A 144,179-nucleotide genomic window follows, 5' to 3' on the forward strand; every position below is an offset into this window, starting at 1 on the left:
TGAGAAATTCCCTTTAAGCTATCAATAATGTGAATGTCATTAGCTCTTGGGACTGGTGTTACAACTGTATGAGTGTCTAAAAAATTTTCTATTTTTACTGCCATTTTCTTGGCTGTTGTCACCAAATTTCTGTCTGAAAAATGAGACAATGGTTGAAATGACTTTATGCATGTCATATTTCTATGCATATTCATTTCTACCTATATAGGAAGTTGTAGTGCAAGACGTACATGTCAGGTTGGTGCTTATTTATATCTAAACTTAATTGTCATTATGGGATTTCAAGCAGTGACCACTTTATCTTATGTAAGTTTTGCGTTTTTCTTCAGTAAGTTTCTGATTTATAAGCAGGACAGACAGACATCCATGAGTAACAATACCTGTCCCTCAAATAATATCAGTTAGATTGGAGATGATGAAAATCTTACCCCTGAGCATGATCAATATTCAAGCCTCTTTCTTTCATATGTGTTTATTTCTTACACAAGAAGCATGAAAACAGCAAACTGAAATAAATGTATAAAGAAACAAGAAGAGATTATAAAAAATAAAAAAATACCTGATAGTTCTTTGTAGGCATCAAGAGCCTCCTTCTGTCTTGAAATCCAAGATCCAGAACATTCAGGTTGTGATACAATTGCTGAAATAAGGCATATATTATCAGTTCTCATTTTAGACAAAATACCACATGTAACTAACTGACCAACAGTCCCACAAATGAAACCTTTAATTCAAATCAAAATATAGAAAGTGAAAAAGGACAGATGACTGGTTTAATATAGGTTCATTACAGATCAGGTTATGTGTGTTTATTATGCATCAACAATAATAGAAAAAAATTATTCACTATATACAAAATATACTCATGTGCTACGCGCATTCGTGAATTAATGTGTTGTTCGGTCACTCATTGAATATTTTTCTCTATTTGAATTCTTCGATTAGTTATTCTATCATTATTTACAGACTTTTAAAAATAGAATCTACATGTAATTCTGGTGGTAATTCCACGTTTCTCATGCATGTCACAATATATGTAGTCAAAAAGAATAGTGTCTTTGTCAATATCTTGTATCTACATATAATACTAACTGTCAGTGTCTACACCTTCTGCAAACCCAGTCAGCTGTGTACGCTTCTCTTCAATCATGTGACTGATGAGGAGTTCCTCTGCCTGAGTGGTTTTGGCAACAGGACCTCCTCCTGTTTTTGGTCTCTTTTGTAGGTCATATTTTTCTCTACCTAAAAAACATATTTTTTTAAATAAAGCAAGTTAAATATATTGGACTATAATCTAATTTTGGATGTAACACGTCTTCTGATTGGCTGACGTTATCTTGTTATCAGCCCATAGACATAATTCAGTCATGTGACCGTGACATCATCAATGTTTTTTCATGTTTTTCTATGGTTTAATATTGAATTAAAAATTAGGATCAAATTCTAAGAAATGACTGTAATATTTTTTCTGTCTATTCGAAATAACATAAAAAATGTGGTGCACACTGTAAAATAACCTGTGCCATTCCTTAAATAAAACAAGTCAATTTATTTTATTATGTCAATGGTAAAAGGGATTAAAGTGGATACATTTTGTACAGAAATTTATTAGGACAATAACAGCCAATCAAATTGTGAGAAATCATGATAATATTAAACGTACAATATAACAAGAATGTGTCCATAGTACACGGATGCCCCACTCCCACTATCATTTTCTATGTTCAGTGGACCGTGAAATTGGGGTCAAAACTTTAATTTGGAATTAAAATTAGAAAGATAATATCATAGGGAACATGTGTACTAAGTTTCAAGTTGATGTACATGTAACTTTAACTTCATCAAAAACTACCTTGACCAAAAACTTTAACCTGAACTTTGCACTATCAATATCATTTTCTATGTTCAGTGGACTATAAAATTGGGGTCAAAACTATAATTTGGCATTAAAATTAGAAAGATCATATCATGGGGAACATGTGTATTAAGTTTCAAGTTGATTGGACTTCAGCTTCATCAAAAACTACCTCGACAAAAACTTTAACCGGACGGACGAACGGAGGCACAGACGGACGAACGGAGGCACAGACCAGAAAACATAATGCCCTTCTACTATCATAGGTGGGGCATAAAAATGTACCAAGGATTTCACATCTAAAGGAAACTAGAATGTGTCCCCAGTACATGGATGCCCCACTCGCACTATCATAGTATCATTTTCTTAGTTCAATGCACTGTGAATTTGTGGTCACAACTCTTATTTGACATTAAAATTAGAAAGATCATATCATAACGAACTTGTGTAAGTGGGGCATAAAAATCATGAAAATGTTGCCATTCAGATACATTTTGTAATGATTTTGAATATAGTATGTAATGAATATTATTTTCTTAATTTACTTTTGTTTTCTAGTTCCCATTAAATGACATGAAAATGTTGCCATTCAGATACATTTTGTAATGATTTTGAATATGGTATATAGTATGTAATGAATATTATTTTCTTAATTTACTTTTGTTTTCTAGTTCCCATTAAATGACATGAATGAAGCAACAAATTGTTAAATTAATGTTGCCTTATAATGAATGAGATATATTGCATTAGTATAAACACAACATGAAACTACTGAACTTACTTCTCTGTTTTAAGTTGTAATATTTTTTTTTTACTTCTTCAGCTGTTCTTTTACGAACTGTAAATCTTCTGCATTAGAATTAAAAAGCCAAATGTTAATGAATAATAGGTAAATTTATTTCTATACAATTTAATTTTAACTGTAAAGAATGACTTATGCTCTTTTCGTCTATTAAAAAAAAACACTCAAAAATGTAGTTTCACTATAAATTAATTTGCTGTGTGTGATATTCAGTGTGATCCATATTTTTAATATTAATGGATAGAAATGATAGTACAGGTTAACCTTTGGTGGATATATTTAATAAATTAATTTGTTTTCATCATTATCAGATTATGATCCCAGACAGCCTTTGTTTGTTTATTCAAAGCAGTACTTAGCAGATGTAAGTACATGAGGTAATTACATATCATTTCTAGTCCTATAATATATGCCTTCGCATTACATATTCACTATCTAACGTCTTCATGCTGATATTTTCATTTTTTATTTTTTGTCTAAATAATGCCCCCGAGGTCATATATTATAGGACTAATTTGGTTTCCAGACTAATATCATGCAGTTATACTGGCATTGCTGGGACTGAAAACAATTATTTTGTTCACAAATATCAATAAAGGAGGGTTTGGATGGGGGGAAGGGGTCTGTTATTCTGTGTATACATTTAATTTTTACCCCTTTTTTCTCCAATCTTTATTTTTTCGCCACTTATTCTCTAATCTTCATTTTTTAAGGGCATTATTCTTTAATCATTTAACCCCAACCAAACCCTCATAAAGATATCAGGGCGAACAGGTTCTAGGGCAAACGTGAAACAGGGCAAACGGATCCGCGGTTTCTTCAAATTATAATTATATAATGACGAAGAATCTGATACAACTGACATATTCATTCTGAGAACGTTAAATAAATTGGGGAAATAAAAAGAACCTACGCATTTAATATGTCACATATTTCTTTCCAACCATTTTGCCGTATCGTAGCGATTTTAACATCCCCACAACCTTTCATCTTCCCGAAAAGGGCATCCTCCCTTTGATTTGCATGATCTATCAGGGCTAGCTCCTCATCAGTGGTCCAGTTTGCCCCTCTCTTGTTTTTTTCTGCCATTATAGATGCACTGATAGCAGAACTTACCTTGACAGACGACTTTACCATCTAAATCTCACCTGCATTTTCGCGGACTTTAGCACTCTTTTTTCGGTTTCAAGCACGAAAGAGTTCCGCCTACCGCTTACATCGTCGAGAAAAAAATTCTCAGCTGAGAAAAAAAATTCTCAGCTGAGAATATTCTCAACGTTGAGAATTTTTTTTTATGGCGGATAAAAAAGTTCTCATTCTTAGCTGAGTAAAATAATTCATTCTGAGAATATTTTTTTACTCAGCAAAAAAAAGTTTTATGGCGCCGGGGCCTGGTTACTGAGTACAATTTTGGTACTGTGATGTTATATAACCATAAGTGTGTATTGCTAAATAGGTTGAAATGTGAACCTAATAGTGATATAGTGATAAAATACTAGGTAGAGTGAACATGTTTTGATCAGGTTTAAACCGATGCATAAAATATGCAGGCGACTGCTACAGCTTGATTTTTTAAGGATGACTCAAGTCTCTTTTTATGATTGAACTTAGAGAGAGAAAACTAAACAGTTTCCATCTCCTGGGACTGTATAAGGTGTGACATAATCAATGAAAAGATTTGTTGAGAGTTTGCCATTTGAAGGAAGTACAGAATTAGAAGATTGTGAATTATGTTAATAATTTTTTATGTTTTAAACTTTTGTTAAGTTATGAATTAGTCTGTGGGCTACCATAAGATCCAGAGGGGCGACGGTCCCCCTTTTCTTGAGGAAAAAATGTTAGTTTAAACATATTTATTTATAGTGGATTGAGAAACAAGTTTTTCAGCTTATATTAATCCCTTTCCACTTTGCGGGTGCGAGTGCTGCCTTATAGCGGCATTAGCCTACTCTTTTTCGAAATCTACAAGGGTGTCTTTAACATGCAAGAGATATGGCTCTCTCTTTACACGGGTCAGCCATTTATCGTCCCCTTCCGACGGACTATCATCGTTTCCTCGAGACCATACTCGCAGATGGTGTCAAGGAAGAGCCGAAAAATTGAGTTCCTGAAATTTTCATCCCAAACGGGAATCGAACCAGGAACCTTTTGGAATGTTGATTATATAGGAAATCACTGAAGCATGACTGGAGCACCCCGTCAGCAGGCCCCCCTTTGTAAAATGCTGGATTCGCCATTGACTACATGAATAACCGTGATCACATTCAACAGTATAATTATCACTGTTCCTTGATGTTGGGAATAATGTGGCAGATGAACATTAAGTAGTCATGGTCAACCAGTACACCGGAGTTTACTCCGCAAGCCGGATGGCCATTATAAAAAAAATCCGAAATGTACTGCTTGCAGAGATTTTTTTCTGTGTTCCCATGGCTGGCCGGAACTTTTACGCTAAATATGTTATCGTAAACTATGATTTTGTGACGTTTAAATGAAGTACCTGTGATTATTTAGGTAATTTGTTTTGACCTCACTGATAATGGAATGTTGAAGCAGACGAAACATGGCGTCAGATGTTGTTGTCTTAACTTCGGTAATTTCTGTGATACGATAAAATTTAAATAAGCTACACAAGTTACCAAAATTTCTGAATTCTTGTTTTTGCAAACTAATAAAAATTCATGTCGTATTTAACATCGAAATTATTCCGATCTGTCCCCTTTTTTTCAAGATCGCGTTGAAACGTTAAATTCGGCCGCCATTAAAAAATAATCGTACGAGATTTAACGAGGGTGACGAAACTTTTCAGATGGGTCGTGTAGAGAGAGTTATCGTTAAAGCTGGCATATAAAGCAAAGACAGATATATCAAAAGTTTAGAATGAAGACGGAACAAACCAAAGGCAAGTTCAAACTCATAAATGTGTCAAGGAGACCAAAGAGCAGAAAACAGCCCAATGCCACTAATGGGTTTTCAACACAGCGAACCACTGGACGTTAAGCATCAAAATTCAATCAATCAAAACACTGAGAAAACACCTCAACCGGTGAAGGGCTTCAGCTGGCCCCTTTCCAAAAAATATCTACTAGTTTAGCGTAAATGGACGTCACATTAAACTCTGAAACTTATTAATGTACCAAGGAAATGGACGTCACACTAAACTCTGGAACTTATTAATGTACCAAGGAAATGGACGTCACACTAAACTCCGAAACTTATTAATGTACCAAATGTGTTTCGTTAATCATACTTCTACAAGAAATCTCAAAATTTGTGAGAAAATTAGATTAAAGGTTTTTCACTTATTTATGTAATTGTTATTACAATTGTATAAAATTAACTGTCGTGACTTATGAGAAGTCCATGCAAACACAGACGAATCGTTGTACCAACGCGACATTACCATTAAGGAAAAGACAATTAACATTTTTATTGGAAATTAAAGTCAACAGTTTGACAATGTAATGAATAGAATTAGCATAATAAACAGAAGATGCAAGTATAGAGTAATGTTATCTGCAGTTTTTTCATCATCTACAATTATTTTTGGTACTAATATGTGTTTGTTAGTACCGAATGTAATATGCAATTCATACTTCATTTATATATTAGAAAGATAGACAACCTTGAAGTTGATTTAATATGTATTCATCAGCTAAATAAAACAAATCACACTTTATGTTCCATTCATCTTAATGTCCTTAGAATTAATCATGAATAGAAACGAATTATTCAGTCATTGCAAAAATGTGTTTTTTTCTTATTTTTCTTTTTTTTTATTTGCTTTTATTTCGAAAAACATTATTGTTGTTGCCCTTTCATATACATACGAAAGACTTCAAACTACGGTTTTGAAACCACTCTTAGTAATATGCTATGATCTGCATTATCATTATAAATGTACAGGACGCTAGTCTATTTATTCAAGGCAGTTATAAGAGGAAGAAATCTGTGACTGTCGTTTGTTGTTGTATATTGGTTTTTCGGGGGTTTTTTTGTACATAATATTATGTTGTTAGTTTTCTCGTTTACTCGTTTTCTCGTTTGAAATGTTCAATATGTGTCATTTCTGGACCTTTCATAGTTGACTATGCAGTACAGGTTTTTCTCATCGCTTGTGAATAGTTGGTCTCATTGCCGTTCATACCAAATCTTCTAAATAAACTCCTCATAGATACCAAGATTGAAATTTTATATTAACGCCAGACGCGCGTTTCGTCTACAAATAAAAGACTCATCAGTGACGATAGAATCCAAAAAAGTTAAAAAGGGCTAAATAAAGTACGAAATTGAAGAGTATTGATGAACAAACTTCCTAAAAGTTTAGCCAAATACTGCAAAGGTAATCTATTCCTGAGGTAGAAAAGCCTTAGTGTTTCAAAAATTCAAAGTTTTGTAAACAGTTAATTGATAATTTTGAACATATCATGTCAACACAAAAGTGCTGACTACTTGGCTGGTGATACTCTCAGGCAAGACCATTTCGGAAGTGGTTTAAAATACACACAAGTATTGTTTTAACTGTAAATATATTGACTAAGACTGGTTGTGTTTCCCGAAACTGCGATTAGTTTTTTGAAAAACAAAGGCATTTAGTTATTTAATTCGATTTCTTTCCTTGAACAATTACTAAGAAGAAGGAGAAAAATTTAGATGGAAATTGATTGTAATCCCGGACGTCTCAGCAGCTATCTATTAAGATGAATGAATGATCTTTAAAATAAATTGATTTGCGCTGACTTTTCAAAATATTGATATACAAGCCTTTGACAAATTTCAGTAATGTCAGATGAAAAGTTGGTATTAACCTTTCACATTCATTTGAATATAGACGCAAGAGCCTTTTAAATGTAACTTTGTTTTCAATCCAATTAACATTTCTAGCGACAAAAGTAAAACAAAATCTCATTTGCGCTGATTTTTAACATATTCAAACAGGTCATAAATATTGCTGATGATAATCTTTGAATAAAATTAATTTTCCTCAGATGAACCTCCTGAATCGCCGGTGAATCTAACAACATACAACCTTTCTTGACATTCACAATTGTCAAGGAGTAACCATCAGTTGAACATACCCTTGGATAGATATGTAGAATTTAAATATAAATATTATAATTATAAGAAAAAGGGCGCTATGATGTATGCTTCATATCCTCAAAAACTACAAAACCTTTACGTCAGCAGCAAATACACCCACTTCAAAACCTGTAATGGAATCTGTTGAACGGTTTGCGATATCTATCATGCACTTCCTCCAAAAAATATCAAGTCCAAAAAACAAATACAAAAATAAGCAGCTTTTTTTTGCACAACAATTACGCAAACCTGGCTTAGTCGACGACATGGTGAAATCATAACCATAGAAAGGATTTTAAGAACAAGGAATTAAAAAAAAACATATGAAGGCTATTTAAGATCGAGCATGAACTCAAAGAAATAATTCTTCGTAGGTATTATGTTGTTTTAGCTCTAATGGGTAATGGAGCAGCATCTGAAATGCTCAATCAACCGTGTAATTTATTTAGCCTCCCTTAACAAATTTTATCGAGCATCACTGGCAAGTCGTTTGTAAACAAAACAAGCGTCTAGCGTACACAAATGTAGTCATAGTTTATCATTGGCGCCATGTTTTTTCATCTCTCGAAAAGTGCGGTATTAATGGAGTCTTTAAATCTTACTAGGACAGATTATATTTGTAAATGTATTTAATTTTCTATTTAAAAGAACGCATTTTTGAATGTAATGCCTTTATGTCAAAATTAAACAAAGTAATAAAAATCTTTTTTTTATTAATTATTCAAAATAACTTAATCCTTGTCTTAAAGCAAACAAAGTTAACTTGAACATTTTATGATTTATATTACTGTAGAAACTGAAATAACGATCCCGTCCTTGATTGCATGAAATCACCAGTTCCTGTGGATCTCATGGTGTATAAATAATCATTTGTGTCTTTTTCCTTTCTAAATTGCATAATATATTGACAGTTTATTTGTTTATATCAAGAATTTGCAATGCCATTAAATTTTTGTATGCCAATCCTTTGTAAATACTTATAATCTTCTATACTATAAAGGTAATAAATATCACAGCATAGTACAAACGATCTGACAAATATTATTCCCTATAGAACTTATTGTCTTTCTTGTTTAAAACATATAAAACAATCTTGACAACTGTTTCTAAGGAATTAGTGTGATGAATGTTACTTACAGAAAATGTGGAAATTTACGAAATTAAAGTTATGTTTTTTGTAAAATAGGTTTTTCGTTTAAGTAATGTTATGGTAGATTATCATATGATAAATTAATCTTTGAATAGAATATGGACATTTGCTTACTAGCTGTTAAATAATGATCTTGGAACAATCAGTTTTCCAAAAATTTGAGCCAGTTGATACTGAATGTAAAGATTAAAAATTATCATTACTGAAACCCTATATAGCCATATTAGAAATAAACTCATCATAGATACATAGTACCAGGATTGAAGACAGAATTTAGATTTATATCTACAATTATATATTGGACAAAAAATGATAGTTTATCAATTAAATACCTTCACGTGAGACAATAACTTCATATTTATCCCTTATATTAGTATATATTATGAACAATTTATGATGTCGACATTGTTGATTCATTGATTTCTTTTAGCAACAAAATGATAACGTAAGCAAAAGCATTACTTTTGTTTGAAAAATATAAATTAAATTAAATGAACAAATGTTGTTACATTTGAAGCAGTTTTTTGCTAAACATGTTGAAGTGGCACTACCTACGAGAAACATAAAACATTTAAATTATGATTTTTTTGTCCAATCATTAATGAAAGTGAAATAATGAAATAATTATTATCATTTAGAAGCCAGTTTGGTTTAGTTTTGTCAAAATAAGCTAAGAAACATCGATGATGAATTATTCACTTGCAAGTGAATAATTAGACCTCATTGAATCAGTATATGAACTTCAATTTAATCTTAGCTAGAGATGGATTATGCATGATTGGTACATGTAAGTCTATTTAAAGAAAAGAATGTCAACATTGAAAGTGAAACAAAGGTAAATCATTTAATGTTTAAGTCTAAATAGTGTTATGTGTCTCGATAGTAAATTAGATGACGTCTAGACTAAAATACACACGCAACAAAGCTATATATTATCGCGCTCATGCTCTGTAAATTGTTTATTTTAGACTTTTTAGGATTTGGATAAATTTGTTACATTGTTATAAAGCTAACATAATAATTTGAGTAAAATCGTTGATCATGAATTTTACAGCTAGTGTCCCTTATCCCTCAATAAAAACCAAATATATACAAGGTGAAGTTTAAATCTAAAACAGGGATTTTAAGTGGTAACGAACCCGTCAATGGTAAACTTTGCCGGAGATCCTTTAAATAACTATGATTAAATTAACGTTTCAAATTATTATTTATTATTTATAAAAAAGAAGCTAAATACAGGATTTTTACATAAAAAGCGATATTTATATTTGTCTTGATGATATAACACAAAACAACACAGAAAGACTTTCAAGAAATTTTCATTATTCAAATTTTCTTCAAAATATTTTAAAATGATTAAAGAATGTGAGTTTTCCTGAAAAGAATGAATACTTACTAAAACATGAAAAAACAAGGGTCGATTATAGTATTGAGATATGTTCAATTGGGCTTCTTCCTTCTGACAGTATGCCCATGAGATTCGTCTTATGGTCTGTGTGATGTCAAAATACGCAGCCATGTCCGGTCGATGTGGGAATACTTGATTGGGTGCATTGTGTATAGAGAAATTCACTATATATATAAAGTTAGGAGATGCCATCATGTAGTAGTATTGCTAATAAGACAACTGCTCACCAAATTTCATATGAAGTTGATCAAAGCAAGTATAGGCAACTTTTCGTATCCGACATTACTGATGTATGTCAATGGCTTAAGTTATCAATACCGTTATCTTAAATAAAAGTCAGCGCAAATCAATAATTTTAAAGATCATTCATTCATTCTAATATTTAGCCGTCCAGGATTACAATCAATTTAAAATCATCTTAATTCTTCTTCTTCTCATTTATCTTTCAAGGAAAGAAATAGAATTAAATAACTGAATGTCTTTGTTTTGCAAAAACTAATCGCAGTTTCGTGAACCAGAACCAGCCATGCTCAAGATATTTCTCGACAATGAGAAAAACAAAAATGTATATTTAAAAAAATTTAAATGAAACAATTCAATTGAGAAAAATAATAGCCTAATTTATATAAAAAAAAAATCTAAAAAAAAACAAATATGTCACACATCAACCAACGACTGACCTACAGGTTCCTGACTACGGACAGGCATTTAGAGAATCTAGTGGGGTTAAACAAGTTTTTAAGCACCCTATCTTTCACCTTAATTACAACAAAAACACACAATAAGAATCTCGCAGTTTCTCAAAACCAATACAAAATAATAAAACAAACATGTATCTAAAACTAAAATATCAATCAGTGCACATGCAACATCCAAAGTAACCAGTGTAAAGACGTCATTAATAGTCAAAAAAAAATTATAGATATCAGAAGATGTGGTATGAGTGACAATGAGAAACTATCCGTCCAAGGCACAAATTTTACAAGTGAACCATTATCGGTTAAAGTACGGTCTTTAACACGGAGCCTTGGCTCACACCGAACATCAAGCTATAAAGGGCCCCAAAATGACTAGTGTACAACCATTCAAAAAGGAAAACCAACGGTCTAATCTATACTAGTCAACAAAAGAAACGATACACGACTTTGAAATAAAATTTATCAAAAAGTATTAAATATAAAACAAAATGAGATATACTATTTTAAAAAGCTTTCATTTGCAATGTATGCACATGTGATAATGAAAATCAAAACTTGTCGGAAAGTATCTAAATTCCGTGTAAACGAGCATAGGGTGCAAATTAGTTTTGCGGAAAGTTGAATAAAAGATCGACAGATAGTTTTCTAAGTACTAAATAAATTTTCAAGTTGTTTAAAAATATTCAATATGCTAATCAAGTTATGTTCATGTTGTAATTAATGGGTTGAAATATTGTTCTTTTTCAAATTTTTGGGGAAAAAAGTGTTTTTTGAATTCTCAAAAAATGCAAAAAAATGTTTTTTTATTTTCGTCTCAAATCAATGCTTTAGATATGAAAACAACACACAGTAAAGTTGGAACCTTTCGTATTAGTTTTAAGATTTTTACCGCTTTTTGAATATCACTTTACACATACTGTCTATGGAAAATCAGTTGATAATGTATACATTTTAACGATTTCTCGTGGGGCCGAACTTTGCTTAACAAATAAACGAAGAAACTGTATGATTTTTAAAAACAAATTGATGGCAAACATTGTCTTTACTTTTAAATGAGAGGTTGGCATCATTAATTGGAACTTCTGTTTTTAAAATTGTCGTTTTATGTAAATTTTGTAAAAAAACAAAAAATCGCGAAAAAACGTCACGAAAGCAAAAAAATATTTTTTTTAAACGGATTTATATTTCCATAATGATTAAGTATTACTACCTTCAATATTGGTCCAATGAACGGAAAACTTTATCTTTAATTTGAAAAAAAGTCTTGTATCGTTTCTTTTGTTGACTAGTATATATTAAAAACAAAAATGAAGAAACGAGAAATATCTATGAACTCTATCAACAAACACGAACTACTGACCATCAGATTCCTAACTTAGGCCACGTGTATGTATGTTAGGGAACCTTTTGAAAGCTCTTTCGGGGATCTCAATTGGCTGTTTGTTAGACATAATGTTTGCACCTTTGCAATACAAGTGTCATTTTACGGTGACGGTCAGATTTATGATTTCTTATAGTCGTACTATTTTGCCTATCTGTCTGCCAGATTTATTGTTATTAGTTCTCCGTTAGTTCATTCTTGTAATTCTCACATGTACTTTTTTTGTCAGGAATGTATAAAATTTATTTCAAAGGTTTATATAGTAATGGTTCAGACTAGATTGATTAATGGTGCTGATCAATTATTATTTATTTTTTTACAATATGTGCAACGCGGGGATTTTCAAACACTGTTCTGTTCTTGCCTCAGTGTAGTCGGTTTGTCGACGACTTATGAATTTGAAAATCCTTTCATAATATCAGCCTCTCTTGTTAGTCTTCTGTCTTTAGTTGTTTTTGCTTTTGTATGTTTGTCTTTTCGGCATGTTTTTTTAGTATTTTTTTTTCATCTGTCATAAATTACTTATATTTGTTTGTTTGAAAAAAAAACTTCCTATGCATCATAAACACTAAAGATTTCCCTAGCTCATCAATAATAATAACATATCATAATGATATCCGTAGGATATTGGTTTTATCAATTTCACGACGATTATGTCATAAATAGGTTAATTCCAATATTGTCCAAAATGGTCTTGGAACAATCAGTTTTCAAATAACAGCAGCAATTTGAGGCCGTTGATACTGGATGTAAAACACTATCATTACTCAAACCATGTTATTTGTATAGTCATATTAGAAGGACAGACTTTCAATTCAAATCTACAATTAACTGATAGTTAATTAATTTAGTACCTACACTTCCTATTTTCTTTGTGCACAGATCTCGAAAATTTCATATATTTCTTTTTTTAAAATACTTCCTGCGTATCAGTAACCTTAAAGGTTTTCCTAGCTGTATAATCATATGTCCATATCATAATGATATCCGCAAGGTTTTATCAATTTCACGTCAATTCTGTCATAAATAGGTTAATTCCAATATTGTCCAAATTATGATAAAGTTGAGAGTAAACATTGACATAAATCTCTAGTTTTCTAATATACTGGAGTTTAATATCACTTTAGTAAACATATGGACTTTTGTTACTATGTGAATCAGTCAACAAGGTATGTTATTTGACTTACTATTATATTAAGTAATTATATCCTTGAAGTATTTTGTAATTAACGTTATTTGCATTTATTCATTATTCAACATTTTTATCTAATTTGGACAGACTTTGATTTGATTCTAGACTTTTGTTGTTTGGTTCATTATTGAAGCTATATTCATGTATACATCCTATTTTTGTAGCTTTTCAGAATAATGAACAAGACCTATTTTTTTATTTCTCATCCATTAAGCCAAGATAAATGTACGATAGCTGTATTTTCAGAGATATATGGAAACATTAAATTTAACCTAAAAGGTATCATTATATAAACCTATTGTATAAAAATAGAATGTTCACTAAACAAAAAAGTATCGTCAAGATTTGGTTATAAATGTCCGATGTTGTCCATTGCGTTGTCATTATTACTTACAAATTAAGAAATTAAAAAAAAATCACCACGAGGAGATGATTGAAGTGAAATATAACCTTGGCCAGCGAAAATGGCTTCAAAGGCGGTCTTTATAAAATTGTCACCGGTAATGGAAAAGGATAATACTTGTATAAAAAGCATAGGTCCTGCATAATAGCAACTTTACAGGAAAGAAAATATCCTCCAGAATATAACAAAAAAGAAAAAAAAACCTATAAACTATATGGACGATTTTCACAGCAGTTATTACCTGATTGATGCAATATTTTCTACTTGCAAAACTATGACACGACTAAATGGAATATTTACTTTATTTCTTGAATCGATTCATAAGTTTGGAATTTCAGCCTTAAATCTCTATATTATATGTGTACTTTATACGGCTAGAGCTACGACAAAGAAATGTTTTTAAATATTCATTACCTATGAGGATTTAGAATAACACAAGATTAACAATATTCGTTCCAGGATTATAAATATTTAATGTGTATAAGATTTACAATGTTTCAAGCTAATGGTGGTGTAATAAAACTGTCAATAAGACGATAAATTGTTGTACCAGCTTTATAAAAGAGGGACGAAAGATACCAAAGGGACAGTCAAACTTGTAAATCTAAAACAAACTGACAACGCCATGGCTAAAAATAAAAAAGACAAACAAAAAACAGCACACATTATAACTTATCAACTATTTACGTTGAAGAATAATTTTTTATATGAATCAGTTAGTTATCTTTCAAAACACATTTAGTTGTCGTTTAAACACACTACTGGTTAAAAGCATGAGTGAAAATTTTAAAAATTAAAATATTTCGAAATATTGTTTAGTGCAAATGGGAAATAATCAACACAATCCTGCTACAATGTTTCTTAGTATTAATTTTAATCAAACTGCGTCTATGTCACTGCATGTGAAGGTTTCATCTCGATGGTATCATCCGTCCAGTATTTAGCAGTTCTGTGTTGACATGTATAATTTTGTAATGGTAATAAAGAAAAATTTAAATGTTAAAAAAAACGAACTCCAAGGAAAGTTCAAATCACAAAGTCAGTAATCAAATGCCAAAATCAAAAGCTAGTAAAAATCAAACGAATAGATAACAACTGTCATATTCCTGACTTAATTTAACTGTTTAAAACCTTGCAAATGTTATAAAAAAAAAGCATGTTCTACCCCATGAATAGATTACCTTAACTAAACTTAGTAAAATCCTTTCAGATCTTCTTAATTCCAAATGCTTTAATTGGTCTTCAACATGGTTTATTCCAGCGTCACTGGTGAGCCTCTGGTAGACGAAACTAACGTCTGCCTTACAACACTATTAGCCTAGGATCGTTGATGACATTTTTTGCACTCACAAACTTAATAACTATATGGCGTGCCTATATTGCTGGTTTGCAACGATTTAGGTACTATAGTGAAAAAATAAAATGCTGAACCCAATAGTTTTCTGGTGATTTGAGTTTATAGTTAAACTGTTAACCAAATTCAAAGGACCTTCAGAAGCACGTAATTCATTTGAAAGATCAAAATAATTGTTTATCTTCCAAAAAATTTTAATCCACTATTCCCATATGCTTTATTACAAAAGGTAATGGTATTTCTATCAAATTTTTAGTAGTAAAGCAAATAGTTCAAAGAACTGTAAGATTAGTTTTAGAATGCTTACCAGAGGCACAGATGACACGTGATTTCTAATTCACTTTGATATATTTATTAGATATGAAAAAAGCATCAAAACCTTTCAAAGGATTACAACATGATTACTGATCTAAATATTTTTCAATTTCAAGTCTTTGTACTTGTTCTAATGATCGTGAGACATTTTTAAAAATGTACTAAATCTATAGACGCTATCTTGATATCAAGATTGCGATTTTATTTAGTGAACAGCACTGCTGATGTATAGTAGATTATTCTATTGTTGATTGAAAAAATCCAGATTGATTTTATTCTGAAACTTGTAAAGTACATGTTTACTTGAATTACATTTCAAATAGATTAACCGGAAACCTTTGAAAGTTTTGAAAAATTAAGGAAATGCTATCCATAGGAATACAATACCTCAGTTGTTCCAAAGAAAATATTCGGATCTATTTTATCAACAATTATCTTCAACTTCGTACTTTATTTGGGCTTTTAAAATGTTTAATTCGCGCGTCACTGATGAGTCATTTGTAGGCGAAACGCACATCTTCCGTCTCATTATTTTGCCTAGAAAGTAGCTATGCCGTACCTCTATTGTTGGTTTACAAGGAATAAAAAAATATTGTTAAAAATTAAAATGCTTAACGCAACATTTTTAATGGTTCAAAATGCACGCGTTTTAGAACGTTGTCAGCCGAATAAAAAAACCACCAAAAGCACATTATTTATTTAAAACATCCAAAGAAGGTTATACACTGAAACCCGTTATTTCCATTGTTTTCATAAGTATTATTACAAAAGTTGATGATAGTAGTTACGGCACTAGTTATAGCACATACAAATTAGTTGTAGTATTCTTATTTGAGGCCGAGTTGACACGTGATTTCTATTTTACTTTTATGCAATTTTTATCAAATTAAATCAAAACCTTATAGACGATTACTAGTATTAATTGGCTGATCTGAAAAATCGTTTTAATAGCAAATCTTTGTACTGATGACATAATCAAAATATTTGTTTTTATAAAATTGAACCAAATATATAGACGCTATCATGATATCAAGGTTGCGCTTTTGTTTGGCAGAACACCACGTCTGTTGTTGTAGAAGATAATTCATATCCTTTCTTTTGATTATTGAAAGAAAAAATCTGTCAAGATATATTACATTCTGTAACATTTAAAGAACATGTGCTTGTACTAATTTTTAAACACTTAACATACATTTCAAATATAACAGTTCATTTGTATCGATATTGTGATAAATTTGCATTTTACGTCTTTTATGTTGAAATCTTATGCACAATCATCAAAGATTTTAAAAGCCTAATACTCTGTGTAACAAAACTTCGTTCGCAAAATAAAAAAAAATACAACATCGTTTGAACAAATATTTTCCCGAATCAATCGATCTTTTTTCCAATGCAATATATTATAGTACGCTATGTTAATCATAAATATGTAACAATACATACACAGGGAAGTCGGACTTTCACTTCGTTACCGTTGGCGCTCTCGTAACAAACGAAGCTCATTACTGAAGGCGTTAAGTGCACTGTAAACCAACTTATTTACACAGATACCATATATTGTTCCCTTTTCAGTTCAATTTCATGTAGATTTAATATTGTGATTTTCGAGTTTACTTAATGTATAGTTCTAAAGGTAACATAATCGCGACGATTAGTGATGGTGAACGTGTTGTCACCGAGGGTATCACCGGCCAAGTAATCGACCCTTTAGTGTTGCTTAAAGTATGTATTATTCGAAATACTAAGGATTTTCTTACCCCAGGCATAAGTTTCCTTAGACGTATATGGCACAACTTTTAGAAAATTAGGTCCTCAATACTCTTCAACATTTAACTTGTTTAGCTTTCAACAATTTTGATCTGAGCGTCACTGATGAGTCTTATGTAGAAGAAACGCACGTATGGCGTATCAAATTATAAGCATGGTACCTTTGATAACTAATGACATTTATGTCAATCATATGGTCTTTTTAATGAATTTAATGTTTGCAAAAGTATGAATTATTCGAAAAATTAAGGATTTTCTTATCTCAGGCATAGATTACCTTAGTCGTATTTGGCACAACTTTTCGGAATTTTGAGTCCTTCCTCAATGCTCTTAAAAATATCGGGAAAATATGACTCCAAATACAGGACTATGGATATCAGGTTTGTAAGCTGGAAGTTTATATATATAATGAGGTACATCTACATAATTCGATACATAAATGGATGATATTTGCATATGTGAAAGAATTTTATAGACTTATTCTGTTTTATTCCATTTCATATCCTTATTATGTATACATATAAATCAGGAAACCAATGGTCCGATTGAGTTTATAAGTAGTCGCCTTTTCTTATTTACATACTTTATTTGTTTGCATAACATGATCTACTATATCTCGATTGCTGTTCAATTAAGTAATGATCCCCTTTTTTTTACCTTGATTTGTTATAGTCCATCAGCTAGTAGGGTAAAATTTCAGTTCTGTGTTACACCCAAGGGTACCGCAATTTTTTTGTATAAATCTCAAGAGTAATGTCTGAAGAATATTTTAAGAGGTGTTATACTTTTGAAAAAGTGTCCAAAGGGGGTTAAAAGGGGTCTTATTTAAGAGTATATCAAAAATTTTGTTTTACACATATAAACAGAAATGTGAAAAAAATTAAAAAGTATTTGGTGTTATTCTTTTAATAAGTTGAACAAATCATATCTTATTAAAACGGCTATTTTTTTATTAAAATTTTAAATCGTAGAGGACCAAGAAAAAAAGGGGGAGGGTAATTTCCAAAATTCATGATTTTGGATAAAAAAAATCATTAGTACTAGTTTTCTTGAAAAAAAATTTTTTTTTTACATTGAAACATAGATCATTAAGTAACGAAAGGCTGTTGAAAAACATTCAAAGGTAAAAAGAAATAAACCCACCATAAAATCAACGGCAAACACAAATATAAGCAGCCAGAAATGCACGATTCTGACACGTATTTATACATCACATTCATATTACTAAACAAAATAAAAGAACTGTCAGGGTTTATAGATCTATATTAAAGGTTTTTTTTAACAACAGATTCACCACATTTTAAGGTCACAAAAAAGGTCAATCCATAGAATCATCATCCGTTTCGTCACCTGCATCTGCCGAATTATCATCATCATCATCATCTCTATCATCTTCGTCGTCATCGTTAGCAATATCAACGGTTTGATAATCCTTATTGCTACTAGCATTCAAACATTTACAGCCATCTGTACAGGTTAAACCTTGTCGAACACATGAACATATTTTTGTGTTGGCACAACCAGCTTAAGATGAACAGCTTATCAAAAATAATAAAGCATCTAACACTGGCGGTTGGTCTAGCCAATTGATACTGATCAAGTCGTTCTTAACGATACAACCATAGTTGATTGGCGACGGAACAGTGTTGTGTTCAAGAGCAGATTTCCAAATCTTTGCCTGAAAGTTTGCTCATTTCATGTGCTTTAACATTGCATCTTTTGTTGGGGCAGTAGATAACAACGAATTTTTTTTGCATTGCACACAATTCTCAATCTTAAATCATTGATGTTATTAATTCCGTAGCCATATATAGCACACAAAAACCTCTCGAGTGTTTTTGACAACTCTATACAAATACATCAATACCTTCAAGTGTTAATTGTTTACTCCATCCCGACACAAAGAATTCAACAAGAACAAATTTGTTTCTACCAACTGACAAACATTTCTTCCATTGCCGAGGACACGATTGTGATGGTCTAGAATTAATCGTAATGATTTGCCATCCCAAGCAGCTAGATTTAATGACTGCTATGCCATCAAATATTCACATACTTTCCTCGGGAATTGCTTGCATTTGTTCAATGCCCTTTTCTAAAAGACCACCCAGGACAGATTTATTTGTCTTTCCAGGTGTACCATCGACGTTCGCAAGAGACCATTGAAGAGAACCTACTTCAATCTGGAGTACCTCTCGCATATATAACTGTCTTGTATGGGCTCTAACAAGCAGGCAACCAAAAAGATTTCTATCTGCTTTCAATGTGTTGTTGTTCTTATCAGCCATTAACTGCTTACCTTTTATTTCCTTTGTTGAACATGTAAGCAATGATTTTCTTTTGATTGGTTTGAAGATATCGGTTGACTCTTGAATAAGCCGTTCATTAATGAAATATTCTGATTTCAACTTTCCCTGTTCATACACGTTTATAAGGTCGCACATTAATTTCGAAGAAGCAACAATACCCGAGGACAAGCCAGATAACTGCTCAGATGTTTCAAATGAATTTGTCCAGCTTTGCAGTGTCAGGACCAAATTTAAAACGTCAGTTTCAGCTCGCTTCATTCGAGTTTTCCTATGTTCATTTTGTGCGGATGTTTCAGGGTAAACCATTCCAGGCAAATCTCGACATTTTGACGATATTGAAGATCTTTCATGTGCATTTAACAAACCAACCTTTAACAGAACCTTTATTTAAACTGAAACCAACAATGCCACCTCTTGTTTTTGGTTTCTCTGTACAACGTTTGCTCGATTGTTTGGTCAACTGGAGATCTAGAAAATCCACGAGAGCTTCTCTGAACAAAAAACCACCAGATGAAAGATATACATGGGCATCAGGATGGGTATTTGGCAGATTTTGCATATGAAGCAAATACTAGACTGACAAGTATCGGGAAGAGTTTTGACGGTCATATGCAAAAAAACATGGTAACATTTTTTCAGCACATGCCTAATGAAGATCCCAATTACCTTCCCTTGTTGCTCTTGTAAACAACAATACAAGTTCCACCATTTCTATGTAAGGATTAAAGAATTTGGCAATATTTGCATATGAAGCAAATACACTGACATGTACACCGTGTCAACGAATGCACAGATAGATATCAATAAACTGAAGGCAAACAATGCAACACAAATAGTTGACTGTACTGTATGTACAAAAATTATAAAACAAGAGTAAATTCATTGAATAGTGAGGCAATATATACAAGTAAAACGGAAAGAAACATAATGAAAAACACTATCAAATGAGGAACAATGTATACATTACGAAAAGCAAATAAATAGTAACCAGATGGCATGTCAAATTTACATAATGTTGTGCTAAAGAAAATTAAAACGTCTGAACAAATACCCCAACTGACTATTTAACCTTCGGTTTTTTTTCATAAATATGTCGTTAAACATTTACTTTATAAAATAATTTGTCTCAAAATACATAATGAGGGGACCATTGAAATGGACGTTTTTAAACCTCTTTTGGACACTTTTTTTTTAGTATAACACCTTGTATTTTATCAAAAAGATAATGAAGCTGAATTATATCCCAAAAAAATCGCGGTACCCTGGAGTGTAACACAAACTCCTTAACTAGAGCGCTTTTGAAAACTAGCTGATGGACTATTACTTCTTTATCGTATAATATTGTTTGGAAATCGATATAACTATTGTTGACTACTCATTTACAAAGTTGTACTTCACTTTTTAATTTGCTCTTCTTGCGGTCCTTTTTTTTTTGTTTTATCAGACATTTGTATTATATTTTTGTCAAATATGTTTTCAAAATAAAAAAATTAAGATAGTAAAATGTGTGCTATTAATATTGTCAAAAAATCTTGAGATATCCAAATCAAGTTTTTTTCCAGTTGCATTACTATATATCTTTTTTATATTTTTTCATGTATTGATTTCTACTTATTTTTTTTACGGTTTTGCACATTTGTTATTCAGCGGATGACAGTAGTGTTTATTAGTTTTTTCCTACAACAGATTCAATAAATACACGTCTGAAAATATGGTAATTATTTGCTTTTCTATCTATTAAAGGAAGTCGAATGTTTTCCTTTTCTCAGTTTTTCGCACATCAGAAAGACAATAATGACATTTCAGGATGTAAAGTATATATACCCCTCTTGATTTAACAGAAGACAATGAATATAAATTGTAGATTTTATTGACGGCTAAGTTACTTGCATAATTATCAATAATGAGATGTTTATGACTTATAGTTTGTTTTGTAATTTTATCTCTTTATAAAAGAAAGCAGTTAACCGTGTCAAAGAACACATGAAGCTGCATGTAAATATACGCAAAGACTCAAGTCTGGACATACAGATCGACGAGTTAGTGTACTTGCTCATTCAAATGAATTCAATCCAAGAAATAAATTTTTAAAACATTAACGTCCGTTTGTATTTGGAACCATTATCCTTAGCCTCATATGTTGCTTTAAAATTTATTTTCTGATTTATTTTTGGCGTGTAAATAACGATAACAAATTCATCTAAAATTTTGCACAAATAAATGGTTCGATTAAAGTATGCCAGTTTAACATACTTCAGTTGCATATACATTTTGTTAGAATAGTGAACAAAGGTTAATTGTTCTATCCATGAGTATGACTCTCCCTCTAGTATATTTCGTCCCTCTTTTTGAGTCCTCAATGCTCTTCAACTTTCTATTTGTTTGACTTTATAAATATTTTGATATGAGCGTCAATATTGAGTCTTATGTAGATAGGAAGAAAACATAAAATTACATGAATCACAACACATAAATTACTTGATGTACGAACGAATAAGACAAAATCGACGTACGATTTGGAAAACGGTTGAATGAAATAAAACAAGACATCAACAATGCCATGACATACATATGCGATCTGTAACATGTGATTTACAGTCTTTTATCATAAATTAAATGGAATAATTGATTAACACAGCGACAAAAACATGTTTTGAACCTTTTTTGACATTTAAGATTATAATTATACTTGATAAAATCGGCAGTATTTTCATAACTTTACATAAAGATATCCAAGATAATTGATAAATTGCACAATTTACTCCCAATCAATAACAAAAAATAACAAAAACAATGCTTTTTCTACAACTTAAAAATATTAAACTTCGACAGAGGTGGTTTTTAATGGAGCTATTAATTCCGATGGCCTAGTATTCAACATTGCTTATTTTACAAAATGAATACAAATAATCAGAATGATATTTAGCGCTATGAATAGACTCACCATAGATACCAGGATTTAGAAATTGTATGTAGTATATCTCACAAAACTCTTTCAACAGTATGGGCTGTCCTTAATTTTGAGAGTAAGATGGTGTGGATACTATAATGATACAGCAACCCAATGACAAAAATCAATACATCTAGAAGACATCTATGAGTCTTCAACAAAAGACAGATTTCTTTATATCCTGTGAAATGTATCCGTCTGAAGTCTGTACAAGTTGTGATTGAAAACACAGAAACAACAATATGACATTAACAGAAAAATCCTATCAACATATTGCATAACACCGACGAGGTCCATTACTTTGGATAGAATATGATTATGTGGAGACATTTATTAACGGTTTTTTGTTTAAGGTTTCATTAATACAATGTTTATAGAACTCGATAACATTAGTACAGGAAAAATACTCAGGAATAGTAACTATTTATGTTCATATGTCCGTATACCAAAACCACTTTGTAAAGTGAATGTATAAATCATAATCATTTAATGAATTCTACGAAATCGATATGAGGCCTATTCAATTGAGTTACTTTCTGGTTTTTACTTATATTACAACTATTACATACGCTATGCAAAGCAGAATTACATAATATTTACTATTGATAGACTGAATTGTCAAGTAAAAGTGTAGCACTTAAAATAGTTTTACGAGCTAGGAGTTACAATAAATCCATACATTTATTTCTATTTGAAATGAATTCTATAATTCGTATTGCAGATTTGCTTGTGGCAATGCAAAACTAATATATAAATCCCAGAAGTTCGATCTAACATGTTTAATCATAACAAAAACACTAATTTATGAAACTGCGTCTATGTATTGTTTCAGTGTATTTATTATAGTGAGGCTTCTAGGAAACTGGTACTGTTATGAATACGAAGGTATGTCATTTATTTACGTAAAGAAACTTTTGGTAATGTGCTTCTCTGAATTTGTATTGTAAATGTTGCTGTATAATTTTATGTACTGCTATTTGTTTTGGGAATTTATTGCGGGTCAAGTTTGCTGAGTGGGTGAACGTTAACGACTAATATGTTGAAATAGCTGCCAACGGCCATAAATTTTTTTAGTCAAAAATATTATATTCTCCTCCATTGCGGGATTGGGTGTTCATCATTCTCTCTCCCATTGAATTGGCCACTGTAAAGTACATTCTCCACTTCACTTAATCATGTTAATTCTTATGGAAACTAAGAACAAACAAATTCAAAGGTCTTCTTTTTGTTAACTAAACTCGCGGTTTTAATCAAGGTAACGGCTGCTTTCAAACAGTCTGTTATGTTTTGGGGAGATAAACAAAATAGTTCGAGGAGATATTTGACTCATCTTCATTCAATTTCTTTTTGTGTAGCCTCATTATTAAGACTTATTTGATATTTTTGGCTCCCAAACTTTTTATTTTGATGACGAAGGTTGTTTATGAAGCATGTATTGTGGGCAAGTAACATCATTAGCTTTTTTTAAGACTATATCTTTCTTTAATAGTGTTTCTCTGTTCTGCTTTTAAACGATGTATGTATTTACGTTTGTAATTGCATTATATGTTGTTGCCCTGTACTTAGACTGTTTGAACATGCAACAGTATAATTACACTGAGGCAAAACAGAATGTATCATCTTTGGACAGAAACCAAAACAAAAACAAGCAACACATTATGAGGTAAAATTTAACACTTATATAATAAGGTCGTAACATAAACTAATTTAAATATTGAGGAATACATATTGGGAGCTCCCAGTTAACATCATCATTATAAAAGTCAATACTTAACTTAAATGTATGTAACGTACTTAAGGAAACAGAAACACGAAATACGATGAAAATGTATATATTTCAATTACCTTAACAAAACTATCAAATTCATTAAAAAATAAACTCCAAGAACACCGTTGGCAAACTAAACCTATTAAGCCTCCGTTTTCTGAACATTGAAGCAAGTATTGCGGCTTGTTTTAGTCGCCTTTAATTATAATGAAAAACTATGATAAGGAATCTTTCTCTCTGAAAAATCTCGTACACAAAATCCCCAGAATATATGAAAGATAAATCAGAAAGAAATTTTCCTTAACATTTTTTTTATTGTAATTTGTGAATTTATAATTAAGTTATAAGGAATTACTGTCGCTTCGAAATAACATTGAAAAAAATGTGGTGCCCTCTAACAAATATCCAGCTACGCGGGTTATCCAGTGTGCACCACATTTTTGATGTTATATCTTCATAGACAGAAAACATATTACAGTCATTCATTAAATAATTGACTATTATTCTTTTAGATCATTCTTTGGCTGGTAATTAAGGGTAAGATAGCAAATTACCAATCTCATTCCGTCATAATTGATAAAGCTATATTATCATAACTGACCTAGTAATAGTTAAATGTAACATGACATGTAATTATAATACTAATCAAATTTATTGTTTATTTTACTTAATTGTTTCATATCTGCTATCATTAAATATAAATGTTTCTTGTCTAAAGGCCATTTCACATGTATACATAGGAACCACAAGACTAGGAGCCACATTAAAAAGATACTCTGCTTGAATTCTATTATTAAAACTTCATTTGTACTGGATTGAAAAGATTTTGACATATAATAACTTGTTACCTCAAAGCCGACAAAAACGCTTTGAATTAAAGAAAATAAAAGTAAAAACATAAACAATACTCCACACAACTTCAGGTATTTGAGTGGTATAGAAAAAATATAAGAATTTTCTTAAACTTTGCGAAAATTAAGATTTCACTATACTTTTTTCAAAAAAATGATAAAAAGTATGACCACCGCGCTATTTTTCTAGGTACGAATCGTTCAAAAATGACAAAATTTGCTTAGATTGTTCATGAAAAAAACACATTATTGTGCATGAAAGAAATCTTTAAGACAGAATTTATAAATTAATAAGAGAAGACAGGTTTTATAATATATTTTAAGAAAATAAAAAGAAAAATTGTGTCACCGAGCTTGTTTCCTTGCTAAAATTAAAAACTGAAAATTTCCTTATATGTCCAGTAGAAATTTTGAACTAAAAGAGTTATCTCGCCTGAAATGGCTTATTTGAAAAATTAATTCTAAAAGCATAAATGTTTGGTATTTGTTAAAACATTTTCGATAATGCAATGAATAACTGAGTTTTCTTTATATTAATAAACATTATAACTTATAAATTGAAAATCTGTCTCCAAATTTGCAGATTTTGGCAAAGAACTAAACCGATTATTTACTGTCATGTACAATTCATGATTACGGTATAAGAATAAGAATAAGAATAAGAATATTTTATTTCCAATTAAAGGGCCCTATAAAGAGCTTTCATGACATTACATACAAGTACGTAATATTAGACATAAATTAGAGACATATAATATAGGAAAACAACATTGTTTAATACTATTAAAAATGCTATAAAAGGCCAGGACAGAACCAGATAATACAATTTACATCTTTAAATTATACCATTTAAAAATATATACCACTCAAAATATGTATATTTGTGGCTAATTTGCATTTATTATTTTTGAACTTCTCCTTATCTCTAGATTTTGAGATAAATACTTTCCTAAACATTTATACACATTTAAATTTTCTTGTGTAAATAGCCATAAAAAATTGTCTAAAGATTGAAAATTATTACAATTTAGAGAAATTTCAGTAAAAAACTCATTTCTGTTATCAATATATAGTGGACATTCAGTTACAAAGTGTATCTCATCTTCAACTTTATTTAAAGTACAGTATAAACATTTTCTCAGTGTCCTATTCACATAAAGTTTAGCATATCTATCAGTCTCAATCCTTAATGGATAAGCGCTTATTCTTATTTTACAGATTGATTGTCTTAATCTAAAATCTTTTAGATCCAAATATTTTTCAAAACAAAATAGAGTTTTAAAGGAAAAATAGGTAGTAAGTTTACCTTGATCTGATTGTAAAACTTTACTTCTATTTTCCTTCCAGAAATGGAGATAGTTTTTATATAGCTTATCTTTGATAAATTTTGTGAAAGAGTAGATACTGGTTTTTAAATTACATGTTTGTATGCCCAGCTTTTTTAAAATACAGTCTATACTTGAAAACCATGTATTCACTTTATTATTTTGAAGTTCTTTACTACATAAATATGCATCATATAATAACATGTTCTTAGACTTATCGAGTCGATGATAATATTTCAACATTGCTAATATAATATAAAAATACATTGGGTATCTCCCTAGTTCAGAAGTCACAGCAAGATTACTGGATTTCTTATTTACACCTAGAACATATTTCATAAATTTGATATGTGATTTTTCAGATGTATCATTTGAAAACACCTTTTCTAAAATATATTGATCATTTTTCTTACATGCAGCTGAGTTTACAGAAAACATACCCCAGACTTCACATCCATAGGTTAAAATTGGTTTTACAGTATGGTCATATAAATGAAGTAAAGTTGAAACAGTAGGGTTTGACGATGACATACATTGTTGCAATTTAAAACATGCTTTCATAGACTTTTTGTACAGTTCATCTTTACATTGAAAAAATTTTCCACTGGGTATAAAAGTAATGCCCAAATATACCCCTGCACTACATTAACAGGGTAAAAGTGAAAATACGACAGCAAATGGTTGTCAGCTTTCATAGCAAAATCATTTTTTTAATAGATTGATGAAATGTACTTCTAATTAGACTACATTCATGTCAAAAGTAAAGATTTCCCTCGTGCCTGATTTTTTACTTCAGATTATCGCCAGATCCCATAGTGCATTGTAGTAATTATATACTTAATGTCTTTGTGATCAAATGTAAAGATTGACTATCAGATTGAATGATTGGCGGGAACTATGTAACGATTAGTTTCCGTTATCACTCACCTCACTAGGGTGATATTTCACACGGGATGTACTGGTCGTACAATCGTTAACGTTGACACAGAATAGGCATCAATCGATTGTCAATGGTAAAACATTTTTAGAAATAAACAGTTGTTGTGAAATTAGTGTGACTGGGACTGTATTAAACACAATGAAAGTAAGTTATTTTAATCAAAATTTCAATCCGCAGTTATACTATGAATTTATTATATATATTCGGGTTTTTTTTATTTGTACTTTTATTTTCTATTTGGTTACAAAAACACTATTGTATTATTGCCAATAAAACAATAATACAATAATACAATAATTCAATAATAAATCACCGCAGAGCTTTGAACAATGAGAAACACTCATATCTTATATTAATATATAATAAGCAACGTGAATAAAACCACAATAAAAGGGAAAATAAATTTGGATTCAAGCTAATAACATAAAAAGAAAACAAATAACGATTATGATGCACAGCAGCCAGCGACTCCAACTAGACACCAGACTTTTAGCTTGACATGTCTGATTATCTCATAATGAATGTAGAGGGATTCAACATGCTGACGAACTAATTCTCAATCCTCCCCTAACCTTGGACAACGGTATTACACATCCTAGTAGAACAAAATGACAATCAATTTGTGAAGATGTTGTGTAATTGTTTTTAAGGTAGCACAATACAAAGATTTTTTTACTTCCAATCTCCAACCTTTAAAATGCTGTTACTTTCTTATGACTGCATATAAATTAATAAAAGAGGTATATATTGATAGATAAAAGATTAATTATTTAAATGATTGCAATATTTTTGTTATGCAGTCATTATATAATCAATTATTATGCAATTAATGACAAAATCTTGGTCAGTTCACTTGAATGAATTTAGCTCTGACATCTCTATAACTACACAAGCAATTTTAACATTACCTTAATCAACACAGCTGGAGCTACAAAAACGTGTCTCAAATTATCGCTAGCGTATTCCATTCTCTCATAAATCTGTAAATAGTGTAAACATCCTTACCACATAAAAGTAGAGATTGTTTGATTAAGTGTAAAATTTGATCTATACATTCTATCCAAAATCTGAGACATCCTTTTGACGATAATGGGTCTAGGAACAACATATCATAAAATCAACCCTTCACCCATGAAGAAGCTAATTTCAATTGAAAGTGGAAACTTCTGGTAAAATGTTGTAGTGACAGTTAAAATTATTATTGATTACATTATTGTTGTATAATACTAACTTGCATTAATTTGAAAGATTAAACTGTTAGCTATCCATAAATACCACTTTTATAAATTTTCAAGCATCATAAAGAAAGTTACAGCATTTTCCAACTGAGGAACTGGAGGAATAAAATCTTTGTATCGTGCTACCTTAAATGTTCTGATCTTATAATTGTCGTAAGTGGTGTGTTCAATATATCGGATGTTTATAAGTTGACTCTCAATGATCTAAGAATTATATTAGTGACCGTGCTATTGGTCATTTATATCCTTTCATTTATTTTTAAAAGTTCCTGATAAAAGTATATCCGTACAAGTGCTTCAGAAGTATCTAATTAATGTTGATTGTATTACTAGTGTGCTATATAATTACTCACATACTTCTATCTGGTCATTTGATTACATACTATTAATAACATCGCCTAAAACACTCACAAAAGAAATAACACTACAGACGCTTTCACTTACAAAGCCTTGCGATATATCGGTAGTTAAATAAATATCGCTTTTTTAACTACTAGCCAAACACATCATACAGAGATGTTTTCCGATATAAACTCCGGGATAAATGATGGCCAGTTCAGTGCAATGTCATGAACCTTTACATTGATCACGATCCTAGTATTGCAACATAATAAAAACGTCTATTAGTAAACATAGGCTTCCTCACCACAGTAATCATTGTAAATATAAGGTCTCTTGTACTTCCGTCTAAAAGATAGCTATCGATCAATATGTTGTTACACCCTAATAATTCTTTAACTTTTTCATTTCAGATCGGACAGATTCAATCAGCTAAGAAATAATTCCGACAAAAATGGAAATGGAACAATCATTCGGATATAATGTAACAATGAATAGTTCTAAATCTGTTTCTAATGAATCAAATTCAGAAAGTGCATTGATAAAACTAAACGATAAAATGGCGTTAAGGTATCTTCCTGTCATAATTTATATATTTTTATTAATGGTGACCGGAATTGTAGGAAATACACTGGTATGTTTTGTTTACGTTAGTAACAAAAAGAAGACATCCGCCTGTTATTTTATTTTAACATTGGCTTTACTTGACCTTTTTAACTGTGTCATTGGTATGCCTAGTGAAATAGTAGATCTGCGGTATCCATACATGTTTTATTCTCCTGTTGCTTGCAAAGTTTTACGAACAATTGAATATATATCTACAGTCGGGTCAACTGTAGTTCTTTTAGCTGTAGCGGTGGATCGTTATAATCGAATATGCAACTTAGGAAAACACATGTCGAGTGAAAAGTCTAAGAAAGTTTGTCTTGCTGCTGTAATCATCGGGGTTGTGACGTCATGGCCTGTGCCAATTCTTGGAGGACTAAGTACAGTCAATATCAATATTGATGGTGCTAATGCAGTTGACTGTTCCATCGAACAGTCAATGAGAAAGACAATATATCCACCACTATTCAATGGCCTCTTGTGTATTTATTTTATATTTTGTATTGTATTTTTTGGGATTATATATTCTAGAATTATTGTGTTTGTGAAGAAAAGAAAAGCGATAACACGACAAATGAGCTCGTCACTAAGACGAGAGGAAACAAAACATGACAACTGTCACGAACCCAAAGCAAATCTTCTAAACGAACATAATCCAGCAACTCATACTAATTCAGAAAGATCAGATGCGAGTAATGGCAGTGTCAGTCGTAAAATTAAAAACAAACACAGGATTAAAGTGACTCGAACTACAGTTATACTCGGTGCCGTTACATTGGCTTTTATTATTGGTTATCTCCCTTATTTAATGATAATGGCGGTACGAACTCTTGTCACTGATTTTGAAGACAATCTAAACGCTGCAGCGGATATTGGCATTAAATTTTGTGTGAAATCTTATCTTATAAACAATGCCATAAATCCAATTATATATTGTTTCTTAAATCAACAATTTAGAGATGATGTTAAAAAGTTAATTAAGAATTGTTCTTAATTGGAGTGGATTGGATTGTGTTGTAATATTTATAGGTTGTCAATGATTAAAAGAATATTATGCTCAGGTTGTGTTCTGAACAGCCAATGTGTCAGCTTTCTGTTGTAAGATTTTTTATAAAATCGTATCAATTTCGGTGATAAATACGTAAAAACAATTGTCTGGCTGTGTAGTTTTAATTTTTTGACTGACCAAAAGGGAAAGTAAGATAAAGGATCATACAGACGCTCATTTTATTCAAAAATAAAACATGTATCAAAATTATATCATGTCCGTCATATGTTCATATGATATAAGTCTTATCACATATCAGTAAAGATAGTTTATAAAATTTAGTCCTGGTATCAATGATGAGTTTATTTACAACCACTGGGTCGATGCCACTGCTGGTGGAGATTTATTTTCCTGAGGGTATATCAAGCCCAGTAGTCAGCACTAGCTGACATGAATTATCATTGATATTGTTATATTTATGAATTAACTGTTTACAAAATTTTGATTTTTTTGAAATACTAAGGCTTTTCTACCTTAGGCATAGATTACCTTAGCTGTACTTGGAAAAACTTTTAGGAATTTTGGTCCTCAATGCTCTTCAACTTCGTACTTTATTTGGCCTTTTTAACTTTTTTGGATTCGAGCGTCACTGATGAGTCTTTTGTAGACGAAACGCGCGTCTGGCCTATATATAAAATTTTGTCCTGGTATCTATGGTGAGTTTATGTATTATGTTTTATTTGTCTTTATATATTTACTTTACTGCTTGTATTGCATGTAAAATGTGAAGTAACAAACACCGAACTCCGTTGAAAATCCAAAACGCACAACCCCTAATCAAATGGCAAAATCAAAAGCTCAAACACATTAAACAAATGGATAACAACTGTTATATTCTAGACTTGGAACAGACATTTTCTCATGTTATACACAACTGGAACCAAAAGTCTCATTTTGAGATATTGTCATCAATATTTAGAACCACATTCATATGTAGGAAGATTTTTGGCTGCAATATGTTTCATACAAGAACGTTGAATGCAAAATCTGTACTTTTGATATATAAGTAAAATTAACTGATTCTAGTGTCTCTTTTATTATGTAAAAGTACATATCATAATCTTTATGATTTAACGTAAAGTTATATAGAGTTGTACTGATGAATATGATTATAAAGGTGCAGAATGAGTCATTAGTCAAGACACGTCAAACTTATCACAAATCTTGTAGCAGTCGATATGAAGCCTCGATTCGAGTCTATAAAAGTAAGAAATAAATATAACAGATTTCTACACAACAATCAATTTTCAAAAATGATTTTGACAAAAAGCACAATACGATACAACAAAAGACAACTTATTTAAATGTTCACGAATTGCACCGGCAAATGAAAATGCGATTAGGAAAACAAGGCCCTTTCCTCTATTTGACCAAACTATTCGAACTCCAATGACAATTCAAAATGGAAATTCCTTTATCAAGTGGCAAAATAAAAAGCTCAAACATCAAACGAATGGGAAAAAATTGTCATATTCCTGACTTGGAACAATTATTTACTTCTGTAGAAAATGTTGATTAAACCTGGTTATACAGCTTGCTAACCTCTCATATCTTGTATGACAGTCGGATAAAATTCCATTATATTGACAACAATGTGTGAACAAAACAAACAGACATTATAGGTAACATGTCAAGAATAGGGGGTATAGCAGTCATCATTGTGTTTTGTTTTTAATGACCACAAAGAAAAACAACAAAAATTCATGCAGACAAATCACATAAGAAAAATCAAAACTAGAATACAAAACAATATATAAAAAAACAATAATTGTTAACGTTATTAACGATCTGAACGCGCAACAAACAGCTGCCATGTTTTTGACTTCGTACAGAAATAATTGGGATCTATCAGTCAAAATTAAGTAAACAAACCTCACAACAGAATTGAAAAAGGTGAAGTTGAAATCATCACTTCGTACATTTTACGGACGCCATCACGAGTTGGTTGACCGGTATGGAAACAGGAACTTCTTAGGAAGAAAGATAAGAAGTTAGCAATATCCTTTAACTCTACTTTCCGCTATATAGATGATGTTCTTTCACTAAATAATTCAAAATTTGGTGACTATGTTGAACGCATCTATCCCATTGAACTAGAGATAAAGGATATAACAGATACAGTTAAGTCAGCCTCATATCTTGACTTACATCTAGAAATTGACAATGAGGGTTTGTTGAAAACAAGACTGTACGACAAACGTGACTATGTGGAACGCATCTATCCCATCGAGCTAGAGATACAGTTAAGTCGGCCTCATATCTTGACTTACATCTAGAAATTGACAATGAGGGTCGGTTGAAAACAAAACAAAAGAGATGATTTCAGCTTTCCAATTGTGAACTTTCCATTTCTAAGTAGCAACATTCCAGTAGCACCTGCATACGGTGTCTATATCTCCCAATTAATATGACATTCCCGTGCTTGCATTTCCTATCATGATTTTCTTGATAGAGGGTTGTTGCTCACAAGGAAGCTATTAAATCAAGAGTTCCAAATGGTGAAGTTGAAATCATCACTTCGTAAATTTTACGGACGCCATCACGAGTTGGTTGACCGTTGTGGAATAACCGTTTCACAAATAATATCGGATATGTTCCTTACGTCGTAACTACAATCCCCTTCCCTTTCATGAATGTGACCTACCGAATTAGACTATTTACCGGATTTGTTATCTCATAAGCAGCACGACGGGTACCACATGTGGAGCAGGATTTGCTTACCCTTCCGGAGCACCTGAGATCACCCCTAGTTTTTGGTGGGGCTCGTGCTGTATATTCTTTAGTATTCTATGTTGTGTCATATGTACTATTGTTTTTCGGTTTGTTGGGTTTTTTTTTATTTTTAGCCATGGCGTTGTCAGTTTATTTTCGATACATGAGTTTGACTGTCCCTCTGGTATCTTTCGTCCCTCTTTTACATTGTTTTTGTCATTGATTCCTGTATTTTGTGGGATAAACATTAACTTCTTGATCAATAGTTTGCAGCAAGAGTTAATGTTCCTTTATTTTTTTCTTACCAGAATTATTCTCAATTGAACTTTACAAAATTATGCCTTCATATGTTCTGTTTATGTTGTTACTGAATGAATTCTCCTCGGAAGAAGAGCCATTGTGATATAAGTGAATAATAAGTGTATATTAGAAAAAGAGATGCATGTTTTAAAATAATTTATATAGTACCATTTCCTTCACGTTAATTGATTACAAATTATAGCTAGTATTTCCGGGGTTTGGTTGGTACAATTGGAATGCATTTAATTTCCTCATTTTCAAAAACAAATTAACTTATACAAACAAATATTATCTCGAGGTTCAAACAAGGTTTTTTCAAAGCCAATATCTAAATATAATGTATCCTGGGGGAAGCTCCAAACCCAACTCTTGACGGGTTGTGGGGAATATTTAGCATTTATAACAAAGATGTATAAAACGGATGTCCTGAACTAAATACAACATAACGTTGGAAATTAAAGCAAATGATAATTCAAGACAGTAGAAAAATTTAAAAAAAAATCACTTCTGTAAAATTTAGTATGGAAATGGGGAATGCGTTTTCTGTATCTGCATATAAACCGAAGTAGTTGAAGAGCTAGCTATATAATACACATAGACATACACATGATAGCAAAATCAGTCTTTGTCTGAGAGATAACAGACAATTTTTGAAAATTTTGTAATAAAACAAGTAATTTGTACATGAAACATTATAATATAGTTATTACTTCATTCAACTTCCAGATCCAAGTCTTTTAACTGTAGGTGTTCTTTGCATGCATGCCTTCTGTGGAGTTTTTAACAGCTCAAATGTAACATGGTAATTTAAGGTAAAATCTGTAAGAAGTGGTTGTCTTTTATGTTCGCCTATGCATAAATGCATCAGTATTATACCGCTGTTTCAATAGTCATACATCGATTAAGCTAAAACAAATCCGAGATACAAACTAAAACTAAGGGAAAACAATGGGATAGCTAAACTCTGAACTGCAACAAATCTAACGCCAACATACACAGAAACGGACTGTTTGATATCAACTGTCACATTCCTGAATTGGCACAGGACATTTTAAGAAAACAAATGGTGGGTCAAACCTGGGTTTTTTTTTTGCCAAATAAAATACGCATTTTGTTATCCATTCGTTTGATGTGTTGTAGCTTTTGATTTTACAATTTAATAAGGGACTTTCCGTTCCCAATTTCCTCGGAGTTCAGTATTTTTGTTTTTTTACTTCTTGAATCATTTTTTACTAGTCAAAGTTACGATTTCCAAATATCACTCAATCTCTATGTAAGAAACATAAAACAAAATAGTGTATTCCGTGTGCTGTCATATTGAACTCTTTTCTTGTACTCGACTGATTCTTTAGTCGTGTTCACACCAAACGCCACGTACTTGTTTTGTTTAAAATAGGTTTCATGTGATGAACACTGTTTTGTTTCAAAGTTAATTAATTGTGTTCTTATATCTGTTTGAAATTATCTCTACATCAAAAACGTTTACACGAGTAAACTAGAAGTAATTTAAGATTTATAAACCCTTCTTTAGATCTGTGTATTAAGATATTTTAAAGATACCATGATACCAAAACAGCAAAAATCTTTTTTATCCCCGGTTTTGTTTTGGTTTAGGTATTACTCAGTCTTCAGTTTTTCTATCTTGTGATTCGTGTACAGTTGTTTGTCAATTTCTCTTATGTTGTCATGTAGTTTTCAGTTTATTTTGACTAATGAGTTTCAAAGTCCTATATCTTTCGCATTTACTTTTAACTAATACTGAAGTGCATTTGTTTATATATGTTTATCTAACAATGGGAAACGTCGTTCACAGCAATTATTATTATTGTTTCATTGCATTTAATAGAAAATGATAATTTTGTGGTAAATCAAGCAAAGATTTTATCAGAAGCCCACATATTTTAATAGAGATTTTCGTGGTAGCATTTTGAACATAGATTATTTTCTTCTTTGTCCATGTTGTGTTATCACGTAATATTTATGAACAAATTCTGACAACTGTTACAATCCAAAAGCTTCGTGTTGAGTCACTTAGTCGAGCGCACCCTAAAAGGTGTACAAAAGTGTGAATGGATAGGATGAGTTTTGTACTTGTTTAACTAATATATTGATTTAAAAACTTGTTATAATTTGTGGAAAAAAATGAATGCACTGCATGCATTAATCCCATACACAACTGCCAAATATAAGAATAAGAATAAAGAGGAAAGGCTGTGGAGTTTCTATAATATTATCAAATGTTCGGCAATGAAGAAACAAAAGTGAACATTTTGTTTTTGAGGAAAACAAACGAAACAACAGAATAATGAAGTGCAACTAAAAAACGAACGACAATGCAACATACTTAAGATCTATTAGAGAAAAACTGCCATATTGTTGACATGGTACAAGACATTTTAAGAACAAATGGTGAATTGAACCTGGTTTTGTGGCTTGCCAAACATCCCGCTTTATGGCAATATTTAATTTAAACGTCATCAGTGTCTAAGGGAAAAATAAATGAGCATGGGTTGTGTTAAAGAACTTCTCCTTTTTCGAAAAAAAAAAAGCATCATCAAAAAGTACCAAGGCCTAATAATATTCAGCGTCTACTTCGCGAATAACAGAGGATGGCCTTGAATTGTTGATTCTAAATGCTGACGATGTGCATCTTTTTAAAAAAAAAAAAAACAGTTTGCCTTTATTTGACCTGTTACTTTTGGTCTTATGAAGTGATCGGTATTTTTGCACCCAGCATTCGGGTTTTGAGGCTAAGGTGTTTCTGGTGCGAATGGGTCCGAGATGCCATTCGGACTCTATTTATTTAATAAATTCAAACACGAATTAAAAGTGTAAGAGTTTGAAGACATAGTGTAATACATTTTTTTGGTATTATGAAAATAATCACCGCTATCTTTATCGATTCACTTATTTGTCCCGTGCTCCACCGTTTATGATCGTTTATCACTGTCGCGATCCGGTAAACATCGTCAGTAATCTTGTCAGTTCTCTAGCTTAAAGTAAAGTAAAGTAAAGTATTCTTTATTTAAAGGGGCATTAGCAACGAGATATATAAAAATCTAATATATTTCTTTTTTTTTTTTGCTCAATCATTTAAAATTAAATGCAAATCGTGAAATAATAGTTATTCGCTTTTAGTAGCCAGTATGGTTCAATTTTGTCAAAATAAGCTTAAAAAAACGAATAATTCGACCTCAATAACTCTGAATTCATGTGAACTTCAATATAACCCCTTAGCTTCAGATGGATTACACGTGAATTGTATGTGTAAAGTTGTTTATAGGAAAAGAATGTCAACATTGACAGTGAAACAAAGGTAAATCATTTGATTGACTGCTTCGATCCACATAAAATCCATCTTATACAGATAAAAACAATGATAAACATTTATTTTTCATCTATGATATGAAATTAGATACACCTAGAAAACCCAACAGCACGAGTTTGCTTCATTTATTTATATCTATATTTATGTTTACGTCGCTTATTTGGTCATCGAACTTTAGAGGTTAACTCGATAGTTAATTAGATGGCGTATAGACTAAAATACACACGAAACGAAACTTCGTATTTTCATGCCCGTGCTCTGTTAATTGTTTTTACAGACTTTTAAATAAAGGCAACAGTAGTATACCGCTGTTCAAAACTCATAAATCCATGGACAAAAAACAAAATCGGGGTAACAAACTAAAACTGAGGGAAACGCATTAAATATAAGAGGAGAACAACGACACATCATTAAAATGTAACACACACACACACACACACACACACAGAAACGGACTAAGCATTAGACAAAATCCTATGAGAATAACAAAGTTTTAATAAATGTTTTACATTGTTATTAATCAAATATGAGAATTGGATTGAAATCAGTGAACATGAATTGGCAGCTTGTGCCCCTTTAAAGTCGTATTGCATATATACATAATAAAAGAGGGATGAAAGATACCAAAGAGACAGTCAAACTCATAAATCTAAATCAGACTGACAACGCCATGGCTAAAAATGAAAAAGACAAACAAAAAACAGCACACATGACACAACATAGAAAACTAAAGAATAAACAACACGATATTTGTGAAACGGTTATTCCATAACGGTCAACCAACTCGTGATGGCGTCCGTAAAATTTACGAAGGGATGATTTCAACTTCACCATTTGGAACTCTTGGTTTAATAGCTTCTTTGTGAGAAACAACCCTCTATCAAGAAAATCATGATAGGAAATACAAGCACGGGAATATCGTATCAATTGGGAGATATATACCCCGTATGCAGGTGCTGCCGGAATGTTGCTACTTAGAAATGGAAAGTTCACAATTGGAAAGCTGAAATCATCTCTTTTGTCGTAAAGTTTTGTTAACATAATCTCTTTAAACCGAGCTTGCGATCAACATTAATTTAACGAAAAATTATTTGTCGATGATACGTTATAGATTTGTAATAAATACAAATTAGGACTTAGTTTATAATATATGCATGTACTGGTTAAATAATGTCATTTACATTGAAAGTACAAGAAATTTGTTTCCTATTACTTGAACTTTTATCCCGGATGTTTTAAATTAACTATCCTTTATGTTTCAACAATTTATCAAGATATTTTATTCATAGCCTTTAAAACATCCCAGCCAACTATATTCTTCTTAAATCATGAGCATAAGAAAATCCGGATATACAAAGTGTACTTTTATGGGATATTCTTATTCTGTATTAAAGAGCTTGCAGCTGCTACTCATGCTTTGTAAAAAGTCACCAGTGTCTGAGTAGAAAGTTGATGAACATGGGTATGGCAAAGAATGTCTCCTCCTTTTTTAGAAAAAGTTTATCGGAAGGTACCAATACGTTGTAAATAAATCATCTCATAACGTGTTATTCTTTTATTTGTCGTTACTACGAATATTACCTTTACTGTCTTGTCTGTTTTTGTTGGTATCCATTTAACGTGGCTCTGCACTTATACATCCCGTCATTATGTTGTTATTCTATGGTAAATTTTTGTATTATTGTCCTTCATTTTTGTCATAATGCCTTTTTGTGTTTCTTCGTTACAAATGTGTCTTTTTATAGTGATTAAGATTATAACACAATGTTGACTGCTGTACCCCTGTTTTTGACATATTTACCTATTATATCTGGGTGGGTTTTTTCACACATCGTTGTCAATACAACGGAGTTTTATACGAGTATAATACAACTGAGATGTTTAGCTAGATATAAATCCAGGTTTAGTCCACCATTGTCTACATAAGAAAATGCATGTTCCAAGTTTTGCCAGTTCTTATCCATTTGTTTGATGTGTTTGAGCTTTTATTTTGCCATTTGATTACGGATTTGAGTGTGATACTATATTTATCCATTAAACCAGTTAAAAATAAAAACTGTGGATAAATGTCGTATTGCACTAGATTTGGTGGTGGAATCTGTTTCTTAAAAGATTTTTAGACTATATGCAGGTCACCTTAATGATCCGTATTCCTTCTCTTCGAACGACTTGTAAACAGATGCGTTCTTTCTACGTGACGTCATCATGCATGGTCGTGTTTTTTTTTCATGATGTCACAATAGGAATTTCACAGGAAAGCAAGAAAATTTGATGTTTGATCGAATATTGACCGATCTGAGTTCAATCGAACCACACGTTGATTAAATAAATTAATCAGCAGGTCATGAATGGTATAAATCGAGTTAGAATTAGAGAAAAGTTTTAATAAAATTATCGAGCTTTTTGGTAAATAAAAATAAAAAAAAAAAGTACACTACATCCACCAACGGAACAGATGGAATATAACCGCCATATTGCTGACTGTTTAAGGGAATTTTCCGACCAAATTGATAATAGATACTTGTATGACAGCTTTGTATTCTATTTCCGTTATATTGTCAAAATAGTGTTAGTTACCAAAACAAACATAATTTGTTAACTACTTCCCAGAAGTTTAAATCTCCACGGAGGGTATTCATCTTTTGTATGTATATGTATAAGTTATACAGTAACTTCGTGAAAATTGACACTAGACGCACATTCTATTTACTGTCTAATGACATTGACTTTTACTAAAATGAAAGTGAATAATACGAAAATGAACGTGAATAATACGACAATGAACGTGAATAATACGACAATGGACGACACAGATTATTGGAATGTCTACTTCGTGCGTTTATATATTCCGTTAGATATTCTTCTGATTTTATTTCTAATCACAGGAGTGACAGGGAATGGTCTTGTTGTGTATATCTATGGATTCAAAAGGAAAACTATAAAAGACGGTCAATACTTTCTACCATATCTAGCTGTGGCTGATTTACTGGGAAGTATTATTTGTTCTCTGAATGGACTAACAATGACTCTTATGCCATTGGCGAATGAATTTGATATACTCTGTAAAATTGGAGGGCTGTTGGGATCTGCGATCATCTTTATGGGTGTTTGGCTACTTATAATGATTGCAATTCAACGGTACTTGAAAGTTTGCAGGCCAAATGGTCCTATAATGACATTAAAATGGAGAAAAATTATTATGATATGCGCTGTGTTTATATCAGGTGTTCTCTCAGGGCCATCAGTGGTTGCCTATGGCTCTATTCCGTTTCAAAGTAATGACAGAAACATCACTGGGAAGATATGCGGGAAAATAACTGGGTCTGTGTCTATAATGTATGATGCTGTGTTGGGTGTTGCTTATATCTTATTTTGTGGATTATTAATTGTTCCGTACTGTTTAATAGCTTGGAAAACATGTAGACATCTAAAAAAGAGAGACCAAAGGAACTTCGAATCGCAGAAACGTTGTCGAAAAGAAAATACTGAAAACCAAATACAGGGGAATACAATTTCAACAGTGGGCACTGAACTGAAACCTGAAGATAATATTTCTTCCCCATGCAACAAACAACAATCTAACAAAATAACATTAGATCTTGAAAACAATTTATTGAGAAATCACCGTAAAGTTATAGAGAAACAGCCAAAGACAAATCAAAAAATTATCAGCAAAGTTACAAAAATATCCCTGATCATCACCTTAACATTTCTTATTGGTTCTTTTCCTAAAATGTTACTCACAATTGCAGGAATAGTTCCATCTACCTTCTGGGAGAATGCAACCGATGTGGAAATATTGGGTGTCATGTTTGTGAATCAATTCTATATTTTTAATTATATTGCTAACCCTTTCATTTATACATTTTTTGATAAAACATTCAAAACTGAGATAAAGAATATTTTCTGTCGTTGTATATATACTAAGAAACGGTAACATTGTCTATTATTTATAGCTTAAAGAAAATGATTTTTTTTTTAATTTAATATCCGACATTAGGATTTTCATCAAAAACATTACAAATCAATAATTAATATAATAAGAAAATAAAAACTCTATTTTTCCCTACAATTTAATTGTAGAGGTACAGGCTTAACGTTGAAAATAAATATAAAACCAACACTTTATCACTGATCAGATTATGATACAATAGTGTAATAGTTACGATAATAAGTTAATAAATATCTATATGTTTGCTTCTTACTTAAGCCTTTAATTCAACAATTACTGACATCAAAATTATTACGAAATCCGAATGAAATGATTTGATCGTCATCAACACAACCCCGACCATTGTTATTTCTCGAATGTGACCTACCGAATTAGAATTGTCACCGGATTTGTACTTACATGAGCAATCAACTATAAGAGGGAAAAAAACAACTGGATCATTGATGTGCAACAAATACAAACACCAACATATATAGAAACGAACTATTTGATAACAACTGCCAAAATGGTGAGTTGAACCTAATTTTATGGCTAGTCAAACCTCCCGCTTTAAATAAAAATGTGAAAAAATATCGCTAAAATGACAACACTACGTGCCAGAAATACAGCGAAAATACAGATCAACGAACAAACAAATAATATAAAACAAAATGTAGTCGTCACAATGCACAAAGCGCAGAACAACAACGAACAGACACCACAAGCAGTGACGCACATACTTACGTAATGAACATGCAATCTCGAACTTAACACAATTATATTAAAATGCCGATACCAAGTCAGGAATATGGCAGTTGTTATCTATTCGTTTGATGTGTTTGAGCTTTTGATTTTGCAATTTGCTGAGGGACTTTCCGTTTAGAATTTTCCTAGGAGTTCGGTATTTTTGATATTTGACCTTTTTTATAACTTTGTGGACAGTATTTTTTAATAAGTACACAATTGTGGTTTAAAGTTAATTTTTTTCAACGTAAAACCGTTTCTACCCATGTACATGATCTTAGCTATATCATAGTGAGTAAGTAAAATACACCCAACGAAATAATTATTATAGGATACAACATGGATTTTTTTTTCACATTACATTGCCAAAATGAAAAATATATAATCGTTCAAATAATTGGCAATAGAGGTATCTAAATTGGTCAGATATGTTGAAGTGTAATAACAGTTCATTGCTGATCTGTATGACTCATAAACAAAGTTAAATATTTACATGGTGAGCTCCATGCCAAGAATGACGTCAAAGTTATCTCATGGTATACTTCTTTTGTATCATCATTCTGACAACTGATACCTAAAGAGATTTGCTTGATGAAAGCTTATATTGCCAAACCACCATCCCAACCAATTTTAGAGTTGGACGGAGAAAGGTGAGCTTGCTCTTTAGCTCCATTGTATTCCCACTTTTTACAGGAAATTGTAAAATAAGAGAAAACAGGATAGTATGAAAGTATTAACAAAATTACCGAACTCTTAGGAAATAAAAACGGAACAAATGAAATTTAAAGGTCCTATTTATGACTTGTAAGGGCATTTTCCGAACAAAATGATAATAGTTAGCTGAACCTCCCAATTGAATGACAGTTGTATATAGTTCCGTTATATTGGCAAAATAGGGTTGGTTACCCAGACAAACATAATTTGTTAATTACTTCCCGTTTAAACCTCCAAGGAGGGTATACATGGTACAGAATATATCAGCAGTTTAAAGTCATCCGGTTTGTTACATAATTTCATGAAAGACTTATTGTCATAAGAACACAATTCATCTTTTGTATATATGTGTATACGTGATACAGTGACTTCACAAAAATAGACCCTAAAAGCACCTTCTTTTTACTTTCTTATCACATTGACTTTACGAAAATGAACGTGAATAATACGAAACTGAACGTGAATAATACGACAATGAACGTGAATAATATGGCAATGAACGTGAATAATACGAAACTGAACGTGAATAATACGGCAATGAACGTGAATAATACGACAAATACGACAATGAACGTGAATAATACGACAATGGACGAAACAGGTTATTGGAATGCCTACTTCTATCTACAGCGGTATTCAATTTCAACACTGGACACTGAACTGAAACCTAAATATAGCATTTCTTTACCAGGCAATAAACAATAATCTAACAAAATAACATTAGATCTTGAAAACAATTTATTGAGAAATCACCGTGAAGTTATAGAGAAACAACCAAAGACAAATCAAAGAATTATCAGCAAAGTTACAAAAATATCCCTGATCATCACCTTAACATTTCTTATTGGTTCTTTTCCTAAAATGTTACTCACAATTGCAGGAATAGTTCCATCTACCTTCTGGGAGAATGCAACCGATGTGGAAATATTGGGTGTCATGTTTGTGAATCAATTCTATATTTTTAATTATATTGCTAACCCTTTCATTTATACATTTTTTGATAAAACATTCAAAACTGAGACAAAGAATATTTTCTGTAGTTGTATATGTACTAAGAAACGGTAATATTGTCCATTATTTTCTAAATTAAAGAAGATGATGTTTTTTATATAATATCCGACATTAGGATTGTCATAAAAGACATTACAAATCAATAATTAATATAATAAGAATATAAAACTGTATTTTGTTCCTACAATTCAATTGTGCAGGAGAACAGACTTTACGTAGAAAATAAATATAAAATCAACACTTTATCACCGATTATAATCAGAGGCGGATTTAGGGGGGCCAGGGGTCCCGGCCCCCCCCCCCTTTTTTTTTGGGAAAAAATTCGGTTGCTTATATAGGGAATCACTGAAGCGTGACTGGAGCGGCCCCCTCTTAGGTCAGTCAGTGGCCCCCACTTATGAAAAGTTCTGGATCCGCCACTGATAATAGTGTAATAGTTACGATGTTACGCTAATAAGCTAATAAATATCTATAGTTTTGATTCTTACAAATTTAATGCAATGCATCCAACATTTACTGACATCAAAACTATTACTTCGAAATCCAAGATGAAAAGTTTCAATCGTCATCAACACACACACGACCTCTGTTCCCCCGAATGTGACCTACAGAATTAGAATTGTAACCAGGTTTGTACATTAGCTACGGGTGCCACATTTTGAGCAGGATCTGCTGACCTTTCAGGATCCGGAACTGTGATCAACTCCGTATATTGCTGAGATTTGATTTTCTAAGTCATTATAGTTTTTCTGTGTTATTATTTGTAAACATTTAATTGTCTGTTTGTCTTTGTCTCTTCTCATGGCGTTGTCAGGTTTTTTTCCGATATATGAGTTTGAATGTACCTTTGTTATCTTTTATCTCTCTTCTTCAAGGTTGAAAGATTATGAGAAGAATGTTAGTTTAAACATTACTTTGCTTTGCGTTTCATGTTTAATCAACAGCTTATTATTATTTTTTTTTGATATTTGATATATCAAATTTAGCAATATCAAATTTTTTTCATTGATCTTTTTATAAAAAAAGTGAAATAACAAAAATGTCGAACTCTTCTGTTAACATTTTGCTCCAATAAAGTTATGATATGATGTAATAATCTCTCCTGAGTCAAAAAATATTTAACTAAACCGCTTTAAATCCTAAGTTGTGCATTAGTGCATGTGCAACAATTTTCTTTCCATGTTCATTTTCATTGAGATGTATATAAAATCAGTGTTTTGAATTTTTTTATTTTATCTGAAACATAATAAAGTGGTAAAAAATCGTCAAAAATAGATTCCGAGTGCTTGACTGTAATATTGATCCTGTCTGTTAGCGTGAACAATATTTAATTGTGACAAATATAACATAAACATAACGAATATGACAGTTTAATTGGGATAAGAAAACATATTAATGTGGGTATTTAAATCCCCCGTTACCATTATATCTCCTAAATGACTAAATAGTGAAACATACCTCTCTTGTTTCTTAAAACATATAGTATCACATTTTTTTTTCTGTAAAGAAGATCAAAAATAATTTTTGGAAAATTTGAAAAAGATACTTTGTTGAAACATTACATATCTTTGATATGTATCGTGTGTGATATTTCTTTTAATAAAAGATGCACTATGATTTTCGGATTCATTTTTTAAATAATTAGTATAACCTTTATCAGTACCTTCATCGTGATAAACTTCTTTTTAGTTTGCATATGGTCCTAATATGCATACTAGTATATCAGATTACATGAAATTTAGAAAGTGTTGTTTTCAGTTTGTATTTAATACTAACATTTATGTCACTCAATTTTCACATTCTCTGTTTATAAATAATTCTAAATAAACCATTTACCTCTGAGAAATTGCAAGTCCACATTTTGACAGTCTATGTATCGCTTTATAAATATGGTTCTTTACTTATGACCATTTTAACCACAGACACAATAACATAATATCTTGTACAGTTGGACAAGAGTAATGATTCATTATGTTTCTGAACAATTAATTTGTTAATTGATAATAACTGACACAATTTTAGAAAGTTTTAATGTGTTATACCTACAAAACATAGAACGTAAAATCCGGGTTTCTATTAAAAACTATGACACATAACAAAATAATCCCCTTGAAATTTACAGTTGTGTAAAGAAAAACCTGCATTGTTTGCAGTAAAATTAAAGGTAAAAGTTATAAGTATACATTTAGGTTTTATGGCAACATTATTCTTATTTTGTGTATTGTTTTATTATATCACATGTGTTAGTGTTGTCTATTGTTGAAGGCCGTGCGGTGATCTGTAATTGCTTTTATATTGCAATTAGCCAACTATCATGGTTCTGTAACAAATAAAAAGGTGTACAAATAATTTTTTGCTTTATTTGTATTTATTTTACCCTCTTCAATGTTGAGCAAGTGGAAATATGGATATTTCTTTCTGGGTAAAATTTTACTTTGAGGTCTTCTTCGCGGTCCGCGTTTCATGTATGTCGCTTTCTTTGAAAAACTTCAGATGCATTGATTTGAATTAAATAGATAACGCTCTAGTACAGGATGAAATTGTGGCAAAAATCGCTCCGATAAAGGTAAACAACTCGGCGATTCTGAGTGACTTGGTCCAGTTTATAAATTCTCATCTCCGCACTCGGTAATTTAATTTTTGTATATTTGGTCGATGCGAACAATTAGGTATAGCATAATATGCAATAACTCTGTTTTATATTTGTATGTACATATTATATAACTATTATTGCAATATGAAGAAGTGTGTCGTATGGATCAATGTATTCCTAGTGTACAGTTATATTTTACAGTGAATGTCATGTTGACCACCAGGGGTCATTAATTGGAACACATAGTATTCTTATTTTTCTAAAAGGTTAAAAGGTCAACGTATAAACTAAAGGTAAAAAGACACCTCATATCAAGTTGTAAATACACAGTATACATTTAGGTGAACCTACTTATCTGATTGATAAACAACTAAATCTACTATTGAGGTATACGGGACGGTACATAAGCATGGAAGACGGACGCACTATCATCGTAGCATTAGATGGCAGCCATCATTCGGATTATGCATTTGATTGTAAGTTATTATTTATTCCAAATCGATCACTATTGTTTTAACCTATTGACAACCTATTTACATGTCTAGTATCTTTAAACCTCTGTGACCTCGCTATTATATACAAATTGAAATTAAATGGTGTGTAGATATATCTCTCATGAGAAATAATACTTTACGTACGACTGTCCAGTTGCAACACCAAATAAAATATACAAATAAAGACCAGAATAAAAGGTCAAGAGAAAGGGCGATGTATTTTCGATATCACTGGAAACAAGAATACGAGTAAGTCAGAAATCCTATTCCTCTACAGAAAACTACATTGGTCCCTCACAAACGCGTTCTTTGTTAACATGTATAGTGTGGCACTCCTATACAAATGGTTTTGGTTTTCATCTACAAAAATGGACATAACGGTGGCCGTGCATCAATCAATTTTAAATGTATATCTAATAACTTAAACGTGTTTGTAGAATAGGAAAGAAGATAGAATGTGCAGCCACGTCCAATAAAAATTGGGACGTTGGATCCGAATGGCGATGTTTCGTATACAGAAAGCTGAACTCTTGCAAGAACTCGTATTTTATTAAATTACTTTAATTTGCTCAACGTCACACAGGGATTTTTAAAGTCCCCACAGGGACTTTCACAGGGACTTTCTAAAGTCCCTATGTAGAAAGTCCCTGTGTCACATCACAAAAATCTACAACACATAAAACTAGAAGGAGGTGTTTGATCAAGCAGAGCGTTCTGTTTGTTGGAAATAGATTATGGTTCGGTCCCTTCCGTGCAATACATTATTTGGTACTAAAAATTCTCAAAAAAGAAATTTTGATCCATGAATTTACCTTGATCATTTTTATCCGCGTCAAGCCCTCCACCCATTGTCAGACATCGCTGACACCCCCTCATTAGCTCTGATTCTGTACAATATCAGGCATTTGTAGGAATTTTCTAAGATCGACCATGTACATTTCTTTCCTATTATATTAGTTTCTACAATAAAATGGAAAGACAATTGATGATATAAAAGAAACTGTATTTATTAAGTATTACAGTTTAAACAGCACAGACACGGATAAAAAAAAGTATTCAGATTTGAGAGTATATTCAAAATAGTACCAACCCCGGACGCAGTGACAATAGGTGTATCGAGAGGATGCGAATATTGTTCGGCAATTCATACACTTCGCAGGAAGTGTAAAGACTTACTGTCCAAATCTGTTACATAAAAATGTAGTCATTCATTTACCATTACGCAGACATCAATATATTTTTTACAGGGAAAGTATCGTGCAATGTATTGCCAATGTTTTTTATTTATCCCTCATTCTTCAGAATTAACTAAATATGACAATAGAACTTTGTATGTTATATTTTTTTATATGAAGTATTACAGTTGAAACAGCACAGGAAAGGGTATTTTAAAAAACAGGTATAAAAATTTTCGAGTATATTCGAAATAGTGCCAACACGGACGCGGTGACAATAGATGTATCTAGAGGATTCAAATCTTCGGCTATGCACACACTTTGTAGGAAGTATCGAAATCTGTAACATGACAAAATAGGATTGGAATATACATTTACCATCAACGCAGACATCAGTATTTTTTTTTACATCTTTACACTAGGGAAAATATCGTTACTAAATATGATAATAGCACTTTGTATAATAATGTGAAGTATTTATTTCATTCTTCGATAGGTTATGAATTTATAAATGTTGTTTCATGGTGAATCATAAATGATCAAAACAGAGGAAAATATCGAATGACGTTGTATAATAATCTTTAAATTTAAAGATGTATGTTTAAAGCCCTGTGGACTCGTAAATTATATACATAAATATACATATATATAAAAATTAAATTCCGAGCCTCGTTTACATGTTAGATGACAATATAATGTAGGTGAAAATGTTAAGACATTATATGTCTTACATTGGCGGTCACAAAGATGAAAGTGATAGATTCAATATTAAACACGGTCTGTTGAGTAGTCGCGTGCCTAACATGTACAGTGATGTCGTTTTAATCCGTTATCGAGTCTTTTTTACGTACACTAAACTAAAATGTGTAACTTTTTTCTCTCTCAGTCGATAATTTGAACTGAGAGTTTGAAATTATTTTCGCAAATTATATGCTATTCCAATTGTGAATACGATCTATAAATGTGTTTTCAAGAATGATCTCCATACAGTTGAGTTGATGTCCTATTTGTGAATATCCAACTTCTTTGGTCTATAATTTAGGTCAGAAAATTATGTTAATTATGTCATGTAAATATTTCGTTATTTATGAGATTATATAGGTTATATTTATATAACTAACTTAAAGTTGTGACAGTTTAGTGTGAACTTTGATCTAATCATTCTTCTTAAAACCATTGTATGGCAAAATGCCTTTAAAATAAAGTGTCTCTTATATGTTGAAAGTCGAACTGGGTGTGAAAGGTGCTGAAGAAAAATCGTTCGTTGGTGTGGTTCATTAGTGTTTCTCGTTTTTTTTATATAGATTAGGTCGTTATTTTCCTGATTGAATTATTCTACATTTAGTGGCCACTTATAGGTTTGCTGTTCGGTGTTAGCCAAGTCCACGTGTTGAAGGCCGTATTTTGACCATTAATTGTTTCATTTTTACACATTGTGACTTTGACAGCGAGTTGTCTCGTTGGCACTCATACCACATCTTCTTATTTCTATTTTAAGTATTTTGATATACTGATATCGTTTATTGTGCGTACTGCATATGATAATTATATAGGGTGATTGTTTAGATTATCTTTCTTTGAATGCATAGCAACACATGCCTGTATTTACAGACAGTATCAATATTTGCATTGGTATATATCATTCGACACAATAAATTTAAATATACACAAAATGAAATTTTGTTTCATTTGTATTTTGTTTCATTTTGTGTGTCTAAACAACTTTCCATAAACTAGACTTTCTGTTTAGGAGAAATATTTATAAATAACAAAATGAAATAAAGCGGGGCCTTTTATTTTATTCATAGGTAGACGCCCTGTAGCATTTAAAAATACTTGATTTTAGTTGAACTAATCACAAGGAGAGAAATACTGGACGCTGGACGCTAAGTGTAGAAAGATCAATATCGATCTATGCTTTCAATAATACAAAATTTTAGGATAAAATTGAGAAAGGAAATGGGGAATGTGTCAAAGCGACAACAACCCGACCATAGAGCAGACAACAGCCGAAGGCCACCAATGGGTCTTCAATGTAGCGAGAAACTCCCGCACCCCGTAGGCGTCCTTCAGCTGGCCCCTTAAAAATATGTATGCTAGTACAGTGATAATGGACGTCATACTAAACTCCGAATTATACACAAGAAACTAAAATTTAAAATCATACAAGACTATCAAAGATGTTGATATTAAAAGCATTACTCTTTATTTCAGGGTATTTGAATAATAGCAAAAAAGATGGCGATAATGTAGTTATTGTAACTTGTTTTGACAAACACCATGCACATCACGGACATGGTAAGTACTCAATTCTTATTACAACAAAAACCAGATCAAGTATGAATTTTGGTGGCGTCACTTTTACTGATCTTGAGTTATGTCCCTTTATAATTTAATATGAAAGCGGGGCATCATATGTGTTCCATGGACACACTCTTTAATTATTTACTTTAAATTTGAGCTTGTATTTAATAAAAATTGTATGCGGTCTTAATAATTTGTTTTTAAGAGGACTGTGGTTCTCGATCATATCATTCTGCGGTATTTATAATATCATACTGAAATAAGTACAACCTGATTATATGACAACTATTTGATTGGATGCAGCGAGTTTCGACTGCAACCAAAGAAAAATCATTACCTTGTGTCTCCGAAATTCTATCTCAGTCCGCCAAGGGATCGTTACCCTTGGCTAGTAAAGATGATTATATGATAGCTTACGTTTATTTTTAATTTTAGGAAGTGATGACGTCCAAGAGGTTACTACTAAACTACAAACAGATTTAGATACTCATAAATCTCAAGCAGATTCATTTAAAGAGAAATTAAGAAAGGCTGGGGTAGGTTTATAACGGTTTTGGTTTGATTACGATGTATGATAATATTATATTCACGACACTATATCATTTGATGGGTTTATATCCTATCAGGTAGACTATATACTTATCTTCAAGCAGATATACATCCTGTGTTTTCTTTGCAAAACATCAAAGAGTTAGTATACAACTAACCTCAAAATAAGTCTTGATGTATAACCATTTTGTGGAAATGGTACACAAACTCACCATAAATACCAGGATATAATAGACTACCATATAAAGTATGACACTTAAATGTCCATTCGAAGCTCAGTTTACCTTATTTTATTTCATATTTGAATTCAAATATCCGACAGTTCGCTTATACAACTTGATGTAAGCATGTATCACGTAGAACATAAAACATTCTGAGTAGTAGAGCAGGTACTGCTTGCCCTACAAAATTCACCCCTGATTTCAGGTCAGGTTAATGTAGTTGAATCTTCACCTTTTCCGTGTATTTTTTTTTTTTTTTGGGGGGGGGGGGGGCTGTTGTTTCGCTGTTAATTTGGCCATAATTCGACATATGGAATTTGGATCTCATCTTTTTAGTTTTTAGTTTAGATTGTATTTATGTAATCCAAACCCTTTTGAGGACGGCTTGATAGCTATTATTTTTTCAAACTTATCACTTCTTGAATCGAAAAAAATTAGTGCATTCAGCACACACCAAACTATGCTCCTATCTATGAAAACTTAAGAAATTTATCAAGGAAATATATACATTTACTCAGATATTCCAGTTACAAAATAATGTGCATGTATCTCTGTCACGGAATAGACAGCGTACTTTGACCATTAATAATTTATTTGTTTACACTCATTGATACTCATACAACATCTTCTTATTTCTATGTATAATCAAGAAAAGAACATAAATTGGGAATGGTGCACGAATCTAGTATCTTGTCCAAGTAAAATTGGAGTTGTCTACCTTTGTCCATAAATGTAGTTGAATCTTGATATATTAAATTTTATTATCACTAAACGTTTATATGGAGTTTTTTTTTGACAATACAAATTGAAACAATCAATAAACAAAAAAATAAAACTAAAGAGTATATAAAAAGAAACAAAACAAAAATCATAAAAATCATAAGTGATTAATTTACAATATTACAATATTCAAAAGCCTTGTTACAATTAGACATTGCGCTCAGTTTGTTTTGTTTTACATGATGTCGTAAGTTTTCTTGTTTGAATTGTTTAACATTTTTACATGTCTTGACCTTTGATAACCGACTGTACGGTATACATTTTCTTATTGTTGAAGGCCGTACGGTGACCTTTCACTGCTTTCTTATTGTTGAAGGCCGTACGGTGACCTTTCACTGCTTTCTTATTGTTGAAGGCCGTACGGTGACCTTTCACTGCATTCTTATTGTTAAAGGCCGTACGGTGATCTCTAGTATAACGAAATCAGAGATCTATTTTTTAATTAGAATGGAGGTTAGCAAAGGCTTAACACAGGGTCTGTACAGTATTTCAATCAGATTGTTTAAATTTCAAATTAAACTGATGAAAATCTTCATTTTAGGTTAAAGGAGATGTTGTGGCCAGTGCAGGAAAACCAGGAGAAGTTGTGGTTCATGTGGCATCCGAGAGGAATGCTAGTATGATCATTTGTGGTACACGAGGTCATGGTGCAATAAGAAGGACCCTGATGGGTAGCATCAGTAACTACATCGTCCACCATTCCACCATTCCTGTTGTTGTTTGTAGGAGCAAGGCCCACCACGATCCAGCCAATGAACACCATAATAAACATCACTAGTAGAGACGTTACGCACGGTATTGCGTCGCAAGACGTAACATGTATAATTGACAAATGTGACGCCACATTTTGTTATCGAGAGCGGAGAACCTACTCAATCGACTTTTATCAAATAAATACATTAAGCTGAAGACATGAATGGTTCAAAATTTATCATGTATAAGGCAATTAAGTAAGGATCGTTTTTATTTTCTGATCTGTAATGAGATGAAAACAAATGCAATTTTTTTCAATTTTATTTTGGATAGGATACATAGCAACCTTTAAAAAAATCTTGCTCCCGGAGGGGCACATGAAAACTAAAATATAGCTGAACGTTTTTTTTGACAAAGTGAACATAAACATTTATGGTATTTATTTCATAAAAATCGGTCATATAATAATTCAGCAATATTTTTTTTTATAAGGATTTTAATTGAAATGGTTTTTTTTTTAGATTGAACTCACTTTTGTCCAATATTTGTATGTATTTGTGCGAGTTTTCAGACTATTTCTCTATCTTTTTCGCACATATGGTTTTATTTTACAAATACGTATTTATTTAATTCTTTAAAAATTATAAGACCATTGTACCTCGGATTCTAATCGGTTTCTAATCAAAAAAAGGTGTTTTAGATTTGCCTGAAAACTTTTGTCCATAAGAAACTATCCCTCGGCCCATCCCCCCTTTTCCCCTATGTCTATAAAGGATTTATTCCTTATGTTTGTGTGTTTTTCTAATCTGAGTGTTATTTTGATTCAGCAGACCATTTTGGAATGATCATTTCCCGGCTTCATTTTAACTGCCTAAACAGTTCGTAAATAGTGTGTATTTGTATAAAAGACGTCACTGTGCAGAAACGTCAAAATGACGCCCTTGGACATAATGGCTAGACATAGGGAATGCTTTCCGAAACAAATTGTAAGGTCATCATGTTTGTGAAAACACCCGACTCATTTAGCCATGTGTATGAACTTATAGTTTGTATCTTATAAATATGTTAGTTTTGTATTATAAATGCACATTTAGTATTTATACAACATGTTTCACCTAAGGAATGGACAAAAATTACGTTTGGACATAGTGGCTAGACATTCGATTTTTAAAAATTCTGCTTCAAGAAATTTTTTTTTTTTACATTTGAAACTTTGAAAATGTTTATCTTTTTCAGAACTTTCTATTGAGTATAGTTTGAATATGATTTTATTACTTTATAGAGATAATAATAAAACTGAAATGTTAATAAACTTTCCTCATAACACATTAAGACAGTTTCCTCTGCTGAATATTTCGTTGAAGGCTTGCTTCAAATTTCAGCCAATACCAAAAAACGGGTATGATTTTATAATCTAAATCTAGTAGGAAGCTGATATACTAAATTTCGCAGATTGTATGTGCAAAATTACAACGGAACATAGAAAAATGCATTTTATTTAATTTGAAATGTTACGCCGGACATGCAATTTTTAACGTAAAAGTAAGAATTGTGTGTTCAATAAAATAAATATATGGTGCAAAAATTTATAAAATTAACTTAAAATAAGAAGAACATGTCCGGGCCTTTCTGTAGATATATGGATGTTGGTGATTTTATTTTGTAAAGGCAAATGGTTGCTGTTTTTCAATCATATAATAACGTAATTTTAATCCGAACGCATTACCGTGCGTAACGTCAGAGTAGTTTGTTTTAGACTGTGTAATCTTCATCAAATTATTTATCATGAGAGCTCAGGGGCATTCATTACATCGAAGATTGTTTGTAACAGTTTGGACTGCAGACTGAGGTATTTCCAAAATCAGATGAATAAAGATTTCGAGAGGTTTTACGTGTATATCTGCACGCAGCGTTGATGCACATTATAACAAGAGTTCTCGTTGTCATACTCAATTCAATTACTAGATTTAGGTTAATGACACAAAACTTTTTTTTCACATTTTGTTTAAAATTATATTTTGATAACTTCTATTTATTTACTTATTAATTTTCTGTCGAGGTGTTAATTCAGTCTCAAAAGTGAAACAAGTTATATTGTACGGCTCATCTTTTAATCTTTTCAAAGACATGGAAAAACGAAATGTTTTGTTTTAATTTTGTAGGTACAAAATAGACCGACACATTTCAATGCTCACGGTAATGAAATCTCGACTTAATAGTTCAAGATACTTTGCCTATGAGTTTTTGCAATGCACTAACCTACTAAATGCATATCTTATCAGTTGTACATATTAGGATAAAGTCACTTTATATACTCTTTGTACATGGAAGAAAGCATTAAAACCATCAATTACAATTATTCAGTTAGTTTCAATGATTCACCATTAATATACTTTTAGAAAATTTCAAGTGGATCAGCATTCCTTTAGAAAAAGGTGGATCAAACCTTGTTTTAAAGCTAGCTAAACCTCTCACTTGTATGACAGTCGCATCAAGTTCCATTACATTGACAACGATGCGTGAACAAAACAGACACAAAAGTTAAAATTGTCAACACAGGGGTAAAGCAGCCATCACCGTGTCTCAATCTCAATTAGAACAATAACAAACAAATATTTAACAAAGAAGCACAAAAAATCATCTATCAAATTTAACAACCACATGCATTGCTTACTTATATATGTATTTTAAATCAACCCATAAAAAGTAAAATCACGAAATTACTCCGACGAAATTCAAAACGGAAAGTCCCTAATCAAATGGCAAAATCAAATGATAAAACACATCAAACGAATGGACAACAACAGTCACATATTCCTGTCTTGGTACAGGCATTTTCAAATGTAGAAAATCATGAAAAAGGATTGAAATATTTGAAGTCCTGTGACTGAATGGCAAGGTTCACATCAACTCTAGTGTAGAGTCGCGTGTTCGATGTCAGAATGTAAACGTCACACAGGAAGAGATATAAAATAATTTTGCCGTTCAAAGTATTTTTAAAATTATGTTAGAACAATAACACAATGGCATTATAATAGAACAATACCATAATGGCGGGATGTTTAAAAGTACAGAGCCACGTCATATATATATACCAAAGAAGCATAAAAGTCACACGTACAAAACACACGTACAAAACACAGCAACAAACGAAAACCACTGAATTACAGGCCCTGGACTTGGGACAGGCACATGCAAAAAGTTACGGGGTTAGAAATCTTAGCGGGCGCCCAACCTTCCCCCAAACATTGGACAGTGGTGTAGCAGTACAACATAAGAACACACTCTAGAAAATCAGTCGAAAAAGCCTGAGTTTATCGGAGGAATAGAAATACATCTAAGAAAAACACAGAGTGGACGTAGCTGGGTACTTGTACATCCCAACAACGAAAAGGTACTAAGAACAGACCTGAGAGTACTCGCAGTTAATGACAGCTAGTTCAAAGCTGATAACAACTAAGACTAAATTATCAATCAGTACACATCCAATGGATTTAGTGTAAAGACTTCATCAACAGTCAAAGAAAAACATGACCTTGTGCATCCCAAGATACAGGAATCGATAGATTGTAGAGCCATGGATATGCATAATAATATGCAATATAAGTGTATAACAATGACATTAGTTTGCTTTTAATTTACTGATGACAAAGAGCAATAGTAATACCAATAAAAACAATATTCAAAGATCTTATTACAGTGTTGAATTAGTAACCTTTAAGAATAAGTTTATTTAAAGGATCGACAAGTTTACCAGGATCGTTTCTAAATTTCCGGGCACGGTAAACAACATTTCCGTAAAAATAAGGATGTGCTATTCCGTTTAAAATACATTTTCTACAGGTAGAAACAAACTTCAAAACCAAATCTATCGACGAATTAAGTTAATATTTTCAGTAATTTTTGGTCACGAAATCCTTTACTTAATAATTTACCAAAAACACATAGATTACGTTCATTGAGATTCAAATGTCCCTTCACACACGGGCATAGCGAACGAGTTTGGATATATAAACGCTGCAAGACAGTGCCAAAGGAACAAATGTCCCTTCATACACGTGCAGGGCGAACGAGTTGGGATATATAAACGCTGCAAGACAGTGCCAAAGGAACAAATGTCCCTTCATACACTGGCAGGGCGAACGAGTTGAGATATATAAACGCTGCAAGACAGTGCCAAAGGAACAAATGTCCCTTCATACACGGGCATAGAGAACGAGTTGGGATATATAAACGCTGCAAGACAGTGCCAAAGGAACAAATGCACCGTTCAAACAAAAAAGAAAAAATAACAATGGAGAAAGAAAATTGACCTTTGTTTTCAGTAGGACCTTAAAGAATGAGAAAACCCCATACTTCGTCATGAAACATATAAACAATTCAATTGCGAAAACCAGTTGCTTAAATGACAACAAAATAATTTACGAAAAACCCGTATGGCAGTTATGAACCAGCGACAACCATATTAGCGAAAAAGACAACCACTCAGTTCAGCAGTTGTCGTTGGTTCAGATCTAGCAGATTTGTTTTTCGGAAATTCGTTTTCTTATAAATTAGACCGTTTGTTTTCTCAATTAAATTTATTTATTTTTTCATGGCGAGGCTTTTTATAGCCGACTACGGTTTAAGTTTTTTTCTCATTTTTGAAGACCGCACTGTTGCATATGATTGCTTACATCCATTTAATTTGAACTTGGTGAATAGTTGTCTCATAAGCAATAATACCACATCTTCTTGTTCTTATATTAACTGTAGTATCCTTTATATCAACATAAATGATATAGATGCGTTTAACAAAGTCACCACTTATAGAACCATTTAGTGAGAGGAAAGAGAATTCGAAGGATAAAGCTTGCTTCTTTTTATTTATCCTTATAAGCTTCCGTATGAAGTCCAAGTATGCATCATGTTCTTCTCATGTATGTTATGATGGTATGATACTTAACCTCTAGCGGGCAGGATTGTGCCTGATATTCATATGATGAAATCATAATCTTTCAATCAGTTTAATTGAAGCCTGGAGCTGGCATGTCAGTTAACTGCTAGTAGTCTGTTGTTATTTATGTATTATTGTCATTTTGTTTATTTTCTTTGGTTACATCTTCTGACATCAGACTCGGACTTCTCTTGAACTGAATTTTAAATGTGCGTATTGTTATGCGTTTACTTTTCTACATTAACTAGAGGTATAGGGGGAGGGTTGAGATCTCATAAACATGTTTAACCCCGCCGCATTTTTGCGCCTGTCCCAAGTCAGGAGCCTCTGGCCTTTGTTAGTCTTGTATTATTTTAATTTTAGTTTCTTGTGTACAATTTGGAAATAAGTATGGCGTTCATTATCACTGAACTAGTATATATTTGTTTAGGGGCCAGCTGAAGGACGCCTCCGGGTGCGTGAATTTCTCGCTACATTGAAGACCTGTTGGTGACCTTCTGCTGTTGTTTTTTCTATGGTCGGGTTGTTGTCTCTTTGACTCATTCCCCATTTCCATTCTCAATTTTATCATACGAAAAAAAGAACAAGTCGGTCAAAAGAGGAACACATATAGTTAAAATCTTAACGGTCATAGAGTATTGAAGTACTCATAAAAACGTACAAAATATGTTGCCAATAGAAATATCAAGCATCTAAATGATATAATTCTCACTCAGAGAATGTTTTGTTTGAATCAGTACGTAGGGTTTTAATGTATGAGTTATTCCGTCGTAACGCTAGATAGTTGTATCAGTACGTAGGGTTTTAACGTATGAGTTATTCCGTCGTAACGCTAGATAGTTGTATCAGTACGTAGGGTTTTAACGTATGAGTTATTCCGTCGTAACGCTAGATAGTTGTATCAGTACGTAGGGTTTTAACGTACGAGTTATTCCGTCGTAACGCTAGATAGTTGTATCAGTACGTAGGGTTTTAACGTATGAGTTATTCCGTCGTAACGCTAGATAGAGAATATCATATGGCGTTTTCAATATCGCATCCGTATCAACCCTCAACCAATATAATCCCTCGAGCATCAACCCGAGACACCAATATAATCCCAAGAGCTCTGCTAGAGGGATTATATTGGTTGAGGGTTGATACGGTGTGTGATATTGAAAAAGCCATATCATATACACTTTATTATATACATATACCTGACTGTGAAGTAGATGTTTTTTTATGTGACATGACGTCATACAGATAAGAAGGTTTGACATGACGTCATACAGATTTTGATTGCAACAGTGATTGCAATCGGTGACGTGACGTCATACAGATTAAAGGTGTGATAAAGCTTTTGCAACCTGCTGATATCGATATCATCACGGGTGGCTGATACAGCACGCTTGCCATTGATTGTATTACACATACAATTTATCTGTATTTACTACTAAGTATATAATCTTTTTGAAACAAAGATGGACTAACTCTTTCAATCTGTCAGTCTTAGAATGAAAGTAAACCTATGATTATAAAAAAAAAAAACATATTCATTGTCTCGTCCAACACTTCATTTTAAAACACTCGACAATACAACATGTAATTGAGAAACTAAAATCAAGGCATCAATCATGGATGATTCGAGGATATTAAAAATCAAATCTAAAGTAAATTTAAACAAAAAACATAACATGACATATACAATTATCGTAACAGAATGATATATTTTAATTATTTTGTTTTACATTCCAGATGGTTAATATAAATGTACCATATGACGAATGTCAACTGTATAGACAATGTTTACAAAACAAAACAAACTGAACTTGTCTAAATATACCGCTGTTCAAAAGTCATAAATAGATTGAGAGAAACCGAATCCAGGTTTCAAACTAAAACCGAGAAAAACAAATGAACAACAGAAACACTGAAGTGCAAAAAAAAAAAAAAAACGCCAAACATACATAGGAACGAACTATTTGATAACAACTGCCACATTCCTGATTTGGAACAGAACATTTTAAGAAAAAATGGTGGATTGAAACTAGTTTAAAAGGCAAAAATCTAGGTATCATTTAAACCTAATATTTAAATGATACATGTTTAAACAAGTCTACAGATCGATTATTGTTGCACTATCATATTTTGTCTTCAAGTATTTGAGCTGGCTTTACAAATAAAAAAAATGCAGTTTCAGATAGAATCAAATTGGATCCTTCGTTTTTATTGTAAAATTTCATATAAATAATGTCTTTGTCACCTTAGAACACTTCCATTACCATAGTCAAATATTGGAATCCATTAGTCCTTTCAACAATACCAATCACTTGACCAAACTTGATGGTGCGTTAGTATAACTAGTGCCATTTCAAAATTACAAATTTTGGTCACATTGATAATCCTTTGTTCATAGATTGAAACTTATTGATGTAATAATCATATATATAAATAAGAAGATGTATCATGAGTGCCAATGAGACAACTCTCCATCAAAGTCATGATGTGTAAAAAGTAAACAATTATAGATTAAGGTACGGTATTCAACACGGAGTCTTGTCTCACACCGAACAGCAAGCCCCAAAAATTACTAGTATAAAACCATTCAAACGGGAAAACCAACGGTCTAATCTATATAATCAAAGTACTGAAGTACTGAACATCGGATGACCGCAAGTGTTTTTGGATGGTCCGACAAGCGCTTGTCTCAGAATAAAATCACATCTCAAACATGAAAGTGAAGTTAATGTACAGATATAATTTTTTTCTAGGACAAGTTCGTGCGTGGATGATAAATTAATGACAGGGAACACAACCTCACCGTAATGACTATATTATATTGTAGTGATACAAATCAGTATACCCGCCGTTTTATTGTTATATATTATATTAATACTTGTATATTATACGGAAGCGTATTAGCGCCACACATTTTTTTTTTTTTTATTTTTCTTCCTATGTTTGCGTTTTAACGCAAACCTTTGCAATATAACGCAAACCTTTGCGATATAACGCAAACCTTTTGCGTTATAACGCAAACCTTTTGCGTTATAACGCAAACCTTTGCGATATAACGCAAACCTTTGCGTTATAACGCAAACATTTGTTTTATCTTATTTCTTATTTAAGATTCAAAAGGAAACAGTAGTTATTAATGGAGGAGGCTGTATATAATAAAATTTATCACCTTTGTAGTAATTGCAAAGTAAACTGCTTGAATAATTAGATCATATCAATGACTAATAATGAGCAGAATAATATAAGAAGATGTGGTATGAGTGCCAATAAGAAAACTCTCCATCTAAGTCATTATTCGTAAAAGTAAACCATCATAGGCCGAATTACGGTCTTCAACACGGAGCATTGGCTCACACTGAACAACAAACTATAAAGGTCCCCAAAAACGATATCCAAGTTACTACTAGTATGTATATTACAAAGAAAATTGAGTAAATTGAGGTTATACCTAAAAAAAAATCAACCCTGCTAATATAGCTATAACCGAATATAAATATACTTCCAAAGTAAGCTCTCGTTTGAGAACTGTGTAAAGTAGGTTAGATTCAAACAAGCTACCCTTTGGCAATAAATGTATAGAATGAAGATGTTTTATTAATAAAATTATGTTCTCTCTATTCAAATTGCTACCCAAGCATCTTAAAAATACTTCATTCTATTGAAATGAAAATTCAATGACTTTCTATCAAAGAATCTTGATCATATTCTGAGATTTAAAAAAAATGTTTCCTTATTAATAATTCATTTTAAAGCAGAAAGATCATTTTGTCTATTTGACTTGGAGGTTTCACAGTTGTATGACATTATTTTTGATCTTTCAATTTTAATATGACTATATACTAAACTATATCTATTTTCTTGTTAAATTATATACTTTTCTGAAGCACAATTCAGTCTTAATTTATGTATAATTGCACTTCAATTATTCCATTATTCCTATGCATATTTATTATAATGATTTGGCCTTGTATGTATGTTTCTTTTTTTATCTACTAGTAAATCACATCCGAAATGAATGACAGACGAACATATATACAAAACTTAATGAATAATTGAAATCAAGATATTTGCGTTATAACGCAAAGGTTTGCGTTATAACGCAAACATAGGAAGAAAAATAAAAAAAAATAAAAATGTGTGGCGCTAATACGCTTCCGTAATATTACAATTACATGTATATATAATTTTCATGCATTCGAATATCATTCTATTATACTATATTAATAATAGTGCAGTACAAGTGCATGGTGGACTGTAATAATTCGATTTTTCTAATAGAATGGATTTGAGTAGGCACTCGTATTTTCCCGCAAAAAAATGTTGAATCATCCATACAGAGTTATCGTTCCTTGAAATTACAAACGTTCTTGAGATATTCTTTCGCATGCGTGTGCATAGATATTAATGATTTTTTACTTATATGCATATACATACAACAAAACATTTTAATATTATTAATTTATCCTCTTTACAAGTATTTGATGAGTATTCATTGAAGAAATGAATGTATAACAAGCGATAAGGAATGTAAGTATGCACTTGATGATGTCTACGTATTCATCATGTTTATAGATCGGTTAAAAACCCAAAACGAAATTTACGTAATGGAAATCTAGGCGATAGCAATACACCTAAATGTCCTCACAGTCATCCTCTGTAAAAACGAGAAACGAGAAACACTTGCTTTATGTATCAATGTATTCTCGAAATAAAAGTAAGATCAAGTGCTGTTCATGGATTGTTAAAGGCACGATTAAAGAGGAATAAGAATTTTAATCAAACCTGAATACACAGGCACTTAATTTTTGTCTCAGAATTTTTTTTCCTCTATATACCTTAATATATTAAGGTATATAGGGAAAACAAAATTCTGAGACACGTGCAGAATTTTTTCCCCTGTATACCTTAATATAACAAGGTTATATTAAGGTATATAGGGGGAAAACAGTCTGAGACAAGTGCCTGTGCCTGAACAGCTGATAACGGTAACTTATTTTAAAGAGTGTTTGTTAAAATGTCGATGAATAGATCTATTGATGAAATGTGGCTATTTATGTCGATACCATTTACATTTAGATAATATATTTCCGGAGTATCCTTTTCCTTCCTCGTTTTTGTGCCTTATGCACATTTAAAACACGTGATTACTGCTTTTGTCGTATAATATTATGCTTATGTAGAAGAAAGACACTTGATGCTCCGACAGATTCAAACATTTTAACAGGTCAGACATTATAATAGTATTTCATAATTAGTGACGGATTTAAATTTATAAAGTTTAGTGAATGTTCATTTTTGTTTTATGAATTATAACAAATAATTGTTTCGTCTATCTAATGTTTTAATAGCTTGAAAAAAAATCGTATTATCAATCTCTGACCTTCATAGCGAATTTAAAATACGTTGTTGTCCTTGGTCACAAGTTATTTTGTACAATTTTTATACTAGTATACAGTATCGAATGACGAATAGTAAGACCGCGCTGAAGTCAAAATGTATATTTTAGTTTCGTTCAGGAAAAACGATATACTTCTCTCGTTTTAATAAAAAAAAATTGAATTATTTGAAGATACTCTGAGCTCAATAATGATCATTTGATGCGCATTATCTTGACTTATTGATTAGAATCGGAAACGATCGTAACTGTCCAGATTATTTTTCGTATCAAGAAATACGCAGAAAAAAGTACTTACCACGAAATGTAGATAAAGTGTTAGTTTAAACAATATTTATTCAGATAAATCAATATAAAACGATATTATACAAATGAAATAATATTAAGGATTCAGAAACAAGCAATTTGCTTTTACAAATCTGTCTCCTTTTACAAAAATAATACACTTATTGAACAATACATAAATATAAATACTGGCATGCTCTGCAATAAATATATGAATAGAAGAAGAAGATGCTTTATATTTCCATAAAATGGGCTCACAAGGAGCATAATATAATATCATTATAATATTATTATTTTACAAATATAATAAACAATACAGTATACATAGTTACAAACACAAATAAGAAACAACAGTTTTCATGTATTAGTATATATATAGGAGTATACATAAAACCTTCGTCTCAGGCACACATCTAGAAAGTAACAAAAAAGAATACTGTGAGTAGGCTGAATATATCTAGCTGAACTGCAGGAGGCACCAAGGGAGGGTGATATATGGCATGTGGGTGCATATGAAAAAGGTGAAAGAAGAAGAAAAAAAAATAATGAGAAAAAAAAATGTATACAGTGTGAAATGCTTGGGTTCCTATTGAGTGATGAAGCATTAACATCAAGGGTTAAAACGTTTACTTTTAATAATATATTTCTGCACCAAACTAAATAAAAAACAATTTTGCTGATCTGAGAGTACCGTTGATCCAAAAAGCAATGTTTTTGTGTTAACTTGGACAGGAAGAACTGAAACAGAATCTAATAGTTCATATCTTAAATTAATGTATATAGGACAAGATAACAGGAGTGAGAATTTGTTTCTACATCACCACAACGACAATTTGGAGAGTCTACTAAATTACGAACGAAAAGGTGAGAATTCAATGAACTTGAATCCATTCTTAAGCGAGCATGAAAAATTTGACCAAAACGATGTCCTATATAATAATACGCTGGGACCTTACTGTTTTGGGTACTAATTTGTTGTTTGAATAATGATAGAGATTCACATTTTCTTATGTTTAAGTTAAGAGTGTTCCATAGTTTTGTTGTAGCAGGGATGAAATATTCAGAATATAAACGGGTCCGTGTGTTGACTTGTGTAATATTATTTCTTTGTCTTGTATTATGATCATGCCTACTTACTACTGAAGTCTCTTAAATACTCTGGAGTTTTATTATTCAAAATTTTGTGATAATGAATTAGTCTATGACTGCGTCGTCTTTCGGATAATTTTTCCCATCGAGTTTCAACATATATATTGTTTATACGTTATTATAGTATTAATGAATGGGTGTTTTTATAATTGCCCTGTTATATGTCCAAGGTCTGTTATAATGGTCGAGGAAGTCTGTAATGGCCCGAGGCAACGCCGAGGGCCATTACAGACATCCGAGGCCATTATTACTGACCGAGGACATATAACAGAGCCATTATAAAAACGCTCATTTCTTAATACATTTATTAACCAACTAAATAAAAGTGTATGTGTTAATATACCAAATATCCAAGATATTAAGTTGACAGAAGTTATGTGTTGAAAAACAGGAGGAACAGTGATCCTTATATATGGTTCTTTAATGTTGATTGTTGGTTACTAAATTAAATAAAATACAAAAAAAAATATACTCTTTACAACTTAATTTTATTAACTTTATTAAAAACCCTAACTGTGCTTTATACAGACAAACCGGGCATTAATACAGGGCCATTACAGAAAAACAGGGCCAATACAGAAAAAACAGGGCCATTACAGAAAAACAGGACCATTACAGAAAAACAGGGCCATTACAGAAAAACTGGGCCATTACAGAAAAAAACAAGGCCATTACAGAAAAACAGGGCCATTACAGAAAATATGTTATTTTTAATAACCAGTCATTTTTGGCAATAATGTACTTAGTTGGTTAATAAACGAAGGTAAAGTGTATTAAGTATATCATAACGTGCATTTCACCGACTTTTCACGTACGCTATTTACCAACTTCTTATTCATCAAAATACTTTATAATGTCATAATTTTGCTTGCATGCATTTTTTTCTGATGAAACAGTACAAAAAAGCGAGGTTATCCGACAACACAATTTACATGCGGGACTTTAACTTAAGGTTGTTAATCCTAATTCTCAAAAACAATTCGACATTTTTACACGCGGATCGCGAAGAAGACCCCTAATTGAACAGTCACATAAGTAGAAATTAATATCCACATAACACATTTGTTCAATATTGATGTGGAATACCATATGACTTTATTGTATAAGTACAGACAGAGTACAGATACATATAATAGATGTATTATATGTCTCTGGTACAGATAAAGCAAATATTAATTTGTGTACTTTGTTTCAGTACAATAGTTGCATGGCTGATTGCAGGATAATTTTTTATATTTGGTCATGTTTTGCTTCGGCAATTTATTTTTCCAGACGTTGACTATAAACCCAGTTGAATGTTATAAAATTTGTCATATATTCATTTATTCAAGCTTCTTTTCGACCGTCTAAGCTTACAAACAAAAACACTAGACCTATTAACCTTTGAACTACACGCAAGATGTATTATCAACGCGATCGATTGAAAATCTTTAAATAAAATAAAACAGGGTGATATTGATACTTCGATCTGACTACAAATGTCTTTCTATGTCAGACTTCCATTTTACCTTGAATTATAAGCTTACTTTTAAAATTAGATACGCAGTTAATTTTCAAAATAATAACACATTACACCGCAAAATATTTACACTATAACATATAGGATAGAATAATATAATGAAATGACTATTTATTGAACTTTATCCGCTTTTAAAGCTTAGACGTAACCTGTTCAAATAAAGGAACAAAACATGTTTACTCAACATGTTTTTCAGACCAGAAAAAGATGTATTTTAAGTGGTGTTGTGCATGCCTTTGCTGACCTCGTATCTCGTTATCAATACGTACATATAAACATGCATTCCTAAATTACCTGAATTTTATCAATATCTATAGCCTTGTAATTTGTATTTTTATAGATGTCACAGCTCGCATTATAACCATACCTGGATCAGCTGTTATAAAACAACAATAGGACAAATATGGCTGGTGAGAATGAACGGACGGTTGTGCTGTGTATGGATGGGAGCTATCATTCAGAATTAGCTTTTGATTGTAAGTATACTTTAATATGGTTCTATTTTTAATCTCAAGGCTAGGGTTAAAGTATCACGGAGTGAGTGTTTGCTTTTATTTTATAAACTTAAATTGGAGTTTTAAACTTTAGCAAAACGTCTTTACCACCGTAGTACCATTACAGATAAGCTACATAAACAGGAATACATGAAAAGAAGAAAACATTGGAATTGGTACTTGGGAAAGACATGTGATCAACAATAAGAAAGTCAACAGGTCAGTCATATCTTATGAAGCTGTTTTGCTCTGTAAGATTGCCGATAAGTCGAAAGAATCAACTATTCTCAATTTTACTTAAAAACTAGGGACATAACAGGTTTCTGGCAGTGTTTTTATTTTATGGGGGAAAAAACATGGAGTTTGTACATGCGGATACGATGATAAATGAGCTTCCGAAGGATTACGAATGCATATAAATCGGAGTTTAGTATGACGTCCATTATCACTGTACTAGTATACATATTTTTAGGGGCCAGCTGAAGGACACCTACGGGTGCGGGAATTCTCGCTACATTGAAGACCCATTGGTGGTCTTCGGCTGTTGTCTGCTCTATGGTCGGGTTGTTGTCGCTTTGACACATTCCCCATTTCCTTTCTCAATTTTATGTTTCTGTATTGTTATGTTTTTATTTCGATCCTCAATTGTACTCTTAAAAATTTATAATAAAATGTTGATAATTATAAGACGGGTACTTATACATCCTCACAACAAAAAGACATTAAGTACGGCTCTTAGAGTTCTCGTAGTTACTGAGAGGTAGTGTAAAGTCAATAACAACTAATAAATCAAAGCGCTGTAAGCGCTGAAGGCAGTTAACCAAAAACCAAGGCAACCGTAATTATGAAAACTGTGGCAATGTTGCCTCAACACTAAACATTCATATATAGTACATTCATGTTTATCTAATGATTTATTTATTAAGGCAAATAATTTATATGTTATCAAGGTTTCAAAAGCAATGCATATATCAATGTATATATTTTTATGGTGAGTCTGCAGTGGTACAAGTTCCCAATGATTGCAGTTGTTCTACTTGGTAGTTAACCTTGGTTTTATTTGACTGCTAGAAGTTCAAGTTGACTTAGTATGAACATGTAATAGTATGAATGGACTGGTTTCCCTGGAAAGAAAACTGAGCTTGTGTTCTATAGTACAAAAGTTATGAGACACGAATTAGATAAATGTTCACTACAACAGGGATCAAAGGTGAGGTCTGACTGACCTGCCCATAGTAAATGTAAATGATTTGTTATTTTGTCCCATACATATGAATATATATAATTTAGGGGTGGGGATCTCAACGGTTTTCAAACAGGTAGGGGTAGGCAGAGGATTTAGGGGGGCAGGGCCCCCCCCCCCTTTTTGGGAAAAAAAATTGGTTGCTTATATAGGAAATTACTGAAGCGTGACTGGAGCGGGCCCCCACTTATGAAAATTTCTGGATCCGCCACTGGGGGTAGGGTGACCCTAGGGTCTTCCCCTACATTTCATTTTATTTGTTATATTGTCCCATACATGAATATATATGGTTTAGGGGTGGGGATCTCATTGGTTTCCAAGTTCTTAAACAGGAGGGGTAGGGTGACCCCAGGGACTCCATCTATATTTCATTTAATTAGTTATATTGGCCCATACATGAATATATATTGTTTTGGTGTGGGATCTCAACCGTTTCCAAGTTCTCAAACAGGAGGGTTGGGGTGATCACAGGGACTTCCCCTATATTTTATTTGACTTGTTATATTGTCCCATACATGAGTATATATGGTTTAGGGGTAAGGATCTTGACCATTTCCAAGTTCTCAAACAGAAGGGTATACAGTGACCTCAGGGACTCACCCTATCTTTCATTTGAATTGTTATATTGTCCCGAACATGAATATATGGTTAAAGGGTGGCGATCTCAACGGGTTTCAAATTCTCAAACAGGAGGGGGTGGGGTGACCCAAGGCACTCCCCCTATATTTCATCTGATTTGTTATATTGTCCCATACATGAATATATATGGTTTAGGGGTGGGGATCTGGACCATTTTTAAATTCTAAAACAGGAAGGGTGGGGTGACCCCCAGCGACTCTTCCTATATTTCATTTGATTTTTCATATTGTCACAAACATGAATATATATGGTTAAGGGGTGTTGATCTCGACCGTTTCCAAGTTCTCAAACAGGAGGGGGTGGGGTAACTCCAGGGACTCCCCCTATATTTCATTTTATTTATTATATTGTCCTATACTTGAATATATGCAAGAGCAGATTCAGGGGGAGGGGTGTTGCAGGCTTGCACCCCCTTAAATTTGCAAAGCATGGGTTGTTCTCAGCTTAATAAAAAATATTCCGATAATTTTACCTCAAATTTTTTTAGCCTCGCTCTGCTCGGCGAAAATTTAAGTTTGTGCCCCTCCTAGCCTAAAATCCTGGATCTGCCCCTCATATGGTTTAGGGGTGGGGAGCTCGACTGTTTCCAAGTTATCAAACAGGAGGGGGTAGAGTGGCCCAAAGAATGCCACCTATATATCTTATGATTTACTTACATTCAGGTATATATAATATAGTTGCATTATTTGTTAAAATAAAGAAAGAAACTTTCAGCTACTTTAATTGACCCTTCAAAATTGAGAAAAACAAATATTCCTTCGAAATTGCAGTAATATGTTTACACTTTAAAAGCATCTCACATGCATTATCATCATTTATCACTTATAAAGAAAATTTAGACTGTGACCATGAACATGTATATTGTTAGATATACTGTTCCCAGCTGTCACGTTGTATTGGATTTTTAAATTAAAATTTGTCAAAAAGTAATTTTGAGTTTCTGTATAAAATATTTTTCTGCTTTTTCTTTCTTTTACATATATCTTTTGGTTTACAATTCTAGTGTTTATATTCATTTACCATGCATAGATTTATTTTTTCACCTGCTTTGATTTATTTTGTAAATGATCGCCAAACCCGGAATTATCCTTATCCGCTTCCGGAATCGGATCCGATACTGTAAAATTTTGTCTTCACGGCCGCCATTGTTATGTGTTTACAATGTTGTTTTTGTCAATCAGATACGAATTTACTCGAATTTATACAATATTTGTCGGCGATTTTCTGTATAAAGCTAGCGGTTGAACAAAATGAACATCGCTGTCATGAATAATAATGATAAAAATAAGTTTTTAGCTCGTTTAATTGGAGACTTTGGTGACTTGCATGGAAGGTTTGCAAAGTAATTTCTTATTTTCTTTCAAGTGGAAGGTGTCTACGTCGGGCGTAGCTAGAAACCAACCATCCTAGTCGAAATTCCGCTTGCAAAAGTGGAAGGTCGCGGACCTCGGACCACCGCTAATTTGCACACCTGCCTCCAAATTGAAAAGCTACGAAAATTTCTTTTTCTAATTTGAAATTGCCGCCAACAGCGTGAACAGTTGACATTATTATATAATAGACTACTGACGTAATTGTACTACGTATTGATGACAAACAATATCACTACGACTTTTGCCATTTGGGAAATCTAAACTACTTGTCTTAAGAGATTTTCGGCGATTAAATATTTCATACAATTGTTCTTTGACATCTTAGCTAAAAGTACAAGTCATAATGAACTACACAAGGATTCTTAAAAAGCGCTACTTCCTATGTGTAACTTCAAAACTTTTGGATAAATCGACGATCATTTAAGGTTTTTCTGGTCATATTTTTAGCTCACCTGGCCCGAAGGGCCAAGTGAGCTATTCCCATCACTTTGCGTCCGGTGTCCGTCGTCGTCGTCCGTCGTCGTTAACTTTTACAAAAATCTTCTCCTCTGAAACTACTGGGCCAAATCAAACCAAACTTGGCCACAATCATCATTGGGGTATCTAGTTTAAAAAATGTGTGGCGTGACCCGGTCAACCAACCAAGATGGCCGCCACGGCTAAAAACAGAACATAGGGGTAAAATGCAGTTTTTGGCTTATAACTCAAAAACCAAAGCATTTAGAGCAAATCTGACAGGGTAAAAATGTTTATCAGGTCAAGATCTATCTGCCCTGAAATTTTCAGATGAATCGGTCAATCGGTTATTGGGTTGCTGCCCCTGAATTGGTAATTTTGAGGAAATTTTGCTGTTTTTGGTTATTATCTTGAATATTATTATAGATAGAGATAAACTGTAAACAGCAATAATGTTCAGCAAAGTAAGATCTACAAATAAGTCAGCATGACCAAAATGGTCAGTTGACCCGTTTAGGAGTTATTGCCCTTTATAGTCAATTTTTAACCATTTGTCGTAAATTAAAGTAATCTTTTACACAAATCTTCTCCTCTGAAACTACTGGGCCAAATTAATTCAAACTTGGCCACAATCATCTTTGGGGTATCTAGTTTAAAAAATGTGTGGCGTGACCTGGTCAACCAACCAAGATGGCCGCCACCGCTAAAAATAGAACATAGGGGTAAAATGCAGTTTTTGGCTTATAACTCAAAAAACAAAGCATTTTGAGGAAATCTGACATGGGATAAAAATGTTTATCAGGTCAAGATCTATCTTCTCTGAAATTTTCAGATGAATCGGTCAATGGGTTGTTGGGTTGCTGCCCCTGAATTGGTAATTTTGAGGAAATTTTGCTGTTTTTGATTATTATCTTGAATATTATTATAGATAGAGATAAACTGTTAACAGCAATAATGTTCAGCAAAGTAAGATCTACAAATAAGTCAACATGACCAAAATGGTCAGTTGACCGGTTTAGGAGTTATTGCCCTTTATAGTCAATTTTTAACCATTTTTCGTAAATTAAAGTAATCTTTTACAAAAAGCTTCTCCTCTGAAACTACTGGGTTAAATTAATTCAAACTTGGCCACAATTATCTTTGGGGTATCTAGTTTAAAAAATGTGTGGCGTGACCTGGTCAACCAACCAAGATGGCCGCCACCGCTAAAAATAGAACATAGGGGTAAAATGCAGTTTTTGGCTTATAACTCAAAAACCAAAGCATTTTGAGGAAATCTGACATGGGGATATAAATGTTTATCAGGTCAAGATCTATCTGCCCTGAAATTTTCAGATGAATCGGTCAATCGGTTGTTGTGTTGCTGCCCCTGAATTGGTGATTTTGAGGAAATTTTGCTGTTTTTTGTTATTATCTTGAATATTATTATAGATAGAGATAAATTGTAAACAGCAATAATGTTCAGCAAAGTAAGATCTACAAATAAGTCAGCATGACCAAAATGGTCAGTTGACCCCTTTAGGAGTTATTGCCCTTTATAGTCAATCTTTAACCATTTTTCATAAATCTAAGTAATCTTTTACAAAATCTCCACTGAAACTACTAGGCCACAATCATCTTTGGGGTATCTAGTTTGAAAAATGTGTCCGATGACCTGGCCATTCAACCAAGATGGCCGCCACGGCTAAAAATAGAACATAGGGGTAAAATGCAGTTTCTGGCTTATAACTATGAAACCAAAGCATCTAGAGCAATCTGACAAGAAGTTAAATTGTTAATCAAGTCAATATCTATCTGCCCTGAATTTTTCAGATGAATTGGACAACTGGTTGTTGGGTTGCTGCCCTCCAATTTGTAATTTTTAAAGAAATTTTGCCGTTTTTGGTTATCTTGAATACTATTATAGATAGCGATAAACTGTAAACAGCAATAATGTTCAGCAAAGTAAGATCTACAAATAAGTCAACATGACCTAAATGGTCAATTGACCCCTTAAGGAGTTATTGCCCTTTATAGTCAATTTTTAACAATTTGCATTAATTTGGTAAATTTATGTAAATTTTTACCAAATATAGTTCTCTGTTACTAATGGGCAAAGTTCATTATAGATATAATTGTAAGAAGCAAAATCGTTCAGTAAAGTAAGAACTTCAAACACATCACCATCACCAAAATACAATTTTGTCATGAATCCATTTGTGTCCTTTGTTTAATATGCACATAGACCAAGGTGAGCGACACAGGCTCTTTAGAGCCTCTAGTTGTGTTTTGGTCTGTTTTTCTCATACTTTATGCAATAGGTCTACTATATTTGTTGTATGGAATAATTGTAAGGTGAACATGTCTAGCGGACAGATGTCATCTGACCTTGACCTCATTTTCATGGTTCAGTGGTCAAAGTTAAGTTTTTTGAGTTTTGGTCTTTTTATCTGATACTATACGCCATAGGTCAACTATATTTAGTGTATGGAAATATTTTATGATTTATATATTAGTCGCGCAGGTTTTATTTGACCTTGACCTCATTTTCACCGTTCATTGCTCAGTCTTAGGTTTTTGTGTTTTGGTCTATTTTTCTTAAACTATAAGTATTAGGTCAACTATATTTGTTTATGGAAGCATTGTTAGCTGTACATGTCAGCCTGACATGGTTCATCTGACCTTGACCTCATTTTCATGGTTCATTGGTCTTTGTTTAGTTATCTTGGTTAATTATGTGACAGCTGTAATAAAGCTTTATACTTAGGACTATCAACATAATATCAATGATTAGTAAAGAAGGTGAGACATTTCAATGTGTGCACTCTTGTTGGTTATTATCTTGAATATTATTATAGATAGAGATAAACTGTAAACATCAATAATGTTAAGCAAAGTAAGATTTACAAATAAGTCAACATGACGGAAATGGTCAATTGACCCCTAAGGAGTTATTGTCTTTTATAGTCAATTTTTAGCAATTTTCATAAAATTTGTAAATTTTAACTAACATTTTCCACTGAAACTACTGGGCCAAGTTCATTATAGATAGAGATAATTGTAAGTAGCAAGAATGTTCAGTAAAGTAAGATGTACAAACACATCACCATCACCAAAACACAATTTTGTCATGAATCCATCTGCTTCCTTTGTTTAATATTCACATAGACCAAGGTGAGCGACACAGGCTCTTTAGAGCCTCTAGTTTGTTATTTTCTTGAATATTACTAAGACAGAGAATCTGACAACCTGTTGTTGGGTTGCTGCCCCTGAATTGGTAATTTTAAGGAAATTTTGCTGTTTTTGGTTATTATCTTGAATATTATTATAGATAGAGATAAACTGTATACAGCAATAATGTACAGCAAAGTAAGACCTAAAAATAATTCACAATTACCAAAATGGTCAATTGACCCCCTAAGGCTAAGGAGTTATTGTCCTTTATAGTCAATTTTTAACAATTTTCATAAAATTTGTAAATTTTTACTACCATTTTCCACTGAAACTACTGGGCCAAGTTCATTATAGATAAGGATAATTGTAAGCAGCAAGAATGTTTGGTAAAGTAAGATCTACAAACACATCACCATCATTAAAACACAATTTTGTCATGAATCCATCTGCTTCTTTTGTTAAATATGCACATAGACATAAGACATTGAGTGACACTGGCTCTTTAGAGATAAACTGTAAACAGCAATAATGTACAGCAAAGTAAGACCTAAAAATAAGTTAACATGACCAACATGGTCAATTGACCCCCTAACACTAAGGAGTTATTGTCCTTTATAGTCAATTTTTAACAATTTTCATAAAATTTGTAAATTTTTACTACCATTTTCCACTGAAACTACTGGGCCAAGTTCATTATAGATAAGGATAATTGTAAGCAGCAAGAATGTTTGGTAAAGTAAGATCTACAAACACATCACCATCATTAAAACACAATTTTGTCATGAATCCATCTGCTTCTTTTGTTAAATATGCACATAGACATAAGACATTGAGTGACACTGGCTCTTTAGAGATAAACTGTAAACAGCAATAATGTACAGCAAAGTAAGACCTAAAAATAAGTTAACATGACCAACATGGTCAATTGACCCCCTAAGGCTAAGGAGTTATTGTCCTTTATAGTCAATTTTTAACAATTTTCATAAAATTTGTAACTTTTTACTAACATTTTCCACTGAAACTACTGGGCCAAGTTCATTATAGATAAGGATAATTGTAGCAACAAGAATTTTCAGTAAAGAACACATCACCATCACCAAAACACAATTATGTCATGAATTTATCTGTGTCTATTGTTTAATATGCACATAGACCAAGGTGAGCGACACAGGCTCTTGAGAGCCTCTAGTTTGTAATCCAGAATAAAAAGTATTAAAAAAGTGTTCAATTAGTTATATATAACATAGTAGCGAGCTAGATAATAACAATGGCAAGTATTTCAGCATTTATTGGGTAGAACACAAATCTAGGGCGCTCGCATAATGCAGCTTAACTGCATAAAAATCATGCATTTAAGATTAATTCTTAATCAGTACACATCCAACGTTCAATGAATTTAGTGTAAAGACGACTTAAACAGTCAGAAAAAAAATGACCTTGCGCAATCCCAAAATACATCTATGGACAGATTGCAGTGCCATAAATACTAAAGTGGAATAAGAGAGATGTCTAAAGACGTTTTTTGTTGACTCAACTACTGAAAGTGAATTTTATAAGTAGATATAGCAGAAATCGTCTAAAAAAGAGTAAGATAATATTAACACATGACAGAGGCAAAATGCCTTTGATCTGACTGTGGCATAATCTGGATAATGCACGGGTCAGGTGTGCATTAACTACTTCATTTATTGCACAGGCCACGTGTACTTCACGTCCTTGACAGATGTTTATTGTACAGTAATTTACGTTTGTTGATTCCATTGCTACTACAGATATTTGTTTTTCTCCATTTTGTAAGAAATATCAAGTGGATACATGTATCTATACTGGGACATACAAATTAGTCACTTGATAAACATCAGAATAGAAAACATACAAAACAAATGTAGTAGCATTACAATCAACAAAATAAAAATCTAAATAAGATAAAAAAACACAGGTTGTTATAATACTAAAATTATTTTTCCATCGTTCAAAAAGTTTAGAAACACCTTGTGACCGCATTCCTCTTAGAAGTTCAGTTACAAGAAGATAAAGTGTTTTCGCTGGATATTTCTCTCCATTCTTTTTCCGAACTTCTACTACAAATTTTCCTAAAATGCTGTTAATATCTTGAACAGACAAATCCTTCAGGTTTGGTATAATTAAACCAGTACCAATTTTAGAATTCTGCCAGTCTTCATAGACATTAACTGCCAATTTTGTGGCTTTATTTGTGTTTTTGTTCTCAGCATCTTCAATAAGTGTATCAATTTCATTGTCTGTCATTTCTGTAAACCTTGATTCGACTCCTTGTCCCTGTTCTTTAGGTTTTTCATCCTGAAATAAGATAATATCACATAATTTAACACATGGCAAAATCCGGCAGTGGCAAATATTTTATGAATATTCCGGATGAGAACAATTAAACGATAAATCTAGTCGGAATTTTCCGCAAATGATTATATCTAAGGTTCAAGTAGCGGATCCAGAACTTTTTATTAAAGGGGGAGGGCTATATGACCTAAAAGGGGGGCGCTCGTCATGTTCCAGTGATTCTCTACATAATTATCCAAATTTTCCAACAAAAGAGGGACCCGGGACCCCATCCCTTGGGTTCGTTTATGGGTCCGCACCTCAAATTATGCAATAATGGGTCTGCGCGTGGCAGATAATTCTAAAACAAAGACGTACCTTGACGTTTTTTATCTTTCCGTTTTCCGAAGGAACTTGCAACCATAGATCTAAGTCTAGTCCTAGGTCAAATGAAACAGCTGAGGTGTCGATTAAATCTCCAGATGCATTCTCATCCATCACATTATTAGGAAACTCTCCAAAAAAGTCCTCTATATTTACATTTCTCAGTTCCATTTCATTCTCCAATGTTTCTAATTCTTGTGATAAATCATATCGTCCTCCGATAATTCATGATGAAATCCGTCCATATCAGCTTCTTGTTGGGCGGATGTGATGTGATTTATGCGGGAAAACTGTTGACGTCATGTGTTAAAACAGTTATTGACCAATGAAATCGGTATATGGAATTTAATTTGCACAGCACGAGATGACCCAATAACCCTTCGCCGTTCGGGTTAAACAGGGTCACTCGAGCTGTGCAGATTAAATCCCATATACCGACTTGCTTGTTCAATAACTATAACATAACATCTACCAAGATTACAAATATTCTATAAAATCTTTAAAAAAAAGTTTTACAACCGGTGGTCATTTTGTCCAAATTTTTTATTTTATTTTTCAAAGCAATTAATGCAGGGTTTTAACCTGATACAAAAGTCTGAAAACGTTGCAATTTTTATAAATTATATTTTTAGCTTTTAGCGATTTATTGTTGCTAGAGGCTAATGTTCGATTTAAAATGTCAATGATATGAACAGCATTTGCAAAGACAATTTGAAGACACCAAGACAGTCCTTTGTTTAGGGGCCAGTTGAAGGACGCCTCCGGGTGCGGGAATTTCTCGCTACATTGAAGACCTGTTGGTGACCTTCTGCTGTTGTTTTTTCTATGGTCGGGTTGTTGTCTCTTTGGCACATTCCCCATTTCCATTCTCAATTTACTCTATATGTAAAAGGCGAAAAATATATGGCCTTCAACAATGATCAAAGCCCATACCACATAGTCAGCCATAAAAGGTACATTTTCTTCTATGAGCTGCTGCATCCTTTTAAGCAAGATATACCAATGGGCTTCTCTTTCATATTTGAAAGTCTTTGATCGTCCACGTCTATTACACTGAACAAAATTCAAAGTCGTCAGCTCTATACAGGAATAAAAAATAACACGCACTCAAAGTTACTGAAAAAAATACACATTAGTGTCAGTGCACTAGGTTTATGTAAGAGGTCGGACCTGGACATGCTGGATGAGTGTGTAAAAAACAATATTATATATAGATGCTGACAAATGTAATTCATCAATGTTGACACTAAACTATTTGTGTGTCTAAATTTGCAACAAAATACATGTTAACTGTCTCACGATATATCCACTTGATGATGCATTTTTATTGGGGTTTTTTCATTTATAAATAATGTTATTATGTAATTGGGCTAATGCTAAACCAGCGAAACTGTCTGAGCGTGAGTTTGGTTATTCTATTTAGATCCATTTAACATGTTTTTGTTTTGTCTACCAAACCTTCAGTTTCGGGCAAACAAGATAAAAGTTACACCAGGACACGTCGTCTTAACTGAAATCGGAACTTCCACTGATATCTCGAATTAAATTGCATGAAGCTATGGTTTCCTCAATTTTGCGTCTATCGTCCGTTCGTCTAATTTTGTGATGTTAAAAGTAATTCAAAGACGGGAGTATTATGTTATTTTAATATCCGACCGGCCGTAGGTATCTTTCTCACAAAGGGGCTAAAGATATCAGAGGGACATTCAAACTCATAAGTCGAAAATAAACTGACAATGGCATGGCTAAAAAGGAAAAGACAACAGACAACCAATGGAATTCAAAACAAAAAATCTAAAACTACAATCTAATGACTGAGCAAAATGAACCCTATCAAAAACTGGAAGTTATCTCAGATACTCCGTATGGGTAAACAGATCCTGCTCGACATGGCACCCGTCGTGTTGCTCATTTTAGTACATACCCCGTAACACGTCTAATTCGGTACGTCACATTCGTAAATATTGGACGGGATATGTAGTTATGACACAAGGAACATGTCATTTATGAAACAGATACTAGTATTCCATAACGGTCAACCAACTCGTGATGGCGTAAAACTTACGAAGGTGTGGTTTCAACATCACCATTAAGAATTCTTGGTTTAATAGCTTCCTTGTGAGCAGCAACCCTCTATCAAGGAAATCATGATAGGAAAGACAAGCCCGGGAATATCACAAATACAAATGTAGGTGTTGCTGGAATGTTGGGGTGGTTTATATCGTGACAGTTATACTACGTTCAGAAAGTATTATTTTCTTCTCTAAACACAACCTGTTTTATTTTAAACAACGTTGACAAGAATACTATGAGTGAATACATTTCTAGAAATTCTTATTGTACCAATAATATTGCAACCAGCGGTATTCCTTGCTGATTCTTTTAAATATCTTGTTAATTTTCTGAAGATAAAAAAGTCAAATTTTAGAGAAATTGGCAGTGAAATCATTTCTTACATTTTGATGTTTGTTTAACCATCTGACACGGGTATTTTTTACTTTGATTTAATGTTTATTATTTTTCAGGGTACAAGTCTCATATTAAAAAAGATAACGACTACGTCATAATAGCGACCTGCTTCGATAGACATGCCTATGGAATTTATGGTAATATAATTTTAATGAACATTTCTTGGGTATAATTCGGAGTTTTAGTATGACGTCCATTATCACTGAACTAGTATACATATTTGTTTAGGGTCCAGCTGAAGGACTCCTCCGGTGCGGGAGTTTCTAGCTGCATTGAAGATCCATTGGTGGCCTTCGGCTGTTGTCTGCTATATGGTCGGGTTGTTGTCTCTTCGACACATTCCCCATTTCCGTTCTCAATTTTATGATAGATTCCTGTTACCAGTGATTCATATATTAATAAAAAAAAATTCATGAGATATTAAAATTGTGTTCGCCAGTTTTTTCTACTAAAGAAGCGCCAGGATAGAAGATTACCAAGTGTGTATAATGCCTTAGAACGGTTTGTTGATAATTCAGATCATTCTTTAGTTTATGTTAGATTCCGGTTCTTTGAAATTATATCAAGCTACTTTACTAAATTCTTCATGTGACAAATGAAAAGATATAAGAGATAGTGTAATTTTTGTAAGGTTGTGAAATCTTATAGTTCGCCTTCTAAACTTTTTGTAAAAGTGGTTAAATCGTAACGATACGTGTATAAGTGCGATTCGTAAGGTCTCATATGAAAACTTCGTGTATATGAAAGGGGCATAAGGCTTAAAATGTCATTTTTAGCATGGTTACTTTTTTCTCGTTTTATGTTTTAAGTTAAGTTGAGACACTTAAGGAATTTCGCTTGTCATGTTTTGGGATTTTTGTCAAATTTTCGGAATCATCTGGTTTTATCCATTTGAACCTTAAAAAATTGCCCATTGACCCCTGTTTTTCTTTTTATAAACATTTTACATGTATAATGATAAGCCATCCAAAGAGAATATTTCCCTGCCAAAATTTCGATGGCTTATATCTCGAAAACAAGCACATTGACCTATATATTATTTTTGCTTGTTTGATTCCTTTATCAATCCCCTACCAATATAAACTAGTGTTTTGAAAATCTACTTATTTTGAAACTGAGAAGCGAACTCTCTTAAGAATGTTTTAATGTTTTAACATTTTAAAAGGTAAACGTTTGGCCCTTTGAATTCAAAAATCGAAAATTATGATAAATCTTTAAAACAAATCGTCAGATATTCATATCTATCTCTTGTTTGTTTTTTCTGTAGCATTTGGGACAGCTGATTCTGCTGAGTTGGCTTCACAACTCCAAAGAGATATTGATTCACACAAAGAGCATGCTGAAGAACTTAAGAAAAAGCTAGCTAACGAAGAAGTAAGTCTGACATATTATTCATTATCATAATTCACCATTTACCTTAAGTCACTAAGTGACAATTTTTGTTGTTTTTATAAGTGCTCTAACAATTATAAAAAGGAACTTGTTAATAAAAAAAAAACAGGAGACAGTGCAGTATTGGCCATTTGGGTGTTAGAATTTAGGTTGATATGTTCCAAATTATCATAATGCTAGTAAGTTGAATGCTTGATTGGCTTGGTATGCTGTGTTTGTATAAATATAAAAAAAGAAGACGTGGTATGATTTCCAATGAGACAACTATCCACAAAAGACCAAAATAAAACGGACATTAACAACTATAGGTCACCGTACGGCCTTCAACAATGAGCAAAGCCCATACTTCATAGTCACCTAATGTTTGCTCAAGCTTTGTTATTAAGATTGACATCTACAACTACTAGATAGGCGGGTCTTCAACTTGTTTACATTGTCTAACTTTAAATAACATTATAAGTATAATGAATACATGAATATCACAGATGCAGTATATATGGGAGGTCAATTTGAATAACCTATTGTTTTTTAAATTGTTGTGCTGTCTTATCCATGTGTAAGCAGCAGATTTGAGTCCTGTTACAATATGCATGTTTTGTTTAAAGTAAATCTTTGAAACAAAGAACGGCCCTCGTTTAAAATTATATGATCACCTTTATCGGCCAAATAAAGAAACGATTAAAAAAAAATAAGAATTCTCATGTTTGAAATAATTTCAGATGAAAGGAGAAGTTTTTATAACTGCTGGAAAGGCCGGTGAAAATGCAATCAAAGTCGCCCATGAAAGAAACGCTGCAATGATAGTGTGTGGTGCCAGAGGTCACGGCACTGTACGACGTACCATCATGGGGAGCAATAGCGAGTACATAATGCACCATGCCGACATACCTGTCATAATATGTCGACATAAACCTCACCAGAATCCTACAGCTGAACATAAACATGAGGACAAACACAAGCATTAAATCAATATACACACGTGAACGTCAGGACAAATACAAGCATTAAATCAATATACACATGTGAACGTCAGGACAAAACTAAGCATCGAATCAATAATTAAACATGACATATTTGTTCTTTTTTATATGCATTGGGTTACATTTTTTACAATGAGAATAGTGCGGCATTAACACTTATGATAATAAATGCTTTTTAAAAGATGATTGGAGTTATCTTTCTTTATATAGAGAAGAAAATGGCTTAGTCCAAGCGAAAACAAAAATTCCAATAACTAATATCTAATAACAAACCATGTTGCACAGATGTGCTTATTCTCACTTGAGATTTTTCGCTATATGTTTCATATAGCAGGTTTTAGAAGTGTTTGTGAGAGGCGAGTAAATATTTAAAATCGTTTTTACTGAATAAGTGAATGTGCCACGCCTGAACGATGAATGACATTTCCAGATTTTAAATGTGTAATGTTTCAGTGTCTTGGTTCTATAAACGACATTAAAATAACAGTTATAAGGTGAATGATCTGATATGATTGATTGGTTGACTGATTATGGATGGAAGTCTACCTGCATGCATATTTAGGTCCGTGCATGCTATAGATATAGGAAGATGTGGCGTGAGTGCCAATGAGACAACTTTAGTAACAATCCTATTCTTTGGATTTTAGACTAATAAAATTCTTATTCTTATTGTTATTCCATTCAAATTACAATTTATAAAGGTAAACCATTATAGGTCAATGTACGGCCTTCAACACAGAGCCTTGGCTCACACCGAACAACAAACTATAAAGGGCCCCAAAATTACTAGTGTAAAACCATTCAAACGGGAAGTTCACAAACATTTTTTTGGTTTTTGGTTTGACTGAGTTGGGATCGAGACTATGACTTCCCAAACTCGAGGCAATGCCGCTAAAACGAGACAACAGAGGAGGTTATAATAAAACAGTAAAAGAAAAAACTTGTTAAATTTTATTTTTATTTACCTGAACAATAATTTAACAGGAGAAAGTCCACAGCCAAAAGCCATACGAGCGGTATCCTGCAATAACAATTTCAGTGAACACGTCACACGAAAGCACGCGCCTCCACGTTGTCAAACCAACTACATCAAAATGTTCCGGAAAACAATAATCCAGAAAAATAAACGACGAAATCAGTCTATGCGTGGTCTTCTCAATCTGATTAAAATTTAGACATATATTAACTTTATAGCTTAATTATATTGTGGTCAACTTTGTCTTCGAGTTGCAGTAGCTCTAGTACAATCACTAGTGAATCCCGTGCAAATGAAATAAAAATCTTCAAAATGAATTATTGAAAATTCCCAATTTCATATGTGGATGTTGAATTTAAATATCATATATTTGTATTATAATCATACGAACTCTTAAGTAATGATGATGATGATGGAAGTTTATAACGACCTTTAAAGGCTACACAGTCCTATTAAACACGGACGGTATCTAAGAACTAGAAGTTGTTTATTATAAATACATATTCCACAATCGAACCTATATAGAGGTTGATATAGTGAATAAGATCAACAGATCCATTCCATTGTCATTAGCTGTACAACTCGCACAAATATAAAAGAAAGATCGTTGACCAAGATTATCTTCGTAGATATCTAAATTGTGTTTTTTAATATGAATAGAACATCTGACCAATTGCTGTCGCGAACAATTTATTTTCTCCATTCCCTTTTATATATATTGTTAATAAATTGTTAACATGAAATCTAATGGACAATCTTTTAACTACTAAAGCAAAAATTCTGAAATTAATTGTCAGTCATTAAGCTGCAGAAATCAATAAACCTGCAACAGCAAAATAATCAACTTAATTAAAAACGGATTATATTACAAATCAAATTAGTCGACTTATCCTGTTTTATCATCTCAAATACATTATGACAGTGGCAAATATTTCAAAATTTCAATCAACAAAGCACTACCCGAACTGTTCAAATAACACATGGACGATTGTGTAAGTTATTATGAGTAAATATATGAGCTCAAAGACCTAATGTCGAGCTTTTGGAGAAACAGGAACAATATGCTAACCAAATAATCAGATTTCTCGGTGAGCTGCACTGAGCATGCTCCGGATGATCTTTTACGATTTTTAACGATGACATGTGCTTATGATAAGATAGGATAAGATAAATTTTATTTTCCAAATTAGGTCCCCAGGGGTCATATACACATAACATATATAATTTATACAACATACAGTATTTTACATAACAATGTAAAATAAACTTATGTAACAGAGTTGTCTCGCTTTACGTGTTCAATTTATTCTAACCAGATGTATTTGCGGGAAAAAATATTTAAAAGATATCAGTTTTGATTATATTCGTGTGACTTAATCTTCCCGTAGACTCTTGTATTTTCCAAGTTAAAAAAGATAATGAAATAGAGTTTTTTTTTTCTAATTAGAATGTTTATCTATACTGGTCAGATAATCTGTCTCTTTTGGTCATATAGCTAGCACTTGTCATGTTTCAAGTACTTCTCATCACTGGTTTTTATATATTTTTGTTTGGGAGTTTCTGCTGGAAATAAATCAGAAAAAGCACTGTTGATTCACGAAATTAGTTTGGTGTTAATTTCATACATAATTAACATATTACTAATAATTAAATGCATGATTTTGCAATTTTGTTAGGTTGTAAAAAATATGCAGCATTTATACTTTTTAAGGATTCAACTGTATTTGTTCTAATTCTATATAGTTTTATTTTGGATGTAACGCGACTTCTGATTGCCTGACGTCGTTTTGTTCATCAACTCATAGACATAATTTAGTCATGTGACCATGACGTCATCAACGTTTTTTCATAGTTTACTGCGTTTAAAATGGAATTTATAATTAATATAAGACATAAGTTACGTCATAACTCCTTGTGTTATTTTGTATGTGTTAACGTCTTGCATATATTTCTGATGTAATGCATTGGAAAGCGACTGAAAATGTGTTGTTTCACAATTCAAGCAAAAATGTCAAACTAGTTTAAGAAATTGTAAGAAGAATGTATGATAAGGTCATTTGAATTCGATGTCAAATAAGTCAATTTTTGTCGACATGTTTGTGACGTTTAAGGCCTTTGAAAATAGTGGAATTAATTACTTTTGGAGTGTCAAAAACTCGTTGGAAGTACTTGATAAATTGCATGCATATAATGGTGATTTGAATCTGTTCAAAGTTTTGATTTGTCTACCCTATATACCACTTTGCCTCATATTCTTATTAAGAAAAAAATCACATCCCTAATAACTGGGCATTGAATAAGTGAGAATGCCAGTACATATGTTCAAACTCTTTTAGGTCATTTTTTAGTAGCAATAAACAAAAGAACTATGTCAATTGGACATTCTTTGATACTATCGCTTGAATTTTTACTTGATAACATTTTTGTTCGCTTGGGAGATTCCGTATATCGTCAAGTTATTGGAATTCCAATTGGGACTAACTGTGCACCACTTATTGCGGACCTGTTTTTGTATTGTTATGAGTAACAATTTATGACTAAATTTAGCAAAGACCCATAGAAACAACATTTGATACAAAAATTTAAAAACACTTTTAGATATTTGGATGATATATATACATATATATTGGCTCTCAATAATGACGACTTCAGTATGTGTACTTAAGAAATTTATCATGTGAACTTACTTTAAATAAAGCTAATACTAACAATGACAACTGCCCTTTCCTCGATCTTGATATCTATATCATTAACGGGAAGCTTAATACAAAAATTTATGATAAAAGAGATGATTGTTCATTTCCTACCGTTAATTATCACTTTTTAAATGGTGACGTTCCCTTGTCACCATCTTATGGTGTTTATATATCTCAGCTTGTACGATTCGCTCGTGTATGTAACAACGTATTAGATTTAAGCGAGAGAAATTTATGTATTACTGAAAAAATTATTACACCAGGGTTTTCGAAATCACAAGATAGTCAAAACATTTACTAAAGTTTATCATCGGTATAAGGAAATAATTCGTAAGTATAGCTACATGTAAACATGCAGACATCTCATACGTTCAGGTAATTCACTTCCAATCTTTTATGGTAATATTCTTTACAAAGCACAAAAATGTCAGTATCAGTTACGATACTGTTGTCAGGTCATTAAAGATTGCATCTTTTGGTTTTGATATTGATTCACTTACTGGGTCTTTGCATCGGAACTAAACACATTTATTTAAAAAAAAAACAGTTGTTGGCTTCACACGGGTTATGTTCTTCTCGTATGTTTTATGATAGTATGATACTAAACCCATAACGGGAGGGATTGTGCCTGATATTCATATGATGAAGACATAATCTTTCAATCAGTTTAATTGAGGTCTGGAGCTAGCATGTCAGTTAACTGCTAGTAGTCTGTTGTTATTTATGTATTATTGTCATTTTGTTTATTTTCTTTTGTTGCATCTTCTGACATCGGACTCGGACTTCTCTTGAACTGAATTTTAATGTGCGTATTGTTATGCGTTTACTTTTCTACATTGGCTAGAGGTATAGGGGAGGGTTGAGATCTCATAAACATGTTTAACCCTGCCGCAATTTTGCGCCTGTCCCAAGTCAGGAGCCTCTGGTCTTTATAAGTGTTGTATTATTTTTATTTTAGTTTCTTGTGTATAATTCGGAGTTTAGTATGACGTCCATTATCACTGAACTAGTATACATATTTTGTAAGGGGCCAGCTGAAGGACGCCTCAAGGTGCGGGAGTTTCTCGCTACATTGAAGACCCACTGGAGGCCTTCTGTTGTTGTCTGCTCTATGGTCGGGTTGTTGTCGCTTTGACACATTCCCCATTTCCTTTCTCAATTTCACTTAAGTGAACAGGTTTTATATACCTTATTTTGAAACTTGAACAATTTGTTTTTCTTTGCAAAGTCAATGGCCAAATAATTGATCTTATAATACACATCATTCATAATGGAGCCTACCGTTTCCAGAAAAAAATGTTTCGTATTACACAGGTAAGATAAGAAAGACCGCCAAGAACATGGCAAATTACGAAAACACGATTAACGACGAAAAGACAAATACTAGTAACATAAAACGGAAACGTGGATTTTGTCAAAGAGACAACAACCAGACGATATCTAGAGCAGATTGCAGCCGGAGGACACGTAAGTCTACAAAACACTACACAGGGATTAACCGGGAGCATACCTAAGATTTAATTTTCGGTGTTCAAATCCAACTTCAACATACTTGTCGCCATTTTGCATAATTAAGGGAAGACGGAGAACCCAGAGCAAATAAAAAAATACAAACTAACCACCTCCGTGCTGACTGTATGTGAATACTAAGTAACTTAGACATCACGGCCATCTATGTCCCTTGTGTTATTTTTTTTGGGGGGGTTGCTGTCTAGCTGGATGTCAAAATTCAAGAAATTATGTAGTTTCTTAATGACAAAATATGATAAGTAAAGATAACCAAGTATAAAGGCATTTAGCATATTGTAAATTATTCACGTAACGATCTGAGCAATAATCAAATTTTTTATCTTTCATGAAATTCCACAGCTCGAAGTATTCCATATTTGAAAAATAGATATGGAACATGCAGGAAGTTAAAATGTTTTCCACTGTTGTTGGGGTTGGTTTTGTTAAAATTTTATAATATACTGTACAGTGTTTCGGTATTATTAGCGACATAAGTATAATTTACAAATAATAAACAAATTTCAGAAAATCAATAATCCACGAAAAAATAAAAAGGATTTTTAATGTTCTGTAACATGATTTATGTGTGACAGAAACTGATATTTTAACTGCTTTAATTCCTGTAGTTTCAAAAAATCAGAAATGCAAAATTCCTATTTGTATACATCGAATATGTACACAGCTCATAAATGCATAATTTTTTTCTTATCTATTTTTGGGTTGGTTTCAAACGTCTTTACTGGACCAGCGGCTTGGCTATCATAGTTTGGACATGTAAAATGCACATTGCACATAAAAGTGGTAGCTTAATATACAAGAATCTAACCATCGGATGACTGTCATTTTCAGTTCCAAATTATGTATGGCTGTAATAATATATCGAACACACAATGAATTTGTTTGGCGTATAATACTCAATCTTCTTCATAATAGTAATGTTTATGTATTTGCATACTAAATTACTAGACTCTATAGTAAAGGGACAGAGTAGGACGCTCTAGATTGAACTTTCGTATTTTATACTATTAAATTATTGCAAATTGTTAAATGAATTCTTATAGAAAGATGTTGTTTCTATCTAATGCATAGAGAGCGTAGCATTCTGTCTTTAGTTGCCTTAGCGTTAGTGGTCGTAGTCTGATGAGACGTACATGCGCATTTATACATCACACATGCACATCAAATGGACTCAACAATGAACATAATTGTACTATATAATTCTTTACATGGAGAGAGTTTGACGTTTGTCTTAAAAATATCGTCCCAAATCTTAACCAAACGTGTATACGCAATGATACATCCGTTAAACAAAGTGAACACCTTCGTTAAACAAAGTGAACACCCTCTGGTGAGAGCTGTTGTATTCTCTAAACAAAGTGACCACCCTCTGTCGAGAGCTGTTGTATTCTCTAAACAAAGTGAACACCCTCTGTCGAGAACTGTTGTATTCTCTAAACAAAGTGACCACTCTCTGTCGAGAGCTGTTGTATTCTCTAAACAAAGTGACCACTCTCTGGCGAGAGCTGTTGTATTCTCTAAACAAAGTGACCACCCTCTGGCGAGAGCTGTTGTATTCTCTAAACAAAGTGACCAACTTCTGTCGAGAGATGTTGTATTCTCTAAACAAAGTGACCACTCTCTGGCGATAGCTGTTGTATTTTCTAAACAAAGTGACCACCCTCTGGCGAGAGCTGTTGTATTCTCTTACAACAAAGTGAACACCCTCTGGCGAGAGCTGTTGTATTCTCCTAACAAAATGACCACCCTCTGGCGAGAGCTGTTGTATTCTCTAAACAAAGTGAACACCCTCTGTCGAGAGCTGTTGTATTCTCTAAACAAAGTGACCACTCTCTGGTGAGAGCTATTGTATTCTCTAAACAAAGTGACCACCCTCTGGCGAGAGCTGTTGTATTCTCTAAACAAAGTGACCACCCTCTGGCGAGAGCTGTTATATTCTCTAAACAAAGTGACCACTCTCTGGTGAGAGCTGTTGTATTCTCTAAACAAAGTGACCACTCTCTGGTGAGAGCTGTTGTATTCTCTTACAACAAAGTGAACACCCTCTGGCGAGAGCTGTTGTATTCTCTTAACAAAATGACCACCCTCTGGCGAGAGCTGTTGTATTCTCTTACAACAAAGTGAACACCCTCTAGCGAGAGCTGTTGTATTCTCCTAATAAAATGACCACCCTCTGGCGAGAGCTGTTGTATTCTCTAAACAAAGTGAACACCCTCTGTCGAGAGCTGTTGTATTCTCTAAACAAAGTGACCACTCTCTGGCGAGAGCTATTGTATTCTCTAAACAAAGTGACCACCCTCTGGCGAGAGCTGTTGTATTCTCTAAACAAAGTGACCACCCTCTGGCGAGAGCTGTTATATTCTCTAAACAAAGTGACCACTCTCTGGCGAGAGCTGTTGTATTCTCTAAACAAAGTGACCACCCTCTGGCGAGAGCTGTTGTATTCTCTTACAACAAAGTGAACACCCTCTGGCGAGAGCTGTTGTATTCTCTTAACAAAATGACCACCCTCTGGCAAGAGCTGTTGTATTGTCTAAACAAAGTGAACACCCTCTGTCGAGAGCTGTTGTATTCTCTAAACAAAGTGACCACTCTCTGGCGAGAGCTGTTGTATTCTCTAAACAAAGTGACCACCCTCTGGCGAGAGCTGTTGTATTTTCTAAACAAAGTGACCACCCTCTGGCGAGAGCTGTTGTGTTCTCTTAACAAAATGACCACCCTCTGGCGAGAGCTGTTGTATTCTCTAAACAAAGTGAACACCCTCTGGCGAGAGCTGTTGTATTCTCTAAACAAAGTGAACACCCTCTAGCGAGAGCTGTTGTATTCTCTAACAATCAGTATGCATAGATAACACGTGGTATATTTCCAATGAGACAACTCGCCACCAGAGATCAAATTACGTAGAAGTAGCAACTATGTGTCAACGTGTGCCCTTCAACAATGAGCAACACACATGCTGCATGGTAAGCTATACAAAGCCCCGAAATGACAAATATAGAATAAAACGAAGACCTCCAGCGAGACCCGTATAAAAATTAAAAACTATAACTTTAAATATATAGCAATAACATTCACTAAAGAAATAATCAATCTTTGAAATTAGCAATGACATCTCCAAATAATTTGTTTAAATTGTGTAGATTAAATTCAAAAATACTTAAAGGAAAGGAAAACGAAACGAATCGAATCGTAACGAATGAAAATAAATATGCAAATTAAAAGAAGAAACTAAATAAAGAACAACATTCAAAGTCATGATGTGCTTTAGTTTTTTTAGTCTAATTTTTTGAGAAAATATTTTACATTTTTCTATTCTTACTTTAATTTGGAATATATCAGCAGTAACCCCTCATTAAATTTGTTTAATGCGTCTCAATATATTGTACGATAAAACGCGACGATTCAAAACTATTCATATCGGTATAGGAACAAAGATTTAATAACAGTGTCCATATTTGCACAAATTACAAACTTTCAATAGCATTTATGATCATAAATTAAGATATGGTTTTGAAATTGAGATGTCCATTTTAACTATACTGCCAAAAGGGAAATAGTCGACACAATATAGTGCTGAATACTTTTTGTATGTGCGGAAATGGCCAGTGACGGTTTTAGTTTTTGTTGGGGAAAATAACAATCATTCAGACCGCCCAAAACCATGCGGAGGGGATAGTTAGTGACAAATTATATTCCTCCAGTTAAGAATTTGTCAATGGTATTGATCGCATGGGTGTAGGCATACATTGATCAATTCAAATACCAATCGTTATCATAATGATACTGTACAACCTCTTGTAAAGAAAACATTGTGCATTTTATAGAGGAATTCATTGCCGAAAGTGAAATTACAGTCATAAAAATAATGCAGGTGTCTTGATCGATAGGCAGCGGTCATGCATGAGAGTTATTTTGGAGGTTGTGTATTCATCCTTCTTCATTAACAAATGTTGTGTCATCATATTTAATATGTCATAACCATATAGAATAGATCTACTTCAATCCGACTATATTTGTAGGTCTTTTAATTGAAAAAAACTCACGGCTCTGCAACCTGAATGATGATTCACATTACGGACAAGAAGTTATGCAATATCAATTACCCCGGGCTCTTTCAACATGGGATGTTGCTGCTGTATGTATACCTTGTAACTTTTTTTGTTTCAAGATCCAATTATTTGCTGTACGCAACTGCAAATTTGGTCAACGTTCGAAATGTGTACACACACGTACATTTGATATTGAAATTCTGTTATTATGGAAATGTCTGCCATTTGCTAATAACTTAAATTGTTTCAATATATAAAAAAAATACAATACCAACCATTATACTTTAGAACTGAACTAAGATCTTTGAATACTGTTATTATCGGTGCTAACAATGAATACTGTTATTATCGGTGCCAACAATGAATCCTGTTATTATCGGTGCTAACAATGAATACTGTTATTATCGGTGCAAACAATGAATACTGTTATTATCGGTGCAAACAATGAATACTGTTATTATCGGTGATAACAATGATTTGTTTTAAATAAATAAATGTATTGCTATACATGAAACTATGAAAACTCATATTCTTGTTATGTATTGCTATACATGAACCTATGAACTCATGTTCTTGTTATGTATTGCTATACATGAAACTATGAAAACTCATGGTCTTGTTATGTATTGCTATACATGAACCTATGAAAACTCATGGTCTTGTAATGTATTGCTATACATAAAACTATGACAACTCATGGTCTTGTTATGTATTGCTATACATGAACCTATGAAAACTCATGTTCTTGTTATGTATTGCTATACATGAAACTATGAAAACTCATGGTCTTGTTATGTATTGCTATACATGAACCTATGAAAACGCATGGTCTTGTTATGTATTGCTATACATGAACCTATGACAACTCGTGTTCTTGTTATGTATTGCTATACATAAACCTATGAAAACTCATGTTCTTGTTATGTATTGCTATACATAAATCTATGAAAACTCATATTATTGTTATGTATTGCTATACATGAACCTATGAAAACTCATGGTCTTGTTATGTATTGCTATACATAAATCTATGAAAACTCATGTTCTTGTTATGTATTGCTATACATAAACCTATGAAAACTCATGGTCTTGTTATGTATTGCTATACATAAATCTATGAAAACTCATGGTCTTGTTATGTATTGCTATACATAAATCTATGAAAACTCATGGTCTTATTATGTATTGCTATACATAAACCTATGAAAACTCATGGTCTTGTTATGTATTGCTATACATGAACCTATGAAAACTCATGTTCTTGTTATGTATTGCTATACATAAACCTATGAAAACTCATGGTCTTGTTATGTATTGCTATACATGAACCTATGAAAACTCATGTTCTTGTTATGTATTGCTATACATAAATCTATGAAAACTCATGGTCTTGTTATGTATTACTATACATATGAACCTATGAAAACTCATGGTCTTGTTATGTATTGCTATACATGAACCTATGAAAACTCATGGTCTTGTTATGTATTGCTATATATAAATCTATGAAAACTCATGTTCGTGTTATGTATTGCTATACATAAATCTATGAAAACTCATGTTCTTGTTATGTATTGCTATACATGAACCTATGAACTCATGTTCTTGTTATGTATTGCTATACATAAATTTATGAAAACTCATGTTCGTGTTATGTATTGCTATACATAAACCTATGAAAACTCATGGTCTTGTTATGTATTGCTATACATAAATCTATGAAAACTCATGTTCTTGTTATGTATTGCTATACATGAACCTATGAACTCATGTTCTTGTTATGTATTGCTATACATAAATCTATGAAAACTCATGTTCTTGTTATGTATTGCTATACATGAACCTATGAAAACTCATGTTCTTGTTATGTATTGCTATACATGAAACTATGAAAACTCATGGTCTTGTTATGTATTGCTATACATGAACCTATGAAAACGCATGGTCTTGTTATGTATTGCTATACATGAACCTATGACAACTCGTGTTCTTGTTATGTATTGCTATACATAAACCTATGAAAACTCATGTTCTTGTTATGTATTGCTATACATAAATCTATGAAAACTCATATTATTGTTATGTATTGCTATACATAAATCTATGAAAACTCATGGTCTTGTTATGTATTGCTATACATAAATCTATGAAAACTCATGTTCTTGTTATGTATTGCTATACATAAACCTATGAAAACTCATGGTCTTGTTATGTATTGCTATACATAAATCTATGAAAACTCATGGTCTTGTTATGTATTGCTATACATAAATCTATGAAAACTCATGGTCTTATTATGTATTGCTATACATAAACCTATGAAAACTCATGGTCTTGTTATGTATTGCTATACATGAACCTATGAAAACTCATGTTCTTGTTATGTATTGCTATACATAAACCTATGAAAACTCATGGTCTTGTTATGTATTGCTATACATGAACCTATGAAAACTCATGTTCTTGTTATGTATTGCTATACATAAATCTATGAAAACTCATGGTCTTGTTATGTATTGCTATACATAAATCTATGAAAACTCATGGTCTTGTTATGTATTGCTATACATATGAACCTATGAAAACTCATGGTCTTGTTATGTATTGCTATACATGAACCTATGAAAACTCATGGTCTTGTTATGTATTGCTATATATAAATCTATGAAAACTCATGTTCGTGTTATGTATTGCTATACATAAATCTATGAAAACTCATGTTCTTGTTATGTATTGCTATACATGAACCTATGAACTCATATTCTTGTTATGTATTGCTATACATAAATTTATGAAAACTCATGTTCGTGTTATGTATTGCTATACATAAACCTATGAAAACTCATGGTCTTGTTATGTATTGCTATACATAAATCTATGAAAACTCATGTTCTTGTTATGTATTGCTATACATGAACCTATGAACTCATGTTCTTGTTATGTATTGCTATAGATAAATCTATGAAAACTCATGTTCTTGTTATGTATTGCTATACATGAAACTATGAAAACTCATGTTCTTGTTATGTATTGCTATACATGAACCTATGAAAACTCATGGTCTTGTTATGTATTGCTATATATGAAACTATGAACTCATGTTCTTGTTATGTATTGCTATACATAAATCTATGAAAACTCATGGTCTTGTTATGTATTGCTATACATATGAACCTATGAAAACTCATGGTCTTGTTATGTATTGCTATACATGAACCTATGAAAACTCATGTTCTTGTTATGTATTGCTATACATAAATCTATGAAAACTCATGCTCTTGTTATGTATTGCTATACATATGAACCTATGAAAACTCATGGTCTTGTTATGTATTGCTATACATGAACCTATGAAAACTCATGGTCTTGTTATGTATTGCTATATATAAATCTATGAAAACTCATGTTCGTGTTATGTATTGCTATACATAAATCTATGAAAACTCATGTTCTTGTTATGTATTGCTATACATGAACCTATGAACTCATGTTCTTGTTATGTATTGCTATACATAAATCTATGAAAACTCATGTTCGTGTTATGTATTGCTATACATAAACCTATGAAAACTCATGGTCTTGTTATGTATTGCTATACATAAATCTATGAAAACTCATGTTCTTGTTATGTATTGCTATACATGAACCTATGAACTCATGTTCTTGTTATGTATTGCTATACATAAATCTATGAAAACTCATGTTCTTGTTATGTATTGCTATACATGAAACTATGACAACTCATGGTCTTGTTATGTATTGCTATACATGAACCTATGAAAACTCATGGTCTTGTTATGTATTGCTATACATGAACCTATGACAACTCATGTTCTTGTTATGTATTGCTATACATGAAACTATGACAACTCATGGTCTTGTTATGTATTGCTATACATGAACCTATGAAAACTCATGTTCTTGTTATGTATTGCTATACATGAACCTATGACAACTCATGGTCTTGTAATGTATTGCTATACATAAAACTATGACAACTCATGGTCTTGTTATGTATTGCTATACATGAACCTATGAAAACTCATGGTCTTGTTATGTATTGCTATACATGAACCTATGAAAACTCATGGTCTTGTAATGTATTGCTATACATAAAACTATGACAACTCATGGTCTTGTTATGTATTGCTATACATGAACCTATGAAAACTCATGGTCTTGTTATGTATTGCTATACATAAAACTATGACAACTCATGGTCTTGTTATGGATTGCTATTCATGAACCAATGAAAACTCATGGTCTTGTTATGTATTGCTATACATGAACCTATGAAAACTCATGGTCTTGTAATGTATTGCTATACATAAAACTATGACAACTCATGGTCTTGTTATGTATTGCTATACATGAACCTATGAAAACTCATGGTCTTGTTATGTATTGCTATATATAAAACTATGAAAACTCATGGTCTTGTTATGGATTGCTATTCATGAACCTATGAAAACTCATGGTCTTGTTATGTATTGCTATTCATGAACCTATGAAAACTCATGGTCTTGTTATGTATTGCTATACATGAACCTATGAAAACTCATGTTCTTGTTATGTATTGCTATACATAAAACTATGAAAACTCATGGTCTTGTTATGGATTCCTATTCATGAACCTATGAAAACTCATGTTCTTGTTATGTATTGCGTTACATGAACCTATGAAAACTCATGTTCTTGTTATGTATTGCTATACAGAAATCTATGAAAACTCATGGTCTTGTTATGTATTGCTATACATGGACCTATGAAAACTCATGGTCTTGTTATGTATTGCTATACATAAAACTATGACAACTCATGTTCTTGTTATGAATTGCTATACATGAAACTATGAAAACTCATGGTCTTGTAATGTATTGCTATACATGAAACTATGAAAACTCATGGTCTTGTTATGTATTGCTATTCATGAACCTATGAAAACTCATGGTCTTGTTATGTATTGCTATACATGAAACTATGAAAACTCATGTTCTTGTTATGTATTGCTATGCATGGACCTATGAAAACTCATGGTCTTGTTATGTATTGCTATACATGAACCTATGAAAACTCATGGTCTTGGTATGTATTGCGTTACATGAACCTATGAAAACTCATGTTCTTGTTATGTATTGCTATACATGAAACTATGAAAACTCATGGTCTTGTTATGTATTGCTATACATGAACCTATGAAAACTCATGTTCTTGTTATGTATTGCTATACATGAACCTATGAAAACTCATGTTCTTGTAATGTATTGCTATACATGAACCTATGAAAACTCATGTTCTTGTTATGTATTGCTATGCATGAACCTATGAAAACTCATGTTCTTGTTATGTATTGCTATACATAAACCTATGAAAACTCATGTTCTTGTAATGTATTGCTATACATGAACCTATGAAAACTCATGGTCTTGTTATGTATTGCTATACATGAACCTATGAAAACTCATGTTCTTGTTATGTATTGCTATACATAAACCTATGAAAACTCATGTTCTTGTAATGTATTGCTATACATGAACCTATGAAAACTCATGGTCTTGTTATGTATTGCTATACATGAACCTATGAAAACTCATGTTCTTGTTATGTATTGCTATACATGAACCTATGAAAACTCATGTTCTTGTAATGTATTGCTATACATGAAACTATAAAGACTCATGTTCTTGTTATGTATTGCTATACATGAACCTATGAAAACTCATGGTCTTGTTATGTATTGCTATACATGAACCTATGAAAACTCATGGTCTTGTTATGTATTGCTATACATGAACCTATGAAAACTCATGGTCTTGTTATGTATTGTTATACATAAACCTATGAAAACTCATGTTCTTGTTATGTATTGCTATACATGAACCTATGAAAACTCATGGTCTTGTAATGTATTGCTATACATAAATCTATGAAAACTCATGGTCTTGTTATGTATTGCTATACATAAATCTATGACAACTCATGGTCTTGTTATGTATTGCGTTACATGAACCTATGAAAACTCATGTTCTTGTTATGTATTGCTATACATGAAACTATGAAAACTCATGTTCTTGTTATGGATTGCTATTCATGAACCTATGAAAACTCATGTTCTTGTAATGTATTGCTATACATGAACCTATGAAAACTCATGGTCTTGTTATGTATTGCTATACATAAAACTATGACAACTCATGGTCTTGTTATGTATTGCTATACATAAAACTATGACAACTCATGGTCTTGTTATGTATTGCTATACATGAAACTATGAAAACTCATGTTCTTGTTATGTATTGCTATACATGAACCTATGAAAACTCATGGTCTTGTTATGTATTGCTATACATAAAACTATGACAACTCATGGTCTTGTTATGTATTGCTATACATGAAACTATGAAAACTCATGGTCTTGTTATGTATTGCTATTCATGAACCTATGAAAACTCATGGTCTTGTTATGTATTGCTATACATGAACCTATGAAAACTCATGTTCTTGTTATGTATTGCACAAGACCATCTTCTTCTCATACTTTACATAACATCTGTACAGTAAATTATTACCGCTGACTATACTGTACCATATTTGTAGTATTCGTTTTGCTCATTGTTGAACTGTTGTTATAAGGTCTAACGAACATGTGACCGTGCCAGATCAATTGCTTTATTCCACATCATTTGGAAGGTTGTATCATTGACAATTATACCACATCTCTTTATACTATATTATCATTGACAATTATACCACATCTCTTTATACTATATTATCATTGACAATTATATCACATCTCTTTATACTATATTATCATTGACAATTATACCACATCTCTTTATTCTATATGCTATTTTCTGGTCTGAAATAACGCTGAAAGTAGTATATTATGTAAAAACCGTAAGGAAATATTAATCTATGAATGTTATGATATCTTCTTTTTACTTATAGAAATACAATAGCGACATTGCATTTTACAACAAGATGAAAAGATCACTCAACTTTCACACAGACATATGTGGTCCAAACAAATTATTTATAATAACAGCCTCCAATATTTGTTTGCAACATGCGTGCTACCCTGAGAAGTTTTAAACTCTGATTTGCATTAAATACAGGTATGGTTGGACATTAAACGAACATAGGCCTTCCATTGAGAACGGTATGAAAGTAGCAATCAGTTTCCGGCTGGTTTACTCCATCTTTTGTCAGTTTGTGTGATTATGTTTGACAGCCAACATCAAACCAATAAATCTAAGCTTGATTAAAATGGTAAAAGATGGTAAATTATAGTCAATTAGTATATCGTATAAAAATATTCCTTCAAAAGAGTAGTGTATCATCTGACGGTATCGTATAACATGTAGTTATAGCCGTGTGTGCCATTCGGTTTTCTTTCTGTGGAAACTGAACATACCTAGTACAAAACGTAATTAAAAGATGACTTGAACTCTGCACAGACATAATTTTTGTTTTTATTGTGATTTAATTGGACGGAGACTTTTTTTCATTTCATGAACGCGGGAGAAACAAAATCACTTCCTATAATTAAAACGCAAGCCTATTCTCGGTTAAGTTGCTAACTACATGTTTTCTTCAGAGACAAAGTACCTCTGCCGTAGATGGTTTACTTTAAAGGAAAACCAAGGGAAATGGAGTATCCATCCATGACACAAAACCAGTTAATGCACAACAACAAAATACACAAAAAAAACAAAAGAACAACGCTTTTATTGCTGTTCTTCATCTCAAAGTCACAGTGAGGCCTTCAACACGAAGAAAAAATGCCTTTCATCTGACTGCAACTCTAAGACGGGCCCTATCACCGGCTTTAAGAGCGGAATTCGTTGCAAATGCAACTTGGATAGACTTTGTCAGATGTTACACCACCTAATCGGGCCCGGTCAGAAAAGAACATACTAGAAAGTAGTATATATATATATATATATATATATATGTCGTGTACATTTTATTATTTTGTACAGGTTATTACTTGTACAAAAACTTTGTATGAGTAATTACTTGCATGATGCCATCATACAAGTTATTACCTGTACAAATATAATTGTACCAGTAATTACTTGTACAGTTTTTGTTGAGAAAAAGATAATAACTTGTACAACACAATATCTTTGACTTTTATATGCTTCTACTTTTGCTTTAAACAAAATGTTTCATTGAAAAACACCTTTCTATGAGTAAGTTAGTCTGGGATTGTTTTCTCAATTGTCGGGTATTATTTTTCTGTTACTGTTTTCTCATATTTATTTATTTGTTGTTTTTTTTTTTTGTCGAGGAGCCTTCAACTTTAGTCGAAAAAACAAGACATAGCGATCCTACATTATGACGGCGGCGTCGTCCACAAATATTCACTTTGTGGTTAATGTTTTAAAAATTTTAATAACTTTCTTAAACTATGCTGGATAACAACCATATTTTTCGTCTATGTTTATTATTCTTGTTTTAAAAAAATATTAGCGGAATTTTAGGCTCATTCAGATTTTTAATTTTCCGTTCAGGTCCAAGTTTTGACACCCCAACTCTAGTTTTCATACATATTTTTTTATATTATCTTTATATTGAACTTTTTGTTGCACAAAATCAAAAGTTGAAAGATATCCACTGAAAATTAAAAAAAGTTATTGAAGTTAGAATTAGTCTGACCATAGATTTTCAGGTCCCTTCAGGCCTTTTCATTTCTCCCTTCAGGTCCAACTTTTGGCATCAAAAATTTGTTTTAAATTTAAAATATTTAAACTTAAATGAAATATGGATATTTGCAATTAATAAAATTTCAAATTAAAGTAATTCCATCCAATAATAAAAAAGTTATTGCAATTTGAATAATTTTAGTCGTATATTTTCAGGTCTTTTCAGGTCTTTTCAGGTCCACTTTCAGGTCTTCAGTGTAACACATAAAATAAAACCCTTCTACAATTTGCTTTCCAAAAATAAATCATGATAAAAAGTTGCATATGTTATATCATATATTGGAATTAAAGGTTAAACCTAATAGATTAAAGTAGAAGCACATGCAACTCAAAGATATTGTGTTGTACAAGTTATTATCTTTTTCTCAATAAAAATTGTACAAGTAATTACTGGTACAATTATATTTGTACAGGTAATAACTTGTATGATGGCATCATACAAGTAATTACTGATACAAAGTTTTTGTACAAGTAATAACCTGTACAAAATAATAAAATGTACACGACATATATATATATATATATACATATATATTTAAAACATAATAGTTCCTACGCATAAAGGTAAATCTTAAACTATGAAGCATATATTATAGTAATTAAGGTATCAGATGAAAGGTGAAATAGTGCTGATCCTTGTAGAACACACAATTTGCTGATAACTTTGAATAATACAAAAATGTATGAGTTAATTCTAAAATTGTGCGTATATTCAGCCTGTTTCTTCGATATAAAGTTCCTGCTTTGGTTTTACCGCTACCATTAAATTTTTGAAATGAAAAAAAATAACGTGGATAGGAATGAGGACCAAGAATAGGTGGTGTGCGTATTATTTAGATTTGAGTATAAACACAAGTGAGAATGATCTGGCACACATTTGATTATAAACACAAGTGAGAATGATCTGGCTCACATTTGATATAAACACAAGTGAGAATGATCTGGCTCACATTTGATTATAAACACAAGTGAGAATGATCTGGCTCACATTTGGTTATAAACACAAGTGAGAATGATCTGGCACACATTTGGTTATAAACACAAGTGAGAATGATCTGGCTCACATTTGGTTATAAACACAAGTGAGAATGATCTGGCTCACATTTGAGTATAAACACAAGTGAGAATGATCTGGCTCACATTTGGTTATAAACACAAGTGAGAATGATCTGGCACACATTTGATTATAAACACAAGTGAGAATGATCTGGCACACATTTGGTTATAAACACAAGTGAGAATGATCTGGCTCACATTTGGTTATAAACACAAGTGAGAATGATCTGGCACACATTTGATTATAAACACAAGTGAGAATGATCTGGCACACATTTGGTTATAAACACAAGTGAGAATGATCTGGCTCACATTTGGGAAGTTATCTCAAGAATAAATACACCAATTCTTATTCATATACACAAAATTTGGACTTGATTTCACTTTATTGTTGCTAATTGTCTATTTTTATAGCTCATCGTAGTACCGGTATATTAGGAAACATTTAAAACTTCCATTACATGTTTCTTAAGACTACAATTTTCTAATTTATTTATTTGATAATTTGTTTTGTAATCTGGGATCAGGAAAACTCTTAAGTATCGCGCTGCATATCACGTTTCTTCAAAAGTTTCATAATTTAAATCAAGATCAATGATTTTTTTCTGTAACTTAATTTCAAATGCATGTTAAATGTATTGCTCCACCTATTATGGTTAAGAAGCTTTGAATGTAATAAATATGCCAGATTTATCAATCTCTATGCATAGATAATGAACCGTTTAACAAAATACAAACTTTAATGGCTATTATTTTTTAAATATTATGATAAAATACTGTTTCAAATATCTTTCATTTGTTCATTCATCCGGGAAAGTGTCGTTACGACACCGAGTCTTTCAATTATTCATAATAATTTCTTGGTGCGTAAAATTAACAATTTAACTTAAATGTAATTAAATGTCCTGAGGAGATACAGTATAACTTGTAAATTATTTTTCACATATTGTTACTATGTAGTTGACGCACGGTTGACAGTTATCATGTCGATTATCAATAATCATAATTAGGTCTTCTCCCTGTAAACAATACAACGACATGAATAACATGTTTCAATATTAATGCCATGCGCAATGCCATGCGCAATGCCAAGTTTACAACATGTGTTTTCCGGCGAAGGATTCTGAAAATTGAATAACGTTATCGAAAATTATGAGCGATAATAAACAAAATTGAAAAATGAAAATATATAAAGCTTAGGATATCGCAGTTTACAATATTTCCCAGTTTATTCATTTATTGGCCTATATGTTTTTCTGCAATTTTAGTACTGATTTTTACAAGGAGGAAAAAACAAATTATTTAAACCTACGGCACCTTTTATTCTTAAAGTTTCGAAATTACAGGTTCAACAAAAACTATTTATTTCGAATTTTTTAAAATTAATTTTAAGAATTATGTAATCTTGGAGGATTCTTGGAGAATTTGATCAAAATCTTTTATTTTTTTGACCAACTTGTAAGAGATCATTCATAGCGATGTGAAATTTATTTTTTACTTCTTACATTACAAGAATTTGAAAGTTCTTCCTGACAGCTAAGCCAACCGAATATTAATAGAATTAAATATTTCTCCTATTTTCAGATATACAATGACTACGTCTTATGATCATTATCATTGTATAAATAACTAACTATCTTTTTAATGAAATTTGATATATTTGTGTTCCTTAGTTGTCCAGTGGCAAATATTTCATTAATAATCGGGTCAAATTAAAGAAATTGAAGAGAATGAGTTCAGTATACTAGAATTGTTTAATTCATGAATCATTTTAGGGAATATCTGAATTTCTGACTTACAACAAAATGTCTGGAGTATATATAGATCTTGTTTACTATAGAATAGAATTATAGAGAGGATATTTCACTTCACTAGCAGGTCGAAAATCTTTAAGTTGTAAATCCCCTCTTCAATTTAATACTAAACAGTTTTTATCGTTAAATTAGAAAATTATTCAATACATTTATTCATATCCAAAAATTAAAACTGAAATTCAGTTCTACATGTTGATCTTCACTGCATTTTGATGCAGAATTGCAAATTTTACATGTTTTGGAAGTCTCTAACTATTTGTCACCGAAAGACAATGTTTCGCTTATGTGCATCATAATTTTGGTTCTGTTTAAGAATGTTCTTTTTGCTAAATACTCAATATCTGTCATAATCTCTTTTAGATCTATCTTAACGTGTGCAGAACTTGGTTGTCTCATTTGGAAATAAGTCATATTATTGATTAAGTATCAAAGTTCATCCAGAGCTGTGTTAAATCTAGTGAAGATTGAAAACCTTTATCTAAATTTCCGTCGTTTTCAAAAATTTCATCAGAACTTGACTATACTTCCTTGGTATACCAAGACATTAAAGCCAAAATAATTTACATTTCAAGAAAATAAAAGTAAAAATAAACACAGGATTGACGGATAATGAAGGCTAAATGAATTTGGCATTCCGAGAACAACTATCAATAAATATAACCACAGGTCTAAAACTATTTAAAAATAGGTGTATTTAATAAAGGGGGACATTGCAAAATGTTTGCGAACTTTACTTCTTCGTATCGTTATGAATAAAACTTTAAGAAGCAAATAACAAGAACGAAAGACATAAGCAATCAGTGCGAAACAGTAGGAAACAATCGCTAAAACGCCGACTTCTAGAAGTCAGGAAGATGAAGTTTAATGTGTAAATTTTATAAAGTTGTCTGTCGTTATTTGAGATAGATTATGACACGATATGATAATTAGCTACAATATGACGGAAATGTCATCTCTTTCATCAATATTTCAACAAATAATTGTAAATTTTATACAACACCGTTTTTCTTCGGGATTTATAACTTTCCCAGGAAATTGAGACTACCTTTGTAACTTAATAACTATATCAATTTTATTTCTAAACTGTACTTTTTATGTGATACAGTGAAGAAGATTGTTAGGAATGATAAGTCCTTGCCATAGGCAAACGTATCCAATTTAAGGAGCAATCCTTAAAATTTAAAGTGTCATTTTATATGTAATCGAGGTGCCAAAATACCACCTTTAAATTATTGGCCTTTTTACCACACAATGTTGTGGCTAAGGACGTTAATTATTATAACACCCCTGGTATGACAGTTCTTTAAACTTTCAAATCCAAGTTGAAATAATTTGTATCAAGAGTTAATTTAACGAGCCATATTTCAATGGAACGGCATGAAGAGAGAGTTAACAAAAGAAAAACTAAAACTGTTCATTTTAAATAGGACTTGGTCACCTGTTGCGTTAGAACAATCGTTCTGTTTGTCAGAAATGACCCATATTCATTAATATAATCCTCAAGATAGAGAAAACTTAGAATAACAAGCTCGATAAGCCAATTTACAGTTCAAACTAAAGTTTTAAATAGTCTCCAAAGTTTTCAAAAACACTACATGTCAATCAAATGCATCTTAATGACCAATGGTCTATAATTATAAAATAAATCTCAGTTAGCAAATGGTTTAGATTAATAATGAGATATGTTGATTCATCTTTTGAGAAAATATATTTCAAAGGTGATTTTTTTTTCAGAGATAGTGAGATTATTTCAAATGTAGCTATATATCATGAACAAATTAAAACCTATGTGATGAAAATACTCTCTTCTTTATTGATATTTTGTACACTTTGACTCAGTTCATTGTACATGATTTTGCCTCTCTGATAACATTGCTGTGTGAAATCTGCAAAAGACTGTGTGATTTGGTGACAGCATAATTAGACTTTGTGCTTTGCGCTTTACTATTAAGAAAGTATTAACATTCTTTGATAAGCAATATATTAATTGTTTCACTTGTGCTTATGTTATACCTTTTTTGTAGATATATGCGCTTTTCCTGAACCATTTCTTTTAGCCGTTCTTCGATATTTATTTGGCTATTTATCTGACCTTAATGATGGGGTTTTGTTAAAATCTCGTTTAACTCCATTCGCATGATCCTGTGTCTGTCACAGACAAGAAGCCTGGTCGGCTTTTTTAAATATTAAATCCTTAAATGTATGTCTTTCATTTTGGAAATTACGTTGAAAAAAAATACTCTGATAGTTTCTGTTAATTACATTCACCATCTTTGTAGACTATTTGATTTTTTTTTGTACTTTAACACCATTTTTAAGCACCGCATTTAAGCTATTTCGTGGCGGCCAGTTTTTATTGTTGGAGAAAATCACTGACCTTCGATAGGAAATCTGACAATCATACTCAATTAAGATTGGAGTCGAGTGCACTCGCATGCGAGGGGTTCGAGCTCACTATCTCAGTGTTGACTGGCTAGTGATTTCAGTAGTAACTATTTAGACCACTCGGCCATCGAGGTCCTTGTAGACTAGGGACAATACAAGGTTAATATTTTATATAACCTAGAGACAATGGCTTATTGGTGATTGCCAAATGTCAACCTCTGAGTCGCTTTTGCTGTTTATTGTTGTTGGAATATTGTTCCTACATCTTTTATCAACCACAATAACATATAAACGAAACAAACATGGCTCTTTTTTTAATTTGTTCATACAAAATTAAGTTTGGTCGAAATGAATCACAATTAAATAAATGTAATTTGAAATATGTATTATAAAACACATTTTGTCAAGTTGTTTTGAAGAATGTATTATAAAACACATTTTGTGAAGTCGTTTTGAAAAAAAATGTGCTCAAGTATAATAATAATAAGAAATTAAAGTAACCAAGTAATTTAATTTTGTATTGCAAATGGTACAGGATTCGATATTGTATATTCGTAATTTTGTATTTTTAAACGAATTCTTTACTTAATTCTATTGCTTCGTTAAATTCTAAGACGAAATTCTAAAAATATAGCTACGTTATCACATGAAATTAAAATGATTATTTCTAACGAACTTTTTTTCATCAATTATCACAGATCATAGAAAGTTTGTTATAACAGATATAAGGACTTTGTTAAATCGAATTATAAAATTTGTTAAAACAATTTAACAGAATTCCTATCAACGAATGAAATCTTTAGTATATCTGCATATGACTATTTGTCTATAAATTCCGAAATCGTATTACCAACTATAAATCATATAACTAAAGAAATAAATCATTTTATGGTGCTATTTTCGAATCTTCAGGTTCATTAGACCGAAACCCCATGATAACGGGTACTCGATTCATATAGTTTTCACGGAGCTTAACAATTTTGAATTCTGATTAACTTCTCTGATGACTCTATAAAAGCAAGTACAATTTTCCTCAATATTTTATTTGAATTTTATCAGTTCGGTTCACCTGCAAAGATTGCTATGAGCATCGGGTAGCTTTCAAATAAAACACCATTGTCTAGGTCGATCTACGGCACTTAAAAGATTAATATGTGTGATTGTGTTGTGAATATTTCTATATTATATCTTGGTTATAGAACTTCAAAGGGTATAGCGAGAGAATCATTGACTCGATTGAAACTCAGCAAGAATTTATGTGGCAATAGTCCATGCTGATAATCTCACACCTGACTTCACTCACAGGATAGAGACGAGCAAAAAGTCAAAAGTTCCACTTCTTTAGATAATGTCATTAACTGTTTAAACAATTTCCACATTAAATCAATTACTATTGATTATGATTTGTAAGTCATTTCCAAACAAATGGTCCGCAAAATGTGTTTGGGTTTGGTTTTCCTGCGCTTATAATTATTTTACGGTTAAAAAGAGACGCGGGGTGGACATTAGACAGTCAGCAAACCAACAAAATTGTCAATTCCAAGGTCATCTAAATTTAAATTCACCAAGAGTTAGGATAATTTATCTGGTACCAACTCCTATTACAAGCAAAGAAACAGATAGAAAGAGACAAAGTGACATCCGGTAGTGACGAGATAACTGTAGGCCGCATGTTGACCACTGTTAATTTTCTGTCTTATTCTTTCATTTCATGCTGTATCTGGCATTATATGAATAAAATTTCTTCTATCGATCGTAAGCAATATGTAAAAGAGAGGCTAAAGGTACCAAGGGTACATCCAAACTCAATTATAAACTGACAACGCCATGGCAGAAAAGAAAAAAGTTCCAAATGCAAACAAAACACAATATAGAAAACAAAAGACCGATCCCACTGGAGGGTAAGCAGATCCTGCTCCACATGTTGCACCCGTCGGGTTGATTGTACTGGAGGGTAAGCAGATCCTGCTCCACATGTTGCACCCGTCGGGTTGATTGTACTGGAGGGTAAGCAGATCCTGCTCCACATGTTGCACCCGTCGGGTTGATTGTACTGGAGGGTAAGCAGATCCTGCTCCACATGTTGCACCGTCGGGTTGATTGTAGTGGAGGGTAAGCAGATCCTGCTCCACATGTTGCACCGTCGGGTTGATTGTAGTGGAGGGTAAGCATATCCTTCTCCACATGTTGCACCGTCGGGTTGATTGTACTGGAGGGTAAGCAGATCCTGCTCCACATGTTGCACCGTCGGGTTGATTGTAGTGGAGGGTAAGCAGATCCTGCTCCACATGTTGCACCGTCGGGTTGATTGTACTGGAGGGTAAGCATATCCTTCTCCACATGTTGCACCGTCGGGTTGATTGTAGTGGAGGGTAAGCAGATCCTGCTCCACATGTTGCACCGTCGGGTTGATTGTACTGGAGGGTAAGCATATCCTTCTCCACATGTTGCACCGTCGGGTTGATTGTAGTGGAGGGTAAGCAGATCCTGCTCCACATGTTGCACCGTCGGGTTGATTGTACTGGAGGGTAAGCATATCCTTCTCCACATGTTGCACCCGTCGGGTTGATTGTACTGGAGGGTAAGCATATCCTTCTCCACATGTTGCACCCGTCGGGTTGATTGTACTGGAGGGTAAGCAGATCCTGCTCCACATGTTGCACCGTCGGGTTGATTGTAGTGGAGGGTAAGCAGATCCTGCTCCACATGTTGCACCGTCGGGTTGATTGTACTGGAGGGTAAGCATATCCTTCTCCACATGTTGCACCGTCGGGTTGATTGTAGTGGAGGGTAAGCAGATCCTGCTCCACATGTTGCACCGTCGGGTTGATTGTACTGGAGGGTAAGCATATCCTTCTCCACATGTTGCACCGTCGGGTTGATTGTAGTGGAGGGTAAGCAGATCCTGCTCCACATGTTGCACCGTCGGGTTGATTGTACTGGAGGGTAAGCATATCCTTCTCCACATGTTGCACCCGTCGGGTTGATTGTACTGGAGGGTAAGCATATCCTTCTCCACATGTTGCACCCGTCGGGTTGATTGTACTGGAGGGTAAGCAGATCCTTCTCAACATGTTGCACCCGTCGGGTTGATTGTAGTGGAGGGTAAGCATATCCTTCTCCACATGTTGCACCCGTCGGGTTGATTGTAGTGGAGGGTAAGCAGATCCTGCTCCACATGTTGCACCGTCGGGTTGATTGTACTGGAGGGTAAGTATATCCTTCTCCACATGTTGCACCCGTCGGGTTGATTGTACTGGAGGGTAAGCATATCCTTCTCCACATGTTGCACCCGTCGGGTTGATTGTACTGGAGGGTAAGCAGATCCTTCTCCACATGTTGCACCCGTCGGGTTGATTGTAGTGGAGGGTAAGCAGATCCTTCTCCACATGTTGCACCCGTCGGGTTGATTGTAGTGGAGGGTAAGCAGATCCTGCTCCACATGTTGCACCCGTCGGGTTGATTGTAGTGGAGGGTAAGCAGATCCTGCTCCACATGTTGCACCCGTCGGGTTGATTGTAGTGGAGGGTAAGCAGATCCTTCTCCAGATGTTGCACCCGTCGGGTTGATTGTGTAAGTACAAACCTGGTGTAAATATTGACAAATATGAGGCTTATACAAATATTAAAATGAACTCGGAATATGCCATGAAATATTCAGAACTTGCATCGTTCGAAGTGGACAAATAAGAAATGCTCGAATGACAATCATATTGAAATAATGAAACAAATATGTCTTACAATAACAATATGAAACGTTAAAGATGCTATGAAGCTACGTATATTCAAATATAAAATGCCAATTGCAATCTCGTGCACTCAATGCTTGTTTTATTGGAATTAGAACATGTCTTTGTGTGCAAAGCGAAATATGACCGTCATACTAAAATTTTACATGCAGTGATCAGTGTAAAAGCAGTAACTAGATACATGTATGAGGTATAAATATACAAGCAAGTCTTTGGCTAATGATGCTTGTAATCCAGTGGCTGTTGTTGATTGCTGACTGTCAATTGTATTTCCAATCATTGTTGTATGATAAACCATTCTCTTTCGAATTGCTTCATATCTGTCTCCAAAGTCCTGTTAACACCTAAATTATATGATATTGACCTTGTTCATTTTGAAGGCGTTTGATGACCTGTAAAAAAGCAATCTGAGCCAAGAAAATTCTAATTATTTTTTTTTTCAAAAAGACTTTAAAGAGCTTTTCATCTTGACTATATAGATTGATCGTAACAGACAACCTGTGCCATGTTGGAAATAATATATCGTCCTCTTTAGTTTCCCTTATTACAACTCATTACATGATTGTCCTTGTCATCAGCAACAAGTTGAACAAAAGCTGGTTACCCTTCCCTTTCGAAGAACTTAATGAACCCCTATTTCTTTGGTGTTTTATTTTTTGTTTGTAGTTGGTTTTTTTTGTGTGTGTGTTTCAGAGACTGTATTGTATGTCTGTGTGTATGTTTTCTTTTTATTTTTACCATGAAGTCACTTGCCTTACTCTAGCTGTCGATAACGTAATGGTCCTTATGGTCTTCTGGTTTATATAACACGCTATGTCAGAAACCATACTTTTTTGTCAAAACAAACACCTAGCTTTGTAATTGATTAAAGGTTAAAATGGTGTGTTGACCAACTACAATTCAACTTGACCACTCCGACACCGATCAAAAGACTGAGACTACTTTCTATCTAACTTGTGTCGTAACCCAAACTACTTTGACGAACTTCAGCTACCTTATGTCATTCGTAACGTAGAAATGCGAGGCATTTTTATGAATAAAACATAAAATGTGAGGATCGATTTTATAAAATGCTCACACTGACTAGATTTTATATAACATGTCAAACCTAACAAATAATAGGTGTCAAAATGAGTTATAAGCGATGTACAATCTAAAACGATAATCAAGTACCTCTAGAAAGACTATTTGAATTAATCAACCACTTATAATATTTAATAAGTAATAAATGTCCGTTCAATGTTATGCACTATTATCACGTTTTAGCCGTCAAACCTTTTTTCTTTAATTCAATAGCTTATATGCTCATATAAAGTATCCCCTTGTTTAAATGCTCTTTCGATGTTTGAACGTTTTACCGGTAGAGAAGTGTAAATAAATTGATTAAGTTTATAAGAGGAATGAACCCATTGTGTAATACTACATACGGTTATAATTATTGTAGTAAACATGTCAAAATATAAAGAATTTCCAACTCAACCCGAAGGTTTCACCGTCATCAACACCTGGTTTTAACACTTTGTATTCAGATTTCTTTTTTCATATTTTTGCATTGAATAAATATAAATGTTCATTATTATATAATTTTTACATTGTAGAATTAATCTTATTAAATTGATTCTCAATTACAAATGTCAATGTTAAATAACTACAGTTTTCTCAATCAATATATACCTTGAACTATAATTTTAAATAATAAACCATCTGTTTTATAAGAATTCGAGAGCATACAGCGTACAATGGTTTTCATCATTAAATGTACCTAGTATATCCTATAACCAAATTGCATCCCTGTATAGGACACCTATATGAAAGACGTTCTCTTGCTGTACTGTACTATTATTGCTGTATAATAGGCTGAGCACGTGATTTGTGGTAAATAATTGCTTCGCTATGTGTACAACTGTGTTTCGCGAGTTTGTAGTGACAATATTTCTTTCTGATTAAACTAGCTGATTCTTGAAAATGAATGATAGAAAACAATAATTAAATAACCTCAATACCAAACTAGAGGCTCTTAAGATCATGTGTCGCTCACCTTGGTCTATGAGAGCCGTTCTGTAGTGGTTAGTGCATCGGTCTACTAACACAAACGTTCCTGAACAATTTTATCCACAGCAGATTTTCTCTAAATGCTTTGGTTTCAGAGATATGAGCCAAAAACTGCATTTTACCCTTTGTGCTACTTTTAGCCATTTCGGCCATCTTGGTTTACGGGCGAGGTCATCGGAAACATTTTATTAAACTATATACCCTAATGATGATTGTGGATAGGTGCTTCAGAGGAGAAGTTTTTTTTGTAAAAGATTCCAAAAATTTAGACAAAATCGTTAAAAATTGTCTTTAAAGGGCAAATACTCCTTAAGGGGTCAACTGACCATTTTTCTGAAAATTTCAGGGCAGATAGATCTTGACCTGATAAACCATTTTACCCCATGTCAGATTTGCTCTAAATGCTTTGGTTTCAGAGTTATAAGCCAAAATCTACATTTTACTCCTATGTTCTATTTTTAGCCATGGCGGCCATCTTGGTTAGTTGCCCGGGTCACCGGACACATTTTTAAACTAGATACCCCAATGATGATTGTGGCCAAGTTTTGTTAAATTTGGCCCAGTAGTTTCAGAGGAAAAGATTTTTGTAAAAGCTAACAAGGAGTTTTTTTCTGTTTTTCTGTTGTTCGTGTTCATCATTTAGGCAACAGCATGACAAAATGCGAAACAAGTAAAACGAGAAAAACAACGGCCTGATTTATGATAAAAAAAAATAAAGAAAAACAACGTATGACAAATTGCAACTAACAATAGTCACTGTATTACAGGTTTTACGTTTATACATACCCAATGACAACTTGATAAAATGTGTTACATCTAGACACCCTTTTCACAAGTATGCGTAAAATTAAGCAGTCAATATTTCAGAAGTAATTTTTGAAATACTAATGACATTCTTATAATATTATTCTTTATCTTGTGGAGCAAAACAATCGCAGTGATTTTTTAAATGATGATGTTTCCTTTTTTCATTCAGTTACAAACCACATTATTGAAGACCTTTCTGTCATTAATTTGTTTCTTTGCTCTGATTTTAATTGATATTTACTTTTGATTTCTGCTTAACGTAACCACTCAGAACATGTAATTTTATCTCTATGATATAGAAAGGTTTTTACCTGTTTTTCTGTCTTATCTGTGTTAAACGCATGCCCTTTTCCCTTTACAGTTTCCGAGATACTTGGACCAGAAAATTAATCACAAAAATAGCAGCATCAATTTTGATAATCTTAATTGTATTTTCTATTGTAAAATTCAATGTTCAATAAGTGACAAAAGGCCTTTTATTACTTAATCAATCTGATTGCAACTCTGAGCACTATAGGTGAAGCGTGAACGTTAAACAAAGTGACGGCAAACTATATTTGTTTTTCTTGACTCATCACAGATTGCCATCCATTAATCTATTGTTTATTGGTTACTGTCAGACCTGTTAGTTGTTATCACAAATACAGGAAGTTGTGGGTTGTCGAGGTTTCTGGGGTTGACAGTAATCAGCCATTTTTACTCTAAAATATGAATATTATTTAAAATTAGCAGACCTATTTTCAGTGTAATCATTTGACATTTGCAGTTTAATTCCCAATATAAGTAACTTTTTATGTCAATGATACTAACGCTTCAATTCACTAGCATGGTAATCAAAATGTTTGCACAAAAAGTGCATTGAGCTATTTTATTAAGTTAAATTGTGTATTTCATGAGCTAAACCATACACGTCTACGAGAACAAAATTTCCCTCTTAAAATCACAAAAATACTGAACTCCGAAGAAAATTCAAAACGGAAAGTCCTAAATCAAATGGCAGAATAATAAAAAGGCTTACAATTATTTCTTGAGCTAGATAAAACAAGTATACAAGCAGAATATTTCCCCCTAATATTAAATCATACAAACATCGTTTCCTTCGGTTTTGACGTATGAACAACACTCTTTTAACTATTTCTTATGTAGTGTGATATATGAGTATATTAAATGTACAAGGTTAAAGTTACATCAATGTAATGTCAAAGGCAATGTTTATGAGATTCTAAAATTCGTAAGGATTACATTTTATTTAATTAGCTTTTCTGATTTTTTACAGACAAATTCACAGTAAACGATGTAATTTTTCAATGATATGCGAGGTTAATGTAGCATTAATTTAAGTGCAATAAGGATGCATTAAGTTTATTGAGGAGACAAAGAAAAAGAGCTTAATGAAATGATCCCATCCGATCACAACAATGATAGTTTGTATCACGTTCTCAAGTGGGTGTTATTTTTAACTAAATCTTCTTGTCATACTTAACAAAAACAGATTGTTTAACCCCATTGTCTTGTGTTAATTACTTAACATTCATTCGGGAATTTCTGGTTACTATTTTATCACTTTTTATTAAGTTAGAGGCGTTTAAAAGCCGATAAAAGTTATGTACAATATGGCATTTGACAAACCTTCCATGTTCTGTAGCGACGTTATCAATCTAATTTATATTGATTGCGATATCATCAAATTCAACGACCATTTGCGAACCGACGAGTGTCGAGTTTCCAGCGTCGGTCTTTTCCCCGCGGGATTAAGAGCAATACACATGTCAATGATTGCTGACACCGATCATAACATGAGCAGGTATATTTTCACTCAAATGCGCAGTAAGCAAGCTATATATCGCTATCACATTTACATTGTTATAATTAGATAAAACTTATCATCTTCAAATTTGATGGTGCTTCAATCTCATTAAAATGTGTAAACATGTTAGTAACACGGATTTGTTTTCTCTCAATCGATCTATGACTTTTTAACACCGGCATACTACTGTGTTGGTTATTGTTTGCACATCCAGGGTAAACTATCATCAGTAAAGAATTTAAACTGACATGTGAGTTCTGATTTTCTACCTTAATCCAAAAATTGACAAACTAAGGACAGCTGGAAACTAAGCAAGATATTTTTATATATAAATTATAACTTCCAAAAACGTTATCAAAATAATAATTATTGGGATATTGTAATTATATATATCAAAACAAATTGAGTTACATCATCTTGTCACAGCAGGCTAAGTGGATAGACACCAGGAGAGTCCACCAGCAGTGGTATCTATCCAGTGCTTGTAAATGAAAATCGCACTTAAGATATTCGTGTGTTCGAAGAATTTGCATTGCATGTCGAAATGTCCTATTATAATGTTTATTTGTGTATTTCTCTGTCCTTTTCTTAAAATGTCCTGTACCAAGTCAGTTGTTGTTTTAATGTGTGTGTTGAATTGTTGTTTTTGGTTGTTTGTTGCACTTCAGTGTTTCCGTTTTTTCGTCGTTTTCCTCTTATAGTTGATGTGTTTACCTCAGTTTTAGTTTGTAACCCGGATTTGTTTTCTCTCAATCGATTTATTACTTTCGAACAGCGGTATGCTACATTTGCCTATATTTTGACAATGAGGGTGGGTTGAAAACAAAACTTTACGACAAAAGAGATGATTTCAGCTTTCCAATTGTGAACTTTCCATTTCTAAGTAGCAACATTCCAGCAGCAACTCCATACGGGGTATATATCTCCCAATTAATACGATATTCCTTTGATTGCATTTCCTATCATCATTTTCTAAATAAAGGGTTGCTGCTCACAGGGAAGCTATCAAAATAAGAGTTCCAAATGGTGAAGTTGAAATCATCCCTTCGTAATTTTTACGGACGCCATCACGAGTTGGTTGACCGTTACGGAATAACCGTTTCACAAATGATATCGGATATGTTCCTTACGTCGTAACTACAATCCCCTTCCCTTTCATGAATTTTACCTACCGAATTAGACTATTTACCGGCTTTTTATCACATAAGCAACACAACGGGTGCCACATGTGGAGCAGGATCTGCTTACTCTTCCGGAGCACCTGAGATCACCCCTAGTTTTTGGTGGGGTTCATGTTGTTTATTCTTAGTTTTCTATGTTGTGTCATGTGTACTATTGAGTGTCTTTTTTTCATTTTTAGCCATGGCGTTGTCAGTTTATTTTCGAGTTTGGCTGTCCCTCTGGTATCTTTCGTCCCTCTTTGTTTCTTCACCAGGATAGCTAAAAAAATAATAATAGAAATTATTTACTATTTACTAAACACTAAATTTGCAGAAATATAGAAATAGATTTGTAACAATTTGTTCATATAAGTTATGGTGTCTTGTTCATAATATTCATAGATTTGCGTATATTTCTATTCATGAACAAATAGAAATATAGTTATTAGATTAAACTTAATTCTAAAATGAGCCGGCCCTTTCAAGAGCGTGATTAGTTTTTCAATAGCAGTTAAATGTTGAATTGCCATCAATGATAGGAATTTACAGACAAAGTCAAATCAATGTAAATATTGGTTTTTCTCAATGAAACCAATATTTTTAAATTCATAATTATATCCTGTGAGGAATTGAACACGTGGTTTAGGATAAGTGTAGCAAAAATACACTTAAAACACAGCTAGATTGGAAAGTTATTGAAAAAATATGACGAAAATTGACTGGCATAATGTTATGGCATTCAAAAGACCACCAATAACCTATTAATTAAATTTTCTGTTGCTTTGTAAAGTATTTTATGAAATTAAATACCAAGTTAATAAAGGCGTTACGTGCACCTGTATCAAGAATTGCCTTTTCAAGTAAATTTGCTCAAGAAAAAAGATATTAAAAGACCATTGTTCTGCTATATTAGTTGCGCAAACATTTAAAAGCTACTCAGTTCTCTGAAGAAATAAAATGAACCCTTTCATTTTTTCTTTTAGTCGAAGCTGCAATCAGCTTAGGTTATCGAACAACAATGAAGGATTTTCCATACTTCTTGAGTTTCATCATTGTTTCTTTTCTTTTTTATTCGTTCAGATTAATCAACTGTATATGTCTTGGAATTGCCATTATGACGAATCATTGTGTAAAGATTATTGTCTTTATATGTAAGTAAAATGTATGCAATGCAAATAAAAGCCAAGTATATAAAATTGAGAATGGAAATAGGGAATGTGTCAAAGAGACAACAACCCGGCCATAGAAAAAACAACAGCATAAGGTCACCAACAGGTCTTCTATGTAGCGAGAAATTCCTGCACCCGAAGGCGTCCCTCAGCTGGCCCCTAAACAAATATATACTAGTTCAGTGATAATGAACGCCATACTAATTTCCAAATTGTACACAAGAAACTGAAATTTAAATAATACAAGACCAACAAAGGCCAGAGGCTCCTGACTTGGGACAGGCGCATAAATGCAGCGGGGTTAAACATTTTTATGAGATCTCAACCATCCCCCTATACCTCTAGCCAATGTAGAAAAGTAAACGCATAACAATACGCACAATTAAAATTCATTAATAAGACAGCATCACAACATACATAGACAATTCAACAAAAAGACATTTTAAGATCCATATACTTTTACTGTTAAATTATTATGTAGTTATCGACTCATCGTACCCTAAACATCCTTTTTCATATTCGATATATATTCTAAATCTCCAGCGTCTAGACTCTAGGTGTAAGTGAATCATACAACAACAATTAACTTACAATGAACCACAAACATATAGATAAAATATGGATTCAACTAATTTTGACAGGAACCTATATATGTATAAGTGATAAGGGGTTTAAATCAAAATTGACAGATTTTTTTTATAATTTCAAGATGTAGTTTGCTTTTTTCAAAGATATATTAAAACGTATTGGTCATTGGTCTTTTAATTAAGCTATAGGTTATACAAAATTTTCATATTTCGTGTAAATTGAACTTTTTTTTTGCGATAAAAAGAATTTAAAGATAAAACATGAGAAGAAATTTCTCATAATGTGCTATTAGAAAATAAAAATAAAAGTTGGGTCAATGGACTCATTTTCTTGCTTCACAACAAAAATGTAAATTCATAACACATTCCTTTATAAAAAGTTATAGTACATGCATGAGTTATCTACCATATAATAGGACAAAGTTGAATTAATTTGTGGCCAAAAAATACTCTGTTTGTTTAATCAACAGTCGATCGTGTAATAAAACACATCTTGTTCTTCATTTAGATGAAGTCTAAGACAATAGCAATCAAAACCAAGGAGTAAACAAAGACTCACAAAACCAAAAGACTTTAACATCAACAGTTATAAATAATAAATAAGTAACAACACGAACTCCACTAAAAACAGGGAGTGAAATCAGGTGAAATATTCTAACAAATAAATAATACACTCTTCTCATAAAATGTACCCATTTAATAAAGAACTCGACCGATTGTTCTGCTATTTTGCAATTTAAGATGATAGAAGACACCCAATATACCTTGTATCTATATACGAATACTCCAATATCTTCGTTTATTGTACACTTTCTTTTTTAAAGAATTTATTTTGATAGAATTCCTTTAGATTCCTATGTACTTGTTTGGCTTTATAACTATTTTGATCTGAGCGTCACTGATGAGTCTTGTGTAGACGAAACGCGCGTCGGCGTACTAAATTATAATCCTGGTACCTTTGAAACCTATCATAACAGTATTATGTGGGTTGTGGTTTATTCTAAACCAGTTTCATATCGATATAAATAGACGTTTATGACCAAAATAAACATCTACATCATTGTTATTCAAATGAAAGTAAGAGTTAGACAAAAATATATGCAAAACAAACATGGCATATTCTGCGATTTGAAAAAGAGTAATATGGGGACGAAGTCCCCAATAACAGTAGAAAATTCAATAAAAAAAAAAAAAAAAAAAAAAAATCGGGAAAATTTTCCCGATATTTTCATTGTACTAATGAACTCAAAATCGTTCAATTTTTTTTTTTGTCGCGTTTTTGAATTTCCGGATTTGCGCTGAAATCTACAATGTACTTCCTTTTTCCGGTCTCGTTTGTATGAAACTTTGAGTAAAATATATATTTATCAGTATAGTATAAAATAGGAAAGAACACAATTCCAATTTCATTTTTAATAATTCCTTGATATGAAAAAAAACGTTACCTGATGATAGCGTTTCTTTGTTTACATTGCATATGACGTCATAACTTAAATAACGTCACAACTAAAATCCCTAACAACAGAACCAAAATCGGAAACGTTACCGTATTTCCGTTTCTTTTTTTTAACAAATATTTTTAAGTTACAAAAAAATAATTCATACAGACTTCGTCCCCATTTACAGGTAATGCCTGCCTCATATTATATTCAGAAATTTTTGCTTCTTGCATATAAGCGTTTGCCAAAATTTTTAACACTACTTCTAAAAGAGTAAACGAAAAGTTAACTAGTTCTGCCATTTAATACAATAGATTTGAATCGTGTTTCAAAATATTGAGTAATCTTAACTATATGAAATAATGGTGAATGGCTATCAATGAGTTTTGATTCGTTTCTTATTTCTCTCTGTCATGTAACGATTACTAACAAGAGATTTCAAGCCTGTCAAAATCTTAACAAATCGAAATATTTTTCTGTCACCGTAAAAAGCACACTACGTGAAACATTTCCCTGCGGTAGGATCATTTTTATTTGTAAACGTGAATATAAGATCATAATTTCACAACATTTCTTTTTGTTTGTCAGTTCGAGCGCTTGTTTGCTCCCCCAGGATTCGATAAAATGCTAGAATTCTACCGACCATTATCGTCCCCGTCAACCAGTCAGTTTATGGATACTGATTGATGTTAAAATGCTTGTAAGGTTAAATACTCTCAGGATTGTAACTTGAATGTAAGATTGCAATAAATATGAACCGTTTGTCTCCCAAGTTATCCTATGGCAGAAAATAAAAGAAATTTAGTAGCAGATACTTAAGCATACTAAATTTAGCTGCGTGAAAAGCAAAACACGCTATTTTGATAAGTTTGATATCATAAAAAGTCATCAAAGAAACCGGGCTTATAATTTGGTAAAAAAAAGTTGTAATGAATTTATGATAGATGTATTACAATAGTGAACGTCAGACACGCGTTTACGGTACTTTTCTATCCCAAATTCATGTATTTGGTTTTGATGTTATATTGGTTATTCTCATCGGATGTTGTCTAATGCTTAGTCCGTTGCTGTGTGTGTTACATTTTAATGTTGTGTCGTTGTTCTCCTCTAATATTTAATGCGTTTTCCTCAGTTTTAGTTTGTTACCCCGAATTTGTTTTTTGTCCATAGATTTAAGAGTTTTGAACAGCGGTATACTACTGCCTTTATTTGGTATACAAAAGACTCTCAATTCTAAAAAGATAAAAACGCAAAATAAAGTACGATACTGAAGAGCATGGGGGACCCTAAATTCATAATGATTTTTTCGAAATAAAGCTTGGGTAATCTTTTCAGTAGGGAAAAAAGTTCTTTAGATTTACAAAAGTTCAAGTTTTGTTAACAGTTAATTTATTATTATGACCATAGTTCATGTCAACTCAGAAGTGCTGACTACTGGGTTGGCGAAAATGTTGGGGTGGAAACCTCAACCATTAGTTGCATCGATCCAATGGTTGTAAATAAACTCACCATAGATGTGTCGCCAGACGCAAACTTAGTCTTAACTAGATGAATAATGAATGCGGCTATGAATAGAGAGCTGAACACACGTGATGTTGTGTTTCAATTAGACAACAACCTAAAGACATAAAATAGCCAGCATGCATCCGGAAGTCAAATTACAGTTTTCAATAATAGTGTAATGTCTTCACAATGTCAAGCTTTAAAAAGTCAAGAGTTAACCAATATTTGGAATGAATTAATTTACAAATAATCCAGATATTTATATATATTATGATATAGTTTAACTATATAGGGTCATTTTGAACTTTAAAACAGGAATACGATTTCGATATACAACTTTGGTATTTCACATTTTCAAACATTTTAAATACAGTGTAAAAAATAATTGAATACATATCGATCTAATGTAACTCTATACTTTTTAAAGCTTAAAATGAAAAAGAAAAATTATAATTATTTTATACAAGGGCTAAAAAAATCTCCGCCATCTGAAACTTTTTCAGGTCGTTCAATCGTATCATTATAGAATAATTTTAACGTTAAATTAAACTTTATGCTTGCTATTCAACGACGGCTTTATGTTCATGAGAAGCATATGCTTACCATTTAAATTACCTGATGAAAAGTTAAAGTGGGGGTTAAGTCTAATATTAAACAATAAAATATAAATAAATTTTAACACTGACAAAAGCAAACCTATTTAACCATTTGATATACTGATCTATTTATCTAGTCTGTAACTACCTTTTACCATCCGCAGTACTAATTGATAGCAAGAGTTTTGGCAAGAAATAAACATCAAATATATTGTATTTCATTGTTAAACTACTGTGATTTAGGATTCCTCAACAGTCATAGATAGTGATTATCACACAATGATAGAAATGTGATAGTATAACCATTCATTATAATCACTACTGTGAAATATCTAAAAGTACTTGAATGATGTAGTGTACTATAGTTCACATAGTTCTTCTTCACTCTGATCAATACTTTGGGAAACGTTGTATTTTTGGCCCTCTGCGCTCTTCAACTTCGTACTTTATTTGGCTTTTTCATCTTTTTTATTCGAGGGTCACTGATGAGTGTTTTGTATGCGTCTGGCACAAATACAAAATTTCAATCCTGGTATCTATGATGAGTGAATTAGCAAAAAGATAAAATAAAAACATACCGAACTCAGAGGAACATTCAAAATAAAAAGTCCTTAATCAAATGGCAAACACAAAAATACAACGTCCCACAACTGTTCTTATTCTTTCAGTAAGAAATTTGTCGATGCCTTTTTAACCGACTCGCCAAGAAATGTCTTTTGTAGCTTTTGCAGCATAAATCGAACATCATTCAATCGTCGTTAAATGTAAACAATGCTTTATCAATTTCATGCTTCCGAAGCGCTTTTCTTGATACGTTGAAAGCAAAATTTTTCAAACCCAAGGGTGTATGAAAACCGAAACAGTTAAGAGCTATTTTACCGAAGTGACCGACAAGACTTCAGCAAGCATCAATCAATCTCAAACCGATATAAGCATGCTGTGTTATCGAATGTCAATCAATCTGTTTGTCGATTTTACTGGGTTTTTTTCTTTAAGCATATGATTCAACGGACATGTGCATTTTTTACCCAGATTACCTGGTTCAAGATCATGTGAAAAGTAAATCAATCAAATCGTAAATGATCCGGAGATTAATTAAGATCAAACTCAAAGTGTTTATATATCTACAAATGAACATATCACAGAAATATAAGAGATACATTTTTCAACTATGGTAATCTCTCTCTCTATCCGCTTGTTTGTTCCCGAAGTATATCATTTCAATCTTTCTGTGATTTATAGAGATCGACCTGGTGACTGTTTCGGTATTAATCAGGTTAATTCAATTGCAACAATTTGACTAATGTCATAACTTAATATTTTGAAATTGTACCACAATAGATATCCTCAGAAGACAAATACCTGCCCTTTAATAATAATAAAGATCATAAAGAACCATAAAAAATAATCATCAACCGTAGGGACTAAATGAGCGCTAATACAAACTTCAATGCCTTTCCTTGTTTGATTAATAATACGGGGATTTATCGTTCATTTTAATCGCATTTACATATATTCATTATAAAATGATAAAATAACATCCATTTTGACGTCCTTTAATACAGGTAATGCGATCATAATGGGACAGAAGCTTTTAGGAAATGTAACTGCAGTCATTTATTTGTTTAAACGGAAATGTGACATCGATATTAAACAAAGGAAACAATCACGGATTGACTGAATGAATTTGATGCTCCGATAGTAACCTGCATATAAGGTTTTGATCTTTAATGGTTAATGACAATATAAGGTCTAAAGGTAAATAAATGACAACCGGTTAATTAGTCCAAAATGTCATTTGTGAAATTATGTTTTGCCATTAAAAGCGGAATCTAGATTATGTTTAATCCTTAGAGACCTACGGTTGTATCGTGTTATTCCGATTGTTAAGCCATTAAATGTACAACAATGTAGTGTTTAAACATTACTATTTCCTGTTCCGTTCTCAGATCTTTCCGTGATTGTAAGATAAAAAGACAGAAGTAATATACAAATCAAACGTTTTAATGAAATAAATTGTATCAACTATTCCAATAACTTGTATATTCATATAAGTATATTATACCAAGGATGATTCCAAAACTATTAGCTTAGAGTTCAGTGCAACAGTAGTTTACCTATGTTCATATCTTATCAATCGATTAAAACGATACAAATCAAAGTAACAAACAAACAGTTGGGCATCAAACCTAACAGGAGCGATCCGTCTTTTGTGACAGTTTTTTTTATTGTTCCGTTATATTGCTAAAACTCGGTGAGCATCTACACAGACATTATATGTTATAGATATAAGAAGATATCGTATAATATGTTAGTTTGACAGTTATTGGGATCTAGCAGCCACAATTGTGTAAATATAGGAATATGACAGTTGTTGTCCATTCGTTTGATGTGTTTGGGGTTTTGATTTTAGCATTTGATTACGGACTTTCCGTTTTGAATTTTCCTCGGAGTTATATCACAGTATATTTATGATTTTACTTTATACAGACATACGTAAAGCACAACTGACTAAAAAAAGATCAAACACACATACATACAAATAAATCTAACAAAGATACAAACACAAAATGTGTTGAACTTAATAGGAAATTTGACAGAGGCCAACAATGAAGTTGAACACAACACTTTATAAATTCATCAAATTCTTCTTGGTTTTTTTTTTATTAACTTCACCAGAAACGCTCAAAACCGAATTTTTGAAAGCCAAGAATGAATATGAATCAAAACAGTCGAAGAGCTATATGACAAAATAAAACAATTAAATTATGGAAAATCCATATAAGAAAACTCATTTTCCATTTTGAATATACTAAAATTGTCATAACACTATAAGGTACGCTCCCATATGCGAAATAGAAAAAAAAACGTGTTTTTTTTTTCTATGCCGGAGCACCCGAAATTTGAATCAAGAATCACAATAAAGACAAGAAAAGGAATAGACCACAATCGGGTGACTTTGTATGTGTCGTCAAATCTACCAATTAGTCAAAACAAAATCCAACGACAAGTCAGTCAACAGTCTATCAGATAACTACATAGCAATATGACGAATATTACTGAAAGTGAAAATGATTTAATTAACTCTCAATGTCATATTTATAAATTAACTTTTGAATTTTTGAAATACTAAGGCTTCTCTACCTCCGGAATAGATTACCTTAGATGTATTTGGCAAAACGTTTAGGAATTTTGTTCCTCAATTCTCTTTAACTTCGTACTTTATTTGGCCTTTTTAACTTTTTTTTTGGATTCGAGCGTCACTGATGAGTCTTTTGTGGACAAAACGCGCGTCTGGGTTAATACAAAATTTAATCCTGGTATCTATAATGATTTTATTTTCTATGTTTACTATCATTAAATGTCTGTAAAATAATCAGTTTTATGGAAGTACATAAAAGCAACATTAAATCATTCGAAGCGGATTTATATTGAAATACATTTGGTTCCAATTTGATTCCAAGACCGTACTTTTTTCAGACCAGTTGTTTGGCGATGTCATGTTGCTATATATTGAAGCATGAAAAGTCAACTACCAACAAAGATAGCCATATAAGTATAATGTGTTCATTATCTTGGGAATTGGGGTGGAAATTTCTTGCAAAGTTAAATATTATATCGAAAGTAATGATACGGTTCTGTTAAAAAAAAAAAAAAATAGGCAAATTGATATCACACACCCACACACAAATATATTACCTTGTGTGTAGTAATCAGTCTAAAATTGTCAGGAAAAATTATAAAAAATATGCCATATTGTATGCAAAAAACAATTAGAAGACATTTAAATAGATTAGACAGAAGCCTTTTTATCAACAAAGACAATAATCTTCGGTATTGTACAATTTCTTCTGTTTTGAATACCTCATTACTTCATGGAGACATCATGTCAGAGACTTATTCCCATAATGGAAAGCTGATATTACTGGCCTCTCCTGCATATGCTTAACCCGTTTATTGAGTAAATATTTCATACATTTCGTAGCAAATCGTCCGGTTTGGATTACGGTTACAACATTAAAAGGATTACTAGTTAATGTGGCATCCATTAATTAATTGAACTTGTGTCGCCATCATCAAATTATAGCAATTAGTATCATTTCAACGGAAGTCACGTGTCAAAAAGCACGTGGTCATTGACGAAATTTTGACTGATGCATTTATATACATAATTGTCTGTGTCGAACCTTTATTTTTTTCATGATTAATGTTGTTGCAAACTTTGTTAATTGAAAAATAAAATTATAACAGGAAAGGTTACAAATGTATTTTCTTTCTATAGAATTCAAATTAAAAACAAATTGTACACAGCTAAGTTACAAATATTTTATTCTAGCGCAACTGAATAGGTTAATGTAGACGAAACACAAGTCTAATTATGAATAAAGGGAACAATTCAATCCCTCTCCGGGATCGACTTTCCCACTAAATATACCGACTGAATAAAAGAGGGACGAAAGATACCAGAGGGACAGTCAAACTCATAGATCGAAAGCAAACTGACAAAGCCATGGCCTAAATATGCTAACGTAAATGCCAAACAGATAAATAATAGTACAGAAGACACAACATAGAAAACTAAATTATTCAGGTAAATGTGTAAGCCCTGTATCTTTGGTTAGTTATACAGACTATTTTCTCAAAATTAGTTGCACACTAATAAGTTTGGGAAAACTCAAATCAACAATTCATGATAGGATAAAACGAAAAATAGAATATCCTTATTAAAAACCATCACTCTAATTCTTTAATATATATTTTATAGAATACATATTTAAAGATGCTATATAGACATTTCGCGACTAGATATATCAAATATTCATGTATAAGTATTCAATTGGCTATCTTTTCTTTTTCTTTTGAGCAAGTGAGAGGTTTAGCTAGCTATAAAACCAGTTTCAATCCACCATTTGCTAGATGAGGAAATGCCTTTACTTAGTCAGGAATATGACAGTTGTTATTCATTCGTTTAAATGTTTTTGAGCTTTTTATTTTGCCTTTAGGGACTTTCCGTTTTGAATTTTCCTCGAAGTTCGGTACTTTTGTTATTTTACTTTTTATAATATTAAAAAATACCATATATATGGTATTTAACAGTGATATACTTTATTTGATTAAAACATACCATATATTTACATTGAAATACTTTATTAGATTATACATACCATATATTTACATTGAAATACTTTATTAGATTATACATACCATATATTTACAATAATGCAAGGCAGATGTTCTATTATGTATCTTCTAAACATGAATATTGTATTATCTATTTGAAATTCAAAACTAGCATTTGCTATTGCTTTATGTTTTGTAAGCCTATTTGACTTTTACAATATCTAGCAGGGATTTGAAGTGAATATAAGTTAACATCCTGGCTGGTTAGTATTTAGTAATTTGATTCCTTTCCGGACAAAAAACACCTGGATTTATTTGTCTCAGTGTTAAATATCTGCTGTAAGCCATCTTCTGATGATATTTCTATATGATTGTTAAAATGATTCAGCAATTATCATTATTATTTTCATTTTTTTTTTTAATCTGTTTATTTTATTTTTCATTTTTTTTTTTACATAATGACTGTTTTAACAAAAAAAAGATATGAAGTCATTTTCTTTCACACAAGTTAACTGATAATTAATTATTCAAATGAAATCACTCGTGATGTTTTAAATCATGTAATTGGATCTCTTTCCGGACTGGAAGCAAGATACAAATTTTGCAGTCTTTGAGATGGTGGGAAAATTCTAAATATGAATTACATTATGCAAAGTTGAACCGCCATACCTTGAAAATATTTAGCCTCTTATTTTGGATACCATTTCAGCTCTTGTAGTGTTTTCGATATACTAGAAATGAAATTTTGTTTAATCCATTCACATACTAGTCAGGCTCGGTTTTTGGTATGACTTGAATGATACATAATCAGTTAAAATGAAGGTGATTTAATACTCCAAAAATACGCAAGGAAATTCTATACATTATTTTTTTTTACTACTTTCATCTTCCAACAGACACGTTATGAAACCATTGAAGTAGTCCTTTTTTTTTTAGAATGTTTGCTTTTTAATTTAGATGTTTTCTGGAAATCGCTCTGTAATGTTAATCGAAATAGGTTTTCTTCAGTTCCCATGTCTCTAAATGTATATTTATCTATGCAGTGTATTGATTAAGACTACGAATGGTCTCTAATATATATCTACTGATCTAAAGAGAAACTCTCCCAATTAATTGATGTTCAATTAAACTGACAAGAATGTAATTAATCTAATTTTGAAATGGCATTTTTCTGATAGTTGCAGGTGAATAATTTGATGAGGTTGTATTAGTTTTTAATGACTACAATCAGATTTTCATCTTTGAGGCTATTGGTTTCGCGACAAAAATGGTTATAAATTTTCACATATCATTTCTATCAGATAGTTTTATGACAGTCAACTCGGAAGAATAAAAAAATAAAATAAAACCTTAGGTCACCGCAATGACAGTCATGGTTTACTGATGACGCTCAGACATTTATATTATCATATATAATTACGTTGAAAAAATATAATTTTCCAATGATTTACAAATAAAGTGTTGAACTACTAATTGTGGTGTATCAAATTCAAACTTCGATTCAAAGTAACATAGCCCATTAAAAAATTTGTATATACCGTAGTAGTATCAACAAGTTAGAAAATAAAATGAAATGGTGTGCATACTTTGCCTAATAGAAATCACAAAAAAACTGAACATCGAGGAAAATTCAAAAATGAAAGTCCCTTATCACATGGGAAAATCAAAAGCTCATACACGAACATCATGCGAACTGTTATATTCTTCATATGTTTTATTCTTTTCATAAAAATTCAAGTCAATATGTGGTTTTGGTTTTGTAACCTTTTTCAGTTCCATGCTATGAATAAAAACTTAAATAACTTACTTATTTTTACAGTGTATTCTTATGTAGAGTTATCACTTTCAAATATCAGGTGAGGGATGATGACCCAAACCATATTCCATTAAATGTGTGCAAAGTTAGGGGCCTGAAATTTAGTGTTTTTCATAGGTGGTTGTTGTCATAACTTTGAACAGGGCCCTTTGTAGTTTTTTTTTCCTTTGATTTGTGTCACATTTTGTCTAAATTCCCAGCTTCATGTATTACATTACGACATTATAAAACTCAAACTCAAAAAGACAAAGTTAAAGTTAGATTAATTTGGTTATATATATGTTTCTTTTGGCAAACATAGATAATAATGTTCCTTCATTTTATACCACTTTATAGCGTCCCGATTACCCTTTTAACCACAATAGGTCACCGTACGGTCTTCAACAAAAAGTAAGCCCATACTGCATAGTCAGCTGTATATAAAAGTCCCCGAAATGAGAAATGTAAAATAATTCAAACGAGAAAACTAACGGCATTATTAATGTACAAATTAATGACAGAAAAAAAACCAGATTTTATATACAGTAAGAAAAGGCAACCATTTAATTATTACAGGCGCCTGACTTGGAACAGGTAACTGCAGAATATGGCGAGGTCAAACTAGTTTAAAGGCGCTAATCCTTTCCCAAATCGGGGACAGTTTTGTGACAATACTACACAAGAAAAAAACCTCTAAAAATCAGTTGAAAAAGGCTTAACTCGTCAGATGGATCTTAAGAAGAAATACATCTAACAAAAGACAGGGTGGGCGTGGCAGTGTACTTATACATCCCACAACAAAAAGACATTAGGGATAGATCTTAGAGTACTCGCAGTAGCTGACAGCTAGTTCAAAGACAATAACAACTATTAAAAATCAAGCTCCTAAGACTGAAAAATCAATCAAAACACATCCAACTTCCACTGGATTTATTCTAAAGACTTCATTAACAGTCATAGAAAAACATGAACTTGTGCATTCACAAGATACTGGTAACGAAAGATTGTTGAGACACGAATAAGCATATGAATATACAAATAACATTTAGTTTGCTTTAGATTTACTGATAACAAAATCAAAATTAATATCAATATAAGTGAATAAGTATACAAATATAATTACCTTCTGAATGACATTTTTACCAATTTCAATGTTGTTAGTTTTATATTCTTCTAGCTTCTTACTTTTTCTTTTAACTAATGCAATGGCTTAATACAGGTTATACATGCATTCAATTGTTCCGAAGAACTAATGAGTATCGGAATACAAATTTATTTAATGTATATATAATGCGTTAAACATTTTGACACACCTTTTTGTTACTGAGCATTTAAACTCTCCGAGTCGCAAAATACAGTAACAGAAAAGCTGTCGTTTTAATTAAATACTTTTGAATATTACATGAAAATCTCCTCCTCTATATACAATGAGAAATCAAAAGAAATTGAATTGCAATAACTTTCTTAACTTGAATTCCCTTATTAGAGAACAGTGTCTAAGTATTAATATATTTTCTCCAGCGATCATCACGGGTAATAATGTAATGATTTATCATTTCTTCGCACGTAAACACCGTGTGGTAATATATTACAATTTTTACGGTTAACGCATTTTGACACGTGCATTGAAATGAGAGTCGGACAGGTAAAAGTAATTGTGCTGATTCCTTCCGATAAGGAAACGATATTTTTGTCGTTAATTAAGGAATCGATATGATTATTTGCAGGTATCGCTGTTAACTTGATGTTTTGTTTGTCTGAGAGTAAGATCATTTAACAGTGCCATAATCCCCGACACGAGTTCACTTAATTTACAGTTTTTTTTATGAAAAATATAACGGTTCTATCATGCTGGATCTAAATTGAAATTATAATTTAGGTACAATTGCAATAGTTATTTTCTTTGAAAGACTTCAGTTCATAAATTGTAGCAATGAAAAGTACGATGAATTAGAAAACTCGGTTAAATTCTATCTTATCTATTTCATAATTATTTGTTTTCGTTCAAAATAATCCATTCGTTAGATATTTTTCTTTGTTAATTTTTTTAATTGTTTTTGCTTTGAGTTTTTAATTACTATGGAGCATTTGAAATAGTCTCACTTTACCATTAAGCAAGATTTGTCACAAAGCAGAGACTGCATGACTGAGACTGGTAAAGTCACTGTATTCCTTTTGATTTATAAAAATATATCTTCTAGTTTTAAAAGGAAATCTTAATGAATTTTTCAATGATAATGTGTGTGTGTGTTGATGTGGGTTTCTTGTTACAATGACAGATAACCCATCCCATATCTAATTTTACTTATTATAATGACAAAAAAGTTATTACCCATAAGAGCTTAAATTGCGTTACAGATATTGTATAGACATTTTACTGGTAATATTTTACATATGAAATAGATGTCGTATCGATGCTTTCGGTCTATTGAAAAAGTTTATAAGATATATGTGATTTACAATAGAAAGTCATCATTTTAAAATGGGATTCAAACAGCAAGTAAAAATAAAAGTTTTCAAATTTCCTTCACTGATTAGTTCTTCAATTCAACTATCTACCTAAGTTAACATTAAGTCGAGGTCATTTGTGAGCAATTGTAGGTAGTCGTACGGCCTACAACAATGAGAAAAAAACATAACGTATAGTCGCCTATGAAAGGCACCGACATGGTAAATATAATCAATTTAATTCAAGAAAACTTTACAAAATATATTAAAAGTTATTGTATCATAAAGAATGACAGTTGCTTCTGTTTAAACGCGAAAATAAACATACGTGTATGTAATCACTGGGAAATCTGGACATATGTCTATAATTTTGCGAAATTTTTAAACAATAGATGCTTTCTAATTTTTATAATTTGGATCTGTTGATTCTTTGTCGAACGCTTTTAAAAATTATCTATTATGATTTCTTAAGAATTCAAACTAATTGTAACAAGTTTAACCATATGTCATTTGTTTAAAAGCGAGGTATCTTATTTTCTGGTATAAAATAACACAAAAAAATCAGAATTTTTGAACAGGAGAAGACTTTTGTAGTTATTTTGTATTGACAAACTTGATTGCTTTCGCAATTACGAACAAGTCAGTTTAAAACAACACAGGAAATAAAAAGTTAGCATGTATATGCATGAAATTAATTCCTTTACTTGGAAATTCATTTTCAATAACCCATAGCTTCAAAGAGCTGAGACGAGAATAAATGAATAAAATAAATTCTGTACAATATGTCTTATTAGTATTTCTAGCAAATATCGCTTTTTTAATATCGTCTTTTTAATATAATATTCCAAATATAAAGAACTTCCTTTTGCAATCCAGCCAATTGGTAAATTTTCTTTTGACAATGTTTTGTATCTTACCGCATGTATTAAATATGTAATCCATATCATCTTGTTCGTAAAGAAAAAAACTTGGACATGATGAATGTGACAAATACCTTCTGTCGAGCTGATCTCACAGAAAAACAACAAAGAAAAGCATGAAATTAATATTCTCCGGAAAACAGTCTGAATTTACAAACGAGATGAATTAATTCTGTGGTAGTTTTATTTAATTCTATTTCAACTTCATTTCTAATTCTGTCCTCTCAGAGCGTATGTCCAACCCTAGAATTACAACAAACGTTAGTTCTATAATTTTGTACAATTATGCACATTTGTCAATGAACTCGCTGCATTTGTTGAAAATAAATAGCATTCACAATAAATTGAGACATTCAAAAAGAGGGAAAGATTCGACATCAAAAAGGTAAGCGGGACGCTATAAAGTGGTATGAAAAACTGCAAACGTCCTTCAAAGTGGAGCATGTTTGAGAACGTCACTTCAGAACCAGATAACTCATCCTGATTGTTAAACAATTTTGGAATGTTTGAGCAGCTACAATACATATTACTTATTTTCAAACCTTTCGGCGTTTCTAAAATGCATGAAATACTTTCCACTGGATGTTAAACGACAAATCAACTAACTTGATTGTAATTAATGTAATTTGCAACTTTTTTCACTTCGATGTATGTTAAGTTGTACCATGACTAATGAACTATCTCAACTAACCTCCTACATATATATAGATATATGAAAAAAAATATCAATCATACCATGAAAACTGTTCCTCGGAAAATACTAAATGAGCATAACAGAAAATATTATACTACACACCAACAGTCAAAATAAAAGGATACGAGTTAAGCGTTAATTTGACAGCAACCCAACAAATAAAATTCAATGTAAAGAAATAATTGAGGGCACCACGCGGTCTTCGACGATAGACAAACCCTGGCGTTTGACATTGATATGAATGAAAGGTCTGTTTTGTGATTTGTGTGGTTATGGTTGTTGCGTTATGCACCTTGTCGCTATTTAGATCAATCCGGAAAAAAACAGGCTTTTAGACGACTTCCTGTTTTAGTCAAGAGAGCAGAGGTCATCGGTAATAAACTGCGGGCAGAAGACCTGTAGAAAGTGATAATTTTGTGGAGAGTTGTATCATTGGCAATCATACCACATCTTCTATTTTATTTTTGAAATTTGTATAAATTATGATCCAATTTTCTAAACACAAAGTAAAGTAAGAAAAATCTTTGGTTGGAGTGTTTATAATGGTTAAAACACAACTTTTTTAAATGTTTTTTTATGCACAGTACACTGCTTTAACACACAGCTTCAAAGAATTGTGTAATTTTAGAACTTTTCCTGACTGAATAATAGAGATAAGGTGTTTTAACGCATACACCGACATTTTTTCAAAATTTTAAGACTTTAAATAGTTTAAACGAATCCGATTTGGGTTTTCTATCCAGTATTAAATACCTATATATTGAAACTCAGCCCATATAATTATAATTTCTGATTTTTGCAAATCTAGATAAACGATTTGTTAACAAAAGGATAAAATTAGCTTTAGTGTCAATTTGATATAGGTTGTCAATTATAAAACTAATCCCATTTATTCAAAATGCGCAATCATCGAAAAGAGTATGGTCAGAATAAAGGGTTTACTTGACAAATAAACTACTTTTCTGTTTAGTTTCCACATTACTAAAAAAGACCTTTTTATGTTAATTAGATGCATACAACTATTTTCAAATGAAATGAAAATTCTAAATTCAAATAAAATTAGAAGGCCCTTTATGAATTTTAAGTTTCAAAAGTATACTAAAGAATTCTTTTTTTTTTTTTTTTTTTGCAAAGTTTTGTGTGAAACATTGACGTTTTCCGATATAGATCATACAAGGTACGAGGTCGATTTCATTGCGAGCGCCATATTTGTCTTGAGTAATTGTCATACAAAAGTTCGTTCTGTCAGTCATTGTCATAAGATTTTTTCGTCACAATTTAGCTCTAGGTCAATTATTGTCAAAATCTAAAAATCGACAGATTTAAAAATTAAGAGACGGATTGCACAAAGTTGGAGTCGTGAAACTTTTTGAAAGATTGAACTCCTAACATACTTTATGAGTAAGCATTTTGTAAGACAATTCTTGCAGTGTAGATGCAAGTGGAAATATGCTTGCATTTGTTATCAATAAAAACGGTCTAAATTAAATTCTATGTACAAAATAATACACACATTTATTGACTTTCAATATTTTGATACATAAATACTGAATTTATATTTATTTCAAGAGTGGGCTTTGACCTAAATGACAAACCTCATATAGCCCGAATAAGTCATGTCTTTCCCTTTGATCGACTCTCCCATTCGCGATGTATCCAGTGGTATATTAGTAGAATATAACGACTGAATTATTCGGGTTGAATCTCATAACGTTTTGGCAAAATAAGTTTTTATAATTCTACAATAATTACGATTCTCCTTTGGTCTCATATCGGATGCATATTTTGTCTCATTGGCATTCATTTACCTGATCTTTTTATTTTCATACAAACAATAACTGGATATATACACTATTAAAAATCACAAGAGTTTCTATAAGACGAAAGAGGGAGGTAGGTTAATTACTTTCTAAATAACTTGTCATTTGTCATTTCGGGGCCTTTTATAGCTGACTATATAGTATGGGCTTTGCTCATTGGTGAAGGTCGTACGTTGACCTATAGTTGTTAATTATTTTTGATCTCTTGTGCAGAGTTGTCTTATTGGTACTCATACCACATCTTCTTTTTTATATTGTTACACCGTAACGTAATCAAACAAGCGTTGAAAAATGTGAAAGTTCAAGGAAGAGTTAAAGCAGAAAAAATAATTTGAATAACATTTTGAAAACTATTTCAAGTCTCGTCTCATAATACGTTCAACAAAAAACACATGAAGACAAAATTAAGGAATTGATCCCGCCAAAATTTTAAACTGCCCCAACGGAATTTACAATACTCCAAGATATATGCGTAATAAGAAGTAATTAATGATAATTTAGGTGTCAACCCCAGATATTTAACAGATATTTGTTGTATTTTCTTTTAAGAGAGAGTATTTCCCGCAAAAGTTTGACAGGAAAATATCTCTTACTTAACAATAAGCAGTTGCCTTTATTTATTAATGTGCACTGCAAAGTTCCTTTTTAAAAATGAACTTTTCAAGAGAAACTGTTGTCAAACTTGTATAATTGTTTTATTGGTAATGTAAAAATATTTTTTCAAGAATCTCTTAAAATTATACAAAAATACTAAAAATAATTGCTCATCCGTATGTAAGCGTTTCCAAATTTAGAAAGTGAAACGGAAATTTGTAATTTTAAAAAGGGCACTTCTAAAAGAAGCCCGTTATACGTGTAAAAAACTTTAATTCAAACATCTTTTGATATTGACTATTATTGATAACTAAAGGAAAACTGAGGTCAACTACTGACGAATAATAACGTATAAGATGTTTCACTCTTTGTATAAAGTTGTTTAGAATAATATTTCTTGCAAAAAACATAACGCAACCATTATTATTAAAAAAAAATGTTTCAATTAATTAATATCAGTAACTTTTATACGTCCTTTCCAGTCTACAAGTATTTATCATAGACAAGTACATTAGAACATTTAATTTAATAATTTGGACGAGATATATTATATATATATAGTTTATTGCATTATTATTTTTGTCCAATGTTCCTCCAAAATATAACAATATTATAATTTTACTCATTATTTTTTGCATAAACAACGAAATGTCATCTGAATTAACACAAGTGTACAATTTCAATACTATTTTGAGGTTAGATGTATACGGTCATTTAAGACCAGTCTGATTATATTTCTTATTTGTTATCTTTTTTACTAAATAATATTTCATAGTATATCTTTTTTTACATTGTTTGCATAATGAAGGTAAAAGTTGTTTTAAATGGTATGTGCATTGTGTCTTTTTTAGTGAGGTAAATAATAGCTTAGTATAGAATTAAACTGTACGGTCTGAATTTAATTTCCATGCTTCACAATATAAATATGTACATGTAATATATATATAACCGTCAGCAACATCAGTAAAAAAGGACATATTTTATGTTTAACATGTTTAATAAAATAATTCTCATATAAATAAACACTACAATATAATAGCACTTTCTCAACAAAAACATTTCTTATGGTAATGTGTCAATATTTGTACACAAAATACAAGCACTATCATTAAAATAATAAATTAAAATTGAATTGTCGAAGACTGCAACATTTTTGCACCAATAGTCGATGTTAACCCGAAAATGTAAAAAGATAAATTAAACCAAAACGATAAAAGTATTATAAATCAAAGTCATAAATGTCTATTAAAGTTCAAATTTATTGTGCTGTTCTACTAAAATTGTGTGAAAATTTAAAAATTATAAACTGAAATAATACGTATCTAGTCAGTTGTTTGTGTATACTGTATTGCACGTTTCTCCTTCTAATACAATGTCCAGTGGTCTACTATAATTGTTTATCACAAGTATTGCGTGGAAATAATCAAAAGCTACCTTAAATCACTATCTCACACGAAACAGTTAAATTTCTGCAGGTATGTCGCTCCTGGTTGGCCCAACATGTACTGAGAAAGTAAATTACGATGATATATCAAAGACGGATTACTGTATGCGCTTGGTCTGGCCGACAGAAAAGCACTTTGATGGGAAGGCATCGACGGCTGAGACAAAACATTTGTTGGTCTGGAGTACGAAGCGCTATCGAGTGAATACGACGCTGATGATGATGTTGATGGCATGGTACTCCCATTGTGAAGTTTCCGTGTATGCTTCTTGAGGTCAAAATTTCTGCAAAAGCCTTTCCCGCACATATGACATGTATACGGTTTCTTGTCATTGTGTGTATGCATGTGGAATGTCAGATTGTACACTTGGTGGAAGGCTTTGTTACAAATGTTACATTTATATTGTTTCTCGGTACTGTGAGTTAGTTTGTGGTTCTTGTAGTTTCCTTTCTGGTGAAAGCCTTTCCCACAAAATTCACATACGTATGGTTTGTAGTTGAGGTGTATACGCATATGAGTGTTAAGTGTTGAACTCCTGTTAAAAGCTTTCCCACATTTACCACACTTATGAGGTTTATCAGATGTGTGTATAATCTTGTGTCTACACAATGTACTCGCCTGCCGGAAACCTTTCCCACAAATCTTACAAATAAATGGACGAGCTCCAGTATGGACGGGCATGTGCCTTGTCAGGTTGTAGTGAGCATTGAAGATTTTACCACACTCTGGACATGTAAAAGTCTTCTGTGTCTTTGAGACCACCTTCTTTCCTTTACTTTGCTGAACTTTAATCGGATCGTCAATCTCCTTTGTCGATTCTTTCTCGTTTTTAATAAAATCAGAGAGAGGGTTTTCTTTTGTGTTGTCATTAATGTCTCTAACTGGTGTTATCTTCTCATTGGTAGGACTCCTCATAATCTTGTCTTGTAGTTCAAAACGGCTAGCCTTCGTGGTACTTGGATATCTCTTTAAAGATGGACTCTTTAGATCTAAATATTTACCAAAAGATGTTAAAGTGTTTGTCGGTAAAAGTGAGTAGTATCTTAACAGGTAAGCTTGATATTCCTCGTTTGGCATTCTTCCCATGGTAAAAGCTGGGTGCACCAATGTTTGAAGGCCGTAATAATTATCGAAAGGCTGGGAAACAATTTCTTTCTTTGCTGTATCATGACTTATTAACCAGTTATTGTACGTATTTGGTGAAGTATTTTTTGACGACAAGGTTTTATCTGTAGGATTGTTATCCTCCTCAATGTAAACTGGTGTTTTCCTCTCCTTCGCGATTACAGTGTCTTTATTTACATTTCTCGAAACAATTTGAGCATCTTTACTGGTTTCATTTTTGTGATCTTTTCTTTCTATGAGATTTTCGATGGAGAATGATAATTTTGGTCTTTCCGTTTGCGTTTCCATGGCAAACTATACTACTGTTGTGCCTATTTAAAAAAAATGAAAGTTAAATTTAAAGATATATTCTACAAATTATGTTATGATTTAATTATTATTCTGATACTTAAAGGAATATAATAAAAAAAGAATAAAGGAAAAAGAAAAAAAAAAGAATATATGCTTTGTCTTCAAAAAAATTATTTCACTTGAAAAGAATTAATTTAAAAAATAATAACTACAACATATTATTTTTCTAATATATACCAAATAGCTTCCCAGAAAATTACAAATACATAAATTTCTGTAGAGAAATTATTTCATGCGAATTCGGAAAATATAGACTAATACGGTAATTCCATGATATTTTTTTTTAATTAAACAATTTTTTTTCTTGCCTAATTGAAAAATATAAATAACAAAAACGAATGCAACACAAATAAACAAAATTATTTTAAATTGTATGTTTTTTATATTATATTTACCTAACTCGGGAATAGTATTTACTGCCTCTTGTTTAAACCATCAATATACTTTTTTAGGATGTATCGTCACTCTTGGAACAATTTGAAATCTGTATCAGCTTTTAACAGATGTCTAATATTTATGATCTTTAGCTTAATTTCAATATTTGATTATGAGCATTAAGATGCTGACTTTTGATAGGTCAATTGACTGTCATCATTAACACTTTACTAAAAAGTCAATAACTGGCATAAATCAACCAATCAGAGAAGAGATTACAGATCCAACAGTAGTCTGAAGAGTTCTCGGTAAGATCTTCATTTATCACAATTTGTTTTTCCGGTTGAGTTCATCAATTATGTTAAAATGACGAAGGCGGGGTTACCAACAGTGAATTACAGAGAATAGTTCTGAGGGAATCAAACTGAATACCAAATAAATCTCATTTTAAACTTTTTACCTTTTTATTCTATCAAAATAGTTTGATTTTGTAGGAAATCATGGATGATGACAAATTTTATAAGACAGATGTGTGAATAATTAATACATATCGTATTTAAAGAATTTGTGATCATTTACCGTGTTATTTTAGTATATCATATTAATAAAAAAAAAACGTTAGCTTATCTTGAAATCGTTTAAATACCCATTTAATTGTAAGAAAAATAACATTTTATTAAAGGGAGATTGACATATCAAATTCATAAATATAGTCTTTTAAAACGACATGATTTGTAATGTAAAGATGAAAATGACACACACATTATATATATATTTGGTATGTCCAATACGGTCTTTCTATTAACCTTCATCAGGAATGTCAAACTCCGGACAGTGATCGTTTCCGTCCGGAACTATTGTCTAAAAAAGTCTGTAAGTGAGGAATGTATAAATAACCAAATATTTCAGAATATATATATTATAAACACCTCCTTCAGAAAGCATGTCGATATTTTGATTTTTAAATTTAATAGAGACATTGACAGAACATATAAAGTTAATAATAAAAAGCTAACTGACGATCTACTGTTGTGTATTAAATGTAATAAATTCAATTTTTTTTATGTCATTTGCAATATTCACAAACACATTAGTAAAGATATATAGGATTTTTATTTTAGAAAAAAAATATATTCTTAAATCTAAAAAAAAAAAAGATTTGCAACCCTAATAATATTCGAAAAATTTTGGGGGACAAATATAGTAGCACACACACAACGGTTGTTTCTGTGTTTCCCGCAAAATCAAAATGTTTCAAATCAGAATCATTAAAATTAGATACAAAATATATCTATGATTAATCACATAATATCATACTTTGCTGTAAAAAAAACTACAATAACAAAATAAATTACCGAACTGAAAGGAAAATTCAAAAACAGAAAGTCCCTAATTACTGTATACCACATTTTCTTCACCAGTTTAGAAATGCCTTTAATATATCACATTTTCCTCACCAGTTTAGAAATGTCTTTAACAAATTTGAAATACAAAATAGTCGACTGCATGTTGTTTTTCAAGTCTTAATGTTTAAGTTTACTCCGGAAAAAGTGTCTGAATTTTTCAGTGAAACAGGCTATAGTAATAAGCATTACTCCTTACGAAATATGTCCATGTCTCTAAATATGTCGTTCTTCGAAATAACAGAAGGAAATTTTCAAATGAAATAGTTTGCTATCCTTCATTTTAATTCTTTGCTTATTGCATGGGCACAGCAAATTCTATAACAGTTCTATCCAAGATGTAAAATTAACAATTCTTCCATTTGGTAATGTAACAATGAATGATAAACAATTACAATTGATTGCAATGTGGTAGCATTAGTAATAAATAAAAATTATGACAAAGACGATTTAAAATTTTTTCTAAATTCATACAAAATTACAACATAGCTTATCAATTTACTACAATAAATATAGTTTATTTTACAAATGATTGCAAAAAAAAACTAGTTAATAAAATAATTACAATACAAATTATCACATTACAACAATAAACATACTTTTATTCAAATAAATATACTTTAAAAAAAATACCGCAGTAGTGCTAGTATGCATTTGTAACAAATATGGAACTATACGTGGTTTTAACACGCTCTACAACTTTGTACTTGTTCGGCTTTATAAATATTTTGATATGAGCGTCACTGATGAGTCTTATGTAGACGAAACGCGCGTCTGGCGTACTAAATTATAATCCTGGGACCTTTGATAACTATTTAACAGATATAATATAGAACATAATACATTTCATTTGATGTGTATTTCACAAGACAGAATGTAAACATTTATTAAAACAATTGCAATTCAATAACAATTATACATCTTTAGCTTTAAAAAAATATTTTGCTCAGAGTTATAAAATCCCTGCATTATTTGACTTCGTCATAACATTGTCATGTTTTACACATAATTAGTCTTGATTTTCTTTGAGTGATCTTAAAACACTAATTAATACAATATATACAATAGAGACGCTTTTACCCTCAGTATGGGTCGTGTGATACATACAAAAGACATGTACATTGACCAACTGACCACCATAACTGTTGGTAACTTTTGAGTGACATTGAGTGTTTTGAATAACTAATGCAGATGTTGAAAAGCTTTTGCTGCAAATTATCTGGTCTGGGGCTTTTATCGCGCACCTGGTTTTTCAATGAAACCGAGAAAATGTTTCGTAAATATTTGGAAAGCATAACGCTATTAACCGAGTGATATCGTTCTATAACTTCTATTTAAAGCCAAGGTGTGAACTAATATACTAAATGAACAATTTTAGAATTCGATTGATCATTGCTATCCCATAGCTCTTTTGAAACTCATCTCTTTAAATTAACTGTTGGTTGTAACTACTCGACTTCAATAATTTTGCTAATTTAAAAAATCACAATGGTGACTTAGTATGGAACATGACCTTAATTAACATTTTTAGATGCAGCTTAAAATGACAAAAGATTAATGATTGAATCATGATTATTTAACTATACACAGATATCATGTTCAAATATACTCGAATCTGTTGAAATATTGTATGCAAATAGTATCAAATTTGAAAGTATTTAAAACATTTTGAAATTGTAATTGGGTATTCTCTTTAAACACAGTTTCACATTTGAAAATAACAAAACATAATATATTTTCATGTAAAAATTAAATCATGAAAATACTGAACTCTGAGGAAAATTCAAAACGGAATGCCCCTAATCAAATGTCAAAATCAAAAGGTCAAACACATCAAACAAATGCACCTGACTTGTAAACACTTAATGTGGTAAAGTTTCTGGCTTCATGTGGTATCGTTTCTGGCTTCATGTGGTATCGTTTCTGGCTTCATGTGGTATCGTTTCTGGAATGGAACAAAATCTTAACATATGCTTTCCAAAATAAAACCATCCTTTTAAATTCATACCCAAATGGAAAGTTTGGAACAAATACCAAACTGATAAGTAAATAAAAAAAAAGCCCATAAAACATTAAAAAAAGGAAACGACTTTAGAGTAAAATCACAAAAATACTAAACTCCGAGAACAATTTATACGAAAGTCAAAAACAGTCATATTCCTGACTTGGTATATAAATCTGCTAAGAGTGTAGGAATACAATATACATGTAACTTGAGAACAGTATCTATATATGTTCTGACCTTTACATGACTAGACTAATTATAAATATAATTTCATTTCACATAATAACATTGACATTATACAGATACTATAGGAATACAATATAGATCATCTACATCCGATTTCACCTGGATAGATGCACGCTTGATAAAGCTAGTTGGTCTAGCGAAATATTGCGTTTATTTTCATCATTTTGTAAATATTTTAAACATTCTTATATTTACATACTAAATAGTGTGTTAAAATTACATTGTTAGGCAATCTATATATATATATATATATATATATTAGACCGTTAATGTTCCCTTTTGAATGGTTTTACACTGGTAATTGTTGGGCCCTTTATAGCTTGTTGTTCGGTGTGAGCAAAGGCTCCGTGTTGAAGGCCATACCTTGACCTATAAAGATTTACTTTTATATATTGTTAATTGGATGGAGAGCTGTCCCATTGGCCCTCATACCACATCTTCCTATATCTATATAAATAGCAAATGATAAAAGAAAATAACCCCTGATTTACCTTTTCAGCCCCAAGTAAGTAACAAAACTCGTATTTAGAAGAGGAATATATTTGACGACATACTCAAGGATTTGTTTAAAGAATTTTTAAAGGTGTAAGCGGGTGGAATTCTCCAAACAAGAGGTATAAGATTTAGCAAACCGTAGTGAAAGGACAATTTATAAGTCCCTAACTGCTATCTGCTGAACCCCCCCCTCCCAAAAAAAAATCAGCATAGAAAGTACTGCATAAACTGAAGATATTCGTAAAACCGTATATCTTCATTTCGATTGTAAACTGTATAGTAGATTTTTACATTTTTATTTCAAAGCAATTATTTCGTTATCCCGAACACACGAAGAATTGTTTATCATTATATTGAAATTAAATAACTTATGTTGATATTAAGCGATAACCAAATCTCACTGGTTATAAAACCTCCGAATATCATGTATAGTGTATAACGATATCTGGATTCTAAGAAACAAAAGATTTGTCGACAAAACGCAACAGTAGTATACCGCTGTTCAAACAAGCTATTTAATAACAATTGCTATATTTCTTACTTGGTACAGGACATATCAAGAAAAAGGTGGGGGTTGAACCTGATTTATGACTATCCAAACTTCTCGCTTATGTGACAATGTTAAAAAAAAATATATAAAAAATAGTAGAACCTCATCAACGATACCATATCATGGTACATCAGACACGTGTTTTGTTTACATACATGTACCATGATCTGTGGCGCTCATTCAAAACAATTAGAACGTGAAATCAAATATCACGAAGTTGTGTATCATTTATAAACGATAATCCCGAACAGTGTAGCCCAACATCATTCCTATTACTCTGTTGATGTCGACTCGTGTATCTGAATATTTAAATCTCTTAAAACTTTTTTGTTTATCTAACATTTTTACAGGAATCAAAAGTTCTCTAGAAAAAAAATATTTATTTTTCTTTGGTCTTGGTCTGTTTCTGTGTTTTTGTTTGTAACCCGGATTTGTTTTCTCTCAATCGACTTGTGTCTTATGAATACCGGTATACTATTGTTGCCTTTATTTACCCCTTTCACACAAATTTATTTAAAATTAACTCAAACATTTGAAGTCCAAGTATAGCGGCAACACCGGTTAATACATATATTGAATAAGATTTGGTATGATTGTCAATGAGACAACTCTCCACAAGAGACCATAAAGTTCATAAAGTGTTTTACAATACGTATGAGCGTAACTATTTTGTTGATTTATGGTCACAGTACACCTTATCACAGACAAAACGACAAAGTGTCTTGAAAAAATCTCGACTTTTACTCACAGATGTATTAAAGTGTCACTTAATTACCTACATCTTAAAAAAAAGGGAAACACACAATCGAAACCCCCAGGTAAATTCTAAAAAGTGAATTCCTAAAAACTGAAGAAAAACAAAACATCGAACGTAAGACCTTATCCACCAAAAGGAACGAATAAAAACTGATTGTCATACTCATGACTTTGTAGATGCAGTTTCATTAATAAAAGTTAAATCTGGTTTTATGGATACATTTTCCTCGATCTTGTATAACAATTGTTTATAGCTCCGTTTCTTTGACAAAATTGTGTAAACGCTTCCGAAGTACTAACATATTAAACTGATTATTTTCTTCAGTGACTGTTTGCATCTCGTATACCCAAATCAACTATATAGTAAGGATACTACCGAAAAAAGCAGGTCTGTTTCATATTATAATCTTTTCAACGAAATTTACACAAATTGACAACTTCCAACTAGAATTTATAACAAACGTGATAAGTTTGAATAATGAAAACAACGCTTTAAAGCCATGTATCTGAAGAACTATATGTATATATGGATTTATTTTAATCTTTCTTCTTTTCAATTTCCCATTTATAATCAGTAATCGTATGACGTGTTCAAATCTTAGGATTTGAACGTCACTGATGAGTCTCTTGTAGACGAGACGCGCGTCTGGCATATATATGGAATTTGGTCCTGGTATCTATGATGAGTTTATTGATAACATGATTATGTCTATTACTAATTTGGGTACTGCCTGTGTAGCAGAAACTGTTCATCCTTCCGTAACACTTAATTTTGTGTTCTTGTTTCTGAATATTTAACTTTTATGTAGTTATTTGGGAATGATAGTCGTTTTCTTTATTTTCAATGGTGTTGTCAGTTTTCTTTATTTTACAATGGTGTTGTCAGTTTTCTTTATTTTACAATCGTGTTGTCAGTTTTCTTTATTTTACAATGGTGTTGTCAGTTTTCTTTGTTTTACAATGGTGTTGTCAGTTTTCTTTATGTTACAATGGTGTTGTCAGTTTTCTTTATGTAACAATGGTGTTTTCAGTTTTCTTTATTTTACAATCGTGTTGTCAGTTTTCTTTATTTTACAATGGTGTTGTCAGTTTTCTTTGTTTTACAATGGTGTTGTCAGTTTTCTTTATGTTACAATGGTGTTGTCAGTTTTCTTTATGTAACAATGGTGTTTTCAGTTTTCTTTACTTTACAATCGTGTTGTCAGTTTTCTTTATTTTACAATGGTGTTTTCAGTTTTCTTTATTTTACAATGGTGTTGTCAGTTTTCTTTATTTTACAATCGTGTTGTCAGTTTTCTTTATTTAACAATGGTGTTTTCAGTTTTCTTTATTTTGCAATGGTGTTGTCATTTTTCTTCAACTTATGAGTTTTCAATATCACCTTTGTATATTTTGCCTCTTTTTTTCTCAATGAAATCTAAAAAATTAAAACATTCTATAAAATGTTTCAATTTTGACCTATAAATGTAACATTGTTTCTTGTGTCTTTGAATGTTATGTTCAGCAACACCCATACCATCTGGTTTCGACCACAATTAAAACACTTGGCGCTTATTCATTGCATTGTCTGTATGCTAGAAATAATTTTCTAATTAACAACCTTAATGTTATTTCTTCTTAAGGTGATAACAAGTTTTACCTGTCTGGTTCTAATTACATATGCACGTGCCAAATATCTTTACCATAAATATTCTTCAATAGAGGCGGAAGTTTGATTGCGTGCTTGTAAATGGTAATTCGTCTAATAATCGTCTAGAATAAATGAGAGAGAAATGCTAGATTAACTACAAGAAAAGGTATTCAGTGATTGTAAAATTGTGTTATTGCTTCAAAAGTTACGAGTATTATGCTTGCCTTGTTAAAAGATTTTTTAATTAAGGCGATGCAAATACCAAATCTTCTGGAGCTCTGTTAACGATCTTCAGTAATTTTAGTTCATATGCAGCAAACAAAGCAAAATTTACAAAAAGAAAGAAAAAATCAAGTTCGACACGTCAGTCTGAATATATTTAAAGTTTAAAGTTTTTATCAGAATAGAATATATATATATATACTGGTAGTTTTTATTGGCTCATTTTTCAAAAATATAAGAAAAATATATAATACAATACATGTTTACTACGAATTACATGATGTGTGTGTGGTTTTTTTTTTTTTATAAATAAGACCCCTCAAAAGTTGTCAGGAGGACGTTGTATTTCAAATTAATGGACACACTTCTAAATTTAACCAAAGCAAGCTTGAGACGAAATAACTCGCTTGGAATAGGAAAAAACGATATAAGCAAACTAAAGATTTTTAGGAGTATCATCTTAGTCTTTTGAATAACTAATAATTCAGTGAACTATTTGGCGATTTTTTGGGGGGAGGGGACACAATTTATGTAACAAACTTGACAGAAGACGGTAATGCTTGTTTTTTTTTTTTTATCTTCCCGATAACCTTGTATATATGATGACTGCTTTAAACTTATAAAGAAGAGGGAAACAATCGATTCCCATTGAAATGCAGATTGTCAATTTCCATAACGTTAACCAAACTTAACCGGTATTTGTTAATAAAAAACACCATCAAATGATGATGTCAGAAAACTTTTCATAAAAAATAAAGTGTGGTATGATTGTCAATGGTAAACTTTCCACCAGACACCAAAAGACATAGATTGTTGGTTGTATAATTTTCACGAATTGTATAAGATTTGCCTAACTCGTCAAATGCATGGAGAATAAGACAACGAAATTAAAAAAAAAAATAATGTGTAGATAGGAAAATGTGCTTTTATAGACATATATTCATTAGAATGTCTTATCTGAAGAAAAAAATCTCTGAATTATTTGTGTGACATGCAAAACGTGAAATAAGTTACTGTAAGAGACATGTATAAGAAATATCCAGAGTTTTAGTTTTGTTGATGAAAAGTGTATTTGTACGTTTTCTCTATTTTATGTTCAAACTAATTTGACTTTCAAAACCAATGCATGGTTATGGTAATCTTCAAATATGAGTGTCCTTTTACTTATAATTTTTATTAATTAGATAAGGAGACAATTTTGCGATTAATCCATATAAAGACATGCTTTTAATAAAAAGTGTTTCTTGTCCATACAGCCAACTGTGGTATATCATACAAGTGGTTAATACAATATTAGTTAAACTTTATAATTTTTTTTCAAATAAATAATGTTAAAATACATTGAAATAGAAAGCAACTTCTTATAATTTGTTTCTAGAAACAACAATTAATTGATTATATATTATAGAAGGAAATGTAAACTTCTTATTTACATACTTCTGCAGAGGATATGCCTAAAGAACTATAGACTATATTATTTTCATTCTTTGAACGACAAAATTATTTTATATCTCTACATGAGTGACGTTAACATTCTGACGGCAAACGTGCGATTCTACGTTAGAGCCAATGCTTAAAATCTTTAAATCGTTTATTGGTGGATTTAATATACGTAAATA

The 144,179-nt window shown here is 32.0% G+C and overlaps 5 protein-coding genes across 8 annotated transcripts in view; 3 read left to right on the forward strand and 2 right to left on the reverse strand.

Annotated features, from left to right (window-relative positions):
* The window catches only part of LOC143062948 (uncharacterized), a 10,889-nt gene extending 6,842 nt beyond the window's left edge, over positions 1-4,047 (reverse strand). The window contains exons 1-5 of one of the 2 annotated variants that reach the window (XM_076234809.1): positions 3,571-4,047; positions 2,637-2,704; positions 1,093-1,242; positions 560-640; positions 1-133 (exon numbers count right to left, since the gene is read on the reverse strand). The exon at positions 1-133 is cut by the window's left edge and continues 149 nt beyond it. In XM_076234809.1, coding sequence (XP_076090924.1) covers positions 1-133; positions 560-640; positions 1,093-1,242; positions 2,637-2,704; positions 3,571-3,794 — 656 coding nt within the window. In that variant the 5' untranslated portion in view covers positions 3,795-4,047. The remainder of the gene's footprint in view (positions 134-559; positions 641-1,092; positions 1,243-2,636; positions 2,705-3,570) is intronic. The other variant, XM_076234815.1, reaches the window with a different exon arrangement.
* Positions 4,048-13,453: 9,406 nt separating this feature from the next.
* On the forward strand, positions 13,454-30,846 carry LOC143062966 (neuropeptide S receptor-like). 2 transcript variants are annotated; one of them, XM_076234849.1, is made up of 2 exons: positions 13,454-13,542; positions 29,538-30,846. In XM_076234849.1, the coding sequence occupies exon 2, from the start codon at positions 29,579-29,581 to the stop codon at positions 30,722-30,724; it is 1,146 nt and encodes a 381-aa protein (XP_076090964.1). In that variant the 5' UTR covers positions 13,454-13,542; positions 29,538-29,578; the 3' UTR covers positions 30,725-30,846. The 2 variants fall into 2 exon arrangements, with proteins under 2 accessions (XP_076090964.1, XP_076090956.1); XM_076234841.1 differs by lacking the exon at positions 13,454-13,542 and adding an exon at positions 23,311-23,548.
* A 15,588-nt stretch (positions 30,847-46,434) lies between these two features.
* Positions 46,435-52,418, forward strand: LOC143068316 (putative universal stress protein SSP1056). Its single transcript, XM_076242303.1, has 4 exons — positions 46,435-46,587; positions 49,995-50,078; positions 50,520-50,620; positions 52,176-52,418. The coding sequence occupies exons 1-4, from the start codon at positions 46,521-46,523 to the stop codon at positions 52,410-52,412; spliced, it is 489 nt and encodes a 162-aa protein (XP_076098418.1). The 5' UTR covers positions 46,435-46,520; the 3' UTR covers positions 52,413-52,418.
* Positions 52,419-62,354: 9,936 nt separating this feature from the next.
* LOC143063128 (putative universal stress protein SAUSA300_1656) lies at positions 62,355-80,670 on the forward strand. 2 transcript variants are annotated; one of them, XM_076235104.1, is made up of 6 exons: positions 62,373-62,484; positions 63,724-63,804; positions 65,949-66,084; positions 78,171-78,251; positions 79,382-79,488; positions 80,226-80,670. In XM_076235104.1, the coding sequence occupies exons 3-6, from the start codon at positions 66,012-66,014 to the stop codon at positions 80,469-80,471; spliced, it is 507 nt and encodes a 168-aa protein (XP_076091219.1). In that variant the 5' UTR covers positions 62,373-62,484; positions 63,724-63,804; positions 65,949-66,011; the 3' UTR covers positions 80,472-80,670. The 2 variants fall into 2 exon arrangements, with proteins under 2 accessions (XP_076091226.1, XP_076091219.1); XM_076235111.1 differs by lacking the exon at positions 63,724-63,804 and having other exon boundaries at positions 62,355-62,484.
* A 52,271-nt stretch (positions 80,671-132,941) lies between these two features.
* LOC143062976 (uncharacterized) lies at positions 132,942-135,415 on the reverse strand. Its single transcript, XM_076234862.1, has 2 exons — positions 135,274-135,415; positions 132,942-134,838 (listed from the first exon to the last, which is right to left on the reverse strand). Exon 2 carries the CDS (start codon positions 134,813-134,815, stop codon positions 133,406-133,408), a length of 1,410 nt encoding a protein of 469 aa, XP_076090977.1. The 5' UTR covers positions 134,816-134,838; positions 135,274-135,415; the 3' UTR covers positions 132,942-133,405.
* Between the last annotated feature and the right edge of the window lie 8,764 nt (positions 135,416-144,179).

This window comes from Mytilus galloprovincialis, chromosome 1, assembly GCF_965363235.1.
Source record: "Mytilus galloprovincialis chromosome 1, xbMytGall1.hap1.1, whole genome shotgun sequence".
Taxonomy (NCBI): domain Eukaryota; kingdom Metazoa; phylum Mollusca; class Bivalvia; order Mytilida; family Mytilidae; genus Mytilus; species Mytilus galloprovincialis.

Excerpts from the sequence above, each read along its gene's own strand:
- LOC143062966 (XM_076234849.1), top strand. The coding sequence starts at position 29,579 with ATGGAAATGGAACAATCATTCGGATATAATGTAACAATGAATAGTTCT.
- LOC143062976 (XM_076234862.1), bottom strand. The coding sequence starts at position 134,815 with ATGGAAACGCAAACGGAAAGACCAAAATTATCATTCTCCATCGAAAAT.
- LOC143063128 (XM_076235111.1), top strand. The coding sequence starts at position 66,012 with ATGGCTGGTGAGAATGAACGGACGGTTGTGCTGTGTATGGATGGGAGC. Across the intron at positions 66,085-78,170 it reads TTCAGAATTAGCTTTTGATT|GGTACAAGTCTCATATTAAA; the intron begins GTAAGTATACTT and ends ATTATTTTTCAG. Across the intron at positions 78,252-79,381 it reads ACATGCCTATGGAATTTATG|CATTTGGGACAGCTGATTCT; the intron begins GTAATATAATTT and ends TTTTTTCTGTAG.
- LOC143068316 (XM_076242303.1), top strand. The coding sequence starts at position 46,521 with ATGGAAGACGGACGCACTATCATCGTAGCATTAGATGGCAGCCATCAT. Across the intron at positions 46,588-49,994 it reads TTCGGATTATGCATTTGATT|GGTATTTGAATAATAGCAAA; the intron begins GTAAGTTATTAT and ends TCTTTATTTCAG. Across the intron at positions 50,079-50,519 it reads CCATGCACATCACGGACATG|GAAGTGATGACGTCCAAGAG; the intron begins GTAAGTACTCAA and ends TTTTAATTTTAG.